Below are 144179 nucleotides of genomic sequence, written 5' to 3'. Positions count from 1 at the left end.
TTTTTTTATTGTGAAGTGTATCTTAAATAGGTTCATTGATGCATTAGGTTCTACATATTACACTTTACATTGTAAAGCCACCTTTACATTTTGCAATTGAAATCTCCAATGTAGAGAGGTAATTCGGTTGCACAGCTAGTTCTGTCTCTTATTATATACTCAGTGTTCATTCATAAATTACATATTCAAAAGATGCGAGCCAAGAGTGTCGCCTTGTTTTCTAAGTTTCTTAAATGAATCTACCGGAGACATAACCGTAAGTCACATAAAAGTTTGTAAGCATAAACAAAATCATGGAAGTTCAAAATATACAGACTGAATTTTAATTTTACAAGCTTCTTGAAATGCGATTTAAATATCTTAACTACTTTCATATTTTTTGAATGATATAAAATGGATATTCCATAATATTCATTTATATATACAGACAAATCCTTAAATTATACCACCTCAAGTATATTTGCCAAGTGTGCCTCCCAGTTTTTAAAGTTTTTTTTTTTTTATAAATGTGAAAATCTAGATGTCTAGATTGAATTTTATCTGTAGAATGCTAAGGAAATTAATTGTCAGAACATTATAAAATCTAATGTAGACATACCTTTTCATTGTTTTTGTGAATGATAAAAATTTAGAAATTTTGAATACGTATATATGGTTAAATTTATGAAACTTACCAACAATAGTAATATTTTAGCAATTAGAAAAATGGGTTTTATGGAAATGCATGCCATTTAACAAAAGAAATAGAAATTTAGTTGATCCAAATAAGCACTAAGCACATTTGTGTACATCTCCCTCTGAATCACTGGCATGGTTAATAACAAAACCATGAGCATCAATAAATAGGTTCTAGATATAAGTGGTAGTACAAGGGGGCTGTTGGTTTATTGGCTTTGAGATGTGGCTTTATCTGGTCCATTCTTTCATTCCATTTTTGTAGGTGAGGCGAGAAAAAGTAAGACTTGGTTTTGCCGAAAATGTAAATTAAGAAAAGCTCCTTTACAGAACACCTAAATTAAAAAGAAATATGTCTAACACTGAAACATTGACATTTTTCAAACTATTTTGAATATATATTGAAAGGTATGTGCACAGTTCCATGTTGATTCTTTTCTTATCAGCTGTCTTAATCAAAGGAAGATTTCTTTTTCATGCATCTTTATAGGCCAAGGCGTTGATACCGAAATGCCAAATAAACTTGGTGGTCTCATAGAACATAATACTAAGGATCTATGCTGAAATTCATGCATCACTAAAGACGTGTTTTGTTTAGCATCTCCAGGTAAATGAGCAATGTTAGAAGATGATAGAGACGCAGAGGCTGTTCTTAGTATACATAACATCATAGACCTTCAGTATAGTTGCAAAGATATTTAAGGTTGTTCTTGTTTTACGATTTGAGATCTGCAGTAACCTGAAATCTTAGGATCTCAGATCCATCTATTTAAGATCAGACCAGAAACCCCCACCCAAAAAAAAAAAAGGCCTTAAATCCATGGTTTTTAATAAGTAGCATGGATTTAAACTGAGGTAAAAAAAATCTCACCTAAAATCCATGCTATTGAGATACTCAGTTTGTTTAAACTGAGGTATCTTCTAAAACACACCGTTTTATGCAGCCTCGGGAGGCTATCAAATGCAACCTAACTGAAATCTGGTTCCGGAATTGCAGACACACATATGGTACATGTGCAAAAATATGCATGAATAGTAAAGATATTGTCTTCCCAAATGGCTGACTTTACTGATAAAGTTGCTAACTATGCCCAAGAAATATAATCCGACTGTTACTCATCCTTGACAAACAACTTACTTTAGATCAATTTATATGATACAGTATCTGATTAATTATTACGCCATGCAGTTCAGACTATTGATCTTTTGGTTATATCCAACAGCATTTTTGATAATCCCCAAACTTTAATAGAAAATCTCATTTTCAAACAAATAGAATATCAATTATGTTTTCTATACTGATTGAAACACCTGGCGAGCTGAGCTGAATGGTCTCTATCGTATGAGCAATATAATCTTGGAAATTCTGCAGGTCCCTTTCTCTCTTGTTATGCCTTTTCATTCCAAACAAAATTCATACTTTTTGGTACTTCTGAAACACATGAATATCAGACATAGTTGCAGTACCATCCTGCTAAGAGATAGGTCTCAAACATAATTCATCCTACTCTTTTATGTATTTACATGAATGTTGAATCTTTTCTTTTCTTTTTTTTTTTTTTTGGCAATGAATAGGATTGAAGGTATCTCCTGCTTTTACTAGGATATCCTGTTGATTCTATCAAGGCAAGACTATATAATGAGAATGTTAGACATGAATATTTGACTGTTAAACAAAAATAATGAGAATCACACCAAGCCAACCAACGCCACTTGTGTACGTCAAGAATTCACGAAAGATGAAGAAATAAAAAGTTCAAAAGAAAAAGAACGTGAGGTCTACAATCTGGATCCAATCTTCGAAATGCTAAAAAATGTCATGTACCCATTGAGACATGTACTCATTAAATTTTAGCAGCACCTCATCACATATAGCATGATGATGTCAATGGGAGAGATGATGTAGGTGCACAACACTGAACCTCTATAAGACTTGCTTTTGCTAAATGGTATTGCCTTGATATTGGTATCAGATCAAAATTCCTTAAGGAATTGCATGCGGGAAGTTGGTACTTTTATCCATAATACTCTTCTCTAGTTGAGGAAACTGATACTCTTGCTCCCTAAGGTTGGTGCCTATCATGGCATTTGCTAATCCTTCATCAAGTTTTTTAGGAGAAAACACTGGAAATGCTGAATTGCTACCAAGTTTGCTATTGTTTCCTCTAGCACAAACAAGTCTTCAACAATTCTTGGGTCTCAAGCTAATGGCTCAGAACTACCTACTCTAAGAGAGCTAGTCAGTTCATGTAGTTGTTTATTTCTTACGGTCATATTGGTTTTGTGGAAGGATCAAAGATATATCTCCCTCAGCATATTGAGAGTGAAGATACAAATATCCTTAATGCAGACTATGTTAGATGGGTGCATCTTGACTGATTGTTATTAAGTTAGATCCTTTTTTGTCCTATCCGAACCCATACATGCCAAAATCGTGGGGTTGAGAACATCTTATAAGTAAATTTGACAAGGGTCCAAGCACACCTAATTGAAATCATTTGTGAATCGGAATGGTTAAAAATATATTTTGACAAAAAATAAAATTTGAAAAGTATTAAGAAATTAAACATATATTTAAAAAATAAAAAATGGTATAAAAGCTTTATCATATCGAAAAAAACACGATAAAGAAGCTTCCCACCCATTCCCCTTTGCTTATAAAAAAATTTTTCTTTTTATTGGTGATCTCATGTACGTTAGTAGAGATTATTGGCTATTTCTCTCTCTTATCTTTTGCTTAAACACGTCTTCCCTAACACCAGTACACCACCCAACACCAACAGAAGTTATGTTTCTTTGGAGAAAAAAATATGAACACTTAGTAGTAACCAGTACGGAGTGAAACTGACAACTTCACTATCATCTTGACATGCAGGATTCTAGTGAGTCAAGGAGAAAAGAAACATACGCAAATAAATAATCAAAGTTGATAATTGGAAGGCATGAAACATCCTGAATTCCACATGGAAACAGACAGAAGAATGGGCATGAAAGCAAGGTTCCAATTAGTTCCTGAAAAGCAACAAGCAACAAGTCAATCTGAAACAACAGAAGTATATGAGACAAAGTAATGAAACTTGGGAAAGATAACAACCGACCATTACCATTGGTACAGTTGTTGGAAGCACATATTTTTGTGATGCATGAACATTTTTGGAATTTAAAATGTAAATTTCCCTGAGTTCATTAAAGATCTGAAAACAATGGTAAAGTACTACCAGCTTAGTGATTTCATTGATGTAGTTGATCTAGATCCTCAAACAGACAGAAGGCACCAATTTTGTGAACTATGCAAATATTCTAAGAATTGAAGGCACATAGACAAGGCCATTGCTACACAACATACAGAACAATATGATCTCCTAATCCTTGAGGTAAACACAGTCAATGCACAGTCCAGATACGGACTGTTTTGGAACACTGCCATACAAAATATAAAATATCATAAAAAATTTGAAAGGGAATTTACAAAAAAAAAAAATTACCTTCTATACTCTTGCAACTGTATAAAAAGATGAAAGAACCTGTAATCTGTGCTCGTCAATACCTTTAAAAAGTAGTTATCCTGAGTAAGCGCAAGCGAGTCCTAAGTAAAAATCACTATCGTCTTCCTCTTCGTAATGAATGGCAGATGTAACAACAAGCACGCCAATGAAAGAATCAACTCTTCAAACCATCGCTTTGATTCAGCGCCTCTTCCCCATGCTATGTTCTCGAAGCCTGGGGATACGGATTTGGCGTGCAGGTATGAAGAAAGGATGAAAATGTTGAAGAATGCCTCTTCTACACATCAGCAATTGAATGGAGATGGCAAGCCTCGTCTAGCAACGAAGGAGCGTCGCTTGAAGGATGGAAAAGGACACGAAATGAAACGCATGAGAGAAGGGGAATGGGAAAAGAAAACGAAAGGAAATGAAGGAGAGTGGCCGAAGCAGGAGAGTGAGAATGCGAGGGAGATGACGACGACGAAGAGGCAGTGACTGCGGCTGCGTGAGGAGCTCGCTGCAGCAGGAAGAGGAGGACCTTGGCAATACGCGAGCGTGCCCTAACGGGCCAAAAAAAATTCCGGAAAAATACTTCCACCTCTCTCGATGGAAATATGTTTTCGGAATCGACCTCAATGAAAAAAATTTCTGCGTTTGCTATGCTGGAATTTTTTTTTTTAAATTTGAAAAGTATTTCTGAGTGAACAATGAATTTCTAAGGCGTCAAACACTACATGATTGATTCAATCGGACGAGTACCAACTGAGATTGGTGGAAGAGTGCATATCCCGGAGGAGACGAGGTTGTTGTCAGCGTGATCTGACTGGAACCCTAAGAGAAATATAGCGGGGAAGCGGCAACGTTTGTCAGTGTATTCCAATGATTGCCTCCCCTAATCAATTAGAAATTGACCGGGGTTAAAACGGTCTTCACAGTGACGGCTTTCCCATCCTGGAAGTTGATATTTTGTTGATTTCCAAACTTTGATACTTGCTGGTTTTCTGCCATTTATCTATAATCCAGCAAGGGAGCAAGGCTTCAACCGCAACCGTGAGCGAGTTGCTACCCGGGAAGAGGAAGGCACCCACCGGTGACATCCGGCGATCATTTCCCCCAAAAAGTCTTACTCAGAACTTGGGGTTGCACGAGATTCCGGTGACTAGATCCCCTCTTCCCGTTTGCTGATTTTACTTGAAAGAGCAGTGATTTCTTTGTTCATTGTTCTAGTTCAAAGTGCCAGACTTACTGCCCGTGACTAGAGGTAGCTGGATACCGAAATAGCAGCCACTCGCTACTGGTTCTTAACCCTCGGTGAAGCATGTGGAAACCCCGAGCGAGGCCTCGGGAGGTGAGAACTGAAAATCCCCTATAGACAAGGGGAAGGGTGCTGATTGTTTTCAACCCGCCTGTTGGCTCACAACTGGCTGGAACCCCTCTAAGGCCCACTTAGCTAAGGACACGGTTCCGGGTTGTTTGGACCACCTAGGGGCTTGGGTGTGGTTTGCTACGATTAAGAATTGTACGACAAGGTGGTTTGTCATGGTTTGATGTATGTTGAGTGAGAAGTGTTCTAATGTATCGCTGTGAGTTGTATTAAGCATCACAACCTTGTCAGATTCTTAAAGTAGGCTGGAAAACTTGGGGTGGGATTAACCTCAATTGTACACCCTTTTTGCGGCGAGGTGATTGTCCGGCCGGGAAGCTCTTATTGTAATTAATTTTTAAGTACCATATCATTTGATTAAGCGAAGACCTCCTAGATCTTGGAGTAGGTTCAGCCATGGGCTACTCTATTTCTGCCGCAGCAGGGTCAAAGCCTAATAGGGACACAATAGCCAAGGGACTTGATATGGTCCAAAATAGAACCATGCCGAGGCCAGCGAAGCCGGGCCGAGAGCAGCCATCATGGGCGAAGACAGCCCTGAGATAGATATGTGCCGACCGAGAGAATGAAGACCCAAGTTCGGGTCATGTGGGTGGCGAGGGAGGTACAGACAAAAGCAAAATCAGCAGCAAGGAGGTTAACATAGAACTTAGAGTTGAAGCAAATGGTGGTGAGGGCGGAGTTGCTACGGCTCTAAGTCAAGACATTGAGAAAGACCACCAATACTTGGCGAGACTTCTCATAGCGAAGGCCAAGGCAAATGACTTATCATCGGTTTAGATCGAGTCCACCTAAGTGTCAATGTTGGATCCAAGCGCTTAGGGCCAGTCTAAGGCGAGCCTAGGCAGATTGACAACCAAACCAATGCCCAACACTGGTGGGTAGGGCAGGTCGAACTCATGGACTACCGAGACGGATTGTGTCTCAATTTGATTTCAGCACATTGCTTTTGCATTTGATTCAAGTTGTGTGGACCTGTTCAAATTGTTTAAGAACCGAGTTGAGTTGAGAACTATAAATACTTTTGTAATTAGGGTTTGAGTATGCAATTAAGAATTTCAAGTTCAATTTTCACAATCACGTCTCCCTCTTCTCGTTCCCTTCTTCCCCGCGCGCTCCCTCTTCTTCGTCCAACCCCTTTGGTGAATTCCGGGCACCATAGCTGGCGTCTACCCTCTACAAACAGACGGTCAATCCTCTTCTTCTCCTCATTTTCTTCTTCTTTTCTTCATCCACTCGACCGAAGGACCACAGCTTAGGAAACAAGGTGAGCTCCGGCGCATCGCGTCCCTAACAAGTCCACGGAATACCCTGCAAGCACGATCAAGGAGTTTGGTGCATTCCTTCTCAAACACCTAAAGGTTGAGAGGCCGTCTTCTTTCCAGGAAGGCTGTAGGACTTTGGGCGACCGAACCACCGCGGCATTCGACAAATACCATGGCAAGAGTCAAGGTTAGTCTGTGAATCTCTTAGTGGAAATTCAGCAACACGTTGTTTTGCTTTAGGTTTAGATCCGACTTGGATAAGAGTTGGTCCCCTCGGTGTAAACCGGAGAGGCCCAGCTATTTCTCAGGGTTGAAGCTACTCTCAAATCCCTCCTTACATGTCTCAAGAGCCCTAGGCTATTTCCGGTTCTATTCCCCTTAGCCACTCAAGTTTCTCCGGTGAAAACATCTCCAAATCGACGTCGGTGACTATGGGAAGCATTACAAGCAATCTGTGATACTCCATCAATAAAACATCATCAAAAGAGGCAGATTTGGGTGTCAAAATATCAAGCAAGAACATCCGTAAGGATCGCCCGAGTAAGAGAAAGACAATGGCAAAGTTTGGCGCAATTCCAATTCATTTTGGTGAAGTTTCGGCTGTGGCCGGACTCTCTCCTAGACCAGTCATCGCTGCTACTAATCCATCCAAAAATTCTGGTGAACTTGACCGAATTGTCCTCAAGAGGATTAAAGTACAAAGGCTTATCAAAATGGTATTTTGGTATTTTGCTGGAGGAGTGCACTACGGATCACAACTCTCGCCGCTGTTGCACACACGCGTTTCCTTGGCCGCCGGTCTCCAATTTTGGTAAGTGGGCTCCTTTCCTAACTTTGACCATTCCTATCCCTTCACCCGAACACGTGACCATCTTCTAGAGCGCGAGATAGCTGGGAGCTCCAGCTCAGCTTTCTTCCACATTTGGCGCAAGCCTGCGGGGACCCCCCTTCCACATTTGGCGCAAGTCCACGCGCCTTTCCTAGTTAGGTGCAAGCCCCACGCGCAATCCCTTTGACCAGTTTAGGAAAAGTTAGAGCCGCTCCCTTACATTTACCTTATCTCTTCACGTGTTACCCCTTGGCCAGCTCGTAGACGCCCCTACATTTTAGGAAACACTACTTCATCACGCGCCAAGTGTCTACACTTTTCTAAAACCTAGCTAAATCTGCCCCACTCGTGTTTTACCTTAGCCACACTTTCTCTAAAGTGCAAACCTTCTACATTTGGTCTAGCGGAACCTTCCTAATTTGTATTCCCTCTACGGCCATGATTTGCCTCATTATCTAAATCCTCAACATAATTACCTAACCTACCCCTCGTAAGTGGAACCTACTCGTATCTCTACCCCAACTCGACCTAGCCCTTTGACCGAGCCTAGTCCTAGACTTAACCCCCTTGAGCACCAACCTAAACCTGGCCTAACCTGAGTCAACCCAACCATAACAATCATCCTCCTAGGCGGCCACAGCCTAGGCCTTCCGATACAGATCGCGGCCTTCTCCTCACAGTTTTGACGTCACTTGTGGTAGGGAGGACTGCATCAGCAGCAACCTTCAATGCTGCTATGCTCGGCCAAGAGGGCTGCGCCAGACTCGACCACCATCGCCGTCGCACTCGGCCAAGAGGGCCGCGCGTGCCGCATGCCAGTGTCTTCATCAGTCGTTTCAGCCAGGCGGGCTGCGACGAACGACAGGTTCTCGACCGCTCAGCCAGGAGGGCCGAGCCGTTGCCAGCCATTTCGTCGCTTGCGGCCAGGAGGGCTGTGCCTTCCCCCAGTGTCCCCTTGCTGACTCTAGTAGAGTTAGATTCGACCGGTATATTTCTCACCCCTCTATAGACCTGTGGGCTGGTTGTTTGTTGCATGGTTCCATTTTAGCCCAGCTTCGGCCATTGTTGATCTTAGTGGTCCCTCGGAGGCTCCTAGCCAAAGACACGACCCCAAGACAATGAGCCTTCCTAGGGTCTGTGTGGTTTGCTCGTTTCTAGGTTATGGTTTGCTTGGTTTGATAAATGAGTTGTGAGTGTCTTGATGTATCGCTCGCGATTGTACTAGCCTCACATCCTTTAGTTTCTTGTAGTAGGTATAGCCTTGGGTTTGGGTAACACGCACTTGTGTTCATTGACCTAGGGATTTTTTCGTCGGGCTGTCTGTCCGGCCGGGTAGTGTCTTGTATTAATATGTTCTTAGGTTAGTCATAGGTTGTCTCAAGTTGATCTTGGGCGTAGGATCAGCAGTCGGGATTGGATTTTGGTCGACGTCAGGATAAGTCCTTCTAATTTGGTATCAGAACAAGACTTGAAGTGCAGCCGATTATTCTTGGATCTCGGTTTTCAGCAGTAGGTCAGATTTTAGCTTTGGCAATGGTAGAAGTCAATGTTTTCATTTGGATTTCAGTTGGTTTCATTCAGTTTTGAGTAGATCGACTACGGATTTCTTAGTGTAGTTCACGGCTTGCCTTGCTACCATAGCAGCGAGGTTAAGGTATTGTGCCTTACACGCCCGAGGGTAGCCAACCTCGAGGTTCGTCGCTGTGGCGTCAGGCGGACATGGTGATCTAAGGCTCCACTTTTGAGCCCGGCAGAGAGCGAAGTGGCACTGCCAAGGCACCAGGCAGGCATGGCAGCAGGCAGACCAACCCGTCTCCCTTGCCTACGAACACATGGACATCAGAGGCATTGGACTTTGTAGCAGTAGTAGTGTTTCCTTGGAGTTGGGCGAGATATTCTCTCAAGATGGGTAAGAAAGGGAAGCAACTGGTCACAGAAGAACTTGTGCTTGAGGAAGATATTTTTAGTCGTGAGGAGCAACAGAACACTGATTCAGTTGAGATCCAAACCTATCAAATTGGGTGCATGGCAATCATGGAGAATGAGATGTCTTGAATGAGGCATGAGATGTTTGGATATAGAAAGGAGCTTGCGAAGCTAAGTGAGCTGGACGAGATTAAGGCCATGCTTCAGGCCTTGTCCTCTTCTCAACTTACCACGCAGATCATGGGTGAAAGAACGCCCAAGGGCCTAACCTAGGCTTGGATAGAGGTAAAGACATCCTAGGGGGAAACCCTAGCCCTTCTCAAGGGCCAGAACCAAATCCTTTAGCCTCTCATGCGGGTCCCAACAGAGAAGGTGGATGAATGAATGATGAAAGGCAGCAACATCCACCTCTCGAGGCTCACCCAATCTATGGAACCCCTAATAGACCCCCTAACGGGGGGCAGAATGGGCAGAACCGAGTTTCAAACGGACCTTCACCATTTGGCCAAGAGAATAGGAACAACACGTGGGCCAAGTATGATGAAGTTGATGACCCATTGGTGCAAAGGGAAAATCAGAATCAAAATCAAAAATCAAAGACGACTTCCCACAGTATGATTTGACTTTCCACGATTCAATGGGTCTGATGTTAGAGAATGGATGTTTAAGGAGGAGCAATACTTTGCTTGTCAGCATGTACCTAGAGTGGAATGGATTCATATGGCGGTGATTTACCTGGAAGGAGATGCCATGAGTTGGTACTTGTGGTACCAACAAAACCATGATGTCATTGACTGGGAAGCTTTTAAGCAAGATTGACAAACACGGTTTGGTGACTCTTCTTTCATCAATTATGATATGGAGTTGAAAAATTTGACTTAAACAAACACCGTTTAAGCATATCAGAAACAGTTTGAGAAGCTCTCTAGTAAGGTTAATTGGACTAAAAGGTCCTTGATGGGAGCCTTCAAAGGCGGACTCAATGAGGAGATAAAAATAGATATGTAGATCATGAGACATACCAATTTGGGAGAATGTTTTGCAATGGCTAGAACCATTGAAGAGAAGAATCATAGAAAGCAAGCTTTGTAGAAACAGTCGAGGTACCCCAAATTCAACCGACCAAAAGCAATGCCTCCATGGAACCCCCCACCATCAAGAAAGGAGGAACCAATACTGCGTACAAGGATAGAGTGCCTACTACATACATTAGTAGGCAAGACCGAGAGGAAATGATTGCAAAAAGGCTCTATTTTTACTATCAAGAAAAATATGAAAAAGGGCACAAGTATAAATGCCTTCAACTCTTCGAGGTCATCGATAATAGTGAAGACGAAGAGGAGGAGCAACCTCCACCTCAAGAGGTTACGCCAGAGCCCGAGCCAGAGGGAAACATTGATGGGGTGTGCCACTTATTGGCCAATCCATATCGACCAAATGCTATGAGAGTTTTGGGCTGGATTGGAAGGCAACGTGTTCTTGTGTTGTTAGATTCGGGAGCCACTCACAACTTTGTGAGCAAGCATGTCGCAAATGAAGTTGGTTGTGCGATGGAAAAGCAGCCATCTCTAAAGATGCTTGTGGCTAATGGAGCAAGCTTGTCATGCAACAATAAGTGCACGGATGTGGAGCTGATTTTGTAGAAAGTACCATTTAAGGTGGATTTATTGGTAGTACCCTTGAGCAGTGTGGATGAAGTATTTGGTGTTCAGTGGTTAGAATCACTAGGATTGATCTCTTGGGATTTTGCAAAGATGACCATGAGCTTTTCAGAGGAGGGCGGCGATGACCAAGTGACCCTCAGGGCGGTAAATTCAGTAGAACCTAAGGCTGCAATCCGTGGGCTTATAGTTCAGCAGCCTGCTTTATGGCTTGTTTCCGTAGCTAAGGATGTAGCAGTTGAAGAAAGGTAGGAGGATGAAATACCTCAGGAGATACAGTTAGTTTTGAGAGAGTTTGATGACATATTTGAGGAACCCAAAGGGTTACTCCACAGCGTTCGTACGATCATCTTATTGTGTTAAACAATGGGGCAAAACCAATAAACATGCGACCTTACAGATATGGGTATGCACAAAAGGCAGAAATTGAACGACAAGTAAATGAGATAAAGGAGTCAAGCATCATCCATTCCAGCTCTAGTCCTTTCTCTTCATTTGTTTTTCTAGTGAAGAAAAATGATAACACTTGGAGATTTTGTGTGGATTACCGAGCCTTGAATGATGCTATGGTCAAGGACCGTCACCCCATCCTTGTCATTGACAAATTGCTAGATGAATTGACAGGAGCATCTTTCTTCACCAAGTTGAACCTTAGGTCAGGTTACCATCACATTTGTATGGCGACGGATGACATATCAAAGACAGAGTTTAGAACTCATGACAGTCATAATGAGTTCCTAGTCATGCCTTTTGGACACCACTTTTCAACGTTGTATGAATGACCTCTTTCGCAGTATCTCTGATGTTTTGTGTTGGTCTTTTTCGACGACATTCTAGTCTACAGTAAGGATGTCAGTCAGCATGCGGATCATCTTACGGTCGTTCTACAGGTTTTAAGGGAGAATACCCTGTTTGCTAAAATATCCAAATGCTGTTTTGGACAAACTCCTATCGGGTATTTGGGACATATCATGTCCATAGATGGTGTCCGACCAGACCCTGAGAAGTTGAGTACAATGGAGCAATGGCCCCTGCCAAAGGATCCACGTGGGTTAAGGGGATTCATCGGGTTAACGGGCTACTATCATAGATTTATCCGGGGTTACGGTTTGATTGCGTGCCCTTTGACGCATATGCTGAAGAAAGGAGAGTTCAGTTGGACGGATAAGGCTAAGGAAGCCTTTGACAGATTGAAGGCCGCCATAATGAGCGCACCAGTGTTGGTATTACCCGACTTCACGAAGGATTTTGCTGTAGAGACGGATGCAAATGACATAGGGGTTGGCACAGTCTTGAGTTAGGGAGGTCACCCCATTGCTTTCATGTCTAAAGCTTTGACCAGCAAGGCTAAACCGTTGTCTACATATGAGAAGGAGTTGCTGGCCATTATATTGGCCGTGGAGAAATGGATGCCCTACCTCATAGGGCGTAAGTTCATAGTTAGAACTGATCATAGCAGTCTGCGTTACATGTTGAGGCAGCGTATCTCTACACCTACACAACAAATGTAGCTAGCCAAACTTCTTAGCTACGATTTCACCATAGAGTACAAGAAGGGCACAGAGAACTCCGCAGCGGATTCACTTTCACACATGCATGAGCACTTGATGACGTTATCAGTTCTAGAGACAGACTTATGGGAGCGCTTGATTCATGAGCAGGATGAGGATAATAACATGAGGTTGTTAAAGCAGTCCCTTAGGTAGAATCTGGATTCGATACCCCATTATAAGTCGAGGGGTGATGTCCTTTGCAGCAAAGGCAAGGCGGTAGTGCCAAAGGAATCATCCCTAAGGCAAGACTTCCACGACTCCAGTGCTGCCAGACATGAGGGTGTTGCTAAGACCCTAGGGCGCATAAAGGCCCAATTTTGGTGGGAGGGTCTTAAGATCGACATCAGAGAGTTTGTGAAGGCATGTCCTACATGTCAAAGAGAAAAATATGAGGCAACCAAGCCTCCCGGGCATATGAATCTATTGCCTATACCAGAGAAGCCTTGGAGAGATGTCTCGATGGATTTCATAGATGCTATGCCTCGATCTGAAGGAAAGGAGACAGTGTTAGTTGTGGTAGACCGCTTAACCAAGTACAACCATTTCGCGCCCCTTCCGAGGAACTATCATGGGCCGATGGTAGTTACAGTCTATCAGAACTTCGTAGGGAAATTGCATGGAATGCCCCACTCTATAGTTTGTGATTGTGACTCCATATTCCTCAGTGTTTTGGAATGAGTATACGAGGATGGCTGGGACAATCCTCAACTTCAGCACTGCACACCACCTACAAACTGATGGGCAGAGCGAGGTGGTGAACAGGACTTTAGAGACATAAGTGAGGTGTTACACCGGTGAGAGACTCAACACTTGGGTAAAATATTTATCGGGGGCTGAGTGGTCATATAACACCAGCATTCATTCTAGAACTGAGATGACACCTTATGAGGCACTCTATAGATATCTGCCTCCTACTATTCCTTGTTATGAGGGTGATTCAGCCCGAGATGATAATGTTGAGTGTGCCTTACGCAATAGGGATGAGATCTTGGCATCTCTAAAGCACAACATCATGAGGGTGCAAGCAAGAATGAAGAAAGCTCATGACAAGGGAAGAAAAGATAGAGAGTTTGAGGTTGGCGATATGGTTTGGTTGAAAAGGTTGCCCATGAGGCAAAAGTCGCTACTTGGGCAGCCATATTCAAAGCTATTGCCCTGGTACTACGGGCCTTTTCAAGTTCTACAGAAGGTTGGGAAGGCAGCTTATCGGTTAGCACTACCTACCACGGCACTTGTGCACCCACTTTTCCATGTATCACGGCTTAAGCCCCATCATAGGCCAGTTCCTGAACAAGAGGAGCCAATTCCAGACTTATCACCCAGGCCTTTCTGAATCTTGAAGCATCGATGGGTCACTCAAGAGGGCCGAGCACATCATGAAGTGCTCGTAGAATGGGAAGGAGTGCATGGTGGCACATCTTGGGAGTTATAAGATCAGATTGTCCTACAGTTTTCGAATGCAAAAGCTTGGGGACAAGCTCATTCTAAGGAGGGTGGATCTGATACGGTCCAAACTAGAACCATGCCCAAGGCCGGCCGAAGCCCGGGCCGAGAGCAGCCATCATGGGGAAGACTGCCCACCTTGAGACAGATATGTGCCGACCGAGAGAATGAAGACCCAAGTTTGGGTCATGTGGGTGGGGAGGAAGGTGCAAACAAAGGCAAAATCAGCAGCAAGGAGGTTAATATGGAACTTAGAGTTGAAGCAGAGGGTGATGAGGGCGGAGTTGCAATGACTCTAAGTCAAGATATTGAGAAAGACCACCAACACTGGGGCGAGACTTCTTCAAGTGAAGGCCAAGGCAAAGGACTTATCCTCGGTTTAGATCGAGTCCACTTAAGTGTTGATGTTGGATCCAAGCACTTAGGGCCAGTCTAGGGTGAGCCTAGGCAGATTGACGACCAAACCAATGCCCAACACTCGTGGGTAGGGGAGTTCAAACTCATGGACTACGGAGACGGAGTGTGTCTCAATTTGATTTTAGCACTTTGCTTTTGCATTTGATTCAAGTTGTGTGGACCAGTTCAAATTGTTTGAGAACCGAGTTGAGTTGAGAACTATAAATACTTTTGTAATTAGGGTTTGAATATGCAATTAAGAATTTCAAGTTCAATTTTTGCAATATCCTCGCTCTTTTCTCGTTCCCTTCTTCCCCGTGTGCTCTGTCTTCCCTACAGTGCCTCTCTTCTTCGTCCAAACCCTTTGGTGAATTCCGGCCACCATAGCCAGCGTCTACCCTCTACAAACAAATGGTCAATCCTCTTCTTCTCCTCGTTTTATTCTTCTTTTCCTCATCCGCTCAACCGGATGACCACGACTTAAGAAAGAAGGTGAGCTTCAGTGCATCGCGTCTCCAAGAAGTCTACGAAATACCCCGCTAGCAAGATCAAGGAGTTCAGTGCCTTCCTTCTCAAACACCCGAAGGTTGAGAGGCCGTCTTCTTTTCGGCAAGGCTGTAGGAGTTTGGTCAACCGAACCACCACAGCATTCGATAAAAACCAAGGCAAAGGTCAAGGTTAGTCTGTGAATCTCTTAGTGGAAATTGAGCAACACGTTGTTTTGCTTTAGGTTTAGATTCAACTTGGATAAGAGTTGATCCCCTCCGTGTAAACCTGAGAGGCCCAGCTACTTCTTAGGGTTGAAGCTACCCTTAAATCACTCCTTACGCGTCTCAAGACCCCTAAGCTATTCCCGATTCTATTCCCCTTGGCCGTTGAGTTTCTCCAGTGAAAGATATCTCCAAATCTATGTTGGTGACTCTCAAAACCATTACAAGCAATCTGCGATACTCCAGCAACAAAACATCATCAAAAGAGGCAGATTTGGGTGTCAAAATATCAAGCAAGAACGGCCATAAGGATCGCCTGAGTAAGAGAAAGACAATGGCAAAGTTCGGTGCAATTCCGATTCATTTTGGTGAAGTTTCGGCCTTGACCAGAATCTCTCCTAGACCAGCCATCGCTGCTACTCCAATTTCAGTTAGTGGGCCTCTTTCCTTACTTTGATCATTTCTAGCCTTTCATCCGAACGGTAGTGTCTTGTATTAATATGTTCATAAGTTAGTCATAGGTTGTCTCAAGTTGATCTTAGGGGTAGGATCGGCAATCGGGATTGGATTTTGGTCGACGCTGGGATAAGTTCTACTAGGACCACATACCACACGTTTTTTGGGACAAAAGGGACATCGAAGTTATGCCTCAAAGGGACAAATAGGGGCCCCAAAACTGAGAGGCCACAGCTCAACGGGTCTCCTACATAGGTGTTGTGGGTGATCGCTTCAGAGTAGAAGGAAAAAACACGAAAATAATCTAGTCTACCATAACTTTTTCAAAAATTCATGGTGGCAAAACGTGTTCGAGGCCAAACTGGATGGTGGGCACTGAGGAAGGCTGCACGAGCTGAAGCTTGGGCCTTTTCGCCTTATGAGTGCCTTGGTCTTGCTTTTGCCCCTTCACCAGATCCTAGTGCCTTGGTGATGTAGTGCACAAACCTAGAAGAAGCTCGCTGAGTCTGGTGCCTTGGGCCGTTGGGGCCCATCGCCCATAATATGGCTTTGCTTCGGTCCTCCGCCACCATCACTCACCCCAAAGAACTTGGTCCCAATGTGTTTCGAGCCCAACAACATGACCACCCTCAATGAGCATGGTCTTGCAGCTACTGATCCCCATCATCACCATTCTTCGGTTCGTCATGCGCCCCCCAAATGCTGTACTTGATTACCACAAACCGAACAAGTCCAGGCCTCGTACCTGACCGGCTGTTCCGTTGCAGTATACACCTCTTCAGCCATCACTATCATTTGTGCCTCCCTTCACTGTGCCTTAGGTCGGCCATAGTTGAGACAGGGTCAGATGCAGATGGATTTGTGTAGGCCATGTGCCGGCTAGGTCTGAGACACAACTGGCAAGCTATGCATGGTTAAAATTGTACTCTGCTTATTTCTAAAATTTTCAAACTTAACTGTCCCAAGAGCTTTATTCATTACATTCACAAGTTGCTACAATGACCAAATGAACTTAATTGAAATGCTTACATTGGTAACATGATCGCAGACAAGATGAAAGTACATTTCCACACACTTTATGCTTGCATGAAAATTGGGTTCGATATAAGATATAATGTTTCCATGTTAATCACACCATAAGGTAGGTGTTCCATCATCAACAAAACCCACCTCTACAAACAATGCCTTCAGCCATAGCAGGTCAACAGCATTGCTTGCAAAAGCCTTGTACTCTCCTTTGGTGTTTGGCTGAACTACCATTTGTTGTTGATATGATGCCTAAGATACATTTTAACCTAAAAAGATGAAAAAGCCATCAATGGATTTTCTATCTTCAATACTGCCAACCCAGCCTGAATTAGAAAATGCACTCACATTTAGATTATTAGACTATTGAATGCACATACTATAATCACTTTTACTTTTTAGGTGGCAAAGTATAAATTTTACTATAGACCCAATGAATTTTGGAAGGTTGGTGTACAAATTTACATGCTTGATTCAACACAAAAACAACATTCTGATAAGTCAAGAACTCATTTTCTTTGCTAAACATAAAAAAAAGAGGTGTCCGATTAACATACTTGAAACCCAATTCATATAGGAACATATTAGGATGAAGATACAATGCACATGTGTGTCTGCTTTAGTCTATATAGAGCTTCATTCAATTTGTATACGTGGGTAGGAAAACAAGGATCTTCATATCCTCCCAATTGCATGACATGCATTCATTTGTTTAATATGTTATTGACAAAGACATTATCAAAACATTACTAATGAAGAAGCTAATTATTTTGAATACTAAGAGTCAATATTACATAGATGGTGATCGATTTGAATGTCATACTAAGTCTCTCCATATAATCTATACAGCTTTTTGATGAAATCCCTATACAACCAATATCACTTTGTGTCTCATGCCAGATCCATTGACATCTAGTTTTATCTTGAAAATCCATTAGTTCTGATGACTTTAAATGCTGGATTGTTGGGCAGTAGATGCCATGTTTGATTGAGATGAAAAGAATAATGGCCTCTTGAATGATTGAGGTTCCTAATTAGGGTCCAGATTTAACATCCATTGAGCTGAAAATGTCTTTGGTTTGAGATGCTATCATGTGATGAGGGTGAGTTGTGGGTTGATGAAATGAAGTTGAGAATGGGCATCATAACCTGACAATGGTGGAACATTCAAAATGGTCAATGGATGTCGGTGAGTTAGCACTTGTGGAGGAATCAACTACTAAAAAGTTTCTTCTATTAGGATATCGTTATATGAATGAGGTTGTTGGTTGTAGCTGATGAGACTCTACAAATTCAGTCAATGGAGCAGGAAACATAATGCTAATGTAGGCATTTGGATTTGGATTGGGTGTGATGTAGGCATTTGGATTTGGATATGTTGTAGTGTTTTCATCAACTTGCTTTGGTGTTGCCCACTGATTTAAATCTATAATTAGATGAAGCATTTGCTCATCAAACAATCCTCTTGATGTTCATGAAAATTGACGTGCCAAGAGATAACAAGTTTTAACTTGGGCTTTAAAATGCATAATCATCATACCAATTCCCCAACCCAATAAAGATGCACATGAATGTCTTTGATTGGAATTTATTTGTGTTATTCAAAGCCAATAGATGATAACATTTGGATCCAAATATGCAAGAAAGAGTAGTTAGTCGCTTTGTCAAAAAATATTTGAAATGATAACAACTTATTTAACTTGAGGCATATGGTTGTTCAAAAAGCTTCCACCAAAAAAAATTTTGGGGTGACTGAGCATCATTAATCATACTTAAATTGGTGGCCTAGGCCATGGCCCCACCCAACCAAATGAAAATATATATATATAGTGTAAAAATTGAATTTTTTTTTTGCCTCCATGCATTTTTTGAATGTGAGTTCAGTTTGGCCCTGCCCAAATCCAACCCACAAACCCCAGCCTCCATTTGGCCCACCCCTAAAAAAAATTCTGGCTCCATCCTTGGTCTCAACCATGTGCCTATTTGCTCACTACATGATCTATTTTACTTGGGAGTGTCAGGATATGAAAATTGGTGCACTATCCCTTGAGATTTCATCTTTCTTTGATTTTTTTTTTTTTTTGCAAAATTTTTTACCATTGTCGTGTTGAATTATTTTGAACAGTAAGTCCAATTACCTTTCAATGGAAAATTGAAATTGGCAAAACATGGATAGGCATCAAGATTGCTTTTTAGTAGAAAATTCTATGCAATTTGTGAAAAATTATCAACTAGCAAGAAATGTCTGTACCAATTTAGAAATGCTTGTACCTATTTCTAGACAACTAACAAACATCCATATAAATAAGTTCCAAAGCTTTAGAAGCTTGATATTGATATAGGAAATGGCAGTTATGAGATCTTCCAATCAAACAATGTTCACAAATCTTCTGCGGACTAGAAGAATTTACTGAAATATAACTAAGAAATTTAAGCAAAACGACAATTTTTTATTAGCATGTGTGAGCCTTTTATGCATTTTTGCACAAGAACCATGTCCACTACTGATTGTTGAACAATGGAGCAGTTTGGATGCCTTCTTGGATTCCAGGGCTCATAAGGCTGGGATCAAGTCCATCTCTAGTTTTTTATCCTCAAAAAAGCTCATTGTGTCTTGTGGCCTTTGATCACAAAATCAAATGGTATAAATTTAAACATACAGTTATTATCCATGTGAAATGATCCATAGAAACCTAGTTATTCACCATTTCAAAACATATAGACTAATTTTTAATAGGAAAAAGACCATTCATTCTGAATTCAACCCTGCTGTAATATAGGCCTCCCACCAATGTATTAAAATAAATAAAAAGTTGTTATACATCAAGGCAAAGGTAAAAAGTAGTTAGAAGCAACTAGGATTTACAAATCAGTTAGCATAGCAATAGTGTCAAAACTAGGGTTGATAGTTTGTGTGAGGAGGTCGAGGTAGTGGAATGCTCTCTTCCCCAACAATCTTCTTAACCTCCCAAGCCAAGACTTACTATTATAAATGAGGAGGATGTTCATATCATTGATATCTAAGAATGGCTGCAAGATTTCCTCCAAAAGAAAAATAAACTCGATTATCTTACTGCCTCACCTAAAATGCTTGGAGCCAAGCTCAGTGTTTCGAGTATATCTTAACTTGATACCAAAGGCAATCACTTTATGGGACCATGATTTCTCGTTGCCATGCACACATAGATCTTTGTTGTGAATTATAGTTCACTCATCAACAATACCGTTAGAGCTGAGCCACAACTCTGTTTCTTGGTGGTCTTTAGTATCGTGCTTAACTTTAAGGGATAAAATATCTATACAAGTAGACCAGATCCCCATGGCAAGGTTCCCAAGATACGTAGTCTCCACATTATGTAATCGACTGTTCTTGACCATCCATAGTTTCCATATGACAATGTGGAAGCATATTCTCCAACACTGGATCAACCAACCTCGCTTGAAGTTTCTAGAGTACAACCACTTAAACTCATTTATGAAAGAGCGGTGGTGGGGTCTCTTCTTACCGAAGTTGCGAACAAGCAACTTCCACAACTTCACAACAATATGACAATTGAAAAGGACATGTTTGGCATCTTCTTCTCATTTCCAGTAAATGTGATGTCTGTTGGTCAAAGAGAAGCCATTGGCTTTCATCTGGTCTTGAGTGGCTAGTCATCCATGACTAGCAATGTAGCAAAAGTAAGCACCGTCGGGGATGCTATCTTTATGCCAAAGCCAATTTCAACAAGACTTTTTTGGGCTCTTGACACAAATCATCTCAAGGATGTGGTCTGATCTAATATGCTTGATCGTTTTGCCCTGAACCAACAAACGGTCAAGTCTATTGATGATGGAAGCAAGGGTGTCCTGAACACGCTCGAGTAAACCCTGAATCCTCATGTGAGTTTTAAGGGAGACATCCATAATGTTGTGTGAATAGAGTGGCCGTGCAAACCTTGAAAATGGGAGTACTCTTCTCCACTGATAAGATTTCTCAGGCAACTAGACGACCAATTGTTGGACTGGAAGTTGATTGTGCCTGAGCCAATGCACCTAATCTTGGATAGGCTTCTATCCTTCTATAATGTCCTTCATGAACCATGAAGCACTTTTCACGGATTTCTTGAATCATAAATCTTGCCTAAATATTTTTCAGTGAATCAACCATGGCCAATCTCTCTTCTTGCTACATGTTTGAATGGAAAGCAGGGTGCGTGCTGCTTTGGTAAACAGGTAAATATCTTTTATTCTCTCTTCCTTGTGAGGCTTGCACACACACTCCATGCCACAAGAAGTTTACCTGTAAAGTCATCCACTGTACCCTATAGAAGTGTTTCCGTTAAGGATTTAACTCTATCAAGAACCATAGGAGGGAGTTGAAAGACAACTACTCAATACTTGATGATTTTGAGGAGCACATGTTTGAGTAAACAAAATCTACCTCAATAAGACAGAAGTTTGGTCTTCCGTCATGCCAGCCATTTGTTAGGTTTAGATAAGAACTCCCCACAACCATCCATGTTGAGATTACCACAAAAAAGGAGAAGACCAAGATAGCGAGTTGGAAGATCTCTTACTTGCCAATCTAACATAGATTTGATCCTATTTAAAAGGGACTCATCCAAATGAAAGTGAATGATGATGGATTTTTGGTGGTTGATTCTCCAGCTACCATGGGAGCAAAGGCTATGCAGAAGATTAGCAATCTCATGGATCAAAGCAATGTTCACCATACCAAGAAGAAGAACATCATCTACAAAGGAGAGTTTACCTGGGCATATTTCTTCTTAGGAAATCAAGGGGTGATACATTTTTTACACTTCACTCTAGTGGCCAAACTTCTAGAAACCATCGGCAAAACAGTAGTGCATAGATAAGGCGAGAGGGGATCGATCACCTTGTCGAAGACCGCATTTGAAGTCAAAGAAATTACCAATTATACAATTAATCATAACTGACGTGGAAGCAGATGAGACATAAATGAGGATCAAATCCACCCAACTGTTGTTGAAGCCTAGTTGAAGAAGGGACTTTCGTCAGAATATTCAATTGACTTAAGCTTTGGAGAAATCTATTTTTTATCAAACTGCTTCTGACTTGGAAAATTTCATGCTATAGGTAATTTCATGAGCAAAGATCAAATTCTCTCATAAATGGACCAATCATAGAGAAAAACAGTATGATTAGGAAAGATTATCCGCTTGAGAATGTCTTTCACACAATTGACTATTTCTTAGTAAAACATTTAAACAGGCAATTGCATAGAGAAATTGGCTGAAACTTATTGAAGGATCAAGAAACATCAGATTTGGGAATCAAAGTGATGATGGCCCTGGTGAGTTTTCAAACAAGTCTCCATGTGCAAAAGAACTCAATGATCGCTATGCTAACATTCTAACCAACAATATCTCAGTGCAGCTAGGAAAATAATGCCGAGAAATCATCAACCCCAAGGGCACTATCACCATCAGAATTGAAGACACTTTGAACCTCATCCTTGGAGACAAGAATACAAAGGGAGAAATTCTCTTCCTAAAAGACACCAAAACCATCTAAAATATCTAGGAAAAAAATCTCATGGCCCTCCTTTGGAGAGGTACCTTAAATTTCATGTACATAGTTTTTGGTTCTATGCCCTCTAGCAACCGTCTGGAACAAGGCAGTATTATGATCGCCCTTCTCTAGCCACCAGATTCTATATATATGCCTCCACATGCTCTCTTCCTCCTGGAAGGTGTCCTACAATTCCGCTTTCAGCATCCTCCCCAAGCACTCATCCAAGTAGCCTCTGGAGTCTTAGATCGTTTGCATCATATCTAGCTCTCTCTTAAAGTTGGATAGTCAGGCCTCGACTAGACCAAGATATTACTTTTGCCATCTAGTGATGGCACCTCTAGTGGCCTCTAGTTTATTAATCACCCTAATCATGGGAAAAGTCCAAACCTCTGTGGCTCATTCATTAGCAGTGACTTCATTTAAACTAGATATGGCAGATCAACATTTAAAATATATAAACAAGAAAGACCCTTCACTGGGGACATTGTCAATGTGCATTTGAAGAATAATCAGAAGTAGTGCGAGGGAGAGTTTTGATGCTGCTAGAACTCCTAAAAACAAGTCACCCAAAAGGATACAAGGCAAATATAAAATGTCAACAATTCTATGCAGAGAAGAAAATTCCTCGGCAAGGAGCTCTTAGTTGGGGAAAGATAAATGCCTCCCACCATGAAGCAAGTGTCAGAAGTCTGCAGATTACTACAATTCTGGCAACTTAGTTACAGAACATAGAATTGGAATTGGCAGCAAAATCATGAAGAATTCTATTCCAACAAGAGAACTTATCATCAGACAATTTAGTATCAGAAAGAAACGCTAAGGACAAGTTTTCAAAGGTCATGAGGGAATGACACTCATTAAGAGTTGTATTCCAAACTAGGCTTCTAACATTCCAAGGCAATGCATTCAGCAGACATGGAAGCAAGGTCAACATTAATGGGGTCTAAGGGGAGGGGGTGGGGGATTACCCAATTTTGTTAAATGTTATGAGACGAAGCGAGGCGAAAGGATACGAAGCGAAGCAAAGCATAAGCTACACGACCAAAATTATAAAGTATATAACATCCATAATATAATGCCAAAAAAAAAACAACTAGTATGTAACAACAGTATAAAAGAACATATGTAGCTCGTATTAATCATTGTTCACAGCTTATAAACAGTTCCTAAACTGTTACCTAACATGCTACAAAAACAGAAAAGTACATGTACTCAATCAGGTGAACATATAGACAACCAAAAGTTAAATAAGAAAAGAAAATTAGGAGTACGATTTTTCTTATAGCAGACTACTTGGACACGCAATGGCTCAGTATAATGAAAATTAGAATCTCACAACAAGAGAATATAAACTATGTCAAGAAAGCAAGAATGCCAAGAAAAAAAACTAATCTATTTAAAGCTCTTATTGCAATAAATAAAGAGAGGGTGAGGGACTATTGGTTGTCCTTATTTAGACATGCCAAGGAATTGGCGGCCGTCAAACAGAGGGATTTCATTGGAGAGTAGAGATGGTCGCCGACCCTCATAAGAAAAGTGTAGCACAAGCATGGTTTTTGGGTAGGGGCATAGCAGGCTTCTCCCGGCACTTATAAAGTGGTAGAACATACCGTTGTTGACATTGCACCTGAATTGCACGCTTCACGCATCAGATGGGCATCTGCATGAAGCGTGCGCCTCACCCTGTTGATGCTTATGCATCAGGATTGGAGCGCTTCATGCAGCCCCTTTGAAGTATTTTGCTGGGTGAAGCGCATGAAGCGCACACTTCATGCAGTGAGGTGTGCATCTCTAATAACAATGGGACTATCTAACTCCCTTCACGTGCAATTCGGCATAAACCTCTGTATTGGTGACCTCCTTTAGAGGGCGTTTGGAGATGGAACATGTTGCTCCAAGAACACCTTGTCCTTGGAAATCGGTGATATTCACCAAATGCTAGACAAAAAATGTGGAGGACAAAATGTTATTTCATCCTTCGAGAACACAAAAATGTGTTCTAGATTGTAACACTCATACCCTTAGAACGCGAGGCCATGCTCCCTTTTTCAGAACCCTTGCTTGAAACCAACCAAGGGTAACTCGCCACCATTTCCTTGTTTCTCTTGCCTCAGGTTAAGTGGAAAAAGGAAGAAGTTGTGCAGACATTCTTCAGGTGGAATGATCAAATACTTGTTCGGAGGGTTGTAAGGAATCAGAACGATTGTCATTCTTCTGAAAATGTAATTATTTGCAAGCTGCTGCTGACATTGAGAAATCAGATAGTAGATGTTTTTCTCAAGGCTAGGGCTGGGCATCGGGCCGAGCCGGGCCGGCCTGGCCCTGCCCAATAAAAACGTTCAAATTTGAGCCTGAGTAATGTATCGGGCTAGCCCGAAGTCCGACCGTTAATAATCGGTCTGGGTCGGGCCGATCATTAATCGGGCCTCAGGTTTGAGCTTATGCCCGAGGCCCGGCCCGGCCCGATTATTAACCTGCTAAGCTGGTTTCTCTCTCTTCCTCTTTCTCCATTATTTTGTGTACATGAATGACTGTCCCAACAAAGACGAGGCTGAGCGAGGTTGGGAAGGGAGACAGGAAAGGGTGTTTAGGGTTGCATAAGGAAGCATGAGGCTCGGATTTACTGGGTAAGAGAGTGAGAGGAGGGGTGAGATGGCCATGTCCAGCTGCTCCGCTAGGTTCCTAGGAGGAAATTTTGCCCCTTCATATCTTCTTCCTCCTTCTCCTCCTCTTCCTTCGACTGTTGATTCCGACCTTGAACTAATGTCCCACTCATCCACCTTGACTCCTTCCAGAGGACTCAAAGAAATCGAATCAGCTCCTCTTTGTCTTCATCACCGCTCTTGATGGCAGCAGGGATGTCGTTGTCCCTCAGATTCCCTCCCAACATCATGAGGCAGCTGAGCGTCAAGTCTAGGCGCAACTGCAGCAACATCGGCGCCGGCGGTGATGGCGCGGCTGTGACAGCAAGGTGGCAGTTGGCAGTCGCAGAGCCGATGGGCGACGGGGAGGATGAGCCGATGACCGACGGAAGGACGTCGGAGGCGTTCGCCGACGGGGAGAATGAAAATATAGAATGAAAGTATGAAACATTGAAACGAAGTTACGAAACCAGAAACTCTAACCTAAGTTAATTTTTAAAATATATATATATATATATATATATATATATATATATTTATGTTACCGGGCTTCTCGGGCCGTCGTCGATCATGATCAAGCCAGGACCCGAGTTATTAATTAGCAGGCCGGGCCCTCTAAGATCAGCCGGTTAAGATTTTTGTCAGGGCCCGGGCCCAGGCCTAAGTCGGGCCAAGTATCAAGTACCCAACAATAGCCCTGCCCGGTGCCCAGGCTTACGCAGGACAAGCAATAATTGGTGGAAGAGATGGATTCAAGGTTGCCTTGATTCGATTGGGTTAGCATGTTTAATTAGTCTTGATGATGAAGCTCTTTCTTTGGATGTCATCTTTCTGCTGTAACGGCAGAGTTGTTGTAAATAGTTGTCCAATCATTATTTATTCTTTCATTCTTAATAAATGATTGGGGAATTCCCCTCTTTTGGTAGAAACGAGGCCATTAGGTAAGGAACAAAAATCATACACATTAATTTTGATGTTTAAAATATACTTTTTCGCAATCTAACCTTATATGATTTTAAGAATAGGTTAACGCAAAAAGTGTTTTTACAATAAGCAAAAATGAATTTAATAATATTAAAATCTACAATTTTCATAAAAAAAACTTGACGAAATAGTTTTGTAAATATATTGAGATGTTTAAATTGTATTTAAAATAGATTTTTGACAAAAAATTAAAGCCTCTGCTTTTTGTGCATCTAACAGTTTGGTTTCTATCAATTACTCTCTCCCTCTCTCTCTCTCTCTCTCTCTCTTTGTTGGCCGGCCATTTGGTGTGGGGGAACTGCCGTCACTTAACGGGTATATATATTTAATTATTCTCCTTGTCATACTTCTACTTAGATTTGGAGCTCGGTCGAGTGCTGGCCCTCTCATATTGGACACTATCATGTGTTCCGCGTGGTCGTAGGCCCCAGTGCCCTTAATCAGGACACGACCCCTTAATAAGACTGCCGATAAAAACTGGTTTTTGCAGGACTGGCGTCGCAGGAGGAAGAAGCCTGAGCAGATGTGCCTTCCTTGTCCCTAGACATGCACGCTCACCCTGCCATCTCTTGACCCCCCACCTGGTAATTAACAATCATTAACAGGACTATAACTACGATTAACTTAATTAGAAAAAACTACCAGGAACTTCATCTTTTATTTTGTTCAGCGTTCCCGGTTGATCAGTGTCATAATTAAGCTCTGCAATATTTGTGGATTCTTCTACGATAAAATAGAACATATTATATTTGTGGCATTGTTTTCTCTTATTTTTAATTAAATAAGAGTTATTTTGAATGCATCATCTAAACAACTTTTTACAATGTTGTTTTGAAAGCAAAAACGGATAGAAAGTTGTCAAAAACGGAAGGAGGTAAGCTTCACTTCTAGTGAACTGCCAACCATCTCTCAAACACACCTTCAACGTCGTTTTGGATAGAAAAAGACTTTTTGCCTCCAAAAGATCATTTACTAGTCACCCAAGTAACCATGCCCTTCATAGTTTTTCTTAGCTTCCCTATTAGTTAATTGACATTTTATCCATGTAGTGGCAGAGTAAGGACTTTTAGCTGTTCCAGTCACTAGTCCAAGTCTAATATAGATCTCCCATGTAATTTTAATTCATCACAATGTACTTTTGAATTTTTCCCAAGAGTGGCCCACCTAACCCCATGTATATTCTATCCATAAAATCTTCTCTTTCACCATTCTGAAGGCAATTAACGGGGTCCTCAAGGACTAATTTCACTTACAGAAAGTTATTTTGATTTGTCCTAGGCATTGAACCAGGTACCTGATTGGGCCCAGGTAGGTTCGGTCCCGAAAAAACCGGCCTAGGTTATCGGGCTGGCCCATGCCCCTATATAATTTTAATATTATTTTTATTTTAATAATGATGTATATATTTATTTATTAAAAATATATTTTATGTTAAATTTTTTATTTTTTATTTAAAAATATTTTTTATTTTAATCTAGTCGGACCGAGCTCGAGTCCGTGTTTCAGGTTTCAGGTGTCAGGCCAGACTTGAACTCAATTTTATTAAATATATATTTTATGTTAAAAAAAAATTATTTTATATTTAAAAAGTATTTTGTTATTTTAACTCGATCGGACCAGACCCGAGCTTGTGTTTCGGGTGTTGGGCCGAACCGGCCGGTTGCCTAGGCCTATTAGCAAATATTATACTCTTGTTGTGGTGCCCACTTGGCTTTTCACCTATTCTTGATCGCAAAGTTCGTATATATTATTTTTGTCATTTTTTATCATTTACTTTAATTATCCAAGTGGTAATTGGATTAACTGCAACACGATGACATTGGAAATACAAAATGGATGATGACTGAGGAAAACATGTTGACCTTATAAGAAATGAAAAAAAAAGGCTTCCCTTTGTTTGGACGAAACAATATTTTTCAATTTCAATTCATTGCATCCTCAAAATGAAAAAGTTATCTTGATTTAGGACAAACTCAAGATTAACTTTCCTATTGTGATGTGTCAAAGAAAGCTGTTCAACCCTAAATGAGCGTCAGCTAGATGTTTAACATATCTTCATTCACACAAATTTTGGCAAGATGAGTACAATAATATGTTTTTATAACTGGTATATGTGTATATATATGTAGATAGGAAAATTGAATGTTGACTCTCGCTATCTATAATTATCTAATTAATTAATGAAGGTCACTTCTATTGCAATGGATGGTTGAAAGGAAAATAAAGAAAAAAAAAGTGCCAACTAATATTAGATAGTGAAAATGTTTATTACCCTTTGAGAGAGTTGGGTGACTTGAGACTTAATATTCAGTGTGTATATATATATATATATATATATATATATATATATATATATATATAGAGAGAGAGAGAGAGAGAGAGAGAGAGAGTACAACCATTTTTCACATGTTTTATGCATTTCTCATTTGCTATATGAATGTGACGTTCATGAGACCGTTACATATCTAAATAGTGCTAATATTTTTTTAGATGTGCAATTAAGATTTCCTAAAAGTTTAACAATCAACTGTTAGAAACTTTTTAGCTTATAAAATTAACTTATATCTCTCAAAAGTATCACTTAAATATTAGACGCCAACAACCGTAAAAACTGTAGTGAATATTTAACTGAGTATTATATTATATGATAGTTCAAAGTTATTGATTAATGATGAATTTTGTCGGATGGCTAAAAACTAAAAGTTTGTTGTTAAAAGAACATTTGTTAGAGGCACATTAATGATGGTTTATGGTGCTGCAATATATCATATTATTTTTAATAATTGCTTATGATGGGAACCACAGCATAATTGAATCATCCTGCATATAAACATATGCTCTCATGCTTTTTTTTGTTTTTCCTTTCAACAATATCTTCTTAAAAGATGGAGTATGGAAGAAGCATAAGAGAAGAGAGCCTGAAAGCCATTCCAAAGTCAAGCTGCAAGTAGAAGGCTCAAAGAGAAGGCACCCGAAAGGCCGAGCAAACTGATGGCAGTCGCCGTGGTGGTGCAACCATTATTGCAAAGGCAAGCCACTCTCTGACCACTGCGTGTCTATAATGCTCCCTTGTGTCAGTCATGATAAGAAATCACCACACTCCCACGCCTTCCCCACAACCAAATTATAACGCCCACGTCTCTCCTTATCTCTCTCTTGCTTTTTCTGAACGAGAGTCATAAGAGTAGCTGTTGCAGACGACGGCTGCCGGTCAAGAAGAACGGTTTCTGACTGACCTTTTGTTTCCTTCTCCTCCTATTCATCACCACTGCTGTTATTACTTCTTCTCTTGTAACTTTCTGGGGAAACAGAATGCATATTTGTTTTGATTTCGGATGCAAATCGCCTGCCGGTGCCGGAATTCGGTGAGGAAGATTGCTTAGATGCTGCCGGAGGAGGTATTGACGTGCCTCAATCTGATAGCACGGCTACCGGCCTGATAGCTCTGCGATCGGATTGAGCCGCGTCAATATCTCCTGCTGCCTCTTGATGCAGGTGGTCCTGATCTTTCTCTCTCCTTCTCCCCTCGACGTCTCCCATTTCTTCAGGTTCTGCTTCCTTTCCCTCTTTTCTGTCTCGTTTATTACCACTTCTTGTCAAATTATAAACTGTCTCTACAATTTATGGATTCAAAGACATGGGGTACTGCTGTTTAATGAATAGAAGGAATACATTTCTTCTCTTCGTCATTTCCCTTCATCTCTCGATCATTATCGACTCTCCTCTGTCTCTTTCTGCGAATTTCGAGATACCAACATCTTAACTTGCCTCATAGCAATAACCATTGAATGTCATATCCGAAGATCTTAAGCAGCTCTCAGTAGTGGCCGCATGTGTGACGGTCTGAGGTTATAAATTTACTCAAAAATGAAGGAGAAAACAACCCTGTTTACTGCGTGAAGCTGTACTAGGAGTGCCTGTTTCAATTGCTCAATCTAAAGCTTTTGCAGGCTTTGATGCCAACCATAGTATGGCTAGTTTCTCTCTGTATGGGGATTCTCAGTTCATTGGTACTCGTTTCTTGGAAGAATTCCAGTCCCCGCTTCTGGACCCTTTAGATCTCCATTGCATGAAGCACATGAAGAACTGCTGATTAAGATCTAATATGCATGATATTGTGACAGAAAAGGGAATGAATTATGCGTTTGATCGGCAGAAGCAATAAACCCAATTTGATATGTGTTTGCCTTCTATGCTTTGATGTCGGCACTTTTCCTTTCGGATGCAGTACATGATCCTTTCTCACCAAATACAAACACACAAATACAAAACACATATTGTGCTGGTGCTTTTAATTCTGCATTGCAGGAAAAATCTTTAATAATAATATATATTTAAAGAAGAATATGTCGATTCTAATGTTTAATTATCTGGCGTTCTGATTGTCCCGACAACTTTAAGCAAACCCAACGAAATAAATCTAAAAGACTCAAGAATAAAATCGCTAGAATTGTCGGCCAAATTAATTTTTGTAACTTCTGGAAAATAATTCGGGTCATAAAATTCAATTTACATGTTCAAGTTTTTCTGAATTCATACATGTGTCAAACTGTCACACCCCATTAATTTCTCGAACAGTTGCCATTTCCGGATAAACTGGCGAAACCGGCGGATGACCATGAAAACGGCCATATATTGAGAATTCACCCATATAGGGAAAATTGAAACAGCCGCCTGTTATTTGCGTCCCTTTCATGCTTCTCGATTTACCTCCTCGAATTCCGCCAACAGCCTCTTCCCCCATTTTACTTTTTCATCAGTTTATATAACTGCAGAAACAAAAAGTAATCGAAGCACACACACACAGGCACGCATGGAGACACGCACATAATTCAGTGTTGTCATGTGCTTGTGCTGGATGTTTGGTGGATGGTTAAAGTTTAAAAATTTATATTAAAAAAGTCGCCAAATTATTATTAACCATGATATATGGTGCTGCAATGGTTTATAGGAATGATTTATAGTTTTTTAAATCATGAATTTTTAAATTTCAGTAATCCGGCAACTGTTCTCCATATGACAGTCACTGACCTTTTATATATATATATATATATATAATTTCATTTTAGCTTCTGATCAGTTGCGGCTGATCAGGTGATTTGTTCCATTGGGATCATAAGATAAGCGCATTGAGGTACTGTATATGTGTCCGCATGATTTAGATCAAATGAGCACTTATTAAGTTGTGAATCTCACCCAACAAATATTAACGGACCGGGACATCTTGTCTGCCATTTGTCAGACTTCTTGTGGCTGGTAATACAAGAAGGTGAAATGGGTGACGGTCTGATCTTTTTTTTTTTTTTTTTTAATGTGTGAATGTTTCTTTTCTGTTCATAGACTTTGCGGGTATCTTTTGCTTAATCTGAAGGTATGGATGCTATTTTTATCGCTTATTTATGCGTTGAAATTCAACAAATAACTGGTTTATTAAAAAAACTTCAATCACTTGTAAGGTGTTATTGCCCGGTATTATATATATATATATATATATATATATATATATATATATATATATATATATATATATATGTGTGAGAGAGAGAGAGAGAGAGAGAGAGAGAGAGAGAGAGAACTACATGGCCTTTTTAACTTCTTTAATTATAAACACATATTCGTGAGTAAAGGACAACGTAGACGAAATATTTCTTGGCAATGAGTACTTCATGATGTTAAACCCATTCCGAGATATTAAAGCATGTTTGTCCTAAAGTCTCTCTCTCTCTCTCCGTGCGCAGATGCAGGATCATATAGTAGCTACTCCCTAGCCTCTATAAAATACGACAAACCCACCACCGTCTATTTCTCTTGCTGATTGCTGAAGAGAATATTCATGAAAGTGAACGAAGACAAAATAGCTAACATGAATGTTCTCAAATTTATAGCAACGTGGTGTGAGTATGTATATGTATGGGTGTGTATGTATATATTCAAGATAATTGTTGATTTTTCTATTTAGACAGTTGAAGTTGCTTTTAGTTGTTAATCTGAACCACAAGAACATATTTAAAATTACGAAGCTATGGATTTTAAAAAAAACAACAACAAAGACATGACACGTAAATTGGATTTTATGATCTTACGAACCTAATGTAAATGAGCATATTTGAGAAAACCGGCTTAGACACTGGATTTTATCGGTTTTACAGGTTTATATATAACAATCACTAATTAGGACAACTCAGTAATTTCTTTTATCTTTCTTTTAATTATCTGTTTTAATAATCAGCATTGATAAGGATAGAGAGAGAAATTTTTTTTTGACTTGCCACAGTAATTGATTGTCAAAATTGTATTCGGCGTTATCCCATTATTATAATGGCAACTGAATAATTTCTTTAGACCACTTAAATGCTTAATAAGTGATATAAAATTTGTTTCACTTGCTCTATATATATATATATATATATATATATATATATATATATATATATATATATATATGAGAGAGAGAGAGAGAGAGAGCACATTTTTCATCCATATCTACGATCCAAGATGCCTTTCTGACGTATCATATACACATTTTTAACTCCTAGATATCATGGCATTACATTTACAGGATTCTAATTTTCAGAACGTACCTTTTTCTGACCAAATTAAATGAAAGCAGAACCCGAGGGGCCTTCCCTGTACGTTTCTCCTACCACATTCATAAGATGCACGCTCTCGGTACCATCTTGTCTCCTTTTTATTCCCTTCATCTACTGTTCTTGGTTTACTTGAAAGTTGAAACGTTAACGATGATCTCACAACTGATGTAATTGTTACTAAACATTTATTCTTTCTCTGTAAAAGTAAAGAGAAAAATTATTCACAAAATCATGAAAAAGAAATAAAGATGGACATTCAGGTGGCTCCAATCTCACAACAGCATAGAAGATGTCTGGAAGTGACATAAGATATTTATATATGTTAAATTATTCTTCTGATTCTTCCCCTTCACTTGCTTCACCGCACAACTGTATGCATGTAGAGCTGTCCAATCAATGAGGCGTGTAGCTTTGAGAAGAAGCCTAACAAAAAGAAAAGCCAATTCTTTCCATTAATTAATGAATTCAGTAACCATTTGAAGAAGTCTGGTTTGGTTCTTCCTTTTTTCTATGGTTAGTCAGCAAGATCTAGGGCTACTAGATTATATAATGGATGCACCTCCAGTAGTATTGAACAAGATCTTGAGGCTTGACTTCATTCAATTACCTAAAGTTTTTAGGTTAATTACTCGTTCTGCGGCCAGCAAAGGCTGTCTTGCTTCTTGTCTTGTGATGTTTTTGCAACTGGAGCTGCAATTTTTCATCAAGAGTGAAGAAAATTGATAAGAGTTTAATTTTGGTTTAGGGTTTTTGCCACTCTTGGTTTTATTGGTCAATTGAATCGACCAACAAGCAAAGCCTGCAGAAAGCACAGCAGTACTACTGATATTACTGCAGAGCGCAGTTGCAGGAATGCATGCTTTGTCCTTTCTCTCCCATCATTGTCTTTATATGGTTGATTAATACATTTCATATGAAAATTAGGCAATATTTTTTTCTTTCACTACTATGTGATTTTTTTATGCTGACCATCCACGCCGGAGTATATACATATCCACGAACTAGTTATCGAACATTATGGTGCTCCAAAAGACGTCCCCATGCTACGTTCATCTATCCGATCAGAGAAAATGTTGTAGGCGTTACTTACGTATGTTATCATTAGTAGGTAACTAGAAAGAAGATTAATTAGGGTGTCTTCTTTAGGTAACAGAATTCACATTCAATTCATGAAGTGACAGGCATCATTTGTGAAGTAGTTCACTGTCGCTTAAAGATAAACAAATGTCCAGCACATGATGGTGAAACTCAAAAGCATGTCGAATACTGATTACACAAGCAAAAATAACTCCATTGCTCTGATAAACCCTCATGAAAATCAACTTCCTATACCGAGAAACGCGCGGAGAGTGAACCATATGATCTTGTTGTAAGTCTTTCGCCTATTCGTAGAACATATAGCTTTATCTCCTAAACTTAATTTCTCACTCGTCTGTCACTTAAAGGTGGACAACATAATGGGTGAAGCTCGAATGCATGTCGAATACTGTTAATCACGAACAAAAATAACTCCATGTCCCTGATGATATCCTCATCAAAATCAATTTTCTACACAAAGAAATGCGCTGAGAATTATACTTCTCAAAACTTTTAGACATCATCACTGACTAATTTCCAACTGCCAATACTTGAGTAATAAATCGGAGTACACCTTCAAAGACAATGTTTCATAAAATCACAAAGTATAACAAAAATATGTGATATCTCAAAATCTTTAAATTTACAAAATCTATTTTATGTACTAAAGCGATAGCATCAGATCATCACTACAGCACAGCAACCTGGTTACGATATCTTCTATTCACCATGAAGTAAACCATATATATTGGCCTTCTTTCTCTCTCTCTCTCTCTCACACAGACACACACACAGAGACATGTCTGGACCCGCCATTTTAAAGGTTAAATTCTTCTGATTCAAGACACAGAACTTTCGAGCAGTGTATGGGGGAAAGCTAGTTCACTTTCCACTTGCTCTACTGGCTCTTGTTTCAACGCAAAATGATTACAGAAGGACACTTTTACTTTTTTCAAAAAGTAAAAAGATGTAGATGCCTTGTTTTTTCCCAAACTTTTCATTCTTCCTTACTGGGTTTTCTTGTTGAGGCTTTTTCTTATCAATATCAGTGTTCACATGGAATCCTCATTAATTAACATCATCAGATTCCGCATTCGTCTCCTAAAAATATTGTCACAATACAGAAACGAAAAAAACTATGCTTCACGCCATCAAGTACTGAACAGTGCGTATGAGCCAAACCAAATTATCTACAGCAAAATTACTGACACGATAAGAAATATGCCCTTTATGGCGCCTCCCAAATATCGACCAATGGATCCCGGGCTTCTATTGACTGACACATTAACCTATATGTTCATGATTAAGCACAAGCCGATGAATAATGACGATATTATCATTTTAAGTTATGATTTTCTCATGGTAAAATGAAGAATCTTCGTCAGCTTTATCAACTTTTAGTGAACACTTTGGTTCAAGTCTCAACATGACGACTTCGCTTTTCAAGCTTTTCTATGAAGTTCATCCATACATACAAGGAATAGCGATCAGATGGTTGGTCATCGTCCAACCCCACCCACCCTCTCCCCATCCTCGATTCCGACCGATAATGGAGGCCGGGCCCCCAATTCGGTATATATTCTGAATAGATGCCAGACTGGTATCAGTATATCACATGGATCGGAACCATGCCTGCTTCTGAGCAATGAACTGTTGAAACATATTAAATCAGGCCCTACTCTGTGCACGCTAGAGATTGCGAAAGAGTGTCCATCTAATCTCAATGAGACCACCGATTATTGGCATTTCAAGGGTGCAAAAAATGGTAGATTTATTATTGACAAATACAAGTAGGGATCAACCGATCATATTCGCATTAGATACACCCTTATCCACCTTTTTAGGTATTTAGATTTGAATATGAACGCAAAAAATCATATGTAAATTGGAGTTTTAAATCCCATTTCACAATCCGAATCCGATCTGAATCTGAAGTTTGAACTGGATCTGACCCATTTTCAATATGTAAGAGCATTGGATATAGGATATTCATTTAAAACTGAGTCTGATCAAATATTTACGTAGGCCGAATCCGATCATATGTCATTTCTCAAATCTGAATCCAAATCCAATTTCTTAATCTGATATAAATTCTTTTTTCCATATAGGATTTTTTTGGAAGGGTTCAGACAGATATCAGATCCAAATCGGACATATTTGACATCGTTAAATGTAATTGTGGTGGATACATGCTGATTCTTTTAGATATTTTTTTTTCTCTATACACTATAAATAAGCTGTTTCATTTAATGGAAGGTGAGTTCTTCCTTTTGCTCTCGAACCCTTAGTGAAGAGTTTTCTTCGTTTCTCCTCTGTTCTTTTTTTGCGTTATAGATGTGTGCTCTGCTTATCATGGTATGAGAGCATTTATTTTCTCTTGGAAGTTGTATTTGTGGTTAGGGGTTTTTTCTCTTCTTCATGTTTTTAAATCTGATCTTCCTTCCTGTCATTTTCTGATTTTTCAAATGACAAGAACTCAACTCTTTCTAGTTCCAAAAATATATCTGATCTGAACCCTAAGTCGTCAAACCCTTATTACATACATCACTTTGACAATCTACTATGGAACCTAGAGTAGATCTATGTTGATGGCACTGACTGCGAAAAATAAAGTGGCATTCATTGGTAGATCTCTTTTGTACTAACAATTAATTCATTAGAGTTTATTTTGTGGTCATGCTGCAACAGCATGGCATTGTCTTGGATTGTTAATTCTTTGGTGTGTGAGATAGCTGATATTGCGGTTTATGCAACAAATGCACAAGAAGTATGGCTGGACTTATCTGAATTTTTTTTTTCAAAGTGTTGTTCCACTCAAATTTCAAATTAAAAGTGCAACAAGCAGACACGCACAAGATTCTCTTTCAATATCTACTTATTACACTAAACTTGAAGCATATTGGGATGGACCATCCTCCATTGGTCCTCTTCCCATATGTGAATGTGGAGCTACGAAACACATGAATAAGTTGCTGCAAGAGGATCGTGTGGTCCAGTTCCTAATGGGCCTCAAGGATTCATAGAATGCTATTAGAAGGCAAACACTCTTCATAGACCCTTTATCAAAGATCAGAAAAGTTTACTCTCTGGTCCTAAAAGAATAAAAAAAGCTGTCAATTTGGAAAGTAAAACTTAGAGATGTAAAGGTAATAGAAAACAACTTATTTGTACTTATTGTCAAGCAAGTGAACACAAAAAAAAAATTGCTGCTATAAGCTACATGGCTGTCATCCCAATGCTCAGGGATGTCAAAGAAGTATAGATCAGAAACCAGCTGAATAGTCTACCTTAAATGCCATTGTCAACAATGTGGCTAACTCATCTGAGGCTTAAGATGACACTAAATTTGTTGAACATGCTTTAACTATAGATCAATATAAGCAATTGTTGCTCCTTCCCAAAGAAAAGAGTGCACCATCCTCCCAAAATTTTGCTGAAAAGTCTTCTAACCATGTTTCTGAATGGATCATTGAGCAAGAGATCATATGACTTCCTCCTTATCACAACTTGTCAGTCCTACCAAACTTTAAAATCCATTTCCAATTAGACTACCGAATGGTAATTTGGTTTAAGTAGCATACCAAAGAAATGTTTTTCGATCTTCATTATCATCTCTCAAGAATATCTACTTTATAGCTTATTCAAATTTCAAATCTCAAACTGTTTTGTTTTCTTTACTCCATTCGGTTGTGTGTTATAGCCATAGGACCTCACAACTAGGATGACAATTACCTCGAATGACCTTAGAAATGGCCTTTACACTTCAGAGATTAAATCAGTTTGACTCCATCAAATGTGTGCAATGTTGTTTGTCCTAGCTTAGAAATCTGGCATAAAAGACCAAGCAACCAACAATACTTTTTTTTCTATCTATGATCACCATGTAAAATTAGATTGAAATGCTTGTCATATTTGTGAAATTTCATAACAAACCAGATTATCTTTCTGACTTCATGATATGCATATTGTTTCACCATTTCAACTTGTGCAACTTGATTTATGGGGTCTATATAGCCAACCTTCTTTAGATGTATTTTCTAAATATTGTGGATGATTACACATATGCAGTTTAGGTAATGTTCATGAAACGCAAGTATGAAACTACATTCCTGCTAAAGAAATTTTTTTAATTTGTATAAAGTTGATATTCAATAATCACACTGAATTCCTCAATCAAGAATTGAAGAATTTTTTTTATCAACTTGGTGTTGTCCATGAGCACAACTATGTGAATACACCAGAGCAAAATGGTGTCGTTCAAAGGTAACACCGACACATTTTGGTTATAGCATGCACATTGAGGTTTCAAGCAAACTTGCACTTGAAGTTCTAGTTTGAATGTGTCTTTACAGTTGTAAACTCTATAAACATGATTTCTGCACCACCATTGAAATGGAAGACACCTTATGACATGCTATTTCAAAGGAAACCTGCCTTTAACCATTTAAAAGTCTCAAGTTACCTTTGTTACACAACTGTCATTAAACCAAAATCCAAATTCAGCCAAAGGGCTGGGAATTGTGTTTTTTTAGGTGACCATAGAACCAGACAGGTAGTAAAGTGATGGACCTAGAAACTCAAAATTATTTGTTAGCAGGGATATCAAATTCTTCGAAAATATTTTTCCATTTTAAAAGTTGGATGATGAACCAGTAAATTCAGTTTTTCCATTATCCATTAGATCATATTACAGAAAAGTCATATCCTTGGAGCAGAACCAAAATGAAATAGAAAATACTCAAAATCAGTCTCATGAACCGTATCAATTTTTTGACAATTATAGATCACCTAAAGATCAACTACCAAGTTCTTCTCACTTAAACTCACACAAAATTTTTGAACCATCCAACATTCAAGATTCTTCAAATGAACCAATGCTAAAGCAAGACCTAATCAAACCTATGACCTTCTTATTCAGCTTCATCATTTCCAAAGACAGCATAGGAGATCTGTGCTACTGAGAGATTTCTCCTATAACGCATGTCAAAATGAGACACCGAGACAATCAACATCCAATTTAGGTCATGCCATTTGATACGTCATTGTGAGGTATGTTACCTTTAATAATTTTTCTTCGACCCACAAATTCTACTAGGTAGCCATTTCTCATACTGTAGAACCAAGATGTTTTAGTGAAGCAACAAAGCAGGATTGTTTGGCGTGAAACTATGGCAACCCTTATAAAGGCCTTGGAAGATAATGACACATGGGGTCTCACTCATTTCCCACCTGGAGTTAAGCCAATTAGATGTAAGTGGGTCTAAAGGATTAAGTATAAATCTGATGAGATTGTAGAAATATTTAAAAGCACATTTGGTGGCTAAGAATTATTCATAGATTGAAGGAGTGGATTATGGAGAAACTTATGCACCAGTTGTCAAGCTCGTTAGAGTGAGATGTCTTTACTAGAATTGTAGCCACTCTTAATTGGAGCTTACAACAAATGGGTGTATATAACACCCTTTGGTATGGTGATTTAAAGGATGATGTTTACATGTAATTGCCTTAAGGATATGGCTGATAGAGGCATATGAGAATCTACAAACTCAAGAAACCTTTAGATGGGCTAAAACATGCCCCTCGAAATTGGTTTGTTACATTTTCAAGTGCTCTCAACATATATGTTTTTCCTCATTTGAAACTAATTATTTGTTGTTTACTTATATGTGGTTTATTTCAGCCTTGGTATACGTCAATGACTTGACCATCACTGGAAATTAAGAAAATCACATATGTGAGTTCAAGATATACCTAAATCAGGTGCTTTAGATAAAAGATTTAGGTAGCTTGAAGTTTTTCTTGGGCGTTGAACTTGCGAGGAACAGAAATGAAATTTATTTATCTCTCAAAGAAAGTGTGAAATAGAAGTTATAGAAGAAGGAGCTTTGCTTAATGCAAAACCAGCAAATATACATACACATCAATACTTTTTTCTATCACAAAATCATGAAAATCTACTTAAGGATGTCATGAAGTACACAAGGTTGGTAGGAAGATTGATATACCTAACCATATAAAAGACCCTATATACTTTTTTTGTTAACATGTTGAGCAGGTACATGAAAAAACCATGCATCGAGCAATGGAAGGCAGCATTGAATACTGTTAGATATCTAAAATGAGGCCAAGGTCATTTCTTGCATGCCAAAATTCATTTTCAGTTAGGAGTTTACTACAATGTTGTTTGGGCAGCTTGTAAAGAATCTCAAGGATCTACAGCAGGTTATAGAGTGTCCTTGGTGAAATTATGGTGTCATAGAAAACAAAAATGCAAAAAAAATATATTGTATATCCAACAAATGCTAAATATCGTTCTATGCAGATGTACCCCTCTGAAATTGCCTACTTAAAAGCCTTGCTAAGTGATTTGAAGATAAAGTTCAGTATACCCATAGAAATGTTAAGTGATAATCAAGTTGACCTTCACATATCTTCAAACCCAATTTTTCATGAATACACAAAGCACATCAAAATTGACAGTGACTTTATCTGTGAACCCATTAGAAGTGATATATTCAAGACTTCATTTGTTTCCTCTGAAAATCAAATTGCAAACATTTTCCCTAAAGTACATAGAAAGAGTTACAAACTGGGAGTATGTGATTTACACTCTCTAGTTTAAGGGAGAATTTTAAGAAGTTCAGCAACTTCATCCAACCATCAAAGGATCCTTTCGAAGCCCAAGTGTTGTTTCAGAAAAAGGTAGGATCGATCCTTCTATAGATCGCAAGTTGGCCGAAGCAGCGACACGTAGTTGCTAACCAAGTGCCACACTTCCCTCCGGTCTTGTACACTTGTAAAAATGACTACGTCGTAAATAATATAAGGGCATGCCTATAAAAGGCTGTTCACTAGCGAAGGTATCTAGGAAGCAATTGTACTATTCATTCTTTTGTTTAATGAATGAAAGACATAGGCCTTGAAAGATCTCTGAAATTGCCTCATCTTCGCTACAAAATAGAAGTACTATTGCAAGCACCTCTGCGGCAACTTGTCTTTGAAGCTGTACTGCCTAAGAGGTCAGAAGGCTGCTAAGGTTGAGAACCTTAAGTCGTACCAGTTCTCCGACAGGAAAAAAAAGGACTAGTCATGCAAGCCTTGTCCAATTCTTTAGTTGAAGTAATGTAACATTAGAATAACTTCAGGTAGTGATGCCATATCATAGAAAATCATCTCTTGAGATTGTAAACAGCTCATTGCAGTAGATACCTCATTATAAAGTGGAATTTACAAGTTTAATTATTCTGCAAAGACTAATTTATGTAATTGTGGTTAATAGACATTGATTATTTTAAATATATTTCTCTCTATACACTATAATAAGTCCTTGTGATTAATGGAATGTGAACTTTTCCTTTCACCCTCAAACACATAGTGTAGAGTTCCCTTCATCGTCTATTCTTTTTCTATGTTACTCTTATTTTTTTCAGAAGTGCTATGTTTATCAGATATAATAGTAGTAAAAAAGAAAAACATGATTTTCTGTTGAGGCATCAACATTTTCTTTCTTTTAAAGTCTTATCTCTTTTATTGGGAGAATGACAGGTTCCTTTGTATGATAGAAAAAATGGTTATACCAATTGAATGAGTCAATGCCTGTTACATATCAATGCGATCAGATCTAACCCACACATTTGTTTTGTTTCCTTTTATTATCGAAAATTTCATTAATTTACATCGAACTCTTTCGCCCATGCCTTCATTACTTGCATGAGCATTTTTGTTCTTGTCATGACAAGTTTGACTGCCTTTGTCATTAACATTTTTTTTCTCTTATCTTCATGTGGGATTAATGAAAATTATGGATATGGACATTTCCTTGAGTCCTGCCGTAAACTACCTCATACTAACAGTGACCTTGATTCATTAAGAATTGAAACAGAATATAATAGATTCCCTGGTCAACTACAAGAAAATTGACATTTTTTTACCCAAACCTTATGTCAATGACATATAAGGTTGCATTAGTAATGACAAATTAGTTATATAGGCACATGTCATCACTATTAATTTTATGTTGTTTATGCAAAAGGATGCACTACTAGTACCACTTCCTAAGTGCTTCAAAGACTATTCACCTTCTAGTTCTTATTAGTTTTTTCAGCTCATTCAGGAAATACTAAAAAATGGCACCATCATGCAAGGTAAATGATGAGCAACCTCATATTATTAGTTCTCTAAATATTCTAATTAATACCAAGAACTCCTAGCCATTTATCAGTATTCAAGACCGCTCCAATAGTGGAGAGAATGTAGTCATATACGTCTGTCTATGAATTGAAGCAACACTTTCAACCATGCAACAAACGTGTGCAACTTTGGAAAATATAAAGACGAACTTTGAATGGCTGCTAAACAAGTAGCAATTGGGCACTTTTTCCTAAATAAGGAACTACAAGCACTTCCTTTCAAAAAAATAGCATACCATCCTTTGAAAACCAAAATGGTGCTCTTAATCCTCAAATTAGGCACCAATAAACTGTCCTTAGCTTTAGGTAAACAGATGCAGTTATGACACCTAATGCCATTTGGAGATTGACAAAAGTAGGCCATCCCAAAAGGACTTTAACAAACATTAATTAACAAACACCACCACTTGCCAAGAAAGAAGTCTTGTCTTAATCCTATCAATGTACAAAGCCCAATCAGTTGATGTGATGGAGCTAGCTTGAGGGGCAATCCCAAAAACGTCATTGGGAGGTTGGTAATAGGGAAATTGAAGATGGTGGATATAGCTTTATGCAAGTCCTCATTTCATTTGCAGTAAAAAATATGGCCAGATACTTAGTCTCATTAATATGAAGACCGCAAGCTTGGAGAAGGCTTTCAAGAGGAAGACAGAGCAACCCATTTGCTGTCCATTTGCTTGTCCAAATATGATAGCATCATCAGCATACTAGACCACGTAGCATTTAAAAGGCCCCATAGATGGAAATGACCAAAAAATGTGAGTCTACTACTTGCTAGAAAATAACTGCAAGACCTTTAGTTGCAAGATTAAATAACATGGGACAGGAAACACCCATGATGAGCACTATACTAGATGTAAAAAGGTTCGTCATTAATGCACACCATAACCCTAGCCCTAGTAAATTATCCAACCATCCACCTTTTCCCAAATTTGTATGATGAAAAACTTTAAATGGGAAAGGTCATTATAAGGTGTCAAAGGTTTAGTGTAAGTCGAGCTTTAACGTGAAGGTTAGTTGCCAATTGACAAACATAAAGTGACCAAATTCTAAGGCAATAACAAAACCATCCAGTAGCATTTGCTTAGAAGCCCAAGCAAGGAGATGGGTTTGAATTTTGAAATGTTTGGGTTGTCTTCCTATTTGGAACAAGGCAGATGATCGAAAGGTGTGCACAAAAAGGCAAATGGCCATTACAATAAAATTCACTTAGCACTGGCATGAGATCATGAACAAACAAATCATCAGAAGACCATCTAGTTGGATATTGTCATGCTCCGGTGTCTTCCATCCATTAAGCTGCTTAAGGTTTGCCAGTAATTCAGATTGTTAGAAAGGCATTGGTAGATTGTTAATGAAGGTAGTAGGTGACGGAATCCTAACGCTAGGAGGGCATGAAATTTTCACTTGTCTGGCACTGGTGTATTTCCTACATGACAAAGCTGTTCACATCAGGTCTATTGGCCCTTACAGATCATTTATCACCATTTCTATTGGCTAACCAGCTTAATATATGCCGGACTGTTGAACCAGCTGAATGTTCAGCTGGTCTGGTCTTCTAGAATGACCAGAATCCTCTTAATATTCAGAAAAGATTGCATGCGTACCGCACAAAGTGTGAATGGGTGTGCAAGAATTTAAACCAAGGACAAGAAAAATTGAAGACTCAGTATGACAGAATTTGATGGTTTAGAAATTCTTGATTTTATTTTTAAACAAGCAATAGCAGCTGATTTTTAACAAAGAACACTTTTGGGATCCTGCAGAATTAGATTGTATGGAAGTGCCGTGTTCTAGCATACCACACACAGGGAAACCGTGGCACCGGAGCATGCCATTCAGTTTTTCCACATAGTGTGAGTGTGTATACGAGTGGCAGGCATGTGTCCTTTCGTATGAGCATTTTTATCAGCTTTCTCTAGCTTGGATGTCGTCAGGAAAAATGACAAAAGGTTTATACATGCAGCGGCACTGGTTTCTCATTTTCTTTTCAGGATCACGTCTATAAATTATATCCACGTATCCATCTTTGCATCTTCTGTGATTTTGCTATAGTGATGTTCTGTGTTTTGCTTTCTATTACTACAAGGAAAGGAAATAATGGGAAAAAATGGGCGTATACATTGTTCATTAAACATGAATACTGAGACTGGGCGGCTACCTTCTAGGCGGCCAATTTTGCAGGTTCATATGTTTCAGATTATATTCAACCTTGAGATTGAGTGCAATATTTTATTGGGTCAGATTGAGTCTAGAATATTCTTAGTTTTGTGAGATACCCACACACACACTCTCTTTCTCTTGGAAGACTGCAAGCAGCCATGCTCAAGAATGGATAGACCTAGCTCTTGAATTGGATGGTTTAGCAACCTGTACCTTCCATCGCCTTCTTGTTGTGTAGAGAAACTTCTATGTCAGGAGAGTCCTGCATGGGAGGCTTTTTGAACTCCAAGAATCTTCACATTGAACATCTTAGTATCATGCAGTAGTTTGATTGAACAAGTAAAAACACTAATATGAAGTAGAAGACCCATAAAGCAGATGGAACTTAGGGTCTAGCACACCTGTAACAAAAATTGTAAACTGTAAAAAATTATAAGTTATGATCCGTTGCTATGATGGTCAGTGTTCTTAATATATTTTTATGTAGGTTTTTCTTACAAGTGTCACCATGCCCATGACAGGATTGTCAAAAAAGTATGATATATATTATTCTTCAGTAGAATGTGTGTTGAAAGTTGGAAATACACCATGTACCGAGATGGAGATCCATTATAGATGAAAGAAATTGGTTAGGAATAGAGGTGTTCCTAATCAATCTCTCATGAAATGCATGCTAAAGGGAGAAGAAACAAAACTGGAAACCTAGCAAACCCAAGGGCCCCAATCACCATTGATCATACAACAAAGAGGAGATAACCACTTTGCCAAGCTTAAGCAAGAAGCAAAAAAACAAGAATGTGAAGATTGGGTTTTGCCACAAATAATCTTGGCCGGAAGGGAAGGAGAGATAAAAGAGCCTCACGATTCACTTCTTATTGGCAAAAGAAAAAATGTTCCATTGGATGTCGATGGACTTCCTCCTGTGATCAAGGGAAGCTAAAATGGAGGAAGAAAGTGACAAGGGTTGACTACATCCAAATCTACATCATAAGCTGGCGATGGATGGCGAGCTGATTGGGTGAAAAACCACCAAGGCCAGAAATTGGTAGCAAGGAAGAAGCACCAAATGAGAAGGACATGAACATCAAATGGGTCCAAGGAAAAAATACACTGTGAATATTTCATGTCCTCCAAAGAAAGGGATAAGAAAAAAGAAGGCTCTTGGAAATTTTGAAAGCTCAGACTTGCTTGAAATTCAAAACTCAAGTATCTGGAAATGCGCCTATACTCTTGTGTTTATAGAATGATCTTGTGCACTATGAACTGCCACAATGATCTTGTGCACCCTGAGCTATGGTGCCACAATATAGCTACAGTTTAGTTTCTTTAGCTCAAGATTACAAATTGCACTGAAGTGATCTTGTGCAGGAATTAACATATTAGCACTATCTTGATGTGTCTCGAGAGAATAATTTTTTTGTTAGACCACTATAATCTTGATAAGAACTCCACTGACATGGCAAGATGGTCTAGTATAGTTGACAAAATTGTACTAAATCGATTTCACACAAATAGCACGATAGCACAAGATGGGAATTTACAGGAACACTAACAGCGGCCTGCCTTAGTGTTTAGACATTTTGTGATTTGGCACAACAACAGTTCTTGCAAAAATGTGAGAAATAATTGTCCCAAAATTCAGAAACAAACCTGTAAATAGAAGATTATTTTGGAATATCTACATTATATCGCCTTAGGTACGTCACTAACTTGGATTTGGCTAGATTAATATTTTCTGGAGAAGTCTTTTGAGCCCATCTGTAGCAGAAGTGCCTGTTCATTTTCTATTGTTCGTTTTCTCATATATATATATATATATATATATATATATATATATATATATATATATATATATATATAATGCTGGTGAGATGCGTCTACAGGTCAAATAACCCGGGTATTCAAAGCATCTAAATTTGACGATCTCCCAACTTCGATCTCAGTCTTCTTCCACCAACTGTTTGTGTTGAATCTAAATCTAACAAAGTCGAGTCAATGGTCGAGTTCCGATTCCCGGCTTGGGATCCAAATCGAGTTTAACCCGAAATATCGGCCAAGCATATCCTATCCGCTCCGACAGGGAGAGGGAAGTGCAGAGAACTGCTGGTAATGTGACGTGGGATGTTCCCAAATGTATTTCTAAGGTGAGATTGCGCTTGACACAAAGACGACAATCAGGCCTTTTTTCCCATCCACATAATCATACAGAACCCCCATCCTCTTCCTACCTATCCACGTTTCAAACTTCGAAAGCATGCACCCGTTCTGATATCAAGTTCAGACCACCCACATTCCTCTCTCTCTCTCTCTCTCTCTCTCTCTCTGAACAAACTACCAGAGATGCTAAACGTGCATTCACTAACTTCAGGCAATACCTTCCTGAGATTACGTTCTGCAGATTCCTCATCACCACTGTGGCCTTTGCAACCGAAATCTCAGTTCAGTGCGACAGTACCAATTTGTTTTGCCTGCCTTAGGAAGCATGCCTCCCGTCAAAGGCCATTCAATTGGAGGGTCGAAGGCGTTGCGAGAGATGGGTATCTACTATTTCATCAGAGGAGGGGCCTGAAGCCCCCTTCAGCAATCCCTGGTCTTAGTATAGGCAGTTTGGAAGGTCCTCAGTCCGTACTTGAAGCAGTTGCAATCCTGACAGCGATCATCGTCGTGCACGAGAGCGGTCATTTCCTGGCGGCCTACCTTCAAGGAATCCATGTGAGTAAGTTTGCAGTTGGTTTTGGCCCAATTCTTGCAAAATTCAATGCTAAAAATGTCGAATATTCCATCAGAGCATTTCCTCTTGGTGGGTTTGTGGGTTTTCCTGATAATGATCCAGAGAGTGATATTCCGGTGGACGATGTGAATCTGTTGAAGAATAGACCAATTTTTGATAGAGCTTTGGTTATCTCTGCTGGTGTAATTGCGAACATTATCTTTGCTTATATGATCATATTTGTTCAAGTACTCGCTGTCGGGCTCCCTGTACAAGAAGCCTTGCCTGGGGTGCTTGTGCCGGAAGTGCAGGCTTCTTCTGCCGCTGCACGGTATGGATTGCAGTCTGGAGATGTGATTCTTGGAGTCAATGGAAGCAAATTGCTCAAAAGCGGTGCGTCTGTTTTCGACCTTGTTGATATAATTAAGAAGAGCCCGAGCAAAACTGTGTCCTTCAGTGTGGAGAGAGGGAAAACATCGTTGGAAATCGATGTTGTTCCGGACCTAAATTCAGATGGGACCGGCAGGATCGGCGTTCAGTTATCACCGCATATCAAGTTTGCAAAAGTGAAACCAGGGAATCTTGCTCAAGCTGTAGCGTTCGCTGGAAAGGAGTTTTGGGGTCTTTCTTTCAATGTAGTGGATAGTTTGAAACAGACATTTTTCAATTTCTCACAGTCTGCAAGTAAAGTTTCAAGCCCTGTAGCGATCATTGCTGTTGGGGCAGAAGTAGCAAGGTCAAGCACTGAGGGTCTGTATCAATTTGCAGCTGTTCTGAATATCAATCTTGCTGTGATTAATCTCCTGCCATTGCCTGCTCTTGATGGAGGATCATTGTTTCTGCTTCTTATAGAGGCTGCCAGAGGAGGGAGAAAGTTACCACAGGAAATTGAGCAAAGAATTATGTCTTCTGGCATTCTGGTTGTCATTACACTTGGGATGTTTCTTATAGTGCGTGATACACTTAATCTTGATTTCATTAGAGAAATGTTGTGACAGAGGGCACTGGAATATGTAGATAAACTTGAGACACCTGAAGAAATCATCATAATCTAGTGGTTAACTTGGAGTATATTACACCTGCCCAGCCTTGGTCAAATGAACCTGAAGCACAAGCTGGTGACACCACGTGATGTTTCCCATCCTTTGCTTCTTGCATGTCTTGGTTGACAGAACATGATTTGATATTGAATATCATAAGTTTCTTTTGGTTCTCTTCACCAACCAGTGGTGTTTCTTCTAAGGAACACTGTAAGTCCAACGAATGGCTTAGTTGGGGGGGGTGGGGGGGATGGTGAGTTTGTTACTCCCCTGCAGTCTAGCTTGTTACATTTATTATCAGCAGCTTGTGGGTTGAAATTGGAGCCCAAATGGGGTACTATTAGTAATCAATTCCATATGTTCAGCAATGAAAAACAGCTGTTATACATTACTTCCTATACAAATGAGTTATTTTTTCTGACCATCCTTTGCAACTAAACCAGGTAGGCTGTATGCTGCCTTACATGTTCCATGGTTACTAGAAAATTCTTGTGCATATTAGAGTAACTTTTCCATGGTTGCTGTGAAATTCTTTTGTAAAAAAAAACTTTTACGTTCTAATGCAACTTGTCTAATTGTTAAGCCATCTTTTCCCAAGGTTTTTGCCCTTCCTGCTCCTAACTGAAAAGACTTGGTTGGTCTCTTGTGATTCTTGGGAAATGTTCTTTAATGCTAATGCTGTTGTTATTGATGGTAGTAATGATCTTTTTGCCTCTTTGAATTTCTTCGTTTTGCTCTTTCACAGGAGAGATGGTTGTGCCATAATTATTTCTTTTTTAACATTATCCTATTACATTAATCATACTCTCACACGCATATCACAGTTGTTTCAGCAAATTCTTTTAGAAAATTTTGCATTTTGCATTGGCAAACTTGATTTCTCATTTTTCTTTATGAACTACATGATGGATTCTCCATTCTGACTTCCTGTTTTGCCTACTTATGTATGAGTAAATCCATAAACATTGTTGAATGCCCACATGTCCTTGTGACCAATGGGCATTGTGGTTGAAAAGTGTGCTGCCTTGGTTTAATGCAAAAACCTCAATCCTACATAACGTCAAGAATTACATGTTCTGCTACAGTGGCCTTCGCTGCAGAATGACACGATTGCATGTTAAATTCTTCTTTGGATGCATTGAGGTATAATTAGAAATGAAAAGTTAATGGAGCAGAACACATAAAGCTGGAAATATCCAAATCATTGAAAAGATCCAAAAACTTCTTGTCATCCTTTGTACTTTAAATCAAAACCTCTGTCTGTTTCTTTTTCAAATTGAAATCTTGAAGCAGCAAACTTTCACCTGTTTTCATGTCCTGATCAATTTGATGATAGCCATGGTTTTCACCTGTTAGAGGATTGCTACAAGCAAGAAAAACTAGTGAAACCAAGTGACAAGTGCCTCTAATTAATTTATTTCCTTCTTGTAATGAAAGTTGCATGCTTCAAGTTTTTATTCAGCCTATCTGAAAATAAACGTCAGATAAACCAAAAAAAAATACTAACCAGCAACCACCTACGTTTGTGTGGATGTCTGTTTGTCTATAATGTACAATGAGAAGCTTCACAAGTGTGCATGATATGGTTTTATGTGTAAGCTAGACTGAACCACGGAACGGGGACAACACATTTGCAGAATCAGAGACTAGTACCTTTTGCAAAAAAAAATTAGTTTAAAATGTAGAATCAGAGCTGCTGATCATTCAGGTACACTTAATAATTAAAGCTAGTTGCATATTCTTTTCAGGCGAGCTTGAGATTTCAAATTGTTCTTAAATTCAAGGATTAATTCTTTGTTCCTTGTTGCATTCAAGGACTAGTTCTTTGTTCCTTATTGCAGTTTGATATAATTTCCATGTCTGAACCTCTTGTTTCCTTTGTCCCAGTCATTTTCCTGTAGACTGGAAATGTATCATCTTAGTGACACCAGCTATTGTGGCAAGATTTTTTTGTATCAAACAAACTTTAGCTTTCATTAAGTTGTTTCAAGTAACCAAACTACGTTCATCTCATTATTCATACTGTAATCCTACGCTTCTCATGCTACTTCCTAGATTTACTTGCTCTCCTTTTCCTTAAACAAGATTACAAAGTTTCATATTCTCCCTGTTACTTTAGTGATGATAGCATATGCAAATTCAAACCTTACTTGCATAATGACTTGGTCAGTCCTATTCTGCCCTGCATGACTGCCTTGATGCATGCGATGACCTTGGATGTTACAGTGTCACATACGAACATAACATCTCTCCATCAATGCTAAGGACCTTCATTTTGTTTGGAAACCTTAGATCCCTTACTGGGGCCTAAGATACACTTCCTATTGTTGGAAGCCTTAGATTCCCTACTGGGGCCTACATTTATCCATTTCTGAGTCATTTTTATATGGAAATCATATGCTTTCTTTATACTAAAGAGGGGAAAAAGACTGATCATTGTATTCATATGTATCTCTGTGAACCGCTTGCAGATTTATGTGACTCGTCCGCTTGGTTTAGGACCAGAGGATATAATGTTAGTTAATTGGTTCAGAATGAAAATGCCTTTGGTGTAATATAAGCTCTAATTCAGTGAATTTTGCCTACTCAGTTTTTGCAATACCTTCATCTTCTTTCATACTTCAATGGTAGACTTCATTTCAGGAGTCAGGATACATCAGTATATGCTTCCGGGGATGTTAACGAGGATTCCCGATCCGTGTTTTATTTGTGTAGTAGACATGATTAGGACTACGGTGCCCGAAGCAGGGGTTCTACAAAAGGAGAAGGAGGTATAGCAGGTCTGAATTAGTTCTATTATGGGTTGTTTTATACGCCTGATAAAGTATGGTTTCTCGGGAAGACACAAAAAAAAGGTTGGATCCTAAACCAAATCTTGATTTGACGAGTCCGGTCAATATTCAATTTAGTTCCACATATGACAAACAGCACCTGCTTCTCTCTCTCTCCCCCTACATGCACAAATAAATAATAAAATTTTCATGTATTTTCATATAACACCTTCCTGTCTAAAATTTTCTTCTCTCCACAAACTTCCACGTTTGGCCGGAAGAGAGACCCACAACTCCTTTGTTCTTCTGATATTAGTGATGGAAGCTGTGTATCCTTCTAACTTAAGTATATGTCTCATCCATTGTCACATACACATATATCATGTATGTATAGGTATTATACAGTGATGAATTTTTTTAGTATAATAGGACAAAGTTGCATATTAAAAAAATCTTGACAAATTTTTAAAAAATTTAAAACATTTAATAAATTTTAAAAAATACAAAAAAATAAAAAATCATCGAAAATAATGTGTATACTGGTGGTTTTAAAAAAAAACAAGTTTTTTTACGTTTTATACGGCTGATTTTTTTTACGTATTTTACACGTTTTTTTTCGATAGATTTTCTGTGACAATAGTCTCATAACTTATTGTATAGTATCCATAACTAGAAACTAAACTTTAATCCAACTAGTTATGACTATTTTGACTTACTCGCAATCTTTCTTTGGATTTAATACATATATATATGATATATATGCCAGCTGAAAGTGTAGCTTTAAAATCTGTGGGCAGCCTTACGCCCGTTGGTTGATGGGTCTATGGGTCACCGATGTGTTTGCTTATACGACACTTCCAGCCTGTAAGCTTGAGAACGTGGGCGTGCCACACTGCCACTGACACTGACGAGGAGCGACGACATTTTAGATAATCTTTTCCATGGAGCTCATAGTAAAAATCCTTCCATGGTGGTGGAGCCCAAGCTCCCATTATAACTAAGGATGTAATTTGCAGAAACTTTTCCATGGTGGTTTGTTGTGTTATCCTTGAAGGTGAACATAAACCAGTCTGCTGCTTTGTAGGATCAACAAAGTTTTAGATCCTCATCAAGGTGCAGGGTGAGCTTGAACTAGCAGTGGGGAAGATGGAACCACAGTAAGTATTTGGTTACAAGCAGGCGCACCTCCCTAGCATGTCGATGTCCATGGGTGTTCGCCTCTCAACTCTGCTCTGGATTCAACTTCTCAAGGCGTTCTTTCGCATTAGGAACAACATGCATGTGAGTGTGGAAAAGGTTGAAAGTGGTTTGAATGGGTCAATCGGTCAAGAATGGTCAAGACTCATTTGTATGTCATCAGTATTCACCATACCAAAAAGCGACTGACTTTTCCATAACATTCAGGAAATCGTCAAGTTTTATGAATCAGCTTAAAAATTAGGATAAATGCATAGGAGATTTGCTCATTTGTTCTAATTTTGGATTAGATTCATATAACACTCACACCTGTTTCTAATGCCAAACGGCCGTAGGGGCCATGGCCCTCTTTAGGTTTTGAGGGAAAAAAATTATACATCTAATTTTTAAAAAAAATCATTCAGCCTACATAAAAGTTTTAAAAATTTTGTTTTGGTCCCCATCAAAATTTTGAAACTATAATTACTCCACCTAATAAAAAAGTTCTAGTCTTTCCTAGCATTTAAACTATATATTTGTTCGAACTGCTGTCGGAAGATCGAAGTTAGAAAAGAAAAGTGAAAATTGCATATTGGCCGGCTAATCATAGTCACGAATCAAAAGTGGTATGTGAAAGCGCTCATGAATCAGATTCACCAATAAGGCAGGTAAGGACGACATCCATGAAAAGTGTACATTTGCTCTCTTAGCCACCAGCCATCGGATTACGCTTGTAAAATTGTTGAATGCCAAAAGTCAAAGTCAATGGAAAAATAAACTTGTTTGATAAAAATGGACATGAGAGCTAAATTGCAGTTGAAGGCCAAGGCCTCCCCCCAAAAACACTTTATAAGAGTCCCTATAAGAGTCCCATGAATCTGCCTCAAAAATTGAGAGGCATTAAAACTATTGCTCCATAAACCTAGGCAGATTTATAGGGACACTCATAAAGTGTTCTGACTGTCAAACTGCCCCTAGGGTGTGTAAGAACTAGTTTATTTACCTAATAACAGAGAACCTATTTAGAATCAAATGGGCCCTAAAACCTAATTGAGGCACATTGACGATCCTATATTTCCTTGATCTAGTGTTTTGGTTCATGGCACTATTTGAGTTTAAAATGAAGCCAAATAGCCAATTTGAGTTCAAATTTAACAAGCTTTTCAAATATTTAGCCAATGCAAAATATTCTAAGTTAGAAAAGGAGATCAATGTTTGGATATATGGTACATACGCTGCACTAAAGGAAATAAGGGTCATATTATATATATATATATATATATATAAAATACCTCTACCCACTTGTTTATATGGCCTCTTACACATGTAGCGTGATGCAATGTGTGTATGTAGAAAATCGATATTGTTGCATTTGTTGCATTGTATTGTATTGTATGTCAGATAGTTGTTGAATGGTTAAAATTCAAAAATTATCGTTAAAAGGTTCATAAATTGTTGCTAAAACACATAAACTGTGGCAGCCCTATAAGCCAAAACTAATACCAACCTAGTTTTTAAAGGTAATTTTTTTATATTTTAGTCATCTTGCAACATTGGGTACAAGGTAACATTGAATTGTCATATATATATATATATATATACACACATTAGGACAAATTCAATATTGTCATATGTTAAGATGTTTTTGGATGACTAGAAATTCAAAATTTAATGTTAAAAAAATTAGTTGTGTTAGCATTAACAATGTTTTATCATACGACAATAGTTTGTGGAGGTTTCAACAATGATTTATTGTCTTCTCAGTGACAAGTTTTTAAATTTTAACTATCTGGCTACTATCTAGCATCTAACAACATTGACTTTTCTTGTGTACATATTTCCATTCTAAACATCTAAACTCAAATGGGTGCCTAGAACCCTCTTGGGAGAACAGCAAACTACTTAGATGCACTTATTTCATCCCAAATCATGTATTTATAACTTCAACTTGGGGGTAAAAAGATCACAACCCTAGTCATATAAAAATAAGACAAACATGGCAGTTGAAGCGCTCACAACCGTGATAACGCACCAAACCCCTCTCATCCAATACCATTTGGGTGCTTTTGAATTAACCTATAGATATGAGAAATATGCTCAGTGAGACAAACTGGCCTTTCGAAGTACACCCTTTGAAAGCTTCAAATGGCATAGTGTAGCTAGTTTATGAAGATTCATGTATCTAATTCAATTCCTGTGTGGATGGTATGATTTTGTGTCTTGAGATAATAAAGTGTGGTACTTAAGTTGAAGGGTGCACTGCATTATTGCAGACACCAATGCAGCCCAAGACCCAAAGATAAGGAGAATAAAGGGCATTTAGGCCTCTTTTTCATAGGGTGGGTTGTTAACGTCTCTCTCACCCGAAAGTACACTTTTTAAAGATGAAAACTGAGCCGGTCAAAGCCAAAATCTCATTACTATGAGTGAGAAATTTACCATGAGTTAAATTTTCTTAAAAAGGACTTTTTTTATTTGTTTGAGTATTGTAGACCTTTTTTCGAGGCAAATAGGTTGTTAACATCTTCCTAATTCATAAATACACTTTTTAAAGATGAAAATTGGGCCAAATTAATCATGAGCAAAACTTTCCTTAAAATGGACTACTTTTTTATTGGTTTGAGTACCTTCAAAGCCCAAATCATAGTATCATGCAGGGGGAGAGCCAAGAGGGCCGGTAGGGAACCTGCCCCACCCCCAAAAAACAATTTAAAAAAAAATACATGTAAATTTAAAAAAAAAATATTTATCTTATATAAAAATGTTAAAAAATTATATTTTGGCTCCTATCAAAATTTTGAAACTATAACTCGGCCCCCTTCATGAAAAATTCATGGTTCCACCCTAGTACCATGACCGAATGAGCAGCAACTTTATTAAAAAGGACCATTTTTTTATTTGTTTTAGTAACATTTAATATAAGAAATACCTGTGTCGCAGTAACAAAGCCTGTGCATACTATAAAATAAACGTGTATCAGATTTTGTAGGAGTCCTAACCTCACCAGGCTTTACTCTGTTTATATCACATTTAATTACCTAGCACGCATGCATACTATATATAACCAAAAAAAAACATAAGAGTACGGTGCAAAATATAATCTCTACATATTATATGCACAGTTAAATTGAATGATAATGTAAGAGTTCGGTCGGTTGGCAGCCTAACATTCAAATCCGTGGAGCTCGACTGTGGATGCTATCTATCAACTGAAAGAAGCCATTCGAGAACAACCCTGAGCTGAGTAAAAACACCAAGGAAAAGCTCCGGCAGCAGCTGCGGAGGGAAGGAGGGTTGGCAGGGGCTATGGCTTCTCCCCATCTTCAAATTTTGAAATTTTAAATCTTGCCTATTAAGTTTTTCAAATGTTTTAATTCGGCCTATGTAAAACTTTTTGAAAAGTAAGGGTCACACTTTTTAAAAAAAATTTCAGTTTCTAGTTAGTTGACTATTCGTAGGGCTGCACACGAGTCGAGTTGAACCCAAGCTTGGCCATCACGAACTCGAGTCGAGCTCCTTATGGTAAGCTCAAGCTCGACTCAACTACACAAAATCGAGTTCGAATTCGATTCGTTTAACCCATTTAACTCATTTGGGCGTTAACTCATTTAGCATTAACTCGTGTAAGTGCTAACTTGTTTAACTCGCGTAAGCATTAACTCATGTAACTCGTTTTACTTGTGTAACTTCTAAAAATGTTTTTTACCTTAAAAGTTAAAACCAGTGATTTGGTGAGCCGGTTTTGGTAATATTATATATAGTACCAGTTTGCGAGTATAAACGAGTCGAGTTCTTAAAACTCAAACTGACTTGTTTCTTCAGCATCTGTCATGCATTAGCAGGGCCGAAATATAATCCCTATAATTAATTGACTTAGGAAAAGCCTAACTTAACATAAGTATCTAATCTTGGATTCTTTTGGAGGGCTGTCGGCAAGACAGGCCGAAATCAGAAAGAGTGTTGACAGTAAGACTTTGTCTGCCACGTTATTAAAAGGCTGACTGGTGGTGCAGAAATGCACGGCCTGAAACATCACCGCCGACAGTACACCACAGATGCATGCAGAAAGAAAGAAAAAATGACACTCAATTGGCCCTCGACTCTCTGGAGTCCTCTACTCCTCCTTAGTCTTGTTACTGTCTAGTAAGGCACTAGCAGGCTTATTGAATCCAATAAAGAAATTTCAAATGGAATTGGTTAATTAACATGAACTTTCAAGCTTATATAATCAGGTCCTGTTGCAGACAGTTAATATGAAAATTGCATCTCCCCGAAGTATTTCGTAGCAGCCAACACCCATTGCATTTCAATTGAAATAGTAGCTTTTGTTTTGAATCAGTTCAGCCCTTTTCACTTGGTAGATTAAGCTAACAAGTAAAAGATGGGACAAAGTCAATATGAAAATGAACTAGAGCATAATTAAGCAGTTTGTATTTGTTCGAGCCGCGCTTATTAGCGAAATGAGTTATCAACAGGCGCAGAGGTAGTTGTCGACTTGTGTCGGCAGTTGCCCACACAAACCCACAAAAGTTGGCTGCTTTTCTATTGATACTTCGGAGCAATTTTTTTCATTTACATATTTCTGCCTCTTAAATATTTGAAACTTAAGTACTACTGCCCCTTGGCCAAAGATTTGTGGCTCCAAGCATATATATGAGCTTAGATGTGTGCATGCATGACTCAAGCATAGCACTGTATTGTTTTTATTTAAGAAATTTTTGAAGAGGAGTACGCCGGATTATTGGGCCATCGTAAAGAATATCCTTAACTTTTCAATATTGTTAAAATCATGTCCAAGTTTTTCATTGTTAATAGAAATTGATCATCTCTCAATTAAACCTTAAGTTATTACTAGCTTAAGTTAGTTTGATGAGAAAAATATTTTTAATAAAAATAAGTTTCATGCTGATTAATTTGCATTAACCTATTTAACTATACCAAGCACTTTCACTAATTAATGCATAATTATATCTAACTAAATCAATTTTCTCTCATTAATATCAAAATTAGGTGTGATTCTTTCATTAATGATAGATAGCTGCAAAAGAAAAGCTAACTAAATGATCATTGACCTGACTCAATTAGACTTATGGATGTTTTTAATTGACAATGTAAAAACTTGGAGCCTATGGTTTAACGATCAAAAAGCGAAGTATGTGTGTGTTTTCTTTTTCATTGCTAATATTTAGGTGTGCTTTTGAAAATTTAACTTTCAATTCTCAGGCAATAGCAGACCTCTCTTAGCTTGTGCATATGCAATGGCAATAATAAATCACAGTAGCAACCTTGGAAACTTTAGCTTCAGTGGGGTTTGATTAGATATGTCAACATATAAAAAATTGAATGAGACATTCGATCGAATCGTTTCCGGAAAAATCCGATAAGGAAAAAAAATGAATAACTGAGTAAGAAATTGGATGGATTCAGATTTAAAAATGGCAAGCAATTGGATCAAGATTCATATCAGATTTATTAATGTTCTATATCCGATGTTCTTGCATTTTCAAAATTGCTCAGATTCAGTTCAAAATTTGGATTTGGGTTAATGTAAAAATCAGTTTTGGATCAGATTCATAACATGAAATCTGGTTTCGGATTCATATTCAAATATGACTTTTCTTCGTTTCTATTCGCATCCGAATTTGAATTTGAATATGTGAGTATCCAAAAAGCAGACATAACTAAGAGTATATATGATTTGAATCTGATCCATTGAGATCAATAAAATTGATGTTCATATATTTTGTGCACATGGTTATTAAAATAAAGGCCCAAATCGGATAGATTCAAATTACGATATGACTACAATTTGCACATGTTTACATCCGAATTCAAATTAGAATATGTGAGTATTTGAAAAAATGGATACAATTAAGGGTATATGCAGGGGCGGAGCCAGAATTTTTTCAGAGGCGGGCCAAACGGTCCGTGGGTCGGACCAAGAGCAATCCGGCCAAGAGGAGTAATAGGTCGGGCCAAACTAAAAAAAAAATGATTTTTTTATATAAAAAAAAAAAATCATGCGCTCACCAGGCCATGGCCCAGGCATGCCCCCCCTCCCTCTGCCCCTTGGGAAAATTTTGGAAAAGACACTTAAAAATACACTTAGATTCTTATTTGCATCATAAAATGGACATATAAGAATATTCTTTAAATTTTAGTCGTTAACTCGTATAAAATTACCATCGTACCCTCTCAATAACATGAAAAGTAGTCCAACTTTGTTAAAGCAATTAGTTCATGTCATGAAATTGGATTTTGGATTCAGATTCAAATATGACTTTTCCTTGTTCCTATTTGCATCCAAATATGTGAGTTTTCAAAAAAGTGAATATTATTAAGGGTATATATGATTCAAATGTGATCCATTCAAATTCAATCCATTGACATCCACAAAATTGATGTGCGTATATTTTGTGCACATGGATCTTAAACTAAAGGCCTAAATCGGATAGATTCAAATTCAAATATGACTTCAATTTGTAAGTATTCACATTCGAATTCAAATTCGAATATCTGAAAAAGTTTATACGATTAAGATTATATGTGAGTCAAATCTAATTCTGCGGACATCCCATGTGCGTACATATTTTGCACATGGTTCTTAAACTAAAGGCCGAGAAACAGTAAGGAAAGTTTGGACCTAGTGGAATAAGTTAAAGAAAATTTTCGAAAGCACACTTAAAATTGGCAATAATAAAGTTACATCTAATATTTTGATATTATTAAAAATACACTTAACTTCTTATTTGCCTCATAAAGACGACATATAAGAATATTCTTTAAATTTTAGTTGTTAAATCATAGAAAAACCCCAATCACTACTTTGTAGGTGGTTGGGTGCATCCAGATTTGATTCTTGTAAGTGCTATTTCTTTTTAACTACTAAAAATAAGGTTGTTTCTATTAATTAAAAAATCCTAACCACCGCTTAGATTTTCATGAGTGCTATTTTTTTGGTCCGTTAAAAATAAGGTGTGTGTCATCAAGTTGAAGGTGACCCACTTCTTGATTTTGAATGACCCCAAATGCCGGGGAGCGATGGGTTTGGGTTGCTAACCTGTAGTGACGTAGAAAAACCCTAATCACTAAGTTTGTGTTTGTTTCGTTGTAGATCTAAGATCTGTAGTGATTTAAGATTCTTAAGATCTGGAATCTATGGACTTAAGATCGAACCTTCTTCTCCTCTTTCAATTCAACCGTAAATTTATTGTTTTTAATATGTACCATGGATTTATTGAAATGAGGATCTTTCAAAGCATACTTTTTAATGCAGTCTGCGATCAAACGCAACCTAAGAGCCTGTTTGGTAGAGGGGAAAGCGAAGGAAAGGAAATGAAAAGAAAGTTAATTGGTGAAGTTGCTTGAATGGAGTGGAAGTGAGGAAGGAAATGTGGTGGAAAAAAAAAGTTGTTTGGCTAGAGAGGAAAGAAAAGAAACAAAGAAAAAGAAAGAAAAATTGTGTACACACGGAGTCCCTCCAGAGATTTGAAAGGGAAGTGAAGGGTGCATTCCAAAATGACGTATCCGCCCTCACATCGGCTTGTGCACGACTCTTCTTGCCTCATCGCATGCGCTAACTCTTCCCCTTTCTCCAAATCGACCAAATCTCTTGTTGGCCCGATCGTCGTCTTCTTCATTTGGGCCTCCATCACCAAAGCAGGGGATCTCCCGATAAAGAATCGCCCAAATCAGAGATGGTCGTCTGCTTTATGATAGCTTTGTTAGAAGCATGGGCTTCATTTGGGCCTCCATCACCAAAGCAGAGATCTCCTGATAAAGAGTCGCCCCAATCGGAGATGGTCGTCTACTTTATTATAGCTTTTTTCAGGCGAACAGGAAGGAATTTCGTTGCTGTAATCATGTTAACAGAACTTCCGCTAGCTCTTAGATTAATTTTGGGTTTTTTTTTTGTTCTTTCATTCCATCTTTCTTCGTTCTTTCATTCCTTTCTTTTCTTGGATTACCCTTTCTTTTTCATGTCTCTCTCAGCAGACAGGGCCATGTTTCCACATAGGGTTTCTAAAACCGTGGACTGTCTTGGTGTTGCTTGTTGGGTGAATCGCTTAAAACCTTTTCTAGTTAAGCTTTAGAGGAGAACAAATAAACTGATAAGGTAACCAAATATTGGAAAGCATCGACTATGGAGCAAGAAGCGGAACTTCCTTTCAACCATATTATCAAAGAGAGAAAAGCCTCACTGTGGAAGAAAAAAAAAAAACAGGGCACGTTAATTTGACTACGCAGTATCGTGGTCAATCTGCATTAGGTGATGCAAGATCAAAGACCGTTTATGAATTTCAACATATAACTCTATATGGCCAAGACAAGATGGGAATATAGAACAAGTAGATAAGATGGCAACAGTTAGTCACTTTTAAATTTAGCTTTTTGCTTTTGATATAGGTGAACTAAGATTAGATGCTGAACTTGGCAAAAAATATTGTGAGTTGGTGAGAAGTATGATTGAAGGACGTGTTTATATTAAGTTGAAAAATAAACCTTTACCACCTTTCCAGCTAGCTTTCATTTTTAGTTGGCTTTTCAATTCGCATTTTTTGTTAGTTTAATTGTTAGAGAGAGGGAGAGAGAGAACTACTGTAACGGTATCTTGTGAAGGGATATTAAAGGTATTTTTGACAATTGAGTTAAATCACCTTTTTTGCATTTCCTTTGTACAACTAAACAAACAAAACATGATTTATTATATTTTCTTTCATTTCCTTTTTTTTTTCCTCCCCAACAATTTTTCATCCTTTTTTTTCTTTGATTTCCTTTTTTTTTTCCATTCCCCTTTTTTTTTCTCTTTTACTTCCCCTTCCGTCCCCTCTATTAAAATCAAAATCCATCCGTCCAAAAGCTCTTGCTATGCCACAAGTGAGGCATACAAGTGAGGACCGGATAGCCCGCTGGTCTTGAGAACCTTCTATTTAGGTTGTCCGTTTACTAGGGAAGGAAACAGGCGCTCATCTGCCGACCTGATTTCAATTGGTAAGCCAGAAGTAAGAGGGTGAAAGGAAGGCGTCCCCATTACAGTTTCGATCGCCAGATTTTGAAAGATTTAGCACCAGGGGGTGATGAAAGTCACAGTAAAAGTTTTGTCGGAAACAGTTTTGGCTTCTCTCACCTACTTCACTGCGCATATACACCGGACAGTTTTGTCCAGATTGCTCCGAAGGCAAAAATGAAAAAAGCACCGACTTCTTCTGCCTACCAAGTTAGAGTTACATTAATCCCATTAGCAAAGTTGTGTTATCAATTGCCATCGCACTGCTCCATAGATTTCCTGTGGCAATAGAGCAACTGGTGTGATGCATGAGAGATGGCTCTGAAAGCGCCTAACATGCTTGGGTTTCAGCATTGTGGTCTCTTTGGTAGAGGGGATTTGGGGCCTAAACATTGTTGGTATAGCCTGAAACCCAGTAACAAGAAGTGGGGAGGCTTCGCTTGTCCGTATAATGGTTGGTGCATCTATGCTGGCCGTGGGTCGCTGGTGAGCGATGATGAGGCATCCTCCTCGGCGGAGCTGCGATCGGCAGATGGGAGATTGGATGGAAAATCGAGGAAGGAGTTGGCCCCTTTGCCGAGTGTGTTTTCTCGATTTTATGTTCATTGAAGTTTGTGTATTAGCTGGAGTTCATGAATTTATAGATGCCAAAAATGGTTTCCTTGATTTACTTCTCATGCATTTCGCGCATTTCACCGTATATGGTGCCTGGTTTAACAACACATAAAAAATTTAAATAGGGCTTAAAGTTCATCACATTGAGCATTTCATGAGAGCACGTGTTAATGGGATTTTTCTTGGCACGCCTGTGAAGTAAGGCGTTTCATTCTAGGTGGTGCTTGCTGCAACTTTGTAAGGTTCCCTGCAATTCGTGAAAATTTTAGTTTTAGGCCTACAGTTTTACGTTGTTCTTAAGGTGAATTTTGAAAAACTGATTTGCTGTAAGTGAGTTTCTTTTGAAAACTAAACCTTATGGAAGCATGATTCTGTATAACCTCATAAATCATGTTAACTTGGATTAACTGCGAGGACCCTTTTCTGAAGTTCTTCCCTCGTCTTTTTCCTCTCGTTTGGTGCTGACAGTTGAACCTGTAATGTTGCCAATACGCTAACAAAATAATATTTGATTTGAACTCCAAATGACTATCCATCTGCTTGGTTACAAGAAACCAAGTATTAAAACGTTCTGAAATCTCTATACACGAAAAGATGATGTGGGTTCAGATTTGGGGCAGATGTGCTTTCAGTTCATTTTTTTCAAGTTCAAATGTGCTAGTGTAGGTGATTAGCCAAATTTTCTGAACATGTTGTTGTACTTCGGAATTGATCTCCATTGTTCTGCTTAAGTAGTTGCAATTGGTCAAGGAAACTTTTACATTCATTATTATCCCTGCCAGTTCTAGTGTTTTGATTGTGTCGGCTTGTGCCAGTGATTGATGAACTTTATGGTTATTCTAGAACCATTATCTGTTACGGATCTCATTGCCTCTCCTAATCACGGTGTTCAAGTTCGTGTGGCGTATCAGGTTAGCAACATTCTATATGTGCCACATTCTGGTTTGGTTGTTTTTTTGGAGTCCTTTGGCTGCTCTATGTTTGTCTTCTTTCTGATTTGGGTTCAACGAAACAATTTTCTAGGGTGTACCTGGTGCATACAGTGAGGCAGCTGCCCTTAAAGCATATCCTCAGTGCCAAGCTGTTCCCTGTAAACAATTTGAAGCAGCATTTAAGGTTTCATTTGTTTTCTTGTTTTTTTCCCTTATATTTGCTTGCTCGAAGGTGTTGACTCCTACACTTGTCACTTCCGAGCTGCAGGCTGTTGAACTGTGGCTTGCGGATAAAGCTGTTCTGCCCATTGAAAATTCTTTAGGTGGAAGCATTCACCGCAATTATGACTTGCTGCTCCGCCATAGGCTGCATATTGTTGGTGAGGTGCAATTGGATGTGAATCACTGTCTTTTAGGGCTACCAGGTGTCAGAAAAGAAGAGATAAAGCGCATTCTCAGTCACCCCCAGGTTCTGATTCTTGCTAACCTGTTATTGACTGGGATCTTTATGTTCTTTTGGATAGATGTTTCTTGATTGAAACTGCTTCATTTCAGGCTCTTGATCAATGTGAATTCACACTAAGCAAGTTGGGGGTCATTCGTGAGAGTACAGACGATACTGCTGTGGCCGCCCAGGTTGATAGTATATAAAAATGTTCTCGTTTGTAAAACATCTACCTCCTGCTCTTTTGTTATTGATGCTTATGATTGAGTTTCTACTCTTTTGTTATTGATGCTTTTAATTCTGTTATAATTTCAAAGTTTTATGAGTCAGATAATAGCTGCTAAAGGACTTAGAGACACAGGAGCAGTTGCTAGTGCTCGAGCTGGAGAAATATATGGACTTGATATTCTTGCTGAAAAGATACAGGCAGGATACTGACTATTCTCTTGCTCTTCTGACTATTTTGCATAATGCTGCTATACATGTGATGTTAACATCTTTTTTAATTGAATTGTGAATCCAATTGGAATTTATGCGCAAATGTGGATATGTTGTCAATGCCTCTAAAGTTTTTCGCTTCCTTTGCAGGATGATTTGGATAACGTTACTCGCTTTCTGGTACTTGCTCGGGAACCTATAATTCCTGGAACAGATAAACCATTTAAGGTAAATGATCTGGTCTTTTTATCCATCGAGCATTCTTTATATTTCATAATGATGAAAATGTTTTTGCTTTTTCATGGTAGACAAGTATTGTCTTTACTTTGGAGGAAGGCCCTGGAATGCTTTTTAAAGCCTTAGCTGTATTTGCCTTACGGGGAATTAATTTGGCTAAGGTATTGTCCTATATTTATATATTTTTGTTTTGCATATTATGGTCAAGCAGAACCTGAATCAATATGTTCTATGCTTACCTAGATAGAGAGCAGGCCTCAAAGAAAACGTCCCTTGAGAGTTGTTGATGACTGCAATAATGGATGTGCCAAGTAAGAACATCATTTTGATTTTGCACTGATTACTGGTTGAGGTCTGAAAATATTCGAGCTAACAGCGTTGCTTTAGCTTGTCTTTGTATTTTAAGAATACTGTTGCCACTAAGTGTGTTAAGAAAATAGCTCCCACAGGTTTAATTCTAATACAAGCTGACCAAGTACCCTTTATGGATGTAGGTATTTTGACTATCTTTTCTACATTGATTTTGAAGCATCTATGGCAGAACCACGTGCACAAAATGCCTTAGGGCATCTGCAGGTAATTAGTATTCCCTGCGAAATCTCAATTCCAAAGATCATTTTGATTCCATATTTTGTGTTCTCCTGTATGACATGCACTTATTTCAGGTAGCCAGCATGCCACTCATATGCCTTGATTCAAAAAATTAATAAACAAGACAAAACCTGTCTTTTTTCAAGCTTGGTTGATTTAACTGATCATGTTGAATCTACCGATGGTGCATGATGTGTTCAATATGAGGCCTGATTGACTTAAACCATGCACAATAGAGTTACTGATGGTGCATGGTGTGGTCAAGATGAGGCTTTGTTGACTTAATTGAGAACAGTTGAGCCTCACTAGCTTACAAGCTCATTAAGCTGTTCATAATTATGCCAATCTAGATCTAACTCAATCTCCAGGTTGTCTCATTTGTCTTGGAGACACAAGTTTTTAGGTACTTGGCTCAATCTGCACCCTAATTTCATCCCCGAATGTCACTTGGAAGAGCATTGGAGTTGTGGTAAACAGCTAAAATATTATGTCAAGTTGTCGATTGTCACTTTCTGAACATTGAACAAGTTCTTGTCCCACGTATATCTACTTGTTCGTTCTAGTTGGTGAAATTATGTTCTTCCACTTGTTGACCCCTACAACTGTTAGCATCTATTTTGCTTTTGCCTATTTCTTGGATTTTGGTTCATGTAGTATGCTTTTCTTGCCTGTTACGTTAGCACTTACTTGAAGACCACTGTGCAGGAATTTGCCACATTTCTTAAAGTTCTTGGATCATATCCCATGGATATGCATGTGTAGATTCTACTTCTGGGACACAAATTTATCATTTCGATGTTTCATCAAGTTCTCAGGGCGCAAGTTTCCTTGTATGTTGGTTCTTGGTGCTCAGAGCGGCTGGATGTGCCTGTTCTCTTCAGAAGCACGTTGAAGTTATAATGCTATGCCATTGATGTATTTGTCTGTTCCCGTTACAGAAGCCAACACCATTCTCACGTTTAACTGGTTAGTTGTAATGGCTTGTCTGCTACTGATCTGTTGAGGCAAACGGTGTTGATGTTCCTTACAGACTGCAAGTTATTTCTAGCTTGTGGAAAGCTGCAATTACAAGTATTCATCCTTGTCCTATGTTGTACCATTTCCACTTTCACACTGGTGTTCATTAGGAGGTGTTTTGCAGGAGGAACAGTAATACAACATTTCATAAATTTGTCCAAAAGATTAGAACAGATTCATGGAACATTTCATAAATTTGTCTCAATCTTTGGGTCAAATCCACTAACACTGTTATTGTTCCTGTTGCCCAATGCCCTTTTATGATCCATAAACCAGTCTTGAGGCCTGCATTATATTATAGGCAGCACATGTTGCATGAGGTGGGTATCAGTCTGATGATCGATGGATTATGACGATGCCTTTTTTCTGTTAGGTTGTGTTTGATTTCCCATGAATCTCAAATATGAGGGCATCTGAAATCAAAGGTAGTTGAAATCCACAATTTTTAACAAATTGTGGATTTCAGTATCAACCTCCCAGCGTGGATTTCAATCCACGCTACATTGTAAAAAGCATGAATTTGAGATTCGATGGGGTCAGAGCTCAAAACCATGGACCTAAGGGTCAGTGGTAGTCAAACGCAACCTTAGGTTTTCATTGTCGTAGACATACAGAAATCGTGTGAATTTTATTTGTTTTGATTGACCTGCAAGATCTCTCATTGATTCCTCATCATTTTATAGGACTAATGAGATCTTGGATTTTGAGTCTCATCCTGAATTCAAAGTAAAATGCCTTCACAGGAACGATACGTATTCTCTTTTTTCACGCCATGGCTTTTCCGCTATCCTTTATTTCATTGGATCAATTGTTTGCTCCTATTATTCTTGAATAACTTCATTTCAAGTTAATCTCTTTGAAGTGTAAACCAAAAATTTTAAATCACTGTCTACGTTTCCCAATAACATGCTTCAACCTAACGAATCCATTAGAATATCTATTTGGGTTTGTTTCCAAAATCTTAAGTTATGGCATCTATAAAATTTGAGGGTTTGGCAAATTCCATGAAGTTTCCATTGAAGAATTCCCTCTCTTGAATTACGTCACCCTTGGAGCCTTCTTATGAAGCACAAGCTTGATCCTTCACAAAAATTTGTTGGATTTTCAAATGCTATGAGTCGGATAATTTGGTGAAAATAGTTGTTAAAGAAACTTGGAGTGTCGACCTTTAATACTCCAACTTTGTGGTGTGACATTGTTAGTCTATCTTGCTCATTCAATGTTTCACAGCCAAAGCAAACTCAAGGAAGATGATGTTTACTTTGTTTGTAATTTGGTTGCTTAACTTAAGTTGCAGGTTCACAGCTTTTCTTTAGAGGGTCAAAAACCATTGAGCTCAAACACCTTTGTCTTCCTTTGACACATGCTCAACGTCACACTTATGATGTCTCGTTTGATGGAGATTACTAGAGTTAATGCAGAACAATGACCCCATGTATGGGTAAGACATTACTAGGTTGAAGCTCTTCATAGTGCTGCCGCTAAAGAAGGAGATCTGAAGCACATTTCGAGTTCATTTACATATGTCAAACACATTTATGGCAATCTTATGAAATCAACCACCTTATATATATGGTCAGTACTACTGGTAATTGTTGGATGATTAAAATTCAAAAATTCGTTGTAAAAAAAGTTCATAAATCATCGTTAAAGTCACTAAAATCTAGGGCTGTATAACAAACCATCACTAATGCCAATGTAGTGACTTTTTTTAAGATAATTTTTTTAATTTTAACTATTGGACAACATCCAACATCCTGCAGCATTAAATCATCTCATATATATGTATGCATGTGGGGAAATAGACAACTACCAAACCCTCATATACTAGACTTGATGAAAATCATCTATATATCATTGATTCTTAAGGAATTCAAATAGTGAAAATTAAATTATAAATACAAAAGTTAAGTTGTTTTTTCAAGAGTTTGAAATATCCTCGAAAAGATATAGGCGTTACACGTTTAAGAAAACTCGTTAGTTCCCCTACCTTATCTCTCACATTTTTTGAAGGAGTATTTTGGACTCTTTAAAAAAAAGTTTGGCTTTTACATTTGCAACTTAATATCCTCCATTTTATCTCCTTGAAAACAATAGCCCATATGATCTCTAAATCAAACGGTCTATCAGAGCCATTTCTAATCTCTAATAAGGTCAATATTCTTGATGATGGTGAAATGATGTTTTCCTATCATTTTGGTGAATAAGAGGAAGTTGGGAGAGCATAAAGGGGAAAAGGTGCAGTTGTGGTTTGCAACCATAATCATCCTCAATACCAAAGTCGAGAGTAACCTCGGCTTCTTTTCTCTCTCTTGCTCTCCGCCTTGCCAGAGCTTACGTGGTCGGGCCGAACATGCGCTTTTCCCCTTCTTGACATAAGGTTGATGGCCCACATCCGAGGGATTCTGTCTCTCTCTCTCTCGCTTTCCCTCCACTTCGCTCCCTCTCCCTCTCCATCTTCCCCTCGTCCTCTGCCCCTCTCCCTCCATCTTCTCCGTTCCTTCGATCTTTCCCTTCCCCTATTGTCCGCCTCTTCCTCGATCCTCCGCCCCTCTCCTTTCCTTCGCTCCTCCCCGTCAGATCCTCCGCCCCTCCCCTCCCTCCCGCTCGATCCTCCTGGCCTCCTTGCCTCTCCTTAGCGGCTTCTCCTTTCCTCGCCGTAGCCTCCCCCTCCCGTCGCCATAGCTGGTCCTCCTTCCATCTTCATCGACCCAGACCGCGCCGTGGCGTCGCCCTCACAGGTATCTCTCTCTCCGCTTCCTCTCCTCTCTCTCTGCTTGTAGAAATTGCTTTTCTTCTGCGGGTTTTAATGACTGGGATAAGAGCTTCTGAATGGTTTTTCTCTTTCCATTTCCTTGTATTTATTGGAAATCAAAATTTTCCGTTTCTCATTTTAGTGGTTTAGGGGATCTGATGACTCAATTTGGTTTATGCTGTTTTTAAATTCAACTTACTGTCAAGGTGCCCTTTGATCAAGCGTTGGTTGGTGGTTTGATTTCTACTCCTGAGTCTTTTGAAGACGAGGATGACAATAGTTATCCATTGGCTGTTTTTCCTTTCCTGCTGTGGGATCTGGCATGCGTGGTGTTGATCTAGATTTGGTGGAACTCTTAGAATCTAAAATATTACAGTCGGCTGAACAAGATTTGACTTGATACAAATTCTTTGGGAAGTCAACATACCATTGCCAGATAATAATGGTTTGGCATTCCTCTTATTTAAGCTAAATTTACAAGCATGACAGCTTGATATGTTGGCTTCTCTATATTCATGAGCTGTGGCCTTTTATATTCCTTTTCCTTTATGGCAGTTTCATTCTGTTAAGATCTGCAGGACCAGTCAAATAGGGGAACAATATGTGATATGTGAGAATAAGTGTTACCCTAAATATATGTCCTTGCATCACTTAGAATAAGGCTTATACTATATATGATTTATCCTTAAATAACTTAACTGCGCATAGATTGGTCTTAAGTGCATCATTTGTTTCGGTAACCACGTCCATTCATTTTAATACGATAAGTGAATATAAAGGGAATTTTGGGCAGAAGAGAAGTTATTCTCCAATAAATGATCCTACTGAACTTATGAATTGAATGCATCAAACAGTAATCAAAAGTTGATCTTCTCATAGGAAAACTGATGGATAAAACACCTTGCTTAATATGGCTTCTGAATCAGCCAAACCATCCACGTGTGCCTTTTTTTTATTACACAAGATCAAGCTGAAGCCTTAGTCAATGCATATTGTAAAAATAATTTTTTTTTACACCAACCTCTGTTTGAGCTTCGCTAAAACGAGTTTGTGTTTCCTTCAACTCAAGGAACTGCACTCAATCTGGCGGACTCAAGCTTGACTTCAGTCCAAGCCAAGCTCGAGCTGGCTCATCATGCAGTCTCAGCTTAGCTCCGACTCAACTTGTGACCCCTCCTAACATTCAGACAGGGAAACTAACTATAATTGAGAATTGGAGCAAAAAGAAGAATAGAAAGGAAAATGGCTCAAGCTGCAAGTTGCTGTATACCTGACTTCAAGATCCCAAAACACAAGTTCTGTGTTCTCCATTTCATACAACCAAATATTCAATGCAACAGCTGGAACAATGCAGTGTGGTGGGATGCCTTTCAAGTTTGAACTGTTGCCTCATGTTCTTGAGCAGAGTCTGCAGATTTCATAGACGAAAATTTTCTGCTATTATTGCATGGACAACATTTAGAGCAAGCAAATGATATGAGCTAACAACATTGTACATATACAATTATAGGTAAGAACATTGAACATCTAAGTAACATGGGCATAGCAGATTGGTCCCTATACTTATTTTGGCATGCGACGTAGCAACACGAGTACGAGACACATTATGGGATGTTTTGGATCGAGTCTGGGTTGCACTTGATCCAAAATGCAAACACACTAAACCCTTTTTCTTTTTAATGAAAATGCATGAAGTTTTTTCAGATTTTGATATATATATATATATATATATATATATATATATATATATAGGAGCTTAAATCCTTCGGCCAGCTTGAGAAATGCATCGGGCAGACATGATCAAACACACTGCCCGATGCTGTCTTGACTCTTCAGAAACCATCTCAAAAGAATGGTCATGATATAAAAATTCTATCACAGGCCAAAATAAGGTAAATTGCTGGGAAGTATTAGTCTAATTAATTAGCCAAATATCATCTATAAACCATGTAAGAAGTAAAGGTGCAGTGGTGCACTGCTGTCTTGACTCTTCCTACCTTTGCCAATACCAAGAAGAAGCACATGACCCTCACTCTTTTTGAAGAGATACCTTCTTAGTCCATAAAAACAATGAAAATATCTCTCTGAGTGCCTCGATAGTTCAGAAGCTAACATGAGAAAGATTCACAAGCATCAATCACTCGTCAACATCAATACGAGGCCAAAAAAGCTGATCATATCAGCACGTTCTTGAGTGCCTACAGGAATATTGATCCTGCACCCAGCTTTTGGGAAGTTAATTTGATTGTGGTGAACTATTGCTTGAATGTGCATGTTAGTAATTTCCATTGTTGTGTTCAAGAGGAACGAGGATAAGTGGTAACACTGTGTAACCCCCAAGAACAAGCAAAATGGTCTCCAATGATGCCATTCAAGCTAAGACAGGAGCAATGCATACGACACATTATCTTTGAACCCAAGTCCTATAGAAACCAAGGTGGAGTCGTCCATTTTTTTTAGGAAATCCTAGTTGTGCCTCTCATATGTCTTGCTAAGCTTAAGCTTGAGGTAGATAGTGCTGCATTGACTGTTATGGTCTCAACTTACAATCTCATTTGTTATGGTGATATGGTCCTTAATACATCTGCCTGGGAGCGAAGTGCATTGCCACCCAATAGGCAATCCGGTTGAGGACATGCTTCATGCGATTAACAATCTTTGGTGTTGTTAAAATTGGAGTGCATCAGTCAATTCGAATTGAATAACCCAAAGTTTGGTTAAATTTGATAGGTGAACCGTAGGGACATAAGTTGGATTCGGGTTGACAATCACATTTTCCAACTTGTTGGCACTAGAATAGAAACCCTTGAGTGCAAAAAGAAAAATTGGGGAAGTGGCTTTCTCTAATTTTCGAAAGAGTAGAGCAAAGATTCCCCTAGAATTCCCACTAAAGTAGGCAAAATTTTTGTTTCTTTTCCAAATTTAGTTTATGAGCATTTGCCATTTTCTTTGATGGAGTAGATAAAGGAAGAAATGGTTTTTTTTTTTCTGCTTGGTTGATCCCTCTTTTTCTATTTGCAATTGAGAAATTCATAATTCCTCCCTTCATACTTAAGAGCAAATGTTTGTTATTCTCGTTACAAATGAATTTACTTTCTCACTTGAGTTTATGTCCATTAAGGGGCATTTGACGGGCCTTGAAATTTGATTCTGGAATTAAAATTATAGAAATAAAATTCCACCTCAAACTGGAATTGGAATGAAACTTCCAGTTCTAGTTTCCCTTTGTGTTTGATGGTCTGAAATTTTGATTCAGAATTGAAAATTATGTGTTTGTTAAAACAGCAATTAAAGTTTTAGAATTGATGAACTAAAAATTTAAAACTATCATAACATGTACCCTAAAGGGAGATGAAAAAGTTCTGACATTATGGAATTATAATTCCACCCCTAGGGTAGAATCACAATTTTGGAATTCTGATTCAAGAATGAGTCTATAATTCCAGAACCAAAATTCTTTGTTTGATAACGTAATTTCCATTTCATCAAAAATGAAAATTTTAATTCTAGAATTCCACAATTCTTGCCTCACCAAACACCCCCTTCATACTTTTGATTCTTATTATTTTTGTGCCCCGTTTTTGCTTGATGACAATTATTGGGAAGCATTCACCTATTGAATCAAGCGGTAACAATTTTTGGAGAAAATAGGGAATCCTTTTCCTGATGAAAGTTGGAAATTTTGCATTATTGGTTGATGGAAGAGAGAGAGAGAGATCGGTTTACTTTTTCTTTTCTTTTTTTTTTAGTTATATTTATTAGCCCAGATTGCATGTGTTTACTCAAAAATGGAAAAGAGCAGAAGGATACATTCATGGCCTGCTTTTTCAAATAATTGCGTAGGCAAGCTTTCTTCTGTCATTAATTTTATGTGGAGCACATGCCATGAGTAGTTTGAGTCCAAAATTTTCCCAACCTGGAAACGATCTCCCTTAACCTTCATTGTTTCTTGCAAAACTGAAAATGATGATAGAAGGATTCCCTTGTCATAATCCACAAAGCTCGAAGGGAACTCATTTACCTGGATGTTTGTGATCCTAGGTGTCTTGATGTAAGAACTGATGCTTCATTTTTGTATCTGTGTCTGAGTTTCTTTTGTGTGTTGGGCTTCTTTCCTTTACTGTGTTTTGCTTTTATATGTTTAGCTTTCATGGCCTTGTTGTGCTGATGTTGATGGGAGGAGTAGACTGTAGAGCTTAACTGATGCTTGTGGATCTTTCTCATGTTTTCTTCTGAATTATTGAAAGCTCAAGGTGGGGGTATCTCAAAACAGAAGATAGTGAAGTATCTAAAGAGATGTTTTCATTGTTATATGGACTATGGAAGTTTCTCTTCAGCAAGACTGAGTTTCATGTCCTCATTCTTGGGATTGACAAAGCTGGGAAGACGGTAATCCACTTTTGCTTCTCACATGCTTTATAAATGATATTTGGCTAATTAATTAGACTAGTAGCTCTCTGATGAGCAGTTTGCTTTATCTTGGCTTTTGTCAAAATTTATAGATCATGACCTTTCTTTTCAGATGGTTTTGCTTGATTGATACTTATAGTCACTACACTGCATGAATATCACCATTGGGGACACAAACTAAAGGTTGTTCTTTATATTGTTTCTGGCACACTGGACTCGATAACTAGTTGATATTTTTTCAAATGAAAATACCACGCGCACTGAAATTTAAATTTTATTTGACTTTTGGTAACAAAGCCTAAATAAATTTGTCTACATTGATTTTTGCAACTCGGTGCATGTGACAATTACTTTATGTAACAGTTTTGCAAAATGTTGCTTTTATACTGCGGATCATCCTGTTCTTACCTGAATTGTGTTTGTATGATGTGGTTTGCTTCATATCATTTATTGGCATTAATATGATTCCATGCAACAATAAGGTTAATGCATTTCCTCTATGAAAATCGCAGACTCTGCTTGAAAAGTTGAAGGCAACATATTCAAACTTGGAAGGCCTTCCACCAGACCGCATTGTTCCAACTGTGGGACTGAATATTGGTCGTATGGAAGTGGAGAACACAAAACTTGTGTTTTGGGATCTTGGAGGTCAGGTATACAGTATGACCTGCAACTTGAACTATTTTCCTTTCTATTCTTCTTTTTTGTTCCAATTTTTCAATTAAAGCTTTCCTGTCTTATTAGGAGTAGACACAAGCTGAGTCTGAGCTGAGCCGAGGCTGCTCAAAAACAAGCCAGCTGGAGCTTGGCTTGATCTGAAGTCAAGCTCGAATCCACTAGCTTGAACTCATTTGCACTGAGTGTAAGGAAGCTCAAACTCTGCTTGGCTAAGCTTGAGCAGAGCTTGGTGTGAAAAATCTTGATTTTTAAAATATGTGTTAAGAGGATACCGTTTGGTTTTGAACAGGAAAACTACCACGAACATCTGTGGAAGTGCCTGTTAGACAGCAGATACTTTTTCTGATAAATATGCAAAACATGATGTATGTGCATATATATTTATAGTGCTGTGTGCAGATATGCATTACATCTGTGTCATTTCTGGAGTTTTGACCTTTACTTTGGTGCTGCTTTCTACAAATTTTTCCATGCAGATGGATTCTATCTCTTCCAGAACATACTAATCAACATATAGTATGTGGTTCTTTATGTGTAAATCAGATTTTATAAGCCCAACAAATTTGGACTACTAAATTTTATGTACTTACAGAATCCAGTTTATACATTAAAAATTTGTGTACTTTCTTTGATTCTTAGGTTTTCATATGTAGATCACATGCTTACTAAGTCACAATGGGTACTTCAATAAGGTCTACGTACCCGTGTTGCAGTTCCCAAAGTAGGTACTTGGATACACTTGGGTACTTTTTAGATCGAAACCAATCCAAACGGCTTAATTTTATGTGATCTACTTTTTCTCAACTCAGTTTTCATTTTATTTTTAGTTATTGTTCATTAACATGTATGGTTTTATTTAAAGTCACTTGCTTATTTGAATGTTGCTTTTATTTTGATTTTTTTGTGTTATTTTGTGTATATATATATATATCCTGCCATACCCCCGTACCCATATTTTCTAAAGTTATCATGTCCATACCCGTATCTCCGTACTTGTAGCCATGTGACTTAGCATGCTTATGGTTCGATTTGCCAAAAAACACTCTGAAGTGCATGTCAATAGTTTCATTTTGGACGTTTCGGAGTCTGTGTTTCAAGAACCTTATATATATATGTATGTGTCTATGTATGTATATATATTGTGTAACTTTGTACGTATAAAATCTGATATAACCCCCACGGTGCAAGGGATTTCCAAAATATTTCCTATTTTAAAACTATCTTCGTCTCTAGTAGCTTGAAGCATTCTTTAGATTTGCAATTTTCTTTTACTTAATATCTTGATATGTGCTAATGGTCTTCATGATGTTTTTATTTTTCTTGAGATTTTCCCTAGAGGTAGATCTTTGACATTGTTTTAGCATTTGCTTTCACTCAATTTGCTGATTGAGTTTGTTTAGCTCCTGCTGGGATCCCTACAGCTTTGCCCTCACACTGATTGCAAAAGGAAAGGAAGACTATACTTGATCTCGACGGATATTTAGGAGATCAAGGCAAGTTTGAACAAGTAAAACAGCAAGTTTGTTGACTTGTTAGACTTTGCAACTAGACTTGAGCTTGCTTGAGATTGGTTCTGTTTGCTTATCAGTAGGCATTCTATGACCTAATACATCATAATTTGCTTTTTCTCACCCAATGAAGAACTAAGAAATGATGTATATCTTTTTTCTAACCAAATAGAGTGTAGGTTCAGCGAGGCCCTGCTGAATATCAAATATTACGCAGAAGAACTGTGGCATAATCAACAGGAACCAGTTATGTCTAAGTTATGTTTGTATTGAGTTATTACAGCTAATCATTCTCTGACCTGCCAATTTTATGATCTTAGTTCTCCCCATCTTTGACGGTACAGTTGACCTTGTAGGATTTCACTGGCTCCTTTTTGGTTCAACCTGCTCTTTTTGGTTCAACCTACTAATTGGATCTTATAATTTGCAATGGCTTGTTTTGCCTCATCTGCGTGTTCTCATTTTCTTGGCTTTTGAATCTATTCTTCAATCTGATTCCAATTTTTTGCGAACCTACATACAGTTATGTCTAAGTTATGTTTGTATTGAGTTATTACAGCTAATCATTCTCTGACCTGCCAATTTTATGATCTTAGTTCTCCCCATCTTTGACGGTACAGTTGACCTTGTAGGATTTCACTGGCTCCTTTTTGGTTCAACCTGCTCTTTTTGGTTCAACCTACTAATTGGATCTTATAATTTGCAATGGCTTGTTTTGCCTCATCTGCGTGTTCTCATTTTCTTGGCTTTTGAATCTATTCTTCAATCTGATTCCAATTTTTTGCGAACCTACATACAGAGTTGCATGTACATATCATTGATATGCTTGTTTGTGTGTAATGTGTGATCAGTTATTTATTTGCAATTTACTTGTAGAGTGGACTTCGTACAATTTGGGAAAAATATTTTGAGGAGGCACATGCCATAATATATGTGATAGATGCTGCTTGCCAACAGCGATTTGAAGATTCAAAGTCTGCTTTAGGTCAGTTCTGCTTAAATTTGGACAATTTTTTCTTTTCTTTTTTGTTAATTGACTAGGATCATGGCACTTTATCCAGCTGATATCTGTAGCTTTCTTGATTAGAGAAAGTACTTAGACATGAAGATTTACAAGGTGCCCCGCTGCTGATACTCGCAAACAAGCAGGTACTATCATGAACAGAAGTCTAGTTCTTTTAAAAAATTGGAACTTTCAGCAAGTTTCATTCTCCTTCACATTCATCTGGTAAATATCGTTGAACCGTAAAAGGTAATGAAAATTGTGTCCTGACATCCATTTCTTCACATCCTTGGATGCAATCCACCACTAAAGTCGTGATCTGGTGCAACAGGTTAAGACCAAAAAAGTTAAAACTAGGTTCCTGAACTCTTGTATATCTAAGTTACAAGGTTCACTTGGCTATGATCAAATTTGTTCCTGTTAACATTTTTGACTTGGTGAGTCAACTTATTTTTAGCAGACTTGGCCTAGTTGACCAAGTAATACTAATTTTATAATTGAATTGTTTTCCATACATTTAAGATATATATATATATATATATATATATATATATATATATATGATGCAGTAAAAGACTTCTGTATACTATTACGTCTAGCAATATACGTGTATTTATTTTCTTAACTTGTACATTGAAAATCATATATTTGTCATTTACTTTTAAGTTTTTAACATACAAGCCAAAAACCCATGCCAACCTGGCTCACCCGGATTGTGATCAACCAATCCAAGAGGGAGTCCTGATATTGCCAGCAGTGGTTATGATTGGTTGAAAGTACTTTCCAAGCAATGTCACTGATGAATTTAAAATACCATGTTTGAATTGATTTTTAGATTTAGAGCTGCTAATATTGTTCTGCCCACTTTAGCGTATAAGTTATCTGTAATTCTTACCAACATTAATTGGTTATTTAATCTCGTTCTTTGGGTTAGTTAGATCCTTACCAGATCCAGATGGAATATTAAGCAATATAGATCAGTATATGGATTATGCATTCACATCTATTTAATTTGTCGAGCATTTGCAGTCCTGACAAGACTTTGGCGGAGACCAAAAAAAAAAAGAAAAAAAATAGAAAAAGAGTTTACATGCTTCCAAAATTTACATGGATGTCTTGACAAGTATTGACAGAGAAAAACAGGCTAAATGACTTCAAAATTTACTTGCCACCTGGTTGTTTTTCATCGTAATTTGTTTTGTTAAACTGGATTGCAGGACATTGATGGAGCTGTATCAGCAGATGAACTTGCAAGGTATTTGGATTTAAAGGAGTTGGATGAAAGACCCTACCTATTTGAAGCTGTTTCTGCTTATGATGGGTAAATTACCATAGATTTTTTTTCTTTGTTTAATGTCCGAGAGGGTTTAAACTTTGCACTTCTCTCTCTCTCTCTCTCTCTCTCTCTATATATATATATATATATATATATATATATGTATGTGTGTGTGTGTGGGGGGGGGCGCATAATGCAGTATAACCTTGGTCTATCTTCTATTTATTCATCTGTTTCTCTGGTTCTGGCATCTACTAAAAGATTGTGTACAAAATATTATTTGCAGCATTAATAGACTTATGGATAGGATGCTGTTGATTGTTGAATGACGGCTCAGTTCACAACAGCTTAGTCTTTTTTGCAGGATGGGGATCAAAGATGCGATAGATTGGTTGGTGGAGACTATGGAGAGGAGTAAACGTACCGAAATTTTAAGACAGCGCACAGGTGTAAATGGTCCCGTTGGCCTATGAAACCTTAAGTCATTACTCTCAGGTTTCTGCTTCATATCCTACGCATGGGGCGCATGATGTAAAACACAGAGAAAGAAAATAAAATAAAAAGTTAGTGCACCTACATTACAGAATTTTTTGGCATGAATATTTCAATTTTTCTCCCCACTATGCTTATAGTTTCATTTTTTGTCTCAATGATCATTTGTCTTTGTATCATACCTGAAAAGGCATTGTCTTGTGCTTCAAAGAAAGTGTTCATACATGTTATTTATGAAACGATGGAACTGTCGAATGCTCCCATGTCGCCCTTCCTAGGCGTACAATGGAAACAGAAAATGATGCATTATTTCATGCCTGTGAATCAGAAGCCGTAACAGGTACTTAGTGCATGTGACTATGCATTACTGATATCTATTGATGTTTATGATGAGACGCTTCAGGCTCAAGTGAAGGTAAAATAAATAGTGTTGGGGCCAATGGTTGGCGCGACGAGCAAGATTATCCTGAGTGGGAGTTTCTGCGAACCCCTTAACCACACATTTGAGTGAAATTTTAGCTGACCGTAAGCTTTTGAGGATTTGCTTCCAGACGGAAACGGCGGTCTTCAAGATTAAAAGTATGGAAGCTTCCATCTCACTTGGTTCTCATTCGAGCCCGAAAGCCCCATTGTTCGTAATCTCTGCGCTTTCTAATCTCTTCTTTCTTTCTTTTTTAAGCTTAGAAGTGGACTATTCCAATTCCCAGGTGCCTACACCTACTCTTTCGCACGGCATTCATCGTATCTGTAAAACCTCCAACTCGCATTCATGACCCTAGAAACTATCTTTTAACTGCTGCTTTAAAGTTAGTTAATGATCTATTTGGGGTCATTTGGTAATACAAGTTTGGTAGTAAAAACAGCTTGTGAGTGTTTCAGGAATTTGACTTAAAATTTATAAATTTTTAAAATAGATTGATGAAACATTTACAGATTATCTGTTATCAAACCGATAAAAGTGTTAGAAGCCAATTTCTACCGCTGCTTTCAAATGAACCTACTTTATATATATATATATATATATATATATATATATAGAGAGAGAGAGAGAGAGAGAGAGAGAGTTCAAATCTGCTGCATGGTTAAAAAATGGTAAAAAAAGTTGCTACGCTTTTAACAGTAAACTTTTTAATTTTTATTCTATCTTGCAATGTCCCATCATATGGTAGAGTTTGTGTGTGTGGGTGGATGTGTTGGGTAATGCTAGATGATTAAAAATTAAAAATCTCCGAAAGTACCATGAACCATTATTAATTCTTAACATATCAATAAATTAATTGTTGATATAAAATGATGAAAAGTACACTTTTTAAGGGCAAAAAAACATTTGTTATGTTAACAGTCATTTGTTATGTTAACAATATAGTTTCATTTTTTAGATGGCTCTTTGAAAATTTCTTTCACAAGCTAAGCATCTATTTATAAATAACTTAAAAAAATTAACAGTCATTTGTTATTTACTCAAAAAGTTAGACACCTTTTTATACTTTTTTTCAAGACTAAATAACAGCTGACAAAGTAGGAACAAGCCTAACTCCATCAATAACTACGCCCTTAATGGTTCCGACATAATCCCAAGTCTGATCTGGTGTCTTGACGTCTATTCTTAGCATGACTACGAATGGGTCATCAAGATTAAGGGCTTTGTGAAGTAAGTACGAAGGATTTTAAATGCTAGTTTTTCTTTCTTAATCAATTTTCATATAATTACTTATTTTTTGTTCAACAAATTAAGTTTTTTTTTTTTTTTTTTGGTTTGCCATTTCACCAGTATTCGGCTGGCTTACTGAATGGGCATTTTAGACATATACAACATCAGGTCCACTATAGCCAAAGAATAAATTAAAAGGAAGTGGAAGATATATAGGTTAAGGTTAGGCCAAGGGCGCACACAGGAGGGGGTTTCATATACGCCTTATAGTAGAGCTCATTCTTGAAAGCTTTAATTAGCGGTTGAACTTGGGCGGATTCAGATCAAGTTATATAAGACTTGAAAGCTTTAATTAGTGGTTGAACTTGGGTGGATTCAGATCAAGTTATATAAGACAGTTCCATAAGACCCGGGTCACTGTTGACTATGCTTAACGCTCTATGAAAAAAAAAAAAAAAAAAGAAATTCTGGCTCCCGTTGAATCAGGCTGGTGTTATTTTTACTCTAGTTAGATTATAAGCTTTTCATCGACGTTACGGGTGACAACACTGAACCCATTTGTGTGTATATATATATATATATATATATATATATATATATATATATATATATATATATATATATATATATATATATATATATATATATATATATGCTAATATACCAAAAATTACAGTCTTTCAATGGATTTGTTCTGGACTGTTTAGTGATAAAGTCAGAAGTTTCTAGTTAAGGGGCACTGTCTTTACTTTATAATTCAAAGTTTAAGTGGCACTCCTACACAAAAAAATTAAACTGACTGTAGATCTACCAGGCTTGGTCTGTATACGAATGTGATACACGCACGGGTGTGGTTCTTCATACACATAAGTTGTGTTTGTTTCACTATGAATTTAAGATCCACTGTGTAACCTAGAATCTCAAAGCCACAAATTTAGGATCAAACCACTTTTCATTAGACTTTAAACTCATAGTTTTTAACATGAATTAAAAATCTTGGCTGCTATGCTGATCAATCAAAACACACCATTTTAAAGATAAAAAAGCTACAGTGTAGTAAATTCTGTTGGTTCTTTTGTCACATCGACAACTCTAATGCAGCTGTCTCGATGCACGCATCCTTCTGACATTACTTTTAAACAGGTTTTTTTTCTTTTCTCTTCTCACTTTGACGGCGCCGGAAATAAAAATCACCGGGGCTTGAAATGCGTAGGCACCTGTACGCCCTTGGATCCATTAGCTTTCTCCACCGTCTGAATTGCAGGCAGGTGGCCCACCCTTATCAATGGCGCCACACCAATTATGGACAGAAAGTGGAAGGAGCTGTGGGCCGAGTACTTGCCTGAGCTCGAGTACTGGCTTGTGGGACTCTCTCTGATGTGCTTCACATGGTGGTGCTTTAGCTAGTTGGGAGGAAAAGGTGGGCTTGTGTGGGCAATTGCTCACACAGACCCACACATGAAATATTTATTATATATTAACCCCTCATAACTACTTTTTCATTTATATATCAATGTTTCTTAAATGTCTAAAATTTGAATTTTTAGTGTGTTTCAGCTAAAATTTTCCACACCCCACTACTTTTAGTGTACTGTACTGGAGTTGCTTGAAGGAAGCATCTTTCTAAGTGGAATGGAGTTAATTTAAAAGGGTGCTATAGGCCCTTTTTAATATAAAAATGAAATATATATATATATATATATTATTTTTCTTGAAAAAAATGAGCTTGGTAAAATGATGGCAGTTTAATGTACACAATTGCGGGCCTCAATCAAGTGTCCATAATGACCCATAGGAGCATTAGCACAACCAAGTGCAAGGCAGCTCATGAAAAAGTGTTTAAGTTTCAAATCTCCATGGTCACTGCTTTATTCTAGTGCATGGGCTTTGGCCCCACCTCAAAATTTAGAAAAAAAAAATTACTTGTAAATTTTAAAAAACTTCAGTTGTTCTATAAACCGAAGTCTCGAACCAACTCTAAACCTTAAAAACAAGGGGGAAAGAGTTAAAATTTCAGCCTCTCATTCTTGCAGGAAGGTTCTTTCCCGCACACCCGAAAACAAATGTCCTTAATGAATGCATCTTGTCATGGCAATAAAACCCAAACGCGGAGGATCAGTTGGTGCAGTGGTTCATCCCATGGCTGTCAGATAAGGAGTCATAGAATTAATTATCATGGCTGTCATTTCTCACGTCAGCCCTACCTAGTTGAGTGATCTTCTCTTGTTCAACCTACATGGATTGTATAAAGCTTCTCATCATCAGTGTTAAAGCCCATGGTTTCTCCCTTCAATGAAAAATAAAAGCTCCTGAATATTTTGTAGAAATAGTAGTGTCGTAATCTTAGGTAGGATATGGAACACTCATCAACTAAAGTGTCATAACTGTCTACAGTTAAAAAATTGTACATATGAGAATTGTACATTCATCTTTTCATCATGACCACTTGCTTGACCAAGTATGCTACACCCCTTAACGTGAATAATATGATACACTTATAACAATAATATCACATCAATATTTTGCTTTGCCAACTTTGGTCCCAGTCAATTTGAGACCCACTTTCTAACTCCTAAAATTTGCTTTATTTTCATATTGATATTTTATTATTTTTTACCTTTATAACATACATATTTATAACATACATAGCGAGTGTCCTTTGAAGTTTGAAATTTTAAATAGTAGTGCCCTTTAAACCAGAAATTTCTAACTCCAAAATAAACTGAAAACTCTTTTTCATTTGTTAATTTCAAACTTTATATCAAACTCAAATCAGTCAATAATAGAGGGGATATATATATACTTGATCGGCCCCTTGTGCAGCCCTACTCACCTCCTTTATTCTTGTTTTCTCATAGCTAGACATCAGGGTGGTGTCAAATGTGTCCGCTTCCAGTTGTCCTATTAATTTAATGCAGCACTGGGGCCGGACGCACCCCCCCTTCGGTCCCACGGCTGGGGGACTCAGCCTACACCAAAACGTAGAAAAGTCCACTAAGTTCACCACTTCTTTTTCGCATTAAATAACCAACAAGAGCATTACTCTTTTGGATCTCATATACATCTTGCAGCTTTATGGGCACTATTGAATCAAAACCTGTCCACTATAGTGCATTGCAAGAGGAATATCCCACCATTCTTCGAGCGAAAGCCAAAAGTTTCTCTTTCCTCCTGCCCTTAGATACTGGGCCACATCGAGTATGGAGTGGGCAATGTACCTTCAACTTGGTATCGTGCTCCACCGTGCATAGGGGCGAAGCCAGAAGTTTTTTATTACAAGTCGAAGAGTATTTTTAAAATTTTTACAAGGAAAATAGTATTTCTCAAAATGTTTACTAGTGACAAATTATAATTTATCAAGATAATAAATAGTAAATTTGTTTGTCCAAATTTTGAGGGAAGAGCCATGACCCTTGCGCGCTCCCGAAGTGGCGTAGCCACATGGTGACTGGTGTGAGCAGTTACCACACCAGTTTCTTAAAAGTTGTTTATTTTTCAAAATCTTAAACATTTATCCTTATATATATATACTACCAGATTTGAGTATTTTAAACAAGTACCCCTCTAGCCAATTTCTCTAGCTCCACAATTGCCCTTCCCCCTCTAATGACTCACTACGGAACCTCCTTTGTGTCGGGGAACCAAGCAGGGCCTAGCTAGCGGCATGAGAGCCAACTCGACATCAGTAACTTGACCCTAGACATGGCCCTTGCCTGTCCCACTTACTCTATTGACCTTGTAAAATCAAACCAGTTGGCCCGCCCGACTAGCTACTCTATGCCTCTTTAGACACTATAAAGAATTTAGTCAAAGGTTGAAAATGTCAAATCACTGTAGTAATTAAATTTTTTTGGAAGAACTGAAAATTACAGATGATAATTCCGACCAAGGCAGGTATATACTAAATTACTTGTTGGTATATGCCTAGCATTTTCAATAAGGGGGAGAAAATTCAGAGCTGTCATGCACATGTATTTGGCTTTGCTGTCACAAGGCCTTTTTTTTTTTCTCTTTTCTAATGGAAGCTTTAATTTGAAAAAGTCAAGGCATCATTCCCTCCAACATTATTATAGGTCTGCATATTGCTATTGTATTTTTAAGGTGCATGATTTTAAGATCCATGTTTCAAGAATACCATACTTTCATTTCCAAGAACATGGTATGGTTATGTGCATAGTTTCATTATTGAATAAAAGAACTTCTATATGTTTCCTGAACTACAACATGGCATTCTTCAATCATGCATTCCACAAGAAGTGACATCATTTTAGGGTAAAAATTCCTAATATCAACAACATTATGTTTTCATAATCTTAAAAAAAGATTATTGTGAAGTTTGAAAAGTGTATAAACGAATTACAACATTAGTATAAAGTTTTCATATAAGCAAGACTTTGGTATTCGTAATGTAGACCAACATTATACTTGCAGGGGCTTGTACGCCTCTACCATAAGGAGAGTGGGTTTTACGTGCAAGTTGAAGCATGTAGAGATATAGTCACCTAATACCAATGCAGCTCTATGCAGAATTAATTCGGATCCCATTCACCTGGATTCCAGGACAATTCGAAACTCATGGTTTCACATTTTAAACTCCCCAATTTTTGTGAACAGTGTCTGGATCCTACATGATCCAAGTTAAAGATCCAAGTCATAGTTGTACGTGGATTTGATCCGACTACGTTCAACCTGGACTCCTTTTTTCTAGCCTGCCTGCCTCACAATGAGGGTCTTGTATCAATGACCCCACAACATGAAGAAAGGAGATACCCACATGACAAGTCGTTGCACAATTAATGAATATGATTTTATAACATGCATTGTGCATTATATAATTTAATATTAAATCATATACTTGTCTATGTTCAGACAACACCACCATTTAAATAAAACATAATTATGGAGCTCCAATTTGTTGGATACTGCCGATCCAACTAAGAGATGGGTTTGATTTGATGGATCGAAACCCGATCCAAGTCCATTGCCCACGAGGCCAGCTGGATTGTGTCGGCGGGAGAGAGAGAGAGCAAGAGAGAGAAAAAGCGGATCTGTACGAGCAGATCCAGAACGAAGGTACGTGGAACCTTTCTACTTGGTGGTTCTCCCTGACACCTAACACGGATCCCAAGATCCAGAAAGGAGGGTCCACTCTCTCTCATCCCTTCATCTGGCATCTGGCACCAGGAATTGCCGCGTCTCCTACGTCATCGACCGGATCTTGGTGGGTCCGATCCAATTAATCCATTTTCCCGCCCCCCTCGCTCCGTCTTAGGCACGTGCCCGCCGACAAGAAGAGTCAAGAGAGAGATGATGCCCGCCCTTTTAAGAACTAATCAGGGAGGGAAGATCGGACGGCGACGATTGATTAATGTTAGGAAAGATCCGTTTCGCTGAGCCGTTCGATCAACTTTAAGAGCAGGGCTAATTGCTTAGAAGATATTGGTAAAAATGTTGATAATGTTGTTATTTACATAGAACCACCTGCCGATTTATTGGCAGCTGCCTAATTTAGCTTCTTTTTTGGATAATCGGTTGAGAATTATAATATCGTTTGGATTTAAATACCTTGGATTTTGGATCCATGTGTTTGAGCCCTCGTATCTGTCCAAATTAAGGCAATCAAACGACTAAATTAAATCAACGATATCAAGCAACCCTTTTTAACTGTAACTTTTGGATGTCATGTTCTTAAAATGTAAATGAAAAATGATGGATTTGTGTAGTTGGTGTAGAATCACAACACTTTAACACTTTAAGTTGACAGGTTTATCACATCCCACCTAGGTTTTAATGCAACCCACAACATAAGGGCAACAAGAATGGAGGGACCTTTAAGTAGGAGTCAACAACAAGTCGAGCTACTCGAACTCGACTTGTTAAAGCTCAGCTCATGAACGAGCTCAAACCAAGTCATTTGCTTAAAGACTCGAGCTCGAATTCACGAGTCGACTCATTTAAATAATCGAGTTGAGTTCGAGCTCAACACCATAATTGCCGAGTCGAACTCGAGCGTTAGTCAAGTTTGTCGAGCCTTAATCGAGTTTGTCGATATGTTCAAACGAGTTTACGAGTTTGTCGAGCCTTAATCAAGTCGCTATATGCAAACGAGTTTACGAATTTGTCGACCCTTAATTGAGCTCAAGCTCAACAGGTAACGGCGAATATCAGTCCTGTTCAAATGAGTTTGTCCAGCCTTAATCGAGTCGAGTTCGAGCTCAACACGTAACTGCCAAGTCGAGCTCGAGTTACTTCCGTCGAGCTATTCTCGAGCTTGAGGTTTCATTAGTCAAACCGAGCTTGAGTTGACTCAACTCCGGTTGGTGTTCAACCCTACTTGAAGCCTCCTTTTCACAGTGGCTCACACAAAAAGAGTAAAAGGTTATAACAAAAATGATGCAAGCTATCTACAAATAACTAAAATTTATCACTTTTTCTGGAAAATAACTCGAGTGGTAGACTAAATCCATTGTCGGTGGCATTTTTAAAAATAGTTTTTTTTCTTATTATTCTTATTAAAATTTGAGTTTTTTTTTTGGCGTTTTTTGGGAAAGGCGCTGAGGGAATATTGATTAGTCTCCAGCATCATGTGTGGTAGACAGATGAAGTCAGATCTCCTCTGTCCTGAGCGCCACAGGTTTTCCTTCACCCTTATAGGGCGCACCCTCCCTTTACACCAAAGAGGCTGTTCATTACCAGACAAACAACATTAGGTGTGATCACTCTTAAAATCAAGCACCCTTGAGAAATCATGATCTACTTTCTTTCATTTTTTTTTTACTTTGCTCATTTATCACTGCAAAGGACGTGACCGCACATCGAGGCTAGCTTGTTCTTTAATTAGGTTGTCACAAATTCGAACTATTACAGAACCTTTTGAGCCTGTATTGGACAAGGACTCTGTCTACGGTTACGGCAAGATTTTCTAGTCACTTTTCCTCCTCAAGTTGTTCAGTCTTAGGGTAAAAGGAAATCGTGAAAAAAAAAAGAAAAAAGAAAACAAACAGGAAACAAGTGAATGAATAGCTGCTTGGAAAAAGTAAAAAGTTAAAAAATATATTTTTTATTTTTTTGTCTCACTAAATGATGTGTAGCACAACTAGGCACGTGAGTTGGTGTATTGAAGATATGTTCCTTGTTCGACTTCTATGGCCACTATGATCGTGTTATTGTCAGAGTTGAGTGTAACATCTCATTAGTTTAGTCTCGTATCAAAAGATTGTGAGAAATCTTTAAGGGTTTATAAAGGGAGACTATTAATGAGATGATTGTCCTGGTTCCTAGCCTTTTTGAGGCTAGAGTCGAAACTGCTAGGGGGCGAGGCAGTTTGGGATCCACCGAACCAGGAGCCCGAGCCCAGAAGTGGGTCGAGTTGTTACAATAAGTCCTTAAATGCCTCTGACAAATTTGAATCAATCAGATCCCTTTGAAGTCGTTTGGTAGGAAGAATACTCCAATAAATTTGCCCTAAATATCAGGGCATGTTTATATAATGCTAGAACTATTGTTTCATGCACCGTCTTTAATATTTAAACACCTTATCGATGTTCTTGCTGCCACACGACCCATTTAAAATTGCCCTGTTTTTGTTTACATTCTAAATATATTTGTGGCGTCACTTGAGGTGCTTACATTGCTAATGACATGCAATAATAAGAACAATGTAACATATTATGGAGGACGATCACATAAATGCCATGGATCTTATTTATGGTGAAGCAAGATCGATACAAGGGGCCCACTTTAGATGTAATCTTTCATGAGACCATGTTAGATCCAACTGTAATGATCTGATATTACTTCAGATGTCATATGCTATATTTATAACTGGCCACCTAACTATATTTGAGAACCAAAACTCCCAAATTCAACTTAAAGGTTCTCTCCCTGTTTGGGATCCACAACTGGCAATGGTAATAGAGAAGGATTCCAGCACGAAAGGCTTTTACTTTTTGGGGCTTCAATCAGATCTACAATAAAGGAAGTAGTAGTGATTACCAAAATCCAAAAGTCCTGTCCTTTACTATGTATCAATGTGATAAGAACCCCCCCAATTCATGTTGGCTTCATGTCCCCCTTAAGATTCAAATGAAAAAGTCCAAAAGAAGAAAAAAAGTATTTCCCGTCTTTATTTTAATTTTATAGGCTTTATCTGATGTAGGTACCTTTTTCTCTTTTATATATATATATATATATATATATATATATATATATATATATATATATATAAGTGAATAATGATTGTGGTTATCTAAAGTTATCTAACCATTTAATTAGAATTGTTTATCTAAAGCAAATGGATGATTGAGAAAAAGCAAAAAAAAAAAAAAAAAAAAAAAAAACAAAGGGAATGCTCATTAAAATCTAACTACAAAAACATGCTTTTTAATATAACCCTAACTCAAGCTGTGCCTCTTGAAGGAACTCACATCACCTTTCAAGTTCATGAATTGAAAAGTCCTTGTGTAAAAAAATTTGTAGGTAGCCATTTAATATACTTGAGGAATTATGAGTCCTGATGAATGTGGCATTAAGTTTCACGTGACAACTAGCGTGGTGGTGGCGTACGTAAAAGAAAAAAAGAAGTATCACAACGTCAAATAATTAAGAGAAAGGAGGACTCAGAACGAAATTATATATTTGTTTGACCGACTGTAAGTCGTCACAGAGCTAACTTTTTTTAACCCACACCACAAATGTAATTTTCCAGAAAGCGGCCGTCTAAAAATATTTCTCAAAGTTTATGCATATATTTGTTAAGTTTCAGGGTGAGCTCCTTTGTTTACCGTGGATGCTTAGTGTGGGACTACCAATGGACATAATTTAGGTCGCTATTCCCACTCATTTACAAACAACAAATTGATGTCCATGCAACTCACCGGCTACTTACTAGCCATTGACCTATGAGGGCAAAGTTAAAAAGCTTTTTATGGGATAGTCCAAAAAAATTAGTCTAGTATTGAAGATTGCGAGAAATCTTCAAAAGTTTATAATTAGTAACCAGCTACTTACTAGCCATTAACCTGCCAAACCCCATGAGACAAGGGCAAAGTTAAAAAGCTTTTTATGGGACAGTCCCAAAAATTTAGTCATTGTGAGAAATCTTCAAGAGTTTATAAAGCGGGTCATTACCATAAATGATTGTCCTGATTTTTAGTCTTTTTGGAGTTGAAGCTGAAAATACTAAGAGGCGGGTTATGATCCGTGGAACCAGCCCAAGAGTGGATCGGGTTGTTACGTGGTATCAGAACGCGTTCAACACTCGAACTTAGGGTTCCACACGCGCGGACGCGTGTGTCTTAAGGGGAGTGAATTGCAACCCCAAAAATTTAGTCCCGTATTGAAAATAGTTGTCTTGGTTCTTAGTTTTTTGGGGGTTGGAGTCGAAAATGGTAGGAGGCGAGTTGAGATTCACCGAACCAGGAGCCCGAGCCTAGGAGTGGGTCAGATTGTTACAATGCATATAGTTAACAAATTTTCAATATCCCTCTGGCATCACTCGAGTCTCGTCGTGCTTATTTTATGACTGGACTTAAATCTACTCAAATTCAACCACTAATTTAAACTTTCATAAAATGAACTTCGTGGGCATATGCCCCACGAAGCCCCCACCTATCTCCGGCGGCTGCATTTGTTTAGTCAAGTCCGGTATAGAAATAAAGATCGAATTCGTTATCTACTAGATTGATTTGGTGCACAGTTCTATCCACTAGATCGATTTGGTACACAGTTCTAATCATATTGTATTTAAGTTTTCAAGAATTATGCCGGTTGGATTAAGACTTTCATTAGCAAAAAAAAATCAGGTTGACTTGGAAACCAAGTTGACAAAGTTCAATGTCCAAGTAAGGTCTGGATCTGAAACCATTATGAATTGGGTCAAATCCTCATTGAGGAAAGGTTTAAATAAAGGTTTCCGTATGCGCCCTGAGTTTTTGCAGGGAAACTGATTGACTAATTCATGCATAAACGTAAGAGTAATAAAATAGCCATGAAGTATGAACTATGAAGAAATATATACGAGAAATCAAAGTTTCAAACTAGTTCTCATAGTCTAAAATATGAGAACTCAGGTAGCCATTATTAACCTTGATGATTTGCGATGATGTTATATTTTGGGGGCCTTTGATTACTTTGAATCTAAGTAATTTAAGATGGTTTCATATTCTTAAATTTAATATATAAAATAATTTTTCCAAAAAAATGTGAAACTACAATGCATTTGTAAAATTTGCATTTTCAAATCCATGAATTTCAAGTCAAACAACTCTTTCTTGTATCTACCATTTTGCTAGAACCTAATATTTTAAAAAGGACTCCATGTCAAATCAGATTCCCAAATTTAACGTCTGGAACAACCAAATGCTCTCTGATAGCCATTAATATAAAAATAGTACTTTTTACTTATATATATACAATAAATTTGATTAATTGTTATATATATAAGATTTGTGATTTTTTTTTTGGTTTGGATAGAAAAAGTCCTCAAGCTACTGGATACAATGCATTAGATGGTCATGATCATACAAGACTAACAAAAATCAGAGCATTTCAACTCATATATATATATATATATATATATAACAATAATTGGTTATAGTTATTATTTATTTGACAAAGAATTGTCATCTGGCTCATGAAAAGTTTGCAGGAACAGAAGATTCCGTTCTCACATGCGAGCTAATTACATGCGCGAGGACGAAATTTCGTCTTGAGGACAAAACCGTAATTTCCTACCATCCTTTAAATAAATTAAATATATTACACTCCCACCACTACAGCTTTACTACATTCTGACAACTCACCCAGTTTGCCCAATTTACGGCCGCCGTATAAACCCCCAGTACAGGCACCCATACAGAGGCGGGAAGGAAGCTCCAAAGAACCAACCGGGAGAGCTCTCTCTCTCTCTCTCTCTCTCTCTACAGTTTCTTCTCTGCTTCGCCAATGGCGCCATAGATCGACTGAGCTGCATTCTCACAGATCTGTCCTAGCAGTCTTCCGGTTACCAAGCTGGTAAAATCTCACTCTCTTCTTGTGTGTTGTTTCCCTTCTGTCTTCAGAAAAGGCACTCACGAAATGCTCTAACATCTCACGTTCCTGCACCTCTCTCTGTTCCTTTCAGGTTAACGATCAGAATGAGTCCCAGTCGCAGCATCCTCCACAGATCTCTCTCTTTCTTCCTCCTTCTTCTTCTTTCCTCTGTTCACGGGGAGAACCCTTACAGATTCTACACCTGGAATGTTACCTATGGCGATATCTACCCACTAGGGGTGAAGCAACAGGTGAGTATGATTAACGTTACTGTCATCGCGCATTGGCTTCCTCACTATCATCACCACCAACATCATGATATGAGCATCTTCTTTGTTAATGGAGGATGTAGATGCACATTCATATCGCAGCATCATGGTTACTTCCATTCCACTGTCATGACCATCATGCTCATTATCACGGCCATTGTCATTAAGATCATGACCACCAGCATCATGGATCATCATTACCATTCAGCATCCACAGCACCGCCACCATCATGATCATCACCATCCATCATAAAGATCTCTGACGTTGATGCCATGGCGGTTGGCGTTGCAGGGGATTTTAATAAACTGGCAGTTTCCCGGACCCCAGATCGACTGCGTCACCAACGATAATCTCATCATCAATGTCTACAACAGTCTGCCGGAGCCATTTTTGATCTCCTGGTAAGATCACTCACAGAAAATCGTTTTCCTTCGATCCCCTTTTCTCCTTCTGAGTTAACTTACATTTTGAGTTAACTTACATTGCCAAGAGAGTCATCGCCTGAACTGTTCTCTGTCAGCGTGGCCAATGTGGTCGGTGAGTGCGCTCTTTTAGACTTTTTCCCGGCATTCTTGTAATTTCCGTTATTGGTTTCCCGGCAAGGTTTACGGAGACTGTGGCAATGAGCGTGTTTTGGAAAATGCGTTAGCTAATCCTGAAAGTTTCTGGTTTTACTCTGCTCTGCTCTGTGCTCCCTCTCTCTCTGTTCATTTTTATATTGTTTTTGTCTTCTTGCGGGGATTGGGCAATTACTGCAGTGAGTTGACCCTTCACCGCGTTGGGTTTAATCCGAGCAGCGAAATGGTGATGTTAAAAACCTTTTGAAGAAGATGAAGTCAATAATTGTCGACGGGTAGCCATGGACATGTGCAATAAAGTGCAGTGGACCTATCTTTCTCCTCGTCGATCTGTAACAGTCTTTTAATTGTCGAAGCCAACTACCTGTATATTTATATATAGAAGAGGCGGATGATACCTTTTCCTCTGCACAAAAGATGTAGTAGTGCTGCTTATAAACTTCGGTAGAAAGCTAAGCAATCATCAAATATAATAATGTCATGACATCCACCATCATTTGTAGTTCAAAGAATTAGAGCACACAGAAATTTTTATATTTATATATAAAAGAGAGACTATCTAGCACAGAGGTCTCATTTCGTCTAGATTTTGGTGCAGTAAGGGCGTTGGAGTAATGGAGTTTGATGCTTCCCGAAATTCTTTGCTCATTTAAAAGTATACTCTTGCAGTCGATCTCTGTTAAAAAATAGTCATAAGGAAATTCCCTTCACTTTTCAATTGCCATTGGTAAGTGAAAGTGTCGCCCAAAGAGAGAGAAGGAAAAAAAAGAAAAAAAAAAGGATGGCGCCCATCGCGAAGGAGGTGGGTCCCACACGGTCGGGTCGGGTCAAAGGAAAGAGGATCCACTTCTTGATCAGATTAGGGTTCAGTGTAATGGTTTTTGAACTGAACCCCAGTTCAAGTATTAGATCCAGAAAAGATGCTGCCCCCTCTATTACGGGCTCTATGCCAGTATGGATCGGGTTTGGCTCCGAAATTAAAAGCCTAAACCTGATTAAATGAGGTCCAAGTAAACTGGAGTCGGTATTATTACTTGGATTTGAACCTAAATCCATCAACCCCACACAGCCAAGCCTGATCCAAAAGCCCCCGATTGGTAGCAAATCTTTCGTACTAATCCAAGATTCTTACTGTTACTATGACTTCAATACCTTCTTGATTTTATAAGATAATAATATCAATATTGTAGAAATATTCCTTTCTAGGACAACCCGTTCGCCAAATAATTGTTCTATGTAAGCCTCCATGAGCTGCAGTCTCGGTGTTCGTGTTCGTGTTCGTGTTCGTGCACTAGGGAAGCGTGCACGGCAGAGCTTGGGGTGATTGGTCTTCATCCATTTCAATCCCTCTTCTTAGTTTCTAAGAAAAATATAACTTCTATATGTTTCATTTAAGTAAATTTTATTTTTCCGTTCAAACAATGTCATTTTTAAAGTTTAATAATATATTGTTATAAATACAAAGTAAATGTGTACGGCCGCGCGTGTTTGATTGGGGAAGGGACATTCTGATTTCTCATATTAAGGTGGGGATTTTGTTAGGGGAGTCGATTGGTCTTCATCCATTTCAATCCCTCAACTTAGTTTCTAAGAAAAATATAACTTCTATATTTTCATTTAAGTGAATTTTATTTTTCCGTTTAAACAATGTCATTTTTAAAGTTTAATAATATATTGTTATAAATACAAAGTAAATATGTACGGCCGCGTGTGTTTGATTGGGGAAGGGACATTCTGATTTCTCATATTAAGGTGGGGATTTTGTTAGGGGAGTCGATTTGTTATTTTTCTTTGTTACTGATGCTTGAAATGTATTTTCCTTATACTGAAAGAGAAAAAGGGAAATTTCTCTGTCTTTTTTACTTCTCGGGACAAATTCCTAGAGACCCGCCTCGAGGAGAGTATCATACCTGGTGACAGCGCCGTCTTTAATTCGATTCTTGTGGGTGCACTCTTGAGTGTCTCATAAGAGTAGCCAGACACAGGGCTTCTGCTCACCTTTTTTTAGGACAAGTCTTTAGAGATTCTCTTTTAGGGCAGGATTCACTTGCATCACAGTAAACCTCAGTTTGGATCCAATGCAGCTTCCTTAGTCTGAGCCTCGAATCTAGATCTAATGTTTTGGTCTTGTAAAGCATGTTGTGAATCCAAAACCATATCTTCAAACTGAATCCCACAAAACAATTAGGAGGTAAGTTAAAATAGTATTTGATCTGGATTCGGATGAGGTTTCTTTCTGAATGCAACTGAGTTTCCCTTATCATATGTTTACAAAATACAAAAATGATATGAGTGGATTCAGACCATTGATATAAAACTACCAGTCAAATCCATGATTCCATGCAAATGGGTCTAGATCTTGTTCTGGAAGATCTAAAAATGCAGCTATTGTAGGACTACAAAATGTCATTCAAGTGCCACCGAATTAACTGAAATTTGATAACGAATGTGAGGCCGTTTCTTAATTTTTTGTCGAACTCTAGCTACATCTGATCTAAATTGGATAGAACTCGGTTCGGATCCGAAAGGATGGTAATTTAAGTTTCTGGTGCCAATCAGATTAAACTTTTTGATCTTAAGACGGCATTTGATGTGTTCGGAATTGTGAAATTATACAATTGAAATTCTCATTTTTGCTGACATTAGCATTGTGTTACCAAACAAAGAACTTTGGTTCAGGAGTTATACGCCACTCTTGAAGTAAAATCTAGAATTATGATTCTAGAATTTTAAAATTTTTTCATCTCTCTTTAAGGCAGCACATGTCATTGATGCTTTTAATTCATCAATTTTAATACCTTAATTCATGTTTTTATCACACACATCATTTTCAATTCTAGAATTTGATTCCAAACTGTCAAACACAAGTGAAAACTAGAATTGAAATTTTCATTCCAATTGAGTTTGAGGAGGAATCTTTGTTTGTAGAAAATTAATTTTAGAATCAAAATCAGGAACGGCATCCAGCAGAGGAGGAATTCATGGATGGATGGAGTGTATGGAACAAACTGCCCCATACCACCAGGGAAGAACTTCACATATTTTTTGCAGGTAAAGGATCAGATTGGCAGCTACTTCTACTTCCCTTCCTTGGCAATGCATAAAGCCGCAGGCGGCTACGGCGGGTTCCGAGTCAACAGCCGCCCTCTTATACCCGTCCCCTTCCCCCCGCCGGCCGGCGATTTCACCGTCCTCATCGGCGACTGGTATAAGGCCAACCACACTGTAAGTTCATATTAGTCCTGAGCTTGTAGAGAAAGGCAGTGTGGTCACTAGCTTTCGGCGAAGCGTGATGGGTTCACTGGTTTTCATGATAAATCCAGGATCTGAGAGCAGTTTTGGACGGCGGACATGACCTGCCCTTCCCTGATGGCATCCTCATCAATGGCCGGGGCACCAATGGTTTGTCTTTCACCGTCGATCAAGGTAAATTCTTTTTAAAAGTAGAACCCCACTCTTTTTAACCGATGTGACAACCTTCAATCTCTCACAGTGAAACTTTTATTGTATGTGCTATTGTGGAAGAAATTGAACGAAACGAAAAACAAATAAATTGTATATATGTATAAGTGAGTGATTTATGACTTGATTATCTAAAGTTACTTTGTCATCTCATTTAATCAAAGTTTTTCATTTACATTAAACCTATGGTTGGGAGAAAACAAGAAAAAAGAATACATGAAAACTAATGCTACATAACAAACATGTTTACTACCATTTTCTTTTTCTTTTTATTTTTGTCTTAATCATTCATTATGCTGAATTAAACGATCTTTATTAAATAGTTAAGTAACCCTAAAAAGCCAACTAATATTTAACTTTTCAATATATATATATATATATATATATATATATATAAGTGCTGAAATCGTTAATGCATTTTGAGCTCCTTTCAATCTGATACATATATATAGAGTGTGTGTGTTATGATAGTCAAAAACTTTTGACAGGACAGTCGCTTGACTGTTTGGAATTTTACTCGAAACTTTCCTAAACGCGTGTCCCTCCTACTATGCATCGTCAGGCTTTTCAGAGGAGGAATATATATCTCTTATTCATCCTTTTCATGTCACCAAGACGGTGAATCCATGTAATCATCACTTCTTTTTATACGTACGTATGTTTTGACCGTTTTCTCTGTGGATGGACAAAGTTTTACACGGTATGAAACACGGCGCACTTTCCTCTGGAGCTACCTGTGAACTGGGGAGAGTGAAATTTCTTGGAGTTGGGTTGGATGACGTTCCATGATCTTAAGAGGAAGAAACCAAACTTTTATTTTTGTTCTCACTGTACCAAAATTTGATCGATTCGTTGTCACACAAAAATCATCTTTAAAAAAAAAAAACCGAGAAAAACGTTACAAATAATGAAAACAAAAAAGACTTCTTTACTTTTTTTTTGAAAAAAACTTCGAAATGAGTTGTTCGTGTTTTTTTGTGCTTTTATGGTGTTTTTTCTCATTATTTTTACATTATTTTTGTATTAAAGTTTAAAATTAAGTTAAAATTATTTATCTTCATTTCTACTATTTTATCATTTTAACAAGACATTTTATGTTTCATGGTTAGTTTTTTCATTTATTTTACTTTTCTCAATTTTCAAGATTTTTTCTTTTCTAATAAAATGTCGAGCTTTTCTTGAGAATTTCAGCTTTGCAGAAAAATACTTCAGAAAAGTTTCGTCATTTAAAAAGTTAGCGATATTTGTGGCTATGGACTTCAAGATTTAGAAACCAATTCTCCTGTTTTTTGTATTTTTTTTCATATTTTAAATAGGATATCTAAGCAATCTGAAATTTCGAAGATTGAACCCTTCAAAGTTTCGAAGGCATAAAAACCCATTCCTATGTGGTTAGAGTTATGATGGAAGAACTAAGCTCCAAAAATATAAAACTCTTTTGAGTATAATTGCATGCAATTCCTGTTGTACAATTTCATCTTCCCAGAATTACGTTGTGCATGGCGCCAGGCTCTTACTTAACATGCAGCTTCAGAATCTGACCAGCAATGTCTGCTGATTCAGGAAAAACATACAGGTTCCGGATTTCGAATGTGGGCTTGACAACGTCGCTCAACTTTAGGATCCAGGGGCACACCATGACCTTGGTGGAGGTGGAGGGCTCACACACGCTTCAGAACCATTACTCCTCGCTGGACGTCCATCTGGGGCAATCATATTCAGTGCTGGTGACCATGGACCAGCCAGGCCAGGACTACTACATTGTCGTTTCCACAAGGTTCACCAGCCAGATCCTCACCAGCACTGCCATACTGCATTACAGCAACTCCGCCGGCGGTGTTTCCGGCCCACCGCCAGGCGGGCCCACCATTCAGATCGATTGGTCCCTCAATCAGGCTAGATCCATACGGTATAATGAGTCTATAGTTGTCATCTTCTCTGTCTAGGCCTTGTATTTGTGCTTTCTGTATAGTGTATAGCAGAATTAAGTGGATTGATTTTTAACTTTGGTTCAAGTAAGATTGAACAGAATGCTTTAAATTGTCTCTTTTCTGTTGTGAATTTGTAGTTGGAACCTCACTGCGAGCGCGGCAAGGCCAAACCCACAAGGTTCATACCACTATGGACTGGTTAACACCACCAGAACCATTGAACTGGCAAACTCAGCGGCTGTCATCAATGGCAAGCAGAGATATGCCATCAATAGTGTCTCCTTCATTCCGGCCGACACGCCGTTGAAGGTAGCCGACTTTTACAATATCCAGGGAGTTTTCTCACTTGGCAGCATCTCGGACTACCCCCATGGAGGCGGTGCCTACCTGCAGACATCTGTAATGGAGGCTGATTTCCGGGCATACGTTGAAATCATCTTCCAAAACTATGAGAACACGGTGCAGTCATGGCACATTGATGGCTACTCATTTTTCGTTGTCGGGTAATCAACTTGTCGCTAATATTTGATACAAGTTGCAGAAGATTCATGTATTGATGCATGAAACTGTGCTTGAATTATTTCCTGTCTTGAAATACCAATCTGTGTTCATTAAGATCTAGTGGTTATGGGCAAACAGGCAATATACAGTGTTGAGTTGCCAAGTGAGAAACCATAGGTTCAAGTCTCCGGGAAGACATGTCCAATAAATCAGATGGATAGGCCAGTCCATAGTGTGCCCTTTTGCTATTACATCGAAATACGTGTCAATTTTTAGCCGTGAAATTTAGAGCCAGCCATGGACACCATGTCCCACTATAGATGGGGATGGGACCAAGGGACAGGATTCTCATGATGGTCGATCTGTGGTGCAGCCTTTGATGTTACTGTCCTGTTTGGACCATTATGAACACCATTAAAGATGTCTTCATCATGTCATTGAATCAGAAAAAGACTGCTGTTATTAGTACCACGGCATTCCTGAAGATTTAATTACTACATTTGTACCTGTCACTTCTTTGTGATGCCACAGGAATCCAATGGATTCACAATTTTCCTGCTTGTTCTTCAGCTCAGTACTTGTCTTGCCTACAATCTAGTTCTTTTTTTCAGTTCCAGCACTGTTTCAGATGAGTATATTCTAGGAATAGCAAAGATAAGCTTGATTATTAGCATTACTCGCACTTTTGGTTAATGAAATGAGGTCATGGATTGATTTTCCTTTTATGGTATTTTGCCAAGAGCATGATTTATGACATGACAGAAGATATGAAATTTCAGAATTTCTTTTGATGGCTTGTTGCACTAAAATCTCAGAATGTAGCCATTGGTTAAGAAAAGGCAGCGAACTTTGTTAAGCCTACTGGTACTTAATGTATCTTTTCCCCTTGATATGGGCAGAATGGATGGGGGCCAATGGACACCAGCAAGCAGGAACGGATATAATCTTCGAGATGGCGTCTACAGATGCACAACTCAGGTAAAATTTTATTTCAAGAAGTTGAAACTTTGATTTGGATAAAGCAAAATGATCAACTGAAGTACTAATATAATTATCACTATGAGAATGTCACACTTGTCCTGCTTGGTACTCTGAAAAGTAGCCATAGGTCTCATTTATTGGACATGTGTCGCGCTTGTGTTAGACATTTTACATCAAAGGTTGTACCAGATACAGTACGTGCATGTGCCCTCATTTTTTGCATATGTTGAAAAAGTGTTATCTCCCACTGTTACAGGTATACCCTCAGTCATGGACTGCAATCTACATGCCTCTGGACAATGTGGGGATGTGGAACATAAGATCAGAGAACTGGGCCAGGCAATACTTGGGACAACAGTTCTACCTCAGAGTGTACTCCCCTGTAAATTCATGGAGAGATGAGAACCCCATCCCCCGGAATGCACTCCTGTGTGGCCGGGCGTCTGGCCGGAGAACCCGGCCTCTCTGATGGGACTTGTCGCCGGTGCCTCTTCTATGTTCGTCACGAGAGGGTGACGAGATAGTCGACATCAGTTGATGCTTTCCCAGTGCTCTCTACTCGAAAAGTTGTCTAGATAGTTTTCGGTTCCAATATATGTTGCTGTCTTCTTCTCTTATGAGTGTTCTTCAATTGTTGATTCGTGACAAGTTAAAAGGAAGGGGCTAGGCTACTCTATGAGCAGTTGGCATCCTGGCCTCTTTAAGGGAGTAGGTCCTAATTCTTGTAGCTTCATGTAAGGTATGTTTACATATTTGGAGCCAATAAAGACTAAGATCTCTCTCTCCCCCCCTATACCCACTAGTACACAAAATTCACAGCCTCTTTGGATTATAAACAGTTTCAAAGGACTGAATGAGAATTATCTACCGCTTAGTTGTTACAGTTATTATTGAGACGAAATGATGCCGTTAGAGGTAGCTGTTTTCTTATTCTAAGAACTGATCATTCTCTCCCTTTCTCTCTTTCTCTGCCTTTTTCTATTGTAAGAGTCATCTACATTTTATTCTAAAAATGATAAGTTGCATCCTTGATGTAATTAGGAGACTTTTCTGGTTGACTTAGATGGTCCACTTACTTGCTTAGATTTGATTCCGACGATGGACTAACCTTCAAAAAATCTCTGATCTCCAAGTTGTATCTCATGTTTTTCAGGTTTTAGTCTTTTTCTGATTTTGGTTTCTACCTGGGTTCTTTACATTTTCCGACAAGAACAGGTGGAACGCTGAAGGCAAACTCTGGAAGCACAATAACTTCTGGACCGTGCATGATAAGGCCGGCACAAACACTTTCAACATCCCCGAGTTGACCTACCATTGTTTTCTCTGTTTGATGTTCTATAGTGGTATCTTACGCGTTCCATTCACCAACTTTCAGAAATCGACGGGCCATTTTAAGACTTGGTTAGAAGCCCACGATCAGCTGCATCACATTTAAGTGACAAGTCCAGTATTCTGCCTTCATAAACGCAAAGGGCATTAGGGTGGCAGGGCTATCTTGGCCGTCAAACAGGCAGATTAGTGATATCCCCATTAGGGTGAAACTTTGCTTTTATTACCTTAAGTGGTGTATCATAACTGGTGGAGCAGACAGCACATAAAAAAGTGCATCACCAGTTCGATTCTCATGGTGCTAATACCTTGGGATCATCGCAAGCAGTGAGTTCATGACACCCCAATACCCCACCCAGGTCCTCATGCAACACAAGACCCTGGAAGCAAGGGAACTGAAAAACCTTCAAGCTGACAGTGAGTTGTTAACTTCCTACTCATACATAAGACTTTGCTTTTATTATGCGTAACAAAAGGACAAGGGGTTTATACCTTGCACTGGCTTCTAGCTCTGAAGTTCTCCTTTGTGCCCAAGTTCCAACCTTAGTTTTCGTTGCTCCAAGCTACCATGGATGGAGTTGGGGGCGGGTACGGCTGGCACCTTATGGGCTTCATTTTCTAAATGAGATGAGGGATCCTAGTTACCAGGAAATCAGCTTCTTTTCAAAAATTCACTTTCCTCCTAAATTCTTTGCAGCTTAACACCGCTCCCCAGATGGGCCAAATGCTGTCACCTATTTTAACAAAATGGTTTTTCCAAAATATTTCTTTTCCTGCTTGCACTTGAGGTACCATTTCCCCATCCATTTCAATTAACTGGTAATTACATGGGTAAATTTCCCAACGGACCATCCATTTATACACACGGCCTATTGCATTCTAGAACTTACACAGGATGAAATTAATCTAGCAGATCTTTTTTAACTTGCTGAAAGTGATAACTGACAGTCATTTGCATACTCGACCAGTCAGATGATCACCTAAATAAAGGAAAAGTTAACTATTAAGAAAAAAACTATGCATACAGAATAAAAAAAACATACCAATTCAAGTCATCCTACGTGAAAGAAGATTTCACTGCACTTGGTACCCAGCATTTAAGCCTATATCTCTTCATCAAGTCCACATTCCAGAAAACAGTGAAGTACGTTTTAAGTGCACATGACAGCTCACGGTAGTTTGCATGCATCAGGAGATGCCCTCTATGCTGCAGCGCCCGGATCATTAATGACACCCAAAAAGTCATCCTTTATGGTACCAATACAGAACTGCAAATGAAGAGATACCAGACCAGAGTTTAAACAAAGCAACGAAAGGTAACATATTGAAACAGAAACCATGTAAACTAACAGCAAGCATGCCCGCAGAAACAGTGAGGCCTATATGGTTCATCTTGAAGACCATCAACAGCTATAAGGGGTTCTGTTTTTAATTCAATTCATCTCCTTATTTTATAAAGGAAATCATGGTGGGACTGCTATATTTCCATGTTGCCTTTGTGAAGCAACAAAGATTCAGGAGAAGATAAACACTGAAAACGAAACAGTACTAGCGATTAGGAGCAATCCAAGATACAGGTAGAGCCTCATCCACTTTCTTTTCTAAATTATGCATGATAATCTGAATAAAAAAATCATGAAATACATAAAATCAGGGCATAACATGAAGAAGTGACCATAGAAAGAACGCATGAGAGTGGTGTACTTTCATAAGAAGACAGGTTGACAGAATTATGATATGAAGAGCCATGCTCATAACAAATCAATGTGGTGGACGAGTTTCGCAAACAAGAAAGATGAAATTAGTAATAAAACTAAAAGAAGTAAAAAGGACTACCTAAAAGTTCATCCCATACAAAAAGCGAAAGCAAAAAGAAGCAATTTAACTTTATCACCAAGTTGATTATGGAAGAAGAAAGGTAAGAACATACTATGTCAGTTGCATCAACACGAGTACCGATAATCTTCAGCCGCACTTCACTATCTTTTTGGATCTTTACCTGCAACAGATTAGAAAATTCAGTTCCATAATTAATTTCACAGGATTGTGGGCATACATCAGCATATAGAACCAGACTGCCAGTTAAACTGTCACATGATTACTCACCCAGTTTCTTACACTACATGCTTTTTGCGCATCTTAGGAACATACAATGCTAGCACAAACACTGAGCAAAACTGAGTTATACATATAAAGCTCTGCCGGAGCACTAAAACATGACTGTGACCTGGTTTACCACTAATTTTTCTTTTCTGATGACACAATTACATAATAACAGTAACGCAAGTATGCAACATTGAATTGGAAAAACATCAACAAAATACCGAAGATCCAATTATTGTTGTTACGTTTAATGAACCAAAAAGGTCTCATAGACATGCTTGTATCTGTAGTAGTATAGTCACGAAATTAGCTTGGAAAACTTTATTAAGTTCCAGCATGAAGGATAACCTCAGAGGCTCAGACATATAAAGAAACTGGATTAAGCTTAGAAAATCTTATAAGTTCCAACACAAAGTATAGACCGTACCGAACCATCTGAAGTTGTATAATTTGGCATATCACCAGACTGAAACTCCATATCATCCGGTATCAACTGTGCAATAAAAGGCAAACCAAGAAGCATCAGTTAATATGTGAAGTTACATGCATGACTGCTAAATGTTCATGAAAACTAAATAAAACAGAAAACTCTAAATGAAATGGTCAAATTGAACATGAAAAAGCATCTTGTTTTGACACATGTAAATGAAATGAACAAGAGGGGAAATGTTCTCTTCTCTTCTCGAAGAAACTCCCTTGGGTCAATTGTTTCAAAGAGTCGGTAACTTTTGCTAAACATGTAACTACATTTCATCAAGTCTAGCATTAGCTAAACCATGTTACAAGCTACTGAGATGGCATTTGATCCAATTAAGGTTTCTAAAATAATGTCACATGTTCCATGATGTTCCAATCAGAACTGCTGGGGCCTATTATTCATGATGTCCTAAACACCTTATGTGAACTACTAAGAATCATTTATGAAATAACAGTATCTCATTTTTTAATCTAAAACAGATTAATAAAAGATTTGGATGGACAATGTAACTACATAAAACAATCCACAACTATCGACTGGAAAATGAAACCCAATCTAGTCACATTTGAGACAGAAAGAAAGCTATTTCTACAATAATTTGAATCATAGTAAGCTTAGAAAATTTATGTATTTCAATGATATCATATTTCAAAATCTGGAATTATTTTCATTAATAACGGATATTCCCTTCTGACCTAATAAACACATTTATATAGGGATTTGGATGGACTATTGAACAATGTAAAACAGTGGAGTTCCCTCATTCCCTAGTAATCACAAAATTTTCCTGAGATGTTCCAACATTTTTTTGACTTTCATAAACTTCTGCTTTGGATAAGTTTTAAAACTTCCAAGGCTTTCCCGATATTTTTCCAAAAATACTTGCCACCTGAAAAAATTACCATAATCTATTGGAACTACAAAAATTGGAACTATTGTTTGCTTGTTAAATTTACAGAAATGCAAATGAAAGGCTATAGCTGATTGGCTTAAGTTCCGGTATGGTCTCTACTTATTTTAATTTTTTAGTTTTGGGCTCTTCACTTTTGGACTTCATTTTTAGGTAATATATACATATATTTCTGTTTGTTAACTGTTCGATAGCTATAAATTTTGAATACATTAACTTTAATGCATTTTTTGTCAAGTTGTTTCTATTGATATATCGATAATTGATAATTAAGTTGAAGTATGCAACTATAGAGTAACTAAGTTGTGTGGTTTCTTGTTATTATATGAACAAATATAAGTTATGGCTTTACTTGGCGTTAGTTTGACTTATTGCTGAACTATACAAGTAGCCCTTTATATTTAGATGACAAGTTGTATATATTTTTTTTCTTTGAAAACCAATAGTTAAACAAAACCCAGCGCAAGTCACTGAGTTGGCCTGCTGAGTCTTTAGTTGTGTCTCAAGTCATTCATTTTTAAGAGAGCCATTATCAATAAAAGAAGCACCATTTTTTAACAGAATGAATACACAGTAGGCAGAAAAAGAAGTCTTCATGCACTAGAATTTTAAAATAAACCAAGATGATAAACAGGAAACAAAGAGATTATTATGCTGAGAAGGTTATTTAAAAGCTAGCACATTTTCTACCTAGGATATTACATAAAGGACAACTTGTGCTTACATGACTAGAGACAAAGATTTGAACTGGCCCTGCTTCAGCAAAGAAACCCATCTGCACCAATTCAAAACTGTTAGTTGCAACTTAGTAACATGTGCTGTCCCATATATAGGAGTTGAAAAAGTAGCAATCAGCCAATTGTATTATAATGAGAGGAAAATGGAAGATGGAGACTTTTATATATTCAAGGAAGGTGAGAAAAGAACTAAGTAATGCTTATCATTACAAACATCTAAGATGAAGTATTGGAGTGCAAAGGGTCCACTGACTCCAACCCAAGGAAAGAAGAATAAAAGGGTAACGATGTTTTAAAGAACAAAAGAAAGACTTTTCATGGCATAATGATGAAAAAGGAGCTCAAGGATGTCATGTCATAGAAGACCGAGTCACCGACAGGCGACAGATAAGATTTCATTTCCATCCAAGGAAATTTTGACATATAAGTAATATTTATGTGCGACAATTCCACAACAGTAGTGGAGTCAAAACCAACAAAGAAAAAGTTATTTACTGCAGAAAAACTACATGTAAAGCACAAGCCCATGCAGGCCCAGAGAGATGTAGCTAATTTGGAGATTTCAAAAATCTAGTGTGAAAAAACTCTATAGAAAACCCAGCTGAGAAGCACCATTAGTCAATCGATTCCCATGGAAGTTAAGAGCCTAAACTAGAGGAATTCGAGGCTACAGATTGAAGGTCCAGACTCTAGAATAAATCAGTTCTCACCTCATAATCCCCTCTCAAGAATGTCACAAGAATGGTTGGCTGAACCAGAAACGGATGTATACCTACCAACTAATTCAGGTTCTAAGCATTCAAACAAACCATCTGTCAACTCCAAATGCAAAATTAACAGTTCACTTCAAATTAACCGAATAGAGGGGCAATTAGAACAAACCCCAAAAAAGCTACATTCCACAAAAATGAACAAAGAATACAGATCGAATCACCTCATAATTCAAGAAACCAAAAAAGATAGAGATTGTGCATTCAGCACATGAGGTTGTAGATAGTGCACCTTATTAACCACTGTGACCACAGCTTCGAGGATCTCACCCTTAAACGGCCGGAAGACGACACACTGGTACCGGACTGGGAATGTGACATAGCCAGTGCCATCACGGATCAAGCCCTTCCCAATGTTATCTACATTCGTTATGGCCACCACAAAGCCGTGCCGACCACTTCAATGAAGTTTGAGCCCAAATCAAATTGCAAACATGAGAAGGAAAAAGAAATCCCCAAACCCACCAAGTGAGCGATATATACATATACATACATATATATATATATATATATATATATATATATATATATATATATATATATATATATATATATATATATATATATATATATCGAGAGAGAGAGAGAGAGAGAGAGAGAGAGAGAGAGGACCTGCAGGTGCCTTCAACATCCTTCATGAGCTTGGAGACGAGCTTCTCTCGAAGACGAGGGCCGAAGTGGCGAGGGTGGAGCTGCATGTTCCGCTCCAGAACAATGTGGAAGAACATCCTTCCCTATAAGTAGAATAGCGACACAAAAAGACCCTTAGCAGGCACCAATGTTGTTAAATGCGATAAGGTGAGGTGAGGCGAGGCATCAAACCTACCATGAGGTGAAACATCAAAGTGTAAGCTCAAGGATCAACATGCTAAAAATAAAATATAATATGCAAAAAAATAATTAAAAAAATTGAAAGAGAACAACTACAATAACAAATATACAAGTAAACAACAGTATAAAAACAAATTGGACACATGTGGATCATCTTCTATACATAGATGCACATGTTAACAAAATCAAATTTACACTCGACAAGCACAAAAAATGTAGAAGCACATCCTCGAACATAGAGGCTAAGAAGCATAAACCATTTCAGCACTTAAGAAGATTCAGAAAGCAAGTGACATTCTAAGAAACTGCCAATAATATCAAGCCAAGTAAGAAGCCTGTCTGAATATAATTTTAGGACATACATTTTTTATCGCACTATGTATTAAAAGAAACACGGACTCTCAGTAGCTACTGATTTGATCACACGCTTAGTTCTGAAACAAAACGCAAAGCGAAAGGGCAGGCCTTAAATGAGAACGTTCTTGAAACAGTTTCCCACTAGAAACTTTTAGGACAGTCATTTACAAGGTCAGGACCAGCAAAGGTGGCCAGCAGCTGAACATAGCTTCTCCTTCACCACCTAAAGGCACCTATAATATATGGTGGCCAAGCTTACCGTGATTGCAGATAGCTGAGAGGCTGAGAGAGATCGAGCTGGCAGTGGGATTTGATGGCAAAGGGCGATGATCTACTCTTGGTGAAAGAGGCGGCAAAATGCAACTTGAGTGAAAAGTCACTTGAAAGTGAAAACAAAACCTTCGAGGTGAAAAACAAAGATGAAAAAAGTTGGAAAAAGGGGCAAAACATCATTTTTATGCAGAAAAAACATTGTGCCTGCGAAGTGTGTGTCCAGGCATATGTACGCTTCATCCTTGAGGATCAAAGCATTTTCGCAACACACACACTTCACCTCTAATAAAGCTGATAGGCTCTTTTTCTTCGTCTTAGTTGACTCTACTGCAGACGGGACTTTAAGTGCACACTACTGCAAGGTAGAGAGAGGGATAGAGAGAAGAGAGGGGGAAGAATGAGCAATGTTCAGCATACCTAATTTAGGCAGTGTTTGGTTGCACCAGGATTAAAATCCTGGGATTAAATCCCAAGATTGTAATTTTGCAATCAATTGAGGAGGGATTTCAATCCCCTTTCCAAATTCAGCCAGTGTCTGATTGGAATTATACTGACAAGAATTAAGTTCTAGTGTTTGATGGCATAAGTGTTGATGGTTGGAAAAAAGATGTGACCGTTGGCTGGCTAATAGCATGTAAACAGACGTTTGCTAAGAGAGTTTAAATAGTATTTAAACTGCACTTTTGGTCTACAAGTAGAGGTGGGCTGGCTCTGTGGCCTGCCTTTTTATGCAATATTAGGAAGAGCAGTACTTTCATCATCCAATAAAGGAACCAGTGGCATATAGGGGGAGTCAAAAGCCTACATCAGAATTTTTAAAAATTCTGAAATCGTGATTTTGGTATGCACCACTACAAGACAAGCAAATTGTAGCAAAATTGTTTCACCAAACAGCTAGTGCAGGAATTTGGTCAAAACAATGGAATCTCATACATGCATGCTTTTGTACCAAAAAATAAGAAACCGAGATACATAAAACAGGAAATGGTATCCAAACTAAGCTGTTACATCAGCATAAACTCTAATTAAATTAACTATAACTATCTGGGCTTATGCAAGAAGAGATAGAACTGTTTGCAATCTTGTGAACAGTTCTACAACCAGTAGATGATTCTTCATGCAACTACAAGCATTAACATAAGAAAATTGTGAGCAAGGTTCTGAAAATTGTGAACACGAAAGCCTACTTATGCTTCATTTTTCCCATGCTCACACACCAGAAGAAGCATGGGTTTAAAGTTCAAAAGATAAAAGAATAGAAGTGTTTTGTAGCATAATTAGTTTAATTTCACCAACATTTTAGTAAAGTGACACGACGAAGAAGAGTTACTATGCATTTTCCAACCCTTAAAATGTGCTGTTCATGCAACTTAGAATTCCATCTCCAACATTTGAAATCTGTCACTAAGATTCCTCGTACGGTCAATTAATAAATGTAATAGTCAGTTCAACCAATCATATTGGTTTTCTAAACTTCTCACTGTTTGAGTTATTTTTTTCTCTTTTTTTTCTCAATGAAACAGTTATTCTTTTTTCTTAAATCCACTAACTTTAAAGAGGAAAATAGGTGAAAGAATGAGAAGATGAAGAAACGAGGAACTACTATATAGAAAATTAAGTTGTATCAGCTTTTGCGCACAGGTCATACACATTTGGGAGTTGGAACATCGTCATTGGGTTCTGAATAAGAGGCATCACCTCTAGGACTTTTGAAGCTGAGAGCCAAGAGCATTCATCCGTAACCCCGTTTGGTTACCTTTTATTTTAAAAAATAAGCGAAAAAAATCTTCGAATTTTTCATCAGCACAGAAAATTCGCAAATTAGACGACGAAAAGAAGGAAATTGATAAAGACCAAAAAGTTGTCTCCAAATGCTTCCCATTGAAATCCCTCAAGTCAACAACATATACATTGACAAAGAGAATTACAGTCATGAAAGGCACAAGCAAGAAAGTCAGCTTGGTACGGAAGGAGATAGAGAAAAGGGACAGACTAACATCAAGATCTATCCGTTGCAAAACCCAAACACTCGAGCTCTGCAGATTTGTATTCATTTATGTCCATCCCTAGCCTCGCGACTGCTGGACGCAGCAGCTCACAACTGAAAATTTCTCCATTCTCCACACAGAACCCAACCGAAGGGGATGAGCTTGACGGCCCAGACGGTGGCTACCATCGGCAGCCAAAGCCAGAAGAGGAACGCGCGAAACAAAGGCCAGAAAAAATGGGGGAAGGGTAGGAAGAAACGGAAAGATGAGGTGACCGCGGGTAGCCATCCCAGGCGGAGATGGCTACCGGCGGCTGAGAGAGAGAAAGAGATGCCGGTGTTGAGAGAGAGAGAGAGAGAAAAGAGGAGGGTACCTCGTTGCCGGTTGGACCCTCTGCTTTTACAGCAAGCTTCTCCACTCCGCTGGTGCTGGCTGCTCCTCCCCTCGGCGCTGCTGCGTGAACCGGGACGAGGTGGGGTGAGCGAGAGCGAAGTAGCGATGCAGTTGCTTGTGGGTGCCCTAGCGGGCAAATTCCTTTCTGCGGGCTTTAGGACAACGGAGCAACGCGGGAGGTGAGAATATGGAAAGAAATCTCGGATACGCTCCTGAGATCTGGGATTCGTTCCGGCCTTTGCTGAAGCGCCGACATTTTTCAAAAATGGATCAGGATTTCGCTTGAACAGTGGAATCCACGACGATCAAACATCCCCTTTATATCAATGAGCAAGTAAAATTCACAGAAGCACAAATAAAAGTGTTAATTTTTGCAACAAAATTGATCTTTTCTATTATCAAAATTTTGATGTTGCAGACATCGTTTATTTTTCAATTATTCAAAGAAACATCATTAAAGTAAAAAAACATTATTAATTTTAATATATGTTTCTCATTAAATCACTCATAAGATCATACATACAAGGTTAGATTGCTGAAAAAATATCTAAATAATTTATTTTAATAGTTTGGTTTGAGTCTCTTACCCAACCGCAGTCGACAATCTTTAGACCAGATAGATGCAATTGAACTTGTATCCTAACTTTGCTGGTCGAGCCAACTCCAAAATTTAGATGACTATCACACAATTAATCTGCAAAGCCACACTTCTTCCTCCTATGAATTAAAGGTTTTCTCCTATTCAATGTGTTACTTCTTCGGCAATGGATGTTATTCCTCAGATAGGGACGTTCATCACATGAAAGTTTTCAGAATATAAAAAAAAAACTTACATGCTACATCATACTCGAAGCAACAAACTTGTCTTTGCATGTATGTAGTCAAGGTGTGGAATAGTAGGGCATTCTAGCTTCGTTTCATACCTTTGTCATGCAGTAAGATTAAGATGATGATCGTCCGGCTGATTGCCATAGTCAGCGGTTTATGGTGTGTTTTAGGTAGGGCTGCACAACTAGCGGAACCAACTTGGACTCAACCCAAATTCACTTTAAAAAACTCGGCTCGTGCTCGACTCGTTTATAAAGGAGCTGGATTCAAGCTTATAACGATATTCGAAACTATAAATGAGTCGAGTTCGAGTTTCAGAAACTTGACTCGTTTATACTCTACTCGACTTGCAAACCTGTATTTTATATAATATTATCAAAATCGGTTCCATAAGTTATACTAGTTAATGCTTACATGAATTGAACGAGTTAATGCTTACACGAGTTAATGCCTAAACGAGATAAATGAGTTAAACAAGTCGAGTTTGAGCATATTTTGTGTGGTCGAGTCGAGCCCGAGCTTGCTATAAAGAGCTCGAGCTCGACTCAGTCCGTGTGCAGCCTAATTTTAGGACACTACAAAAGAGAGGTCAACTGCCAAAAATTGCAATCCATGTGTGAGAAGAGAACTACTATTGTTTTACAAATGAAGGAGACAAACAAAGTTCCAGTTTCCTCCCATTCCTCCCAAGTTGCAGGATGTATGAGCATCTCATCCCACTTCACCCTGAGCTGATCATCCCAAAAGCAGTGTCGTGATACCATTCTAACATGGCATAGTCAGAGACACTTCTTGCCTAAGAAAAACTCTGAGTTTATTCCAGTCTTCTGTGCTGCTGTTTCAAGAATCGTCCATGGCATCTCTTCATGTTTTTGCAGTGGCCAACCTCATTTACAAGGATGAAAAGGAAAACAACTAGAAAAAAAGAAAATTCATATTTTTAAACAGCGAGGTTTTTTTCAGGTATAATACGTCCGACTTAAAAAATATGAAAAAAAATGGGAAAAAGGTATTTTTTAAATTTAAAAAACTAAAAATAGGAGAAAATAAAATAAGTGAGAAAATAATAATAAAAACATCAAAAGATAAGTAGATTTGCAACAAATAAAAAATAAAATAAAAAAAAAAAAAACTGTTTGGCATTAAAAAGAAAGAAATAAAAAAATGAAAAAAGTGAAAAAACGCTAAAAAACACGTTTTCTTCGTTTTTAACAATTTTTTTTAAAAAAAAACATGTTCTTTTTAGTTCTAAATTGCATTTCATTTTCTTGTATTTTTTTCATATTTTTTTTTAAAAATAATGCATTTTTTTTGTGATTATGATCCAAAGTATGTATGACGGGACGTTCATATCAAATGGCCTTGAGTTGGATAAAGAGGGTACAGTATCTAAACAAGTTAACGAGTGTATTCCAGTAGGGTAGCTACATATACGCTGGCGTGGGCATTTGCCCATACCGCAACAAATTTTTTATTTATTTTTACATATTTTATAATTATTTATTTATTTAAATATGTTGTGCCCTTCATAAATTAGACTTTTTATAACAATGCCCCATATCCAAAAATTCCTGGCTCCGTCACTAGCGGATTCTTCAACACCAAGCCGCTCATGAGGCCTTGACTGAACTATAGAGATCCTACGGATCTCAATCTCCTCCGCTTGTTATGTTACTTAAAGAAGGAATTGAGCTTCATAAACAAGGATGGAGCTGATATGGTCTCGTGCTTAGATCAGGTGAAGTCTCTTACCAACACCATTGCTGTTGCTGCTGCTGCTGAATACCCTGTGTCTAACTCAGTACAGATCATTATGAATGGTCTACGAGAATAATATGTGAGTTAGTGACGTCTACTACCACCAGCCCTAACAAAGAAAAACTCACGTTCACCAATCTTTTTAACTTGCCATTCAACCAAGAGAAAAGGGTTCAAAACTCATAAACTTCCATTTAAGCTGATTGATCACAAGACGATAGAACCGTCAGATCATCTCCATGCTAATATTGAGGACCGTCAGATCACTACAATTCATCATCACCAACAAAAATCTGATCTAGGACAGAGCCGTGGCCCCACCCCATCTAATTGAAAAGCATAATGTATTTTTTGGATTCGGGTTTAGTTTAGCCCAACCCGAATAAGTTCGTCAGACCTTTTGGCCTACCCTTGAAAAAAAATCTTAGCTCTACCCCTAAACCGAACCATCTCAAATTGAGGCTACACTCGTCTTGCCATTCAATAACAATCTTCTACAACCACTCCCATGAGAACCAAATACACTAATCCCATTACCTAGCAACCTGTTGTTACCTAACATGCCACCTCCCATACACACCCACCACAGGATCACAAGATCGATGACTAGTTCCCTAAAACTGAAATCCTTTCTAGCCATCAAATCCAAATCCAAAGAGAAGATTCATGAATCTGCCAGCTACAAGAAAACCTCTCAGATGACAAAATGGCAAAGAGCTATGGACAAAAAATATGATGCATTCCAACAAAATAAAACTGGGGTTCTTGTACAACAGCAAGATCACTTCAATATTATTGGATCCAAATGGGTATATAAAGACAAATATAATGTAAACAAAACTGTAGCCAGACACTAAGTCCTATTGGTAGCAAAAGAATATATTCAAGAGGCAGAAATTGACTTTACAGAGACTTTTAGTCTTACAATCAAACCAACCTCTGTATGCATGGTATTATCAAATGGGATATCTATCAACTTGACTTTCATAATGCTTTTCTGAATGAATTTCTTACGTAAGAAGTTTGTATGTTGCATTCTCAAGGACATGAATATCAAACACATCCAAAAACATGTACGCCATCTAGTAAAGACTATCTATGGACTAAAGCAGGCTCTAAGAGCTTGGTATTGCATCTTAGCCAATTCCTTTGGGATGTTTTTGGATTTCCTAATCAAATATGTCGTTATTCATATCTACAACGAGTCAAACTTTTATTTTAGTTTATGTAGATGACATTCTGGTTACAAGACCATCCGAAGAAGCAATAGGGTATGTGATTTATGATGAGCTGAAGTGTAATTTTTCTATGCAAGATATGCGTAGACTGTCGTATTCTCTAGGCAGCTTCGAGGTCAATTCATGAAAATGATTTCGTTAGTCTCAACCAAAGAAATTATTTGCTAAATCTCTTGAAGTAGACTTACCATGGACAATTCAAAGGCATCCCCTACTCTCATTTGCACCTCGGCTAAGCTTCAAAGGGAAGGGAGTCCATATGAAAATAGGACATGTTATTGAAAGCAAAATATAAATCCCTTGCTGGCGGGGTAGTCGATTTCCTTCGGAACTTAGTCGCTATTTATAAATCCCATGCCAGCGCTGTAGTCAAACTACTTTGAATGAATTAGGTTTCCAATCAGACAAAGCACATATATATAATGGTGTGATAATGTTGATGCATTGTTTATGTCAACACTGGATATTAACAAACTGAGACACTGAATGTTAGTATACATGCACAGTTCAGAAGCAACTTGAGCAAGGGCAGAGCCAAGAATTTTCATTGCAACGACCGAACTACAGTTCAAAATTTTAACATGGTTCGAAATAATTTTTTTTTTCAAATTTTGTATCTACTTTAAACTAAAATTTTTGAAATTTACATATAAAGTTTTAAATTTTTTAAAATCTGAGGGAGAGCCAAGGCCGCAGATTGAGGTGGATCAGGTTGCTCTGATAACAAGTGTGATTTCATGAAGAGTGCGGTTCAGCTGAGAGATGTGCTCAGCTGAGTATGGAATCTTGACCTTTCAACCTGAAGCCATTAAGCCCAGCCTCCTTTGTAGGTGGATGGAGCTTTCAGTGACTGGGTGAATTATACTGTTACTGAATAATTATGAGGCACAATCAATACGCAGCCATGGCCCATCAACGGCGTTAGATCCTAATGAGGCGGGACCATCCTCATTTGCAGTGCTTGTACCTAAGCTGCAAGTTCCAACCAACACCTAACTCATGAAGATGGTTTGATATGCCATTAGATCTCATGGAAGCCTAATGTACAGTCTCGTGGGAAGTAGCTGGACCCTGAACGAGGGTCTTATTAACTGGACCGAGTCCCATCGATCTGTAATTCATATTCGTTATTCATCATCTCTTAGTAATTAATATTTTGATTATATATATATATATATATATACACGCGCCCGCATCCGTTCAAATTTCATCAATCGCTCGAATAAATTTGTAACAAAAAAATCTGTTATCTGACAGCAGTAAACGTTTATTAGGCTTTCCGGATTATAAAATGCATGTTGAAAAAAATTTACAACCTGCCTAATTTTTAGGGCGTATATTTGCAACTAACTGCTGCTTGAAGTTGTCATTTTGGAAACACAAAATTGTCATCTGGGTTAATAAAATAACATATATGTGATGCATGGATTAACATATGTGGCACGTAACGGGCACGTCCCTTATTCGATTTCCATGAGCCGTATGGTATGCCAATTTGATTAAAAAATAGCTGTTTAAAATGTAAAGCTTTGGCAAAGATCCGGGAAAAATATATATTTTTTGGCCGAGAATGTGATCGATAATTATGTGGGAAGCATAACAAGTAAAAAATGGACAATATATCTAAGCAATACAGAGGCATCACAATGAAATGGTCGAGATATAATAACGAGATAAGGACACCAGTTAATAATGAAAGACAAATGAAACCCACAACTTTAATTAAAGTCTTCAAATATAAGCTTAGAGAACATAAATACAAAACTAGAAAGCGCAGGACACATTATTGGCCACAGATCTGATCAGGCAAATCCCAGTTTATTCTTCAATGGTGCCCACCTCCGTAGCTTCCGTACCCTCCTCCTGCACCGCCACCACCACCACCGCCCATGCCACCACCTCCGCCACCTCCAACGCCACCAAAACCAAGTCCCTTGTCAAAGCCTTTGCCGTAGCCACCGCCCCAGCCATGGCCAAGGCCAAATGCACTCTTGTCAAAGCCTTTGCCGTAGCCACCGCCCCAGCCATGGCCAAGGCCAAATGTAGTTTTGTCAAAGCCTTTGCCGTACCCACCGCCCCAGCCAAAACCCTTGCCATAACCTTTCCCGTAGCCACCACCGAGACCAGAGCCACCACCGAAGCCACCGTCGAGGCCTTTGCCAAAACCACCACCCAAGCCACCAAGACCAGAGCCACCACCCAAGCCACCGCCGAGGCCTTTGCCAAAACCACCACCCAAGCCACCAAGACCAGAACCGCCACCAAGTCCAGAACCGCCACCAAAGCCACCGCCGAGGCCTTTGCCAAAACCACCACCCAAGCCACCAAGACCAGAACCACCACCAAAGCCACCGCCGAGGCCTTTGCCAAAACCACCACCCAAGCCACCAAGACCAGAACCACCACCAAAGCCACCGCCGAGGCCTTTGCCAAAACCACCACCCAAGCCACCAAGACCAGAACCACCACCAAAGCCACCGCCGAGGCCTTTGCCAAAACCACCACCCAAGCCACCAAGACCAGAACCACCACCAAAGCCACCGCCTAGGCCTTTGCCAATACCACCACCCAAGCCACCAAGACCAGAACCACCACCCAAGCCACCGCCTAGACCAGACCCACCACCCAATCCACCAAGACCAATACCTTTACCAAACCCGCCGCCCATGCCGCCGCCACCATATCCACCCCCCATACCACCTCCCCAAGACTTATCAAACCATTTTTGGTCATCTAGGTTGGGAGCAGCCTGATCATGGTTGGTCTCTTCATGGTTGGCCTCTTCATGGTTGGCCTTTTCATTCAGCAGCTTGCGAGCACCAGCACTAGCATGGAGAAGAAGAAGGTTAAGAAGGACGAGAAAGAGGAGCCTTCCTCCAGGAGAGCCTGACATATTTTTAGCTCTCATGGTTGTTTGCTTCCTTTACTAAGGAGAAACGGGATTGCAGTGCTCTAGAAGGTGTGGCTTGTGAAGGTATTTATAGAGGCCAACTGGTTGCAGTGACATTAATGGCCATCAGCATAGGCAACCAATCAGTTCACATGTTCTGTGCCAACTAACCCTCCACGTGTATATTATTGCTAACATATTGCTATATATAAGAAGAGAAGCAATGATTTTTGAGGCAAATATGGTTTACAATCGTTAGAAGCAACTGATGAACAGAGAGTTAAGTGACAGTGAATCCATTCTCAACTTCCTCCCATTGCTGTAATCGACCTTAATTTGCATTTTTTTTTAACAGATCACATGGACAATTATTTTATGAGAGGCCAAGTTTTTTACTTTTTTTTTTTTCAAAATGAGACATATGCTGTTGAAATGGTTGATCTAGATCCTTGTTTTCGGAAATATTCAATCAGAGAATTACTTTTCTCACTCTCTGTAATGGAAAGTATTCGGCTTTAGACAGACATCATATATCTGGTGTGCAAGCATCTTAGGAAGCGTTTAATGGTTTGGAATTCTGATTCAAGAATGAAAATTCCAAAATCATTATTCTTCCTCAAACTGGAATAAAATAAAAAATCCAAGCCTTGTTTCCTAATTCTGGAAACAAAATACCCCATTCCTTGAATAATCCTAATTTCTTAAGGAATGAGCATTTTGATTCTAAAATTCCATGATTCTGGTTATATATCAAACGCCCCCTTCATACACACTGAAGTAGAATAGTTAAAAATTTAGGAGTTTCAGTACTCTTGTAATTGCCTGCTGTTGTGAATATTCAACCAAAGCTTGCAGTCATGCAGATTTAGATTGCAAGCCTATTAATCTACAAACTAAATAAGGCATTGCTATTTATTTAGGCCTACCAACTTCAGCTTGGTTTCATTATGAGCTTGAGCTGGCTTTCAAATGCACCATTAATTTAAGAAGGCCAATTTTATGGGTGTGTGAATTGTGATTGAGCTGTTCCTTAATCGTTTGATTCCTTCATCTTGTTGACCAGCCCTACTAATTACTTGTTTAACTTCGGCGGTTAATTCGTAGCCAGGACACTATCAAGATTAGAATGCATGCTTTTTATGTTTTTCAGATAAAAAAGTATCCTCTTAACTATAATTATTTCCCCTGCCTTCTCCAAAGAAAGGAGTTCCCTCACCAACACTTAATGGAAGCCCTTGTCAAACATTGCCAACAGCAATTTTTGTCCTCCACATATTATTTACCGTGCATCTTATGTAAGACGGGCAGAGCTAGAAATTTCTGACTAAGGGCCATTAAGAATAAAAGGGGCATCAACATATAGGTCACTGAGAAAAAATTGCCTTGAGGTATCAATATGAAAGTAAGCACTTTTTGTAGGTCTGTGTAGGCAATTGCCCACACATGAACCTCACGGCACCCCCCTCCACCCTAAAAAGGAATCATTATTTGGAAAATATCCGTCTTCTAAGTTTAAGATAATAAGGCGATTTTACACTTTTGTATGCCACATTTGCATCATGAAATAAAAATCTTGTCCTACCAGCAGGTCGTAGGGTCATGCTGGTATATATTATTAACCACGTTCATCGTTTTGGCTGTGAGGTCGCAGTACTACGGTATTCGGATCCATTTAATTTCCTCCTTTCTAAACACGAGGATTTCATCAGTACTGTGGATCACCCACTAAACTCCTGCTTTGATAGGGAAAGGCACCCTTCTAAATACTCGGTTCGAGCACTGTAACTGCCATCTTTGGCTAATCTTGGGTTGACTATGGTAAAAAAAAATTTCATAGTTTTTTTTTTTTTCAAAGAAAAAGCCAGACACATCAAGAACAAAAGTAGTTCTTGATCTACTTGCAATGCTCACTGCATTTTATGTTAATTAGCTTAAGATATCATTGAATTGAGATAAGGAATAAAAGTTCAGACTTGATTCCAGAAACCTCGCCAATTACAAGATGGTACTCGAAAAGTGCATTTACTTCTGAAAATATCACATCGTCCAATAATATCAGCACTGTAGTAACTAGAGTTATGGTTTCAATATTGTATTCACAATTGCTTATGCTTGGTATACATTTATATCTATCAAACAACTATAAATATTTTGAAAACGATGTTCCTAGCTACCAAGAGAAAGGAACTTTTCCCTCAGCGAGATCTTAGATTTTTCAAAGAATGATCTGTTCTATGGTTGGACCTTGCACAAGGAAAGCTAGCCAGCTGGTTCAAAATCTCAAGAAATACCATCAACCCTGTCACTGACTAAACTCCCGTAGATTGTAGTGGTCCTCTGTCATTGAATAACCCACATGCATTCATCAATTTAACGGAAAATGTACAGAGACGTAAGAGAAAGAATGAAGCATTTATCTTTCTTTAAATGTTGATGACCTTTCATGCGATATATGGCAATGTTGATCGAATTTAACAACAATAAGTTTTGAATATTCATCAATTCACCAATCTTAAAAAATGAAGAGAAAAACATCAAAAAAATAAGTAAGGGTCAGCTTAGAGCCGATTTCTAGAAAAATTTTAATACATAATTGGAATTTCAAGATGTCTGAGTTCTTTCTGTTTCCCAATTAGAGAGAAAAGTCATTGACGGGGATAACAGGAGCAGTCTCTCCTTTTCTTTAACCGGCCTATAAGTTAGTTTAATTATAGTGACTGTATTGTCATGAACAGATTATCTAAGTCATTACTTACATATTCATATATGGGGCTCCAAGCATCATTATTTGTTTGCTATAGTTTAAATTGATCGTCTCCAATAACCAGCAAAGAAGAATTGAACTTGAACCACGCTCAAAGAAGAGTGGAGTAACGATGATAAAGGGGTATTGATGGAATTACCCAAATAATTAAAATGAAGATGCCATAATGAAGATGAGTAATTCATTTGATACTAAAAAATCGTGATCTTATGAACTAAAACGAAAGAAGTATTAGCACCAGGCGACATTAATTTTCTTCTAAAGTGGGACCCATAATAACATTAAATTTAATTTTGCTTTTCCTTAAATTATCAAATGGCTAAACCAGACAATGGGGCAAGAAACAAAACCTAAAACTAATTTCGTTTCTTTGTTCATGAGCATCAAACATAATAAGAAATATGATAACAATAATAGTAAAAGTAAAAAATGAATAAAAAATACACAGTTATATATATATATATATGTGTGTGTGTGTGTGTGTGTGGAGTTACGTGGAATTTATGACCTCATCTATTCCTGTCGCCTTCTCAGTGTAGAACTCAAACTGATCGATTTGGCACAGTACAATAGCATGGTTATGGAAGCATGCATCAAATATAGAAAAGGAATAGAGATGACTGATGAGGGATGTACTGTTACGCCAGCAAAGACCACAGATGCACCTAAGTAAGATTTCTATTGCATGGCTTATAAGAAACCAACAAGGATCAGATGCACGGGTGCTGCTGGTGGTATTTCACATTCACAAGTTACATTTTCAAATTTGGGATCTGCGCCCACATATGATATGATATGAAAAATTGAAACCAAATGTTGCTGGATGGTTAAAAATTTTAAATGTCACTTTAAAAACCATTATTATGCCATAAATTGTGGTCAATTCCCCTGCAGGTAACTACTTTCATAAGCTACCCTTTAAAATGTTTTCTGCAAAAACCATTAACTATTATGTTTACAAGATAAGCTGGGCATTCATTGATAAATAAGATTCCAAGAAAATAAACGATGCCCTGTGCTCAATCTAGTCTCATGATCAATATTACAAGTGATCTTTCTATAATCATGTCATGTAGATAGTTGTTCTCCCGGCCTTTTGATGATGAGAATAGATAATGAGGTTAATTAAATAATTTGGTTCTTCTCGATGAACATAGGAAATAATTTTTTTTGACCAATTTAAGAAATAAAGAAAATTAAACTCGAACAGCATCTGCATTTTGTTTTTAAACTGCACATATCAAATCTTTTCACTTGCTTTCCTGGATGCAGAATACTTGCCAGTTGCCACGGTAGGCCATGCAGGTCCTATCAGAAGTTAAGATTCTGTCTGAAATCTATTTGAGACGGTTAGGTTGTCTCAACAAGAAAAACGGCTCATTAATTTAAGATCGAGAAAGTGTTTCGTTAATCTTCTCATATACTCAACAAGAAAAATGGCTCATTAATTCTAAGGATTTGGATGTGGACAATCATATATATATATATATATATATAAACTTCCTATTCAACAAAATTGATAATTGTACACAATCTTTATATATACTTTTTATATATATATGCATATTTGGTATGAGATATATATTTGTATGTAATTCATGAAATATATATGTACAAAAGGTATTCTCTACCCATATTGCATGCATACATTTTATCTACTTACGAGTTGCATTTTAATGGTCTAGAGTATGTACCAGGTACCTTTACAAGGGCGCGACCACACAATATTTGATAGTCGAGAACATGATAAGTAAATTCGCTCACTTAATCTACAATCTAACGTTGGCTAATAGTTGGACAGATAACTAGAGAACCTAAGATCCCAAAATACTTTTCCAGATCTTTCACAATGATCATGCAAGCGATTAAATTTTGAACAAGGGGGCACGGCATTTTAGTATTTGAGAAGGATTCAAATGGCAATTGCTATTCAACTTGCTAGACAGTGTGGTTTCTGTAGAACTTCTTCCCAAGTGTCCCCTCTTTCTGGCTGGCCAATGTGTACTTGAATATTCAAGCATGATCACCTTCTCCAAGCCAACTCAAATTGGTTGCCACTTTTCCTCAAGAGCTGAGCTGTTCCTATTAATTGGCGTCCACACAAAAGATTGGGTGAGAGAGTAGACAGTCCACATGGCACACCATTAAAGGCATGACAACCCAACAATATTTGGAAGGCCACCCTAGGGACGAAAAGATCTTCATGTTTGCCTTTGGTTTTCTCTTTCTTCTTGCCTTTCCTTTTTCTATGATGAAACACATATTACCTCTCCTTTTATCTTATGAGGATGGTTGTTGGCCTTGCTTTGATGGAGCCAGCTACCCACTAAGAACATACAACTAAAATGCCGTTGAAGAATAATAGCTCCAAGACGATGTAGGAAATCAAAATGGTTGTTGCTTGTAAACTTTTTCCCTTTTTGAGGCAAAGATGAATTTCATTTAATGCTTTGAGGGGGAGATACCCTGAAGAGGCCCAAGTTTCTTTCCCCTTCTTCCTGCCGCCAGGTCTAGGGTTGCTTCAAGACTTGGGTGAACTTACAAGTACTCACCTGCTCAATTTGCTATGCAGATACATAACACCCACAAAAATTGAACTGATGACTGGGCTTACAAGATCCCAACCTGTTATGTGCTGCCCCTCGGGGAAATGGTTCAAGGGAAACTTGGTGTTTCAAAGTCACCATAAATTTATCAGCCAGATCTATGATCCTCGTCTACCAAAAAGTAACTCTCTTGTCCACCAAAAAGTATCCATGGCTTGCACTCTTGTCCACCAAAAAGTATCCATGGCCACAATCTCGTGACAAGGGCTGCTTCTTCTGGGTTTTTTAATTACTTGGGACATGTCAATGTTAACTTGTCACTATCTAGTTGGCAATCTATATATAGGGCAATATTGATAGAAAACTTGGCAGTGTTAACATTGCAATTTGAAAGATATTAAGGATCAGAAAAACAAAACAATGAAAAACAGGGAAAGATCTTGCTAAAAAGTTCCGCATGTAGTACACGAGGTTAATTACATTCATTTGGAGAAGGAAGCTACTTGTTATAAGCTGAACATTATTATTCACGTACAAGGATGAACTACCATGCAAAACCATATGCTCAATTCAGACGGTTAGATAAGTAGTGTATTTTTACTTTAAGTTTGTGTGCTCCAGATGTTATTCTCCAAGAAACCAGTTTCGTTACGCTTTCGTTTTACTGAAAGGATCGTGCTTTAAATAGAGTTTGGTGAACCACAGAGACATGACTTCCCACCTCATAAAAACCGTCCAGGAAGGTACACTCGTCGTCACTCGTCAACCTTATGGCAAGGGAGATATCTTATATGTCCTCATTAAATTTAAACTTGTAACGTCCCTTTTTGTTTGGTGGTATTGATGAGTTGCCCACGTTATGTAAGTGTCGGTACTAAGACAGCTAGCAATAACTTGAAATCATGGTACATATGAGCTTAACAATGATTCCACATTGAAGTTAAAAGATGAAAAAGAATGTTAACTTGACTTCTATCCACAAAGTTTACATGCAAAATAAGATCCACTACAAGAGAAAGACGGAACAGCAGCGCCGCTCCGCTTGCAGCGTTGGTGCCTAAGGAAGATCATTGATGTGGCCGATCATCACTGCCTGTGACTGAAGCAGCGCCAATGGTGGGCAGACAGCCTCGGTATGGAAGTGACTTCAGTTTCCATTTAGTTGATTATGTATATTTTGTGCTTGGATTCACCAACGCATTTTGCATCTAACTTTGAACTTACACGGACTAGATAGTTAGTTAGCTAGAGATCTTCTACCAGTGCTTTTAGAATGTAAATCCAAATCCAACTATGAAAAATCTGATTAGGCTGGAGAGAGTAATTTTTCCCATTTCTGAACTTAATCTAATGGATCACTTGGCATCCCAGAGTAGTTCATGATGTCAGCCACATGGAGCATTCTGTTTTGGCTCCATTAAATAGGCATTTCCCCCTTCCTATCAGGTAAAATTGGTAGGTATGCATTTATTAGACCAGAATAGCCTCGCGATCGGGGAATAATTCTGCCACCTTAGTGATAATTCTGATTGCCACCATACGCTTATAATTTTCTTGAGTCGTTAATAAGTTAAATATACACTTCTGATTCAATACTAGCTATATTCAACGTGGTGGAAGTACCGGTGTTGTACTGGTACATTTAATTAACCTTTCTGATCCAAGTGGGTCTATGGCAAAGATGTGCTGGGAGACAGGCCATGTTGTTGCTGCAGCATATTGTGTGCGGTCTGGATAAGGTTTGAGAATTTTATCTAGGCTGCAGGATGGTAGCTGCGAGTGAGAACCAAAGAGTTCATTTTATTCCTCTGCCAATCTCATTATTGGAGGAAGCTGCTCCATTACTGACACAGATTCAGGCATGTCGGTATAGAAAGGTTCAACCAAAAGTATTGCAGAGAACCAGCCCCGGTTAGTCCGTCAGGCAGCCATGATTGGAAGGGGATATTGCTTGTGACAGACGGTACAGTTTCTCTGACAAGAAAACGAAGTGATTTCTGTCCTTTCCATATAGAGGAAGCAGTTGCAGTACTACTTCCTGTCGGAGCTGGAGATTCTTGTTAAAATCACCAAGTTGACACCATTCACCAGTTAATTGAAAGCTGAAAATGAATTTCTGGTGCCGAAGATGTCAGATGAGTAGTCTTTGATGAGTGAGGAGGATAAGAAGACTACAACAAAGAAGGCAACATGCATAAGGATCTTGACCATACATGGCAAGTGGTCATGGCACATTGTGTGTGGTCCTATGCAGTAAACAATGAGCAGGCAGGCTTGATCTGTCCCATGCTGTGCCCAATGAGCGGGGTCCGATATGTCATTGTGCATCCGAAAATCTTTTCAAACTTGAAGAGGTGTTAACTGTGGATTTACATGCATGCAAGATCCTTCCAAATACTTTTTCATATGCATATATGCAGGATTGATTTGGAAAATGGATGGTACTATTTAGAATTTTTTAAACTCACTCGTACCACAAGTGGAAGCAGTCATGTTTAAGCAACACCATTTCCCTTGTGTTGTCGGAGATGCCTATGCCGTGCAAAAAGAAGAGTAAAATAAGAAAGAGAAAGGGAACACAGGGGATTCTTAATGTGGTTCGATGTAAGCCTATATCCATGACCTTCTACAATTTTCTCTTAGTGCGCATCGGAAGTCAAGGTGTCCGCTATATTGTGAACATTACAAACCATATTGTATTTATTGACAGACATTGCATTAGGTAATTGATAGGCATTACATTAAGTAATATATGCTTTATATCTTTATCTTCAATAAACTATAAAGTAAGTAATATTACCATGATCTTTCTTTATGAATAATGATGAGTCAAATTGAAAATTTTAAAGCTCTACTAATGAATATAGTTTTGGAGCCTTTCAAACTAAGCACTTGGTGCATGGTTTAATCCATGCATTGCCTTATATAGCGTGCAAACATATTGAGAACACATCCTGTGCTCAAAGCTTGTTAGTCGACTCAAATATATAATTTGTTTATGCACTCCATGAAGAAAAACATTATTAATGTTTAGCTAATCAATGCACAAGGGTTCGAATCTCAGCTTGAGTAGGCTCGAACCGAGGGGACCTACTCAAATTTGGTATGAGCTCCATAGTGTGCTTCAAGAGTGGTCTGAGCCTAGGTGGGTCGGACTTAGGTAGTTGATCGGTCTGAGCATGATCGTAAGTACTACGTGAAGGGCTTGGTCCCTTTTTATCTCCAAACGGTGGAAGAGTCTACTAGCCGTTGTCCATCATGTGGCTGACGTCTGGCTGGCCGGCCGGTGTCAAAGTGTGGCTAATGCTGGATATGAGTTGTCAATGATGATCGAGGGTACCTTGGTACTGGCCAGGCTAAAATACATGTGGTCAGCTACGTGGCCTACTTGCTGACTACTGGCCAGGTGTAGGACCCTATCCTGGCTCATGGCCAAGGATAATAGGGTTTGGCCAGTCAGAGATGGCTGGTCTGGCCTGGAACGGCCTAGTCTAGCTTGACCCGGTTAGGGATAACTTGGCATGAATATGTCATGGAAGAAGGCACATACCTGATCCAAAGCAGCAAACAGTGAGCCATAAGTCGGTAGCAGCAAACCATAGGTCGGCGGAAACAGGCTACAGGTCGGCAGCAGCAATTAATCCGAAATTTTTGGTAGACCAGAAATATTGGTGTTCCTTCCTTTGGGCACGAAGCGATCACCTACAACACTTATATAGGGAACTGTTAGGACCCTGTTAGGACCACACCAGGTTGCGGCTAGAGAGCGTGAACCAATAGTGAATCCTACTCCCAAGATCTCTTGAGGATCAATCTAGAAAACAAAAAATCCTAAACAAATGCATACAAGAATCTACCCGACCGAACAGGACCCCTGCGCAAACCCAGTAGGACGAAGGTACAAGTGCGGGTATCCCAAAAAAAATACCTAAGGCAAGCCTACTACAAAAACTAGAGGGTGTGACGCCGTACAAAGGTGTGCGATACAAGAATCCGCTCACAACTCACTTCAGCAAACCATGCAAACCACAAGCTAGCGTGCAAACCACTCTCCCAAGTAGGTAGGTCAAGCTCTTTGTGACCGTGCCTTTGGCGCTTGCGCCTCCGATGTGCCACGAATGAGAGCAATGGCCGAAGCCGGGCTAAAGCATTAAAACAAGTAAATTAAATGCAACCTAATGCGAAAGCAACACAACCACCCCGAAAGCTACAAGGGGGAGAAGAACACAATACCAGCCAAGAGGGATCTTGACTATGCCGGATAAGTCACCACGGGGGAAATCCAAACCCCGGGTATTGCAACATCGGTTCAAGAGGACCGTTTGAGGCGAGCCTCCACGAAGCTTGTTGTCGAGACTGCCGGCTACGAATGAGGCTGTTGGCGCAGGCCGAAGATGGCCGAGGGGCGTCAGCCTTCGCAGCTGCCTGCTGCCGAGAAGCTGAGCGCGGAATAGGCAGCCGCCTGCTGCCAAACGCCGAGGAAGGGTCGGCCATGCGCTGGAAACGCTGGCCGAGGGGTTGCAACCGCCTGTTGCTGAAGTCGCGGCCTGAGGTGCCGCTGCGAGGGAGAATGTCTGTCGTTGGTACCGCGGTCGGAGGTGCCGCTAGGATTGACGAGGGCGCTGCAACCGAGAAGGCAATGCCGACCTACCTTCACCGGGTGTGGCTCGGCCACGTGCGTCGAACTGCTGCCGACGAGAGGGGAGGATGGTCGATAGATGAGCCAGAGTAGCTAGCGAAGAGGCTAGCTCATGCGGCTTGACCTAGTCCTAACTAAGCTCGGGTTGGCTAGGACCGAATGGGCTCTATGGGTAGGCTGGGTCTAGTCAAGAGGGGGTTAAGTTCAGGTAGACTTGGTCGAGTTGGGCTTAGGTGCAAAATGGGTTACCTAACTAATAGGTAGGCTTAAGTGGGTACGGTTTGGGTTAAAGCACTAGGCTCGGTCGGTCAATTTGACCAATTGGTGAGTCGGGTTGACTAAGGGGGGCAGGCTCGACTAGCCCACGAGTTAGACACATGGCTGTAGGGTTGCGTTAAGGATTGAGGAGGGAAGGTGAGGGTAGGCGGCGGCTAGGAGTTGCCTATTTCATCTAAGGTAAGATTGAGGATGTATCCGGTTTAGGACAAAGGGCGATAATTGAGGGATGTTGTCTAACGAGGAAGGATGACGCGTGAGGCTGCCTAAGGGATGAGGATTAGGGCTTGGCTGATTGTGCCAAGGGATTGCGTCCAGATGATGACACGTGGTCGGATCAGCGGCCACGATAGAGTACGTTAGGTGGAAGCTAGCGAGGAGGAAAGGTTGATCTGATCTTTCCTAAAGTGAAGGAGAGAAGATCGGTGAAGATTTTTGGCGAATCGGAAATGGGCCAAGGAGAATCTCTCATGATCTCTCTTGCTCTCAGATGGAGACACGTGGAGGAGATGGGTGGCTGAGAGGAGGTGCGGTTTGGGTAAGGGGATCAGATGGAGATAGTGTGGAGAAGATTTAGGAAAGGCTAGAGGGGACGCGCCAAGGGCTTCCTACTTTGTAAAGGGGGAAACCGCACGGCTGAGGTGGCTGCCGCGTAGAAGGCGTGGCAGCGCGTGGGACCAGCTGGGACACGTGGAGGAGGACGTGGTAGGTGAGCTGGCAGGAAGACACAAGGGATGTGGACACTTGGCAAGATGGGGGGACGAGGCTGGCAGCGGTTTAGGGTAGGCTAGAAGAAAAAGTTGCCGATAAGGAAAGAAGGGGATTTGCGGCTAGTGGTTTCCAAGATCGTAGGGGTGCGAGATCCAAGAGGGATTCTCGGCTGGGACGAGGATGGCAAGGGTGGATACGTGGCTGGCTAATGATTGGCAAGAGGCTGGATGCTGGACACGTGGTGAATCGAACAACTGAGATGAGACAAGAGGAGACTTACCCGGAATAGCACCAGCGGCCAAGGGAGCTTCACACGAATGCTGCGGTGGCTAGGGTTCCTTCTAAGCGAAAATGACCTGCGTACCCTTAATGAATTTGACTGGGACCTTGATGGAGACGAGGGCAGACTTATCCTCACGCTAGGAGTTGCAGCGGTGGCCGGAAAAGTAGCAGCAGCCACTGGAATTTTGATTTTCAGGCGAGAGCCAGTCTTCAATGTAGCATTGTCCGATTTAGCCCAAAATTTGATATTATGTACTATTTTTTATTGTGATCCTTCTGGGCTATTCTTTGAATGGAGATCTCGTCCTAAACTTGATCTTTCGCTGGGTTGAAAGCTGCTAGAATTCGAGATCTCTTTTGGGAGGCCGACAGCAGTTTTGTTGACTTACTTTATTTGATTCACCGATCGATCTCTTTCAAAGTGGCTTGGCTCGTACCAAGGGATTGGTAGCCGATTCCAAGCAGGTAGGGGGTGCTGCTGGGCAAGGACACCTTAAGCACCGAGATCTAGCACTCGGGTATGCTGAGAGAGAGACCTAGTGCTGTGGATGAACAACGAAGAAGGACGTCCGTTACCAACTCAAAAATCCACTAAAAATCCAATGTACTAACCTTGAAGCCATCCCTATTGAAGTTGTCGTTCGCACGTCGTCTTCAATCTTCCTGGTAGTGACATGGTCTCTCAACCTTCTCGGGGTTAGAAGGAAGGCACCGAGGTCACGCTTGAATGCTTGAGGGGTATGTCTGTGGTCAAGGAAGCCGCTACACTGCCGAAGCCGTGAAGAACACCTAGTCGTTGATCCGTAGGCCGAGTGGGTAGAGGTAGAAGGTAGAAGGGATCCAAAGAAGGAGGAGGAGGCTGCTGGTTCGTTGAAGAAGATGCCGTCGTTGCCAATGGGACGCCGGGAACACCAAGAGGGATGACGAGGAGAAGGGAGCACCACGCAGGAAGGGGGTGCGACAGGGGAAGGAGAACACACCTCGGGTTAGGGGGAGTGCGAGAGAGAGATGGAGAGCTCAAGAGAGGAGAAAGAGTCAATTGTTCAAAATGAACTTCAATTCATCAAAAAGCATGTTTGTACATGGATCCAAAAGTATATAGACATTACCTAAATGGACCGGTTAACAATCCAAGACTGGGTCTTCAACTTAAATCCAAATAACAAAAGAATCGTGGAGCACAACCCACTTCACTAAGTCTAAGCTAAATCCAAATCCGGAATCAAGAAGTGCTGAATAGAAATTTGCCTAAGTAAAAGTAAACCACACCTAAGCCTTGCGAGCCCAGGGTGGGGACCTCGTGCGGGGAACTGCCCACACTTCGAATTTGGATCAAGGGTTAGGCCTGAATGGCCTAGCCATTTGCCTAAGACCTTTGGTCCTAGACCGCCTCAAGGGCTCTAGGGATCAGACTCACGTTAGGTTCTAACGCTTCTAACTCGAAGAGTCCTACAACTAGTTTCGATGAGCCTTGACGATCTTCCTGCATGAGCACACACTCAGACCTTGTTGCTCCGCTCGCTCCACCCACCGCAACTGATTCTAGTGCTGCCTTAACCTCTCTGGGATCTTCTATCTGAAGAGACCGTGCTCATAGATCTGACGCTCTCTGCTGCCTACTGCTAGGCTCGGCCTGAACGGCCTTTTCTGGGTTCAGACCTAGGAGTGGGTCCACAATAGATCCCTCCTCCTTAAATTGAGCTCGTCCTCGAGCGTTTTCGGAGGGGAAGCGATGCACAACTGTCCCAAATTCTTTCCGGAAGGTGCCCCTGTCGGGTCCTTCCCACTCAACCAGTACCTCATGTCTAGTCCTTCGCTGCCGCTGTACATATCGATGCTTTAAAATTTGGTAGAGAATAGGTTATGTATCTGGCACTTGTTCTATCAATGTTGGCACATCCCCATGGTGCAGTTTAAGGCGCGTGACATGGAATACGGGGTGCACCATCGAAGCTCGTGGAAGGCCAAGTCTGTAGGCTGCCTTCCCAACTTTTTGAAGTACCGGGTATGGGCCATAGTATCAGGGTAACAACTTGGAGTAAGGCTGACCCATAATGATTTTTGCTTTAGGGGTAGCCTTTTCAGCCATATGTATTGGCCCACTTCAAATTCTCGGTCTTTACGACCCTTGTCGTAAGTTTGCTTCATGCGGTTTTGCGCCTTGGCTATCTTCTGTTTGAGAGAGTCGAGAACTTCCTCTCTTGTGCACAACTCACAGTTGACACTGTCATCTTCTATTGTGCCTCCTTCGTACCTTGAAATAGGCGGAGGAGGGAAACCATATACTCCCTCATACGGGGTGATCCCGGTAGATGAGTGCCAACTGGTATTATACGACAATTCGGCCCATGGTAAGAATCTTACCCAAGTGTTTGGTCGTTCTCCCGTGAAGCATCTTAGATAAGTCTCTAAGGACTCATTCACAATCTCGTTTTGCCCGTCAGTCTGCGGGTGATAGGCTGTACTGAAATTCAACGTGGTACCAATGAGCTTCATGTACTCTTGCCAGAACGTGCTCATGAAAATGGAGTCCCTATCACATACCACGGATTGAGGCATTCCGTGAAGCTTTCCCACATACTCCTGGTATACACTGGCCACCATTGGCCCTTGATAAGATCGTGGCAAGGGTGTGAAGTGGCTATACTTGGTAAGACGATCAACCACCACTAATACCACTTCTTTGCCCTCAGATCGAGGCATAGCGTCGATAAAATCCATGGTGATGTCTGTCCATTGTTTGGATGGTATAGGGAGAGGATTTAAATGCCCAGGAAGCTTAATGGCCTCGTACTTCTCCCGTTGACAAACCACACATTGTCAGATGTATCTCTACACTTCCGCCTTCATGCCTTGCCACCAAAACTGGGATTTAACTCGGCTAAGGGTTTTCGCAACCCCCTCATGACCCGCGGCTGGAGAGCCATGGAAATGTCGTAGGAGTTCCTGTTTTAGCCCGGAGTCTGGAGGAACCACTGCTCGGTTCTTCTTATACAACAGATTCCCCTTGACTGAGTAAAACAGAATTGATCATGGGTTCTGTTCCACTGAACCCTTGATGAGCTTTAAAGTCGGATCTGCTTGTTGGTCACTGGTCAACTTTTCCCATAAATCTGTTTCTACAATAGATAGCGTGAGGAACTGCTCGATCAAACGAGAAAGGGAATCTGCCGCTGTGTTTTCAGGACCTCTTTTGTACTCTATTTCGAAGTCGTACCCAAGTAATTTTGCTAGCCATCTCTGCTGCGTCAGGGTAGACACTCGCTGTTTGAGCATATATTTCAGGCTATTCTAATATGTCCTGACTATAAACTTGCACCCAATGAGGTAGGGGCGCCACTTCTCCACCGCAAGTACAATAGCGAGTAACTCCTTCTCATACGTGGAGAGGGGTTTGGCCCGGCTAGTAAGGGACTTTGACATGTACGCGATGGGGTGTCCTTCTTGTCCCAGTACCCCGCTCCCTTCCCTCAGTCCCTCTCCGCTCCCCCTCTCCCTCTCCCTTCCCATTTCCCTCTCTGCTCCCCCTCTCCCTCTCCCTCTCCCCCTCTGCTCTCCTTTCCCCTCTTGGACGCCCTTTCCCCACCCTCCCGAGTCCCGCCCCCCGCTCCCCCCCCCTCCTCTGTGTGGGCCGTCGGCAGGGACCCAATGGCCATAGCCGGAGGGCGATGGGAGGGCGGGGGCAAAGGGGGCGGGACTCGGGAGGGCGGGGAAAGGGCGTCCAGGAGGGGAAAGGAGGGCGGGGCGGGCCGGGTTCGGGCCAGGCTGAGCGACCCGACGGGCCAGCCGGGCCGGGCCAGATCGGGCCAGCCCGGCCCGTTGCCCAGGCCTAGAGCTGAGGTGCTGCTCCACTGAAGATTGCAGGCATCGCAACACGTCCCTGGCCATTTGCTCCTCTTGAAGAGTGTCCAAATGGCCAAAAGAGTGGCAAAGTGCTTGCACAGACAGGACAGGGCATCAGCGGCTATGTTCTTTGGCCCCTTGCAGTACTGGATTACAGAGTCGTAGCCTAACAACTTTACAACCCACCGCTGCTGTATAGGGGTGAAGATCCTTTGTTAGAGAAGGTACTTGAGACCTACGTGGTCTGTGCGCACCATGAATAGCCTCCCAATCAAGTCAGGCTTCCACTTCTCTAGGGCAAGGATCATTGGGAAGAAATTTTGTCTTTCACACTATGATATGGACGTGTAAATATAATCATACGTAAAAAAGGAACCTGCCCAATTAACTAACAATAGAAGAGAAATCAAGATTTTATAAGTGGGTGCAATCTAATTAACTTAGCATACTGATTTTGTAGTCTAGAGTATCTAAGAGTACTAAGAATGCTATTGGTACATGAAGGAAAACGAAAGAACTCATCATTACTATGAACACCCAATTTGTCAGTTCTAACAAGGCCAGAGCTGTCATCTTAATTTTAAAATTAATGTCTATGACATATATGGACAGCGGTTCCATACAGCTGCATACTCTAGAAATGAAAACAGAATATCTCAACTAAATGATGAGAAGCTTACCATTTCAAACTTCTACTTGGCCCATTTGATAAAAAATGTTACCTTGTCAATATAGTCTTTGATCTCTTACAACTCAAATACTGTTGAATGGACATTCAATCATTTGATGTCCACATATATTGAGAAAGAAGAGAGATTGAGAATGGAGAATAAGCAGTATGCATATATGGATTTTTATAAAGGTCAATATAGATATGGACCAAAGAAGAATGCCCTTAATAAAAAGGCAAACTGTAGAGGTACATAACCAATCATCAAGTTTTAGAGGGATGTCTCTCCTATAAAATTATTCTTTTGGAAGAAGAAATACAAGGCAAATTGTTGAAAAAATACAAATTGGTCTCTAAGAAGGATAATTAGTTATTTGTTTCTCAAAAAGGCAACATAATTAATATCCTTATAAAAAGCTAGTGGGTTGACTCGTGCTATTGTTCATTAGTACCTTGCAGGCCTTTGAGACTAACAAGCATTTAGTGGACCATGAAAAAGGCATTTTCTCATGAACCAAGGTGCATTCACGTGTAAAGCCACTAGTATACGTAGGTTTGTCTTAGGGAGTGGTTTCAATTTAGATTTGGTTGATACATTCTATATATTGTCATATAATTTTTTTTATTTCAAGGCTACCTGAATTTAGATATTACTTTAAATTTGAAAGTTCAAAGTTATTCACTTATAGAGATTCAGTCTTGGATGATTCTACATGTTCATGTGATGGTTTATATAATTCTAAAACCAAGATTCATATCCATGAATCTTTATCTTTTGAGAATATGTTGATAGAAAAACTTATTGAATGACCAATCTTATATGCTCTGCAGCTCTAGCAGACTAGCAGTATCGTTTGGGATATATCTTCAAAGATGGAAACCGAAGGCTAGTGAAAGAAGGTCTTATTGAATCCATTGATTTTATCACTAAGGCTAATTAAACAAACTAATGCATATAAAAAACACAACAAAGAGTGCTGCAACCGCAAATTGAAAATTATTAATATGGTATATGCAGACCGTTTACCCCATGTTATATAAGCAGAACTATTGGTTAACATCTTAATTGAAGATTAGCCCCGATATATGTATCTCTAATTTCTATTGAAAATTTTGAAGTTTTTCAAATTTTTATAGACTTTAAGAAGAAGTAAAAGAACAATTCTGTAAAGCAATAAATACTTTATATATGATAATGGAAAGGGCCATTAGCATGACTTCTCAAAGAAGAAAGTAATTTATTTTAATACATTATGGACAGTTATGCCTATCAAAATGATGTAGCTAAAAGGAGAAACCAAAAGCTTATAGAAATCATGTGACCTACATTCAATCATTCAACTCTTTCCATTACTTTATGGTATGAAATTCTAGTCACACAAATTTTTAATAGCGTACGCCAATAGCATGTCATATTATGCAAATCATGTGGTGAATTTGCAAGAACCCAATAATTTTTTCATTGATTTTATTACCTTTACAAAACTATTGAGTGTAAGCAATTTACACATAAGAAAAAAAAAATAATATAATGCTAAAAATCAAGTATCTGACTATATTGTTTTGCCCGGGGAGTTGACCCTATAAAGTATAAGCGAGCCCTTTAACACCCAAAGAGTTTCCAAGGGAAAAATTTAGAGATATAAGGCAATGTTAGTTGCAAATGGTTCATCATATAGAGAAAAACAATTATAAGAATGCATTTTCTCCTATCTTGACTAAGGAGTCAATTAGAAGGATCTTTGTCCCTGCAGCTTATTGCGAGCAATTTAGAGTTGTTCCCAATGGATGTGAAAATAACTTTCGTAATGGTGATTTTAAAAAAAAAATTTATACGTGACAACCTCAAAGTCTCTTTGAAAGAGAGTCATACTCTCATAATTATGATATCATATATAGATGACATTATTTTATATTTGCAACCGATGATTAGAATATGTTAATAGAGATTAAAAAATTTATTTCAACTCATTTTGAAATGAAGGACTTGGGAGAGGTTGTTTCAGTTATCGACATTGAAATATGTCCATCCAGGGCTGAAAGTGTTTTAGGCATCACCCAAAAAACTTATACCATTCAGCTTCTCAAATAATGGGACTGGACTGAGAATCCTTCTCTTACTATAGCACCTACAGTAAAGGTGATAAATTGAGTCTTAAAGTATTTTCTTCAAACTAAAGATGGAAAGACACAAATGTGTGAAATACCATCAGCACCAAAAACTGGCAACTTCTAGTATGTACAAACCTACATACAAATGTGACATAAAGTATGCGTGTTGTTGGGGTCCATCACAGATCTAGTTGCATCCAAAGCTTGGTCATTGTAGGCCACAAAAATGTCACAGTGGTACGTGCATAGGAAAAAAACTATGTATTAACCCATGAGAAGGTGGACCAACTTAGAGGTTGTTGGCTATTCAGATGCATATGTTGGTAGATGTCCTGACAATAGGAAATCTACCACCAGATGTTTTTGTACTGGCAAGTAATGCCATCGCTTTTAGGAGTGCAAAGATGTCTGTTGTTACGGTTCATATACTACGAAGGCAGAGTTCATTATTTTTTTTTTTAGAGTAATTCACTTGTCATTTGGTTGTGAAACTTTATCTTACTTTATTCGGGAGCAACTCAAAGCATTTTATGACAATGAAGTTGCAATGTTTTGTTTCTAACAGCAGCATGCATACACAAAAAATTAATAGTCAAAATAAATAAAGGATATAGAATAATTAGTACATATTGCAGACATAAGAACTAAAGAAATAATGTTGATCCTCTTACTAAAGGTTTGGTCGTATCTCGAAACACTTTAAAATAAAGGATTTTGATGAATTCCTTCTAGTCAAACACACTTACGTTTCATGTTTTATATGATCATATTTGGTAATAAAATCTTTGATTCTCTTTATCTGTATTTTTTTATTATGACATCAATTAGTGTAGTCATGTTGTTAGGACTATTGTATGACAACAATTTCTAGACCAATACTGCAGACTTAAGGTCAGTATATACATCAATCTGTTCTTATAACATGATGTGACAGTTGCATTAGGTCCAACCTAATCTGCCCCTTCTAATACGGCAACTAATGAAAAGGAAACGTGAGTATTAGTACTTTGCATAATCATGCAGTCAAAACAAAGCATATTGTAATTTCCTGTTTGAATGCAACTAAAGAAAATTATAAACAACGTATTGCGAGAACATGAAAGGATGATGAAAAATTCGTGTGCAGTTGAATCCCTGCTCACCAATGCATCTGGTGTTTGTGCTCATCAATGGTGTCCATTTGGCTGAGGTGACTCCATAGGCATTGTCCTTATCATGTTCCCCAAAGCTCTGGTCTCTACCATGGCATGAATAGAGTTATTGCTAAAACCATATTTTGTGCATGTCTATGTTCAATTTGTATTCTGTTTTTGAATCATGTGCATGCTGCATTGCCAATTCTACTACTCCTTCATTGTAAATGCGGTTCAAATCTCCAAAATATTTTCATTGTTTTATTTCCGTTTTAGTTGTATTCATTACTGTGCTCAGGTACTCATCGTCTTTTTGCTTTTAAAGTTTCCCTTTCAGTTTTTCATTTTCAGATCATGTTTTCTCTCTTCAGTCGTTAATTTTGTCATTCTTCTGAAAGTCATGTCTATGTTTTGAAGTCATCTCATCAAGCATTCTCTACCTGAGCCGTAAATGGTTGCCATAGAACACTTTGTGCTCCCGAACGAACAGTTTCGTTCGAAACCATATATGAACTTGGACACAGAACACGATCTTCTTGCCATGATTGTCATCCAAACTATATAACAGCGGATGCAAGACATTATAATTGATGAGTGCGTGTTCCGCTCTCCACAATGAACTCAAAGGAGTGGACGGATGAATGACACTCTAATCGATGAATGTTATGCTCTCCACTAAGATCACCTCAAGGACAGGAGAATCGAGAACAAAGAAAACAAAAGAAAGAAGAATGAAGAACTTCAGCTGGACAGGAGAATCGGTAACAGGAAAAAGAGAGAGGAGCTTCAGCATCTTTGATGTATTTCCTCCCCTGTAAATATGGTTCCCCTACTATAAGTACGTTTTGTGTTCAAGTAATTTGGCTATCGATCGATCACAAACGTAACGTCAAATATGAAAAAACAGAAGATTCAACTGTCAAGAAAACTTTGGTAATTGGAGGTCCAAACAATATGTACCATACAGGCATTTGGAGTTTTGGACTACCCCACTGCATTCTACAGCCATTCAACCGCACTATTATTTATTAGATTTACAGACGAGCACTTAGAGCTACGGTCCACAAACAAGTAATTACAAAGCCACGAACTGCGGCGCTAGAGTTCTTCGTCCGACTTCCGTTTGCTCTGATCCCCATCGACATTCAACTGGGTGACGGGCCTTTGATCCCCTGCTGTCGAGCCGCCGACCGCCGGCGCCGGGCTCTTACCCTCGTCGACGGCTGCAGGGTGAAGCTTAGACATATGGACGGTCAGCACCCCGCCCTCCAACTTGGCCTTGATATTATCCACGTCAACTTTCTCCGGCAGCCGGAACAACCTCAAGAACTTGCCGTAAACGCGCTCCACGCAGTGCCAATGATCGTCCTTCCGCTCCTCTTCCCTCCTCCTCTCCCCACTTATCCGAAGCACCCCGTCTTCGTCCACCTCAATCTTCAGATCCTCTTTCCCCAAACCTGTTGCACCCCATTAATTAGAACAAGAAAGATCATGGTGGTAGGAGAGATTAAGGAGAGAGTGTTACCAGGGACGTCCAGAATGAGAAGGTGGGAATCAGGCGTCTCCTTCCAGTCGACCCTGGCCGGCGAGATGCCCTGCTCTAGTCCTGTCGGCACATGCTCCAAGATGTGGAAAGGATCCAAGAAGTGGTCGGAGAAGAAGGAGCGCTGCAAAAGGCTTGAGGAGGGTTGATACTGGTCCAGAAGCTGGAGTGAATCCGCCGGCGGCGGCCGCAGGACCACCGTCAACAGCAAAAGGACTACCGTCACGGGGGAGAGATTACTCATCGCCATCCTTTGAGAAAGAATACCATGTGACGGCATAAATAAAAGGGGATTCAACTGTACAGGAGATAAGCAGAGTGATCGAGAGAGAGAGAGAATAGAAGGTTCTCCTTTCGCGTAGCTTCTCTTCCTGGTAGAAGACAGGGGAAGTGTTGCTGCGAGAAGTTTCCAGCCTCGGGAACGCGTGGCATGGTAGCCTTTCACCGGAGCATCGAGAAAGTGACGAGTTTTTTACTGCAGCATAAGTTGGTCTGATTATTAATCCTAATGCTCGAGTTTTGCTTAAATGAAAAAGAAATTTATAAACACGGCAACTATTTGACAAATTTACAAGGCACGCTGAACATTTAGATAAGATCTGGATGACACATTCAAGAAAATTAATAATAAAAGGTTTTATGGACACTAGTTTTATTAAAAAAAATTGATTTTTTAATTTGTTTTGAAAGACTGGTTTGTGTGTTCGGGTACAAAGACCAAATCTTTTTTTTTTTGTTGAATAACTTGATGGTATGAGGTGGTTTTGCCAGAAAATGAATTTCGAAAAAACCCATTTTCATAATAATCCAAATGTATTTGAAATGACATCTTGCAAGCATAATTATTTTTTAATTGTCATCCAAACGTTCCCTGAAGTTTTGCGTTTAGGTGTTTAGGAAATACATCAACGGCTTACAAGTTACAAGAAAGACATTGGTTTCATGAAAAAAGTTGTGCTTAAGTTGATTTTTAATTATTTTATTTAAATCTAAGAATCATTAACAAATTATAACAAATAAATGTATATCCAAAGCTACAAGATGTTCAACTGTTCAACAATATCAACAATTTATAAGTTACTCCTAATCTGAACCCCCATCGTTTTCGTTTTGGATAACCAGGTTATTGTTTGGATGACAGTAACTTAATTTTGTCATATTTAAGCTAAAACGACTCCGACTACAACTTGTATTGGATCTGAATAGCCAAAATCTGAACTCTTTGCATAGGCAAGTCCTAAGAAATGACAAAAAAAGAGAAAAGTTTTTACACTTTTCCATTTTCTTCTCGCATCCATATACAAAGAAGTTTGGCATATTTTTTCTCTGATGCTGGTCAGGTCCAAAGTAGATACGTAGAGGCCCTGAACATGGATAGAGTTTCCTGTAAATTAAATATTTTAAGTAGAAAGCATGTTATTTGTTATGAGGTTACACGGGAAACGTGAAATGGCTTGACATGTCTTGCTGGGGTCAGTGTGTCATAGAAGGGAAGCTCTCACCCGCAGGCCTGGGTGTCCGGCCTACCCACCCTGGCTCGACAAGGAGTAGGACTCGGGCCGACCAAATACCCAAAACTCTGGCCTGTGCTCAGCCCGACACTTAAAACCCGAGCCTAAGTTTGACCTAATTAATATAAAATAATATATAAATAAAATTACGGAACCAAGCTTAATCGGGCCGGTCAGTGCCCTTCTTTTGAACCCGAGTAGGGCCAGTACCCGTTGGGTACTTGACTCAATACCCAGCCTTACGCACTTGTGTCTGCCCATAACATGAAAGGGGCTCTCCATAAATGGAGTTTTCAGGTTTCCACCAAATTAATGTGCCCTTAAGCGATTGACAGCAAAGACACTTTGTTTGTTTTTCATAAAACTGCCATAAAGATTGTAATAGGTTCATCGAACAATAATTCACCCTAAAGATTGGAGTAGGTATTGTTCTATGAACCTATTCATATCTTTGGGGCAGATTATGAAAAACTCAAAATGTCCTTGCTGCCAAACTAACCCTATAACAGAACCTCTATATAAAACACAAGAACAAGTAAAGGAAAAAAAAATTAATAGCAATGGTCGCTCAGTCTCTCCCTCCATTTTTCACTTTTTCAAGTGCTTCCCCTTCAGATACATTTGTCTCTGCATGAAAACCTGTTTTCCAAGTGCCTAGCCCTCAGCTAGAGCTAGAATCTTTGAAGGGCCCTTCTAGCACCTTTCTTTGTGAATGTCCATTTCTTGAAATACAGGACTACAATGTGAGAAGAATTCTAAATTACCCGAGTGAGTTTATCCCTTTTCTCCCTTTACTCATCTTGAACACAGTGGTGATGGCTAAAACTTTTGGTTCAAAGGCACTAATACTTCAATTCATGTTAAACCTTGATCGTGAATATAGAAATGTGCCACGGAGAATGCTTTTTCATATTTGGCTTCAAGAAACAGTAGAAGGGTGAAGGAACACATGCAAAATAGGATAAGGTTACTAGCTAGCTTCATCATGTTACAGTTCAACCTATACGAGCCATAGCTAAGCAAATAGATATCATGAAAAGCTGCTTCTTGACATTTATTATAAACCATATGCAGTTAAATGTAATTTTTTGCGTGATAGGTGGGTTTTTGTAAAACTATCAATGTTGAATGGGTAAAAATTTGGTTGACAAAATCAAGGGAACCTCTCCTTTGGGGTGGGCAGGAGGCTAATCTCATTACCGAGTAAAGGTCAAAACCTTCCTCCATTCTCCAAGGTTTGCGGTTGCTTTTCGAAATGACACCTCTGTTATACTTCCATCTACATAACAAAATAACATCTTTGAAGTGAGAGAACAAAGGAAAAGATTCTTCCTTTCAAAGATGAAATGGTGGGTGTGGGAACCATGGTTTGAGATCAGCTAGATGTTGGGACCGGCCATTTTGGTTATCATGAGCCATCCGATTCACTTAATTGGAGGTTCATGCAGTAATTTGAAAAAGATTTTTTTTTTCCAAAATCAAAGTATATATACGGCGTCATTTTTAAAGATCATAGACTTCTTTGTGTGTTCGTGGGACATCAGGGTGTAACTCAACAGATCAACTCAACAACGATTTACCTGAGATGAATGAAACTCGAGGCCCTTTCGTCCCCTATCCACAAATTGTTATAAATGTTCTCTTAAGGGAAGAAGTCCTAGAAAGAATTGCTCGCTTTTGTTTGGGCTAAATTTTCTTTTCATGTTTAATTTTGCTGTAGGGAAAGAAAGAGAAAGCACAAGCCATATTCACTTTTATTGTTTACATTTCTAAAACCAATATACACTGCAGCCTTGTAAAGATATTTATTATAACCGCACCACATCGCCCACACATATAAGAAAGTACAAGCTGCAGAAAAAGACTCAAGGAATTCCACCTCCAAATCCTCCGCCGGATCCACCACCAAATCCGCCTCCTAACCCACTAAACCCACCTCCCCCACCAAAGCCGCCACCCCCTCCTCCTCCCAGGCCACCACCGCCAAGTCCAAGTCCTCCACCATAACCCTCTCCACCGCCAAACCCACCTCCACCTCCACCACCACCACCGAACCCACCACCTCCACCAAAACCACCATCTATGACAGCACCGCCACCCATGCCACCTCCTCCACCACCTCCAAAACCACCACCTAGGCCTCCACCACCGCCACCACCACCACCACCAAAACCACCACTTAGGCCACCGCCACCGCCAAATCCACCTCCAAAGCCGCCTGCACCGAACTTGGGATATATTGGATAGTGATGGAAGAAGAACCATTTTTGGTCCTGAAACGAGGAGGCATCGTCGTCTCTGTCGGGTAACTTCCTTGCACTGGCATGCAGTGCAACGTGGCGAAGTAATAATAGTAGGAGGAGAAGCAGTTTGGAAGCCATTTCTACCTTGCGTTTATTCATCACTCGTCTAACAACTGCGCGCGTACACTTTGAGTGCGAGGGAATATTGAGGGAAGTGTGGCAAGAATTTATAGAGATGGATGGTTGGGGCAGAATTTAAATTTCCACCGGAAGTCCGTGTTGGGTTGCGGGATGGACAAGTACGCAACGCTTCCCTTTTCACCAGACACGACTTAAAAGACTCATGCACTCCAGTTAAGCTCTTGAAGTGTTTTCTTCCTTTTTGATCTTTAAGTCTTTTCTGCTTTCCCTCTTCTTTCATCGATGCTGCCAGCTTCGTTCCAGCTGCTAAGTCCCGTAATCAATCTTAAATCTCCCTTCATCTTTTTCTTTTTCTCTCATCTTCAAGGCTTAGTATAGGTAGAATGTAAAAAGATCGGATTCAAATGGAATATACCATTCTGCTTTTTCAGATATTTACATATTTGAGTTTGAATTCGAATTTAAATACGAATTAAAAAACCAGATCTGAATCTAAATCCGAAATCTGATTTCAAAATCTGAATCCAATCTGATTCAGACTTCTACATTCATATCAAAGTTCAAATTTTGAATTGAATCCAACTGATTTTTAAAATATAAGAGCACTAGATGTAGAATATTTATTTAAAACTAAATCTGGTCTAAAACCAAATCCAAAGAGATATTTATGTATATTTGAATCTGAATCCAATTGAATGTCATTTTGTAAACTCCTTGTTGCATTGAGAGTTGGGTTTACACATAAATACATACATGCACGCAATCCCTTGAACTAACTGGAAGAAATTAAATTCATAATGGTTGAGAACGCAGAAAGCTTTTGGCACTCAAACTTTAATGTGGTTTCGAGATCCAATGTGATTTCAGGATCCTCTTCCTCTCTCTTAAATTGTGAGGGAGGTTCACATTACACATAACCCTCATCTTTAATTTCCCATAGAATTATTATTTATAGCATGCAAAGCCCTATGTCTATGTTCCTTTTGATTTTGTCTTTATGGCCATGGCAAATTGACCCCTTGCCTTATTAGCCCTCGTCTTCCTGGACCCTCTCTGTCTCTTTAATATCATTCCCTTATCGGATAGCCTCCCTGGAGCTCATTGTGCTATTTTTTGCATTGACCTTGACAATAAAATACTTTGTGCCTTTAGATTTTTTTTAAAAAATCATCACTAAAGGCATTGCAACAGATTTTTCTGGGGGCACAGTTTATCAAGTTTTGACTATGACGAGGTTTTGGATGTACATGTTTAAAAACTAAAAGTTTGTCAGTAAAATAATGAAAATTATACACCAAAAAATAAAATCAATTTATAACCAACTAGCTGCACAAAAAATGGAGACCAAGTCAAACTCAAGGAATAATAAAACTAAGAATTAAAGAACCAATCAAATTGCATTTACTTTATTAATTTGCTAAACAAAATTAGATCTCAGTAAACTCCTACTGGAAGTCAAATATGATCTATTAAAATTAATTGAATCATATTCTAACCACAAATAAAACTTTATCAACAACTAAAAGAGATCAACAATAGGAAATTTATACTCTGCAAACAAAAGGGGCTCACCAGTGATCTTCGGTGAACTTAAAATGATTGATGGCTTGTTAAGGTCAGCAGTTATTTTGCATTTAAAATAAAACAAGTATATTTTAAACTCGAAAATACTAAACTAGTTTAAGTTCAAATAATGGATTGAGTGCATGAAATATGCTAGAAAAATTAAGAACCTTACATACGCATAAGAAATCAAAAAGCTAACTAGGTATGCACACAATTATATAAAAATATCTAATATAGGGAATCAAACACTGGAATATGTACGAAGCTGAAGAAGGGGGACCTCCTCACACACAACTTAGACCACACACAACTTAGGTCTAAGCAGGAATTAGCTCTTGGAAGATCTTCTTGCTGCTGCCACACCAGACTTAATAGAAGAAATCTCCAAGAAACATAATAGGCACTAGAGAAACATATATAAGAGAGAGAACACTAAGGGTGGCAGCGATGGGTTCCAAAAAGGAAGTTGGTAAAGTTGACCTGTTGAAAGATTGGGGTTTTCACATACCTGATAATAAACATGAGGACATCCATTAAAGTTGTTGATGTTGTTATTATTTCGTCCAACACCACCCTTATTGTGGTTGCCTCTAAAACCCTGCCTTTATATCCAAAATCTCTTCTTTCATATGTTTGGCTTTCATTTTCCAAATGACAGCTCTTCATTTTCAAACAGTGGCCCTTTCTCAAATTTTGTAATCGATGCAAGTTCCATGTATTGATGTCCTACATTATAATCCTAATGTCTCACTTTGGTAATTGACTTAGAACCTTTTCCTACTAGGGTTTGTATGTTATTTTTAGTGAAAGCTATTTTCTCCCTTTTGTTTTAGATGCACAACGTGTTAAATCCGTTCTGGATCAATATGATATGCAATTCATTGAGGGAGGTTGGCTCAATCCTTGTTTTCGTATGTCATGCAATTCATTGAAAGAGATTCATTCAGACCTTGTTTTCAATCACAGTCATTAAATTCAAGTGTTCGGCTGTGGCCCTTTTAGGGTAAGCAGAGTGAGTATTTCACCTTACCACCCAAGAAGAAGAAAAATCCCCCACCCTTACGCCTATTCCCTCAATGTATCAGGCCTACTTCTGAGGTGACATCTTCACTATGTTTTAACTTTCATATTCGTGTCTTCCTTTTGTAGCACAGGATGTTGACATCTCAAAAATTCGAAATGGAGTTAGGCTGCCTACCAGCCCTGCAGCCCTGCCTCGTTTGTTGCATCAACCCCTTCGGGGCTTTCAGCTAGCAGTCCTTCAATGATCTGCATTACAAGGTCTTCTTCAATAATGGTCTTGCAAGTAACGGCCAATTGATGAGCAATAATGTTTGCATGCAAACACATGATCATCATTGTGATTTGTGCCTTCTTAAGGCCTTGTAAATATGTTTTAAGTGCATAGCTTTAGAAATTTAATATGCAACATGGCCTGCTCTAAGTGCACTCAAAACATAATAAGAAGTATAAAGTGCAATGATTTGATTGTAGACAAGCTCAAACAGATGTGCTAGAATACGACTAAGTAAAAATTGGTAATCTATTTGCCAAACATTATAATCTGGTTTAATATCTAATACACCTTTGATACATGTAGGGGAACGAACCTTGGACCCATCGACATATCTGAACAGATCGTAAGTAGTATTGGTATAAACTACAATTCTCATAGAAATCGATACAGTCAGCTTTATAGAGATAAAGTAACCATTTAGGTTGCCGGGAATTTGAAGGAAGGAAGATGAACTTGGAGACACTTATGTGCGCATACCAGACATGAAGAGGAGGTCGCTTGGTTTGATGAGCTTGAGGCCATTTGGCTCTTGATGACATGAATAAAATTAAATTCATGATGGTAGAAAATAAAGAACAATACTTTTAGTGCTTAGATTTTAATGTGATTCAACCAAAAGTTTTCTGTTGATAATCCACTTTTTCGCTTACTTAGATTGGGACGGAGGTTTCCATGAAACAACCACCATTTCTTAAAATGGGATTAAAATTTATAGCATGCACAGCCTTATCTTTATCTTGCTTTCTGTTTCATTTTTATGATCATGGGATGATACTTGATCGACCTCTTCATTTCTTATTAGGACTAGTTTTTCTTCCTAAATGGTCCATCTCTACCCTTTTGAGATCACTGACACCAACTTTGTTTCCTTCAACACTTTTGCTACATTAATAGTAACCTTCTAGTTACCCCTTTCGTTCAAAACTCATTAGGTTGCCATGCATATATCTGCCTTGTGCGAGGAAAGCAAAGTTCCAATCAAGCTACTAATAACAGCTCCTACTTGGCTAGGGTTGAGTTCCAGAATTTATAAGTTGCCACAATGCTTAAAAACCGGCCCTTGAAATAAGTTGGCCAGTTTGTCTATTCAATCAAGTAGCTGTTCAGCATTGCATGGGTTACGAATTGGACAAAATTGTATTTACATTTATTTTAACAAATATAAAAAATATATATTATATTTAAAAAACCCTTAAAATATTTTAAAGTAATAGAAAATAATTAATAGTGAGTGGCAGGTGGCTCCCCTACATCAGCTAATGAAAAAATAGACACCAATCCAATTCAAATAGTCCCATCCACTTGGCTCGGTAAGGTGACAGGAGACCATTAGGATGACGGAGTTCATTATGAAGGGCAAGTCTCTTGGTATAAGCTTATTATGGGTCTATCTAACTCAGCTAGCCTATAAAAAGAAGAAAGGGTCCCAATCAAGCTATTATTATTCCATGCCAAATTAGCTTATGCCTAGGGTTTATGAATACAGTGCTACCTCCCCAAACTATCATATCTAGAAATGCTTTTCATCAAACAGTCAATGCTAAAAAGGGCAGGCTAATTACGCATCCTTAAAAGGTATTGCTTCATGTATTCCATAGAAAAGTGGGGCAATATAATTCATGCACATGGGCAAACTAGTCTATTTTTCGATAGCAAGGTGATGCATTTCATGCATATAAGAGATTCCCAACACATCATAAGATTCCCACTCTTTAACAAAAGGAAAATTAATGTTTTTTTCAGATCCAGAAAACAAAAAGGATTAGTCTAGGAGCACTCCTTGGGGAAAAGAGTGTGTGTCCATGCCAATATATATTCTCATCAAATGATACGCAAACGCTAGCAATATGCAAAACATCATTTGGCTTTTCAATGCTTGCAGCTTAGCAAGTGCAATGGGAAGCTTTGCTTGGATAGCTAATGGTATGAGGGGGCTGTAGCAGTGGCCACTAACTCAATCTTATGGCCTATTGCCCGTCGTGGAAAGACAGCTCTATGCTACTTTTATGGCATCACATCCTTTAACTCATCCAACACTGCCTTGATCTCTTGGAGATAGCCTGGTCCAATGGGCAGTCCTAATTGGGTAGGGCAATCCTCTCTGTTGTGGGAGGGTTGGGCTTTCATGAGAAAGCTATCGAATCGAGTGTTCGATTATTGTATAATAGGACTGCTTGACATGGAAAATTTTAAAGCTTTAGCCTGTAAAAAAATTTCATTAGTTTTCAAACCCAAGAAATAGAGTAGCCACATGAAATGCATTCAATCCAGAAGTCCTTTCTTATGCTTTCAAATTGGATACATGGCATCTAGGTTTTGAAATTAAGAAGGTAAAAAGAAGACTCGTTCAATGAAGGAGTGAGATATGTAGTTACCTGAGATCACGTATTTATCTAAAGGTAAATCTAATGTATGACCTTTACTAAGTTTTGAACTATAAATACAACAAAAAGTTGCTATCTTTAGGACATACAAACACATGCATCTAGCTATGTTCTTTGCATTAGTTTAATAAGAGTAC

General features: G+C 38.9%; 8 protein-coding genes across 13 annotated transcripts; 4 read left to right on the top strand and 4 right to left on the bottom strand.

Annotated features, from left to right (window-relative positions):
- The first annotated feature begins 46096 nt into the window (after positions 1-46096).
- On the top strand, positions 46097-47733 carry LOC116263529 (probable membrane metalloprotease ARASP2, chloroplastic). Its single transcript, XM_031643268.2, has one exon. It carries the CDS (start codon positions 46333-46335, stop codon positions 47695-47697), a length of 1365 nt encoding a protein of 454 aa, XP_031499128.1. The 5' UTR covers positions 46097-46332; the 3' UTR covers positions 47698-47733.
- Positions 47734-59214: 11481 nt separating this feature from the next.
- LOC116264234 (arogenate dehydratase/prephenate dehydratase 1, chloroplastic-like) lies at positions 59215-65043 on the top strand. 4 transcript variants are annotated; one of them, XM_031644341.2, is made up of 11 exons: positions 59215-59545; positions 62127-62222; positions 62335-62427; positions 62512-62712; positions 62799-62879; positions 63019-63114; positions 63277-63354; positions 63435-63524; positions 63607-63674; positions 63858-63939; positions 64660-65043. In XM_031644341.2, exons 2-11 carry the CDS (start codon positions 62133-62135, stop codon positions 64714-64716), a joined length of 936 nt encoding a protein of 311 aa, XP_031500201.1. In that variant the 5' UTR covers positions 59215-59545; positions 62127-62132; the 3' UTR covers positions 64717-65043. The 4 variants fall into 4 exon arrangements, 3 of the variants coding, with proteins under 3 accessions (XP_031500201.1, XP_031500198.1, XP_031500200.1); XR_004174811.2 differs by lacking the exon at positions 59215-59545 and adding an exon at positions 59571-61276 and having other exon boundaries at positions 62155-62222; positions 63611-63674; positions 64660-64718; XM_031644338.2 differs by lacking the exon at positions 59215-59545 and adding an exon at positions 59572-61276 and having other exon boundaries at positions 62155-62222.
- Positions 65044-67353: 2310 nt separating this feature from the next.
- LOC116264867 (uncharacterized) lies at positions 67354-77407 on the top strand. 2 transcript variants are annotated; one of them, XM_050080652.1, is made up of 7 exons: positions 67354-67712; positions 71980-72115; positions 72649-72789; positions 75199-75307; positions 75410-75471; positions 76543-76646; positions 76966-77407. In XM_050080652.1, exons 2-7 carry the CDS (start codon positions 72023-72025, stop codon positions 77072-77074), a joined length of 618 nt encoding a protein of 205 aa, XP_049936609.1. In that variant the 5' UTR covers positions 67354-67712; positions 71980-72022; the 3' UTR covers positions 77075-77407. The 2 variants fall into 2 exon arrangements, with proteins under 2 accessions (XP_049936609.1, XP_031501165.1); XM_031645305.2 differs by having other exon boundaries at positions 67356-67712; positions 71974-72115.
- Positions 77408-89560: 12153 nt separating this feature from the next.
- On the top strand, positions 89561-98381 carry LOC116264412 (L-ascorbate oxidase homolog). Its single transcript, XM_031644609.2, has 9 exons — positions 89561-89757; positions 89867-90026; positions 90337-90446; positions 93578-93848; positions 93947-94049; positions 95649-95994; positions 96154-96519; positions 97417-97495; positions 97755-98381. Exons 2-9 carry the CDS (start codon positions 89880-89882, stop codon positions 97965-97967), a joined length of 1635 nt encoding a protein of 544 aa, XP_031500469.1. The 5' UTR covers positions 89561-89757; positions 89867-89879; the 3' UTR covers positions 97968-98381.
- A 1342-nt stretch (positions 98382-99723) lies between these two features.
- Positions 99724-107942, bottom strand: LOC116263753 (DNA-directed RNA polymerase II subunit RPB7). Of its 2 annotated transcripts, none has more exons than XM_031643528.2 (7): positions 107648-107942; positions 104438-104559; positions 104058-104223; positions 103043-103093; positions 101358-101423; positions 100758-100826; positions 99724-100095 (listed from the first exon to the last, which is right to left on the bottom strand). In XM_031643528.2, exons 2-7 carry the CDS (start codon positions 104551-104553, stop codon positions 100030-100032), a joined length of 534 nt encoding a protein of 177 aa, XP_031499388.1. In that variant the 5' UTR covers positions 104554-104559; positions 107648-107942; the 3' UTR covers positions 99724-100029. The 2 variants fall into 2 exon arrangements, with proteins under 2 accessions (XP_031499388.1, XP_031499387.1); XM_031643527.2 differs by having other exon boundaries at positions 104438-104647; positions 107648-107940.
- A 5153-nt stretch (positions 107943-113095) lies between these two features.
- LOC116263814 (glycine-rich cell wall structural protein-like) lies at positions 113096-114455 on the bottom strand. Its single transcript, XM_031643602.2, has one exon. The coding sequence runs from the start codon at positions 114397-114399 to the stop codon at positions 113317-113319; it is 1083 nt and encodes a 360-aa protein (XP_031499462.1). The 5' UTR covers positions 114400-114455; the 3' UTR covers positions 113096-113316.
- A 19818-nt stretch (positions 114456-134273) lies between these two features.
- LOC116264565 (22.0 kDa class IV heat shock protein-like) lies at positions 134274-135335 on the bottom strand. Its single transcript, XM_031644865.2, has 2 exons — positions 134883-135335; positions 134274-134814 (listed from the first exon to the last, which is right to left on the bottom strand). Exons 1-2 carry the CDS (start codon positions 135178-135180, stop codon positions 134456-134458), a joined length of 657 nt encoding a protein of 218 aa, XP_031500725.1. The 5' UTR covers positions 135181-135335; the 3' UTR covers positions 134274-134455.
- A 2941-nt stretch (positions 135336-138276) lies between these two features.
- LOC116264332 (glycine-rich cell wall structural protein-like) lies at positions 138277-138792 on the bottom strand. Its single transcript, XM_031644478.1, has one exon. It carries the CDS (start codon positions 138790-138792, stop codon positions 138277-138279), a length of 516 nt encoding a protein of 171 aa, XP_031500338.1.
- Between the last annotated feature and the right edge of the window lie 5387 nt (positions 138793-144179).

This window comes from Nymphaea colorata, chromosome 11, assembly GCF_008831285.2.
Source record: "Nymphaea colorata isolate Beijing-Zhang1983 chromosome 11, ASM883128v2, whole genome shotgun sequence".
Classification (NCBI taxonomy): domain Eukaryota; kingdom Viridiplantae; phylum Streptophyta; class Magnoliopsida; order Nymphaeales; family Nymphaeaceae; genus Nymphaea; species Nymphaea colorata.
This window is presented reverse-complemented; position numbering and strand designations above follow the sequence as displayed.

Excerpts from the sequence above, each read along its gene's own strand:
- LOC116263529 (XM_031643268.2), top strand. The coding sequence starts at position 46,333 with ATGCTAAACGTGCATTCACTAACTTCAGGCAATACCTTCCTGAGATTA.
- LOC116264234 (XM_031644338.2), top strand. The coding sequence starts at position 61,012 with ATGGCTCTGAAAGCGCCTAACATGCTTGGGTTTCAGCATTGTGGTCTC. Across the intron at positions 62,713-62,798 it reads GCATTCTCAGTCACCCCCAG|GCTCTTGATCAATGTGAATT; the intron begins GTTCTGATTCTT and ends GCTTCATTTCAG. Across the intron at positions 63,115-63,276 it reads TTCTTGCTGAAAAGATACAG|GATGATTTGGATAACGTTAC; the intron begins GCAGGATACTGA and ends CTTCCTTTGCAG.
- LOC116264867 (XM_050080652.1), top strand. The coding sequence starts at position 72,023 with ATGTTTTCATTGTTATATGGACTATGGAAGTTTCTCTTCAGCAAGACT. Across the intron at positions 75,308-75,409 it reads AGATTCAAAGTCTGCTTTAG|AGAAAGTACTTAGACATGAA; the intron begins GTCAGTTCTGCT and ends TTTCTTGATTAG. Across the intron at positions 76,647-76,965 it reads GCTGTTTCTGCTTATGATGG|GATGGGGATCAAAGATGCGA; the intron begins GTAAATTACCAT and ends TCTTTTTTGCAG.
- LOC116264412 (XM_031644609.2), top strand. The coding sequence starts at position 89,880 with ATGAGTCCCAGTCGCAGCATCCTCCACAGATCTCTCTCTTTCTTCCTC. Across the intron at positions 95,995-96,153 it reads AATCAGGCTAGATCCATACG|TTGGAACCTCACTGCGAGCG; the intron begins GTATAATGAGTC and ends GTGAATTTGTAG. Across the intron at positions 96,520-97,416 it reads TACTCATTTTTCGTTGTCGG|AATGGATGGGGGCCAATGGA; the intron begins GTAATCAACTTG and ends TGATATGGGCAG.
- LOC116263753 (XM_031643528.2), bottom strand. The coding sequence starts at position 104,553 with ATGTTCTTCCACATTGTTCTGGAGCGGAACATGCAGCTCCACCCTCGC. Across the intron at positions 101,424-103,042 it reads AAATCTTTGTCTCTAGTCAT|TTGATACCGGATGATATGGA; the intron begins GTAAGCACAAGT and ends TTTATTGCACAG. Across the intron at positions 100,827-101,357 it reads ATACAACTTCAGATGGTTCG|GTAAAGATCCAAAAAGATAG; the intron begins GTACGGTCTATA and ends AATCTGTTGCAG.
- LOC116263814 (XM_031643602.2), bottom strand. The coding sequence starts at position 114,399 with ATGAGAGCTAAAAATATGTCAGGCTCTCCTGGAGGAAGGCTCCTCTTT.
- LOC116264565 (XM_031644865.2), bottom strand. The coding sequence starts at position 135,180 with ATGCCGTCACATGGTATTCTTTCTCAAAGGATGGCGATGAGTAATCTC. Across the intron at positions 134,815-134,882 it reads TCTCATTCTGGACGTCCCTG|GTTTGGGGAAAGAGGATCTG; the intron begins GTAACACTCTCT and ends GGGGTGCAACAG.
- LOC116264332 (XM_031644478.1), bottom strand. The coding sequence starts at position 138,792 with ATGGCTTCCAAACTGCTTCTCCTCCTACTATTATTACTTCGCCACGTT.